The 144,179-nt window shown below is 43.3% G+C and overlaps 2 protein-coding genes across 3 annotated transcripts; both read left to right on the forward strand.

Annotated features, from left to right (window-relative positions):
* The first annotated feature begins 27,796 nt into the window (after positions 1-27,796).
* Positions 27,797-50,346, forward strand: sema3ab (sema domain, immunoglobulin domain (Ig), short basic domain, secreted, (semaphorin) 3Ab). Its single transcript, XM_071519975.1, has 19 exons — positions 27,797-27,895; positions 36,411-36,571; positions 37,117-37,179; positions 40,648-40,767; positions 41,742-41,832; positions 42,657-42,776; positions 42,934-43,076; positions 44,219-44,333; positions 44,453-44,522; positions 44,634-44,778; positions 44,901-45,120; positions 45,368-45,459; positions 45,587-45,628; positions 46,404-46,561; positions 47,869-47,936; positions 48,908-48,915; positions 49,335-49,463; positions 49,780-50,140; positions 50,264-50,346. The coding sequence occupies exons 2-19, from the start codon at positions 36,413-36,415 to the stop codon at positions 50,344-50,346; spliced, it is 2,187 nt and encodes a 728-aa protein (XP_071376076.1). The 5' UTR covers positions 27,797-27,895; positions 36,411-36,412.
* A 14,582-nt stretch (positions 50,347-64,928) lies between these two features.
* On the forward strand, positions 64,929-87,946 carry sema3e (sema domain, immunoglobulin domain (Ig), short basic domain, secreted, (semaphorin) 3E). 2 transcript variants are annotated; one of them, XM_071519972.1, is made up of 17 exons: positions 64,929-65,695; positions 76,381-76,541; positions 76,965-77,024; positions 77,260-77,379; positions 79,682-79,775; positions 80,085-80,201; positions 81,219-81,361; positions 81,469-81,583; positions 81,974-82,043; positions 82,129-82,273; positions 82,615-82,840; positions 83,247-83,338; positions 83,779-83,820; positions 84,073-84,239; positions 84,642-84,712; positions 85,221-85,354; positions 85,771-87,946. In XM_071519972.1, the coding sequence occupies exons 1-17, from the start codon at positions 65,572-65,574 to the stop codon at positions 86,281-86,283; spliced, it is 2,394 nt and encodes a 797-aa protein (XP_071376073.1). In that variant the 5' UTR covers positions 64,929-65,571; the 3' UTR covers positions 86,284-87,946. The 2 variants fall into 2 exon arrangements, with proteins under 2 accessions (XP_071376073.1, XP_071376074.1); XM_071519973.1 differs by having other exon boundaries at positions 84,645-84,712.
* Positions 87,947-144,179: the final 56,233 nt, after the last annotated feature.

Here is a 144,179-nt window from a genome sequence, read left to right on the forward strand (position 1 = left end):
CACCTGGCTTTTGACAGGGTGGCAGTTGTGAGTGTGTGTGAGTGTGCATGTGTCTGCATCAGTGTTACAGGCAAGACTTCCCTCTCATGTAAATCCTGAAGTAAGCGTCTTGAGCACGTCGCACAGCATAATAACGAGGGCATTGCCTTACAGACCACACGTAAGACAGGCACCCTGCTAAAGCCCTGCCGAGGGTAGAAAATCCCTCCAATGTGTCTCTGTGGCAGAGGAGGGGACAGAAGTCTGGTTTGGTCCTCAATGCAGCTGTCCTGACCCAGGCCAGGGCCACCCAATACTGCACTCACCCAGACACCTTCACACACATTACACACATGAAAACCCTGACACAAATACTGTACTTTATGAGCTACAGGTCTTGGCCGGATGGCAGGATCAAGGCATGTTTGCAAATTTTGAGTTAGAATGGTGAATCTTTGTAAAACCAAAACCATGAGGATCCCGAAGGGAGCCTATGTGTCATCACTGAGCATAGTGTGCTAGAAAGTGTGTAGGCGCTCTTTTTTTGAGCAGTATATGGTTAATACAACAATGGAAAAACTGAATTATTTTGAAAATGTTACTTCTTCTGTATCTTCACCCGTTAGTTACAATTTTAATCTCCCACAATCTCTTCAAATACTATTGTCTTACTTCTGGGAACAGTTACCAACTTATCTTTGCTAGATTTAGCGACTTTTCAGACCCCTGTGGTGACGTCTTAAAAGCGACTAGCATCAAATTTAGTGACTGTAAGCCTAATTTATGTGTATTCTCCATAGATAAAAATGAAGGTAGCTGATCAACTGGGGAGCCAGAGGGCTGAGATCACATTCAAATAAATTAATAATTAATTAGGTCTATATGTCATCACCACAAATGTACTGTGGAAGTGTACAGAATCTGTATTTGATCTGTTGCTCATCAGTTCTCACAGTGAATGAATTCAGGGCCACAAGTCCCATTTGTTGCACAGAGCTGGTCTACCAGACTGGGTTCAGCGGGTGTGTAAGAGAGTCAGCAGTCGTCTGCTCTGCAGCAGAGCTGTAATGCTGCGTTTCTGGTGGTTAATGGCCTCCCATGAGCCTGCTCCTGTTTTACTGCCCAGCCTGTGGGAGGGAGGAAGGGAAAGAGTGATAGCGCCTGGAGGAAAAAGAAGTACAGAAGCCCGGAGAGAGGAAAGGGAAAAAAAAAAGAAGCAAGGAGAGGGAGAGATTGAGAGGATGAAAGGAGGGAGGAGGAATGGAGCAGTGAAAATGAGAAGGGAAGAAAGAAGTTGACAGAGGTAAAAAGGTAGAGAGGGACAGGGCTTGTGGTGTAAGGTGACCCAGAGCCCTGGAGCCAGGCTGGCTGCTGCTGATGGATGGGCTGGTCAGCAGGAGAAGCCTGACAAACTGCTTTACTGCAGCCACAGACTGCTCACTCACTCACCGCATCTACGTGGACAGATACTTTGCATTCATGCAAAGTATCAATAAATCATCCATCCCAAAATACAGAGACTAAATTGAACATGAAAAACAACATCCAGAAAAGAGAAACAAACAAAAGTGACATTGTAACATTTGTTTGCAGATTTGTATTGAAGCCAAGTAAGATTACTCCCAGATAAATGGATAGATTTTCCAGCTAAATGGTCTAAAGTACTTACTCAGTGCTATCACAATGCAGTCGTCTCCCTCTAGTAGAAAAGTAGAAATGCAACTCAGGCTGTACACACACACTCACCACCCTCACATGAGCTATTCATATCACAGGCCCCCGTGTGTGTGTGTGTGTGTGTGTGTGTGTGTGTGTGTGTGTGTATTTTTACTGGTCTTCGTATGCAGCGTCCTTGTGCCCCAGAGCATGGAGGTCCACCATCAAGTTCAGGGTCAGGTTCACATCCATTCATCTCAGAAGATATTCCAGGTTCAGGTATTATTTCAGCTTCTCTGCCATTCAGGTTGTGGTTTTGCCCTTCAAGGTTCATACATTTTTCATTGCCATGTGTATGGGATATTTGGTGTAATATCTATTCGTTTCAAGTCAAGGTATGTTTGTGTTATACAGTAAATCACATTCTTGCCTACTCAAATACTCTATGCACTGGGCAGCAAATTAAGAGAATGAATCAAATGGTTTTTTTTTTCTCCTTTAATAAATGAGTGTGAAAAAAGAGCAAAGCTTTCTATCTCTTTTTAGTTTGGATTTCATGAATGCACACAGGAAGACATGGTTGCATATTAGCACCTCTGTAGTCCGTAAAGAGGGAGTCAGTTATAGGGCAGAGAGATGAGCAGCCACACCAAAGCACCCTCTCTGCAGTTATATATAGAGCCTCCTCACCCCCGCCCTGCACTAGAGGTGAATGGGCTGTAAGCAAATACACACTACAGCATACATGACCTGTTTTCACACCCAACTCCCTGCCTCTGCTTTCCTCTTCTCCTGCTCATTTACCCCCCTCTCTTTCTCTCTTACCTCCCACCCTCTTTAGCTAGAAAAACAAAATATATGTGGTTTGGCAGAACATGTGGTTCAAGGGAAAATCAAAAGCACAAAGCAATTTAGGGGGGACAGCTATTATGAACTCAGACCCTGCCACTATTGTTTGCTTCTATTTGTATTTATTTGTACAGGAAAAAGACCATTCGTGCTGGTCTTTCTATTGTATGTACTTTAAACCTAAGCAGAAACTGTTAGCGGTCAAACACACACACACACACACATGCACAAACACACACGCACAGGTGCATGCAAGCGATTGGTTCCATGTAAGATGAGGTTTCAGGACTTTTTTTTTCGTGAAGCAGAATGTGCTATAGTGGACAAAGGTGGGTCCTTGGGAATGTATGTTTCTCCTCAGAAGGTCTTTCATTGTGCTGACTTGACTGACTAGTGAGGGTTAAACACATGCACCCATGCTTGCAAGTACACAGAGAAAGAGAGAGAGCGGGAGGAAAATAAAGAGAGAGGGTGAGAGAAAAGGGAGGGGCGAGAGAGAGAGACAGAAAGAGAGAGAGAGAGTGCTGACAGCAACAGGATGCATGGACAATGTCACAGAGGCCGGTGCATTGTGGGATTGGTCCAGGCCTCCCATGGCGCTCTGAGTGTTTTCTCCCTGCTGGTTGTGAGTGTGTGTGAGAGGTCAGAGCTGGACACTGTGGCCATTGTCCTGAGATGGCTGACCACTCATTTCCTCTCACTGACCAGGTGCTGAGGCCAGACAGATGACCTGAAATCAGCCTGTCTGTGTCCGTGTGTGTGTGTGTGTGTGTGTATGTGTATGTTGACAGCTAAGATTCCCACTGAGTGCCAATCACCCCCCAATTCCTAAGAAAATGTTTACTCTATTTAACTTTCTCCCTATATTTTCGTTATTCCATCTTGCTCTCTCTCTCTCTCTCTCTCTCTCTCTCTCTCTCTCGCTCTCTCTCCTCTACAGAGTTAATTCAATTGCCACTCCTGAGGTGTTGTTTTTATTGCTCATTCCTGGTTGGTCTTGATTACCATGTGGAGCTCCTGCTGTGCGTGTAAATCAGCACCTTGTCACACACACAAGTGCAGCATGGCCACCTGTGACAAAAGTCTCAAGGAGAGAGACTGGTGGGGTGAAAAGTAAAGGTACAAAAGAAAGAGAGAGACTATATGACATTGGTGACATTGGAGAGAGAGAGAGAGGGAGATTGATATTGTTGGGGTTTCTGGAGAGCAAAAATATTCCATGCTCTTCATTTTTGTTTTGCTGCTCACTCATCATGTGACTCATCAGTGACTGAATAACAATAACAGTGCCAGGGGACTGAGCCTTCAGACACTTTCCATATCACGTGTGTGTGTGTGTGTGTGTGCGTGTGTGTGTGTGTGTGTGTCTGTGTGTGTGTGTGTGTCTGTGTGTGTGTGTGAGAGAGAGAGAGAGGTACACACACACTCACACATGCACATTTCCACTGTTTGAGCTGTGCCTGGCCTGCAGTGTCACAAACAGCTGCTGCCCCACCAGCCACCACACTTGAAACAAGAAAGGAAAGAAGTGTATAGGAACAGAGTAAGAGCAACAATGAGGGGGGAAAGAGAAACAAGTGTGAGTGCAGAGAAAACAACAGAGAAAAGTGTTGTTATTTTAACAGAAGGCAAATTCGCCTTTTTGTTGAATTTTGCCCATGTGAGACTGTGTTTGAATGTGTGTGTGTGGTGTGTGTGACCCGCTGACCAGCCTCCTCGACACCTTCTCACACTTTCTCAGTAGCGCTGTGACAAATCGAAGACACTCTCCCTTTCTCACTCACTCCCTCTGTGGTCCAGCTGCTTTTCCCATTGTCTGCCAGCCACACACATTCACCTGATCAATCACATTCCCGCATTCAGGGTCACACACATCACACATGGGCACACATAGCCACAGGCATGCATGACATCCTAATCATATGCAATCACACACAAACACAGAGAAGATTCAGAACCAAAAAGAAGGCAGAGAGGGTGAAGAGGAGGATGATATAGTGATGATGAATAAGTAAAGACCCTATAGACACATGCCTAGCTAAAGCTCTTCACAACACAGTCTCCGTCAGTCCATGCAGCATAACTGTGACAGCAGTCGTCAGTCCGGTCCAGGTCCGGTTTCCAAACATTTCCCTCTCAGGTTGGAATAATAAACGGCGAGGCTGGGCAGGTCAGATCAGACAGACCAGTGTGTATTTTCCTACAGCAGAAGACTGGGGCCCCGCACTAAGGCTCTAATGCCTTACAGATGGTTCCACTCACTTTAGTCAAATACAGGACTAACCCTATCTTCTCCCTGGCTGTTTGATCTGCTGAAGCCCAACTCTACTCCCGATATGTCTGTGTAGACATTTTGGGAGGATATACTATACAGGATATACTATACAGCAATTCGTCAGGGATTTACCATGTTGGATAATAATCCGCCTGCCATAGTCTGCAGTGTGTATTCAGGATATCTCATTGACTCAAGCTGTTGGAAATATACTGAAATCATCAACGAGAAGTAGATGTTGATCACTTTTTCATTACATAAGATTGTCTGTGCTGTAAGTGTCGCCTTGCTTGGACACCTTAAGGGAAAAATCCACCCTAAAACACTAAAAACAGCCATTGGTGATGTTCCTCACATTCCTGGGTCCATTTTGTTGTTTGGTGTTGCATTTGGATAGCTGACCAATATGAGAATTTTTTTTCAATAATCTAAAACATTGGTGAATATCAGGTTCTTGTGTCCCTCAGAAGTGAAGACAAAGGACTCCTTTCCAGAGGGACCATTTTTTTTTTTTTTACCAAAGTTCAACAATCAACCGGGAAGAAATCCATCATAGAAGAGGAGGAGATACGAATTTCTTCACTGACACTAGCCTCAATAGTTCATAAAGCAAGACATGTTGTGTTTTGAATAAGGGATGCAACAGTTGTTTTTTCACGACTGGAAAAACTCACTCTCTTGTGTGATTATCGCTATCACTATCGCTCTCTCCTCCTACATGTAAAACCAATGACTGGATGCAACAAGTCCAGGCAAGTCTTGGGGTTGTTGAAATGTAATTTTGGGAAATGTAGGAAACCACTAATTGAAGTAGAAGTAGACAAGGCAGGTTGAGCTTGATGTTATATTACAGTGTGTGGAATTTTCCTTTTGGAGCTGCTGTTCTTCTATATAAACAGGATGACCCCAGACTGCATACCCCATCCCACTTGGGTTTAATCTAATGCAAGGTCGGAATTTGTCATCAGAATTTTATTCCCGTTATTTTAATCACTGTCTGGTCACATTCATTTCTCTCTTCACTTCTCCATTACCACGGTGCAGGTAGTTAAAGGTCATTTACAGTGTCTCTAATTGTGCAGTGCTCTCTACAGTGGAGGTCAGAGAAATGTGACTTATTTGAAATGGCTGAACGCTATGCCTGATGACTGGTGAAAGGTTTGTTTGTGGTTCACAAACCGGGCTGCAGAATAGCTCACATTTATGCCTTCGCTTCTTGTGAAAACAGAACATTGCACTCATTCAAGAAACACCAATCATATCAATTGAGTTTTGGAAGCTCTTCGTTTTTCAGTAAGGCTCTATTCATTGACTTTTAATGAAAATCCGTGCTTCCAAGTTAAACTGCTTTACAGTTTCCAATTTGGGCTATTAAGTTTTATATCAAGCTTGTAAACAGTCTAACTTGCTTTTCTGTTGTTAAGCCACTAATCACATTGGAGTCTTGAATAACTGTTGTTTACCAAGTTCACCAACAGTATGCTAATCTGTACCGACACATAATTATTTCTAAAGATTTCTTACTGTTTCTTGGCTGTTCTTTCCCCTAAATTTCATTTGACTCACAACTTTTGGTCGGGGTAAATTGTCTTGTCATTTAGACTAATTTGATTTAGATGAGATTTTGCTGATGGAACGGGTCATGCCTCAGTTCAACCATTCATCATCCAGTTTATGTTATTATAATAAAAAGAATCACTTTGATAACAAAACAAATGATTCGACCATGTTGTTCTACATAACTCTATTAGAGTGGACGGCTCTGTCTGGCTCTGGGAGGACAGTCAGGAGACACAGCAGAACACTTAGTACAGAGAGGCTTTGTAAAGGTAAGCAGGAACACACACATACATAAACATGCGCGCGCCCATGTACACACACACACACCCCTCCCAGCACCACGGCGGCAGGCAGTCCCACTCCATTTGGGGTAAAAACACAGAAATTAAACGCTGCGTGCTTGTGGTTTTTAATTTAGCGTGCTGACAGCCGTCCAATAGTCCTGTGGCGACATAACTTTACGGCCCTAGCGAGCACAGCCTGGGACAGGGACCAGGACAGACACCCATTCCAACGCCAACCCCTACACACACTCACACACACACTTCATTGAACATTTCATCCATCTGAAAGTATTGAATTGCTAATGCAGATGTACAGCATTTGATTCATCATTTCATCCAAGTTCTGGGAAGACATAGAGCTGTTGATCATATATTGAAAAAAAAATGGAAAAAAATAAACACTGATATTGCCAAAGTACAAAACAAAATTTCAACAGATACTCACACACAATACTCCAAGTCTCTATGGGTTGCTGTGGTCTATGTAATTGCCTGTTCAGGAATAAAATACCATCTCACATGGATAATATTGATACCAGCTGTGCACATGTGTGCGTGTGTGTGTCTGCGTGCTTGTATATATGTTTTGGTAAACCACCATTATGCTGACTGCTGGTTAGGTACTGCTGACTACATCATAATCTTTAAATTATGTAGACTGCATTGTTCTTATTGTTAGTTTGTTCCTACAACTTGCTCCTCACAATGAAAGGGAGACAAATTTGGAATGAGTTTATGGTTAAGAAGCGCCTCGAAGATCAGATTACCTAAGTGCCATTACTGGCTGTTGAGTGATGAAAACAGATCTGACTCTGTGTCTTCGCTCAGTAGAAGCTTGTGCCTTGGTGTCTTGACTATTGATTGGCTAATCCCTGTCATGAGTTAACAATATTGACATTCTGTCCTGTCCTTCACCGCCATTTGGCTGTGCCCAGTGTGACCTTGGTGGCATGAGCTGAACACGCTAACGCCGTACTGTGATGGATTAACCTGCAGGAACGGTTACTGCCATACATTGTACATGCCGATAAAGTCAAGTTGTGAATATCTTGAGCCTGTATTGCTACACATGATATGATTTACCTAAATTGTCTATATTTTTACATAAAACCTTTTCTAACCTAGAATGAGTGGGACTTCAGAGGTGGGTTGTTCCTGTTTGGAGATCATCAGGACACCAGTGAAACATGGCTTCATTCACTAACACTAGTGGCTGCATATACCATTTTTCAGACTCACATCAAAATACTGTAGATCCATGCACACTTGGCACACTGTAGCCTGCAAATATACCTGCCAAATATGAGAAGATGCACAAGTACAGATGCATGCATACATACACAGACACACACACACATGCACACATACAAGCGTGCATATGGGCAGAGGGAAATTCCACGCACAGTGTGGTCCACATGTTTTGCTTTATGATGTGAATTTAGATGTACGCATAAATGAATATGGAGGAAATGCTGCTTCAGAGGTGGCCCTGTGGGTCGTGTGTGTAATTTTGACTGTGTAGGTGCTGGATATGTGGCTGTTCCATTGCCGCATGGTGGTGACAGTGCCTGTTAATGAAAACCACATGGCCATGCCATTATTGTATGCGGTTGTTTTGTCTGTGTGTATGTGCATGAATGTGTGTGTCTGTGTGTCTGTTTGTGTGTGAATGTTTTTGCGGGAGCCCAAGCTAAGTGGATTGTGGTGTCGCCCCAGTGGACATCACAGTAATGGGCTCTGACAGATACTAGCTTGTGAGAAATTAATTCAACCTGATGACATGTGTCTCTAAATTAATGCTCATTGATACATCTGTTTGCGTGTGTTTTCTGAATGAGGATATACAAAAAGCGGGTCATATGAAGTCATGCGTTGGACTGTTGCAAAGGAAAGATTTGCTGCTCCGCTGGAATATTCTGAATGGTTACTAAGGCAGGCCGCTCTACTGTATACAGCACGTTGGAGAGCTATAAATCTTTGTCATTTGGGACCTATAGGCTACACATAGTGAAGTCTTTTTAAGCCTCTGTGGCATCTGGAGCACACAGTCACACAGTCTCCACGAGTGAGTCACAGTGCCTCCTCACCGGCTGGATCTCTGTGGTGCGGTGTTTGTGTCCGGGCTCATCCCTTCTCCACAGGGAGACATTCACATCTGTGACTCCCCACCTACACTCATTCACTCGCTCTCTACGCCTCCCTCCCTCCCTTGTCTTTCTCTCACTCCTTGCCAGCTACACTCCCAGGTTCCTCACAGAGGCAGGCAGGCAGGCAGGCAGGCCTATTGCCAGCACCTCTCCTCCTCTGAGAACGGCTGACGTCTCTGCTCTTCTCCCAGGTGAAGGAGAAACACCCTCAGCCCTGGAGCGCCGCACACATAAACACTTTCACACACACACACACACACACACACACACGCTTTTTTCACATCAGTGCTGTAACTAGGAAAGAAACTGTGTTTGTAGGCACACACACAAACACAACAGTGTTTATGTTTGAGAGAGAGTGAGAGAGAGAGAGAGAGAGAGAGAGAGAGAGAGAGAAAGAGAGAGATGCTAATGATCAGTAGTTGGCAGATGGTAGAGTGATGTAGCAAGGACTGATACTACTGCCCACTTAAACTCATCTGCTGTTACTCCAACCCCCAACACTACTACTAGGCTGGACTGAGAGCTGAACGCACACTTTTCCACACGCTCTCTCCTTCTCACGCACCCAACGACGCTCTTTCTCTCTCTCACACACACACACACACACACACACACACACCCTTCCAGATACAAGGGAATCTATACAAACATCGATCTGGATTAAAAATTGTAAGTGTACACCCTTTTGTTCATTTGAACCGTCATTTTCCAGTGTAATTAGAAGCAATTCGATATGGCTATGCAGAATAAAAGACAATGTAGTTGTTGTTGGTGATTCATAGAAAGGTCTATTGTCTTGTCGTCTCTGATATCATGATGTCAGGTTAAGGAGTTCAGTGATTGCATCCTTTGTCACGGTAATAGAATGGGTCTCGTTTACAGTTTGTTGGTGGTTGTGGGTAACAGATACAGTGAAGGAGCCAGTAAATTCACCCTGGGGGAAACGCACTCATCAGTGGTGTGGAGCCACATTCCATCTGATCTCATAACACAACCCGGTGTTATTCTGTGTGTGTATTGCACATCAGAGAAGTAACTAGGAGAGAAACTCTGTGTGTGTGTGTACGTGTAAGAGTGCGCGCGTGCGTGTGTGTGTGATTTATGATGGCAGCCCAGTTTATAGAATTATGAAGTGTTCAATGTTCGGTAATCAACTCTAAAGCTTTTTATAGAGTCTGGAGAGTCTCATAATTAACAAAATGGTCTGGCGTTAGAGGAGGATTTTCAGCGGTGGAAAACACTCACAGTTCTTGTGTTGCTTATGGGTGGGAAGGTTGAGGAAATTGTTCCAACTCAAAGACACGGCTCTGTTTTGCATTTGGCACACCGTTTGTGTTGCTGCTTTCCGGGGAACCATATTTCAATTCCTAATTGTTTATTTCAAAATGTACAAATTAATTAATTATCTGCTCATGAGAGATTACCTGATTGGCTAGCCGAATACATCTTGTTGTAAACCATTTAGATAAATACTTGTTGTCCATCGAACGCACCAGAGGGATCATAGTATAAGCAATTAGCTCTATCTGTCTGATTATCAAATTACTACATACTTTAGGTGCTATCTTCCAAGTCAGCCCACACACACACAAATTCCAATTAGTACCCTCCACATACTGTATGCCTTTGGTGGCTGGAGGTCTTTGATCAGATATCCTGCTTCTGTAACCTGATGATGCATCAAAAGTACCCCTCACATGACTCAACTCAGTTAATCTTTACTCGGCAATCTGCCCTCAAGGGATAGCTCTCCCAAATTCCTAAATATTTGGATTATCGATGAAAATTACTAAAAATAGTAGTTGGGATGTAATGATGTAATGATATAAACTGTCAAAAGTCAGTCAGTGGAATTAAGAGTTCTGTAGATAGAAGCAAATAACCTGTGCAGTGCTGTGAGGGCTATAATTCCCCATGTCTGTATGTGTTTACACTCATCTTGTAAGTGTCTAATTAAAAGCTATGTACAGGGTTGTGATCTCTTAAGTGAGAGGCTGAAAGGAGTGAAGACTTATTTACTGCCATGCTGCACTGTGGGGACTAGTTAAAGGTGCTGACAGTGGCTCATGCTTGTCTGAATATACTGTAACGCACACAGGCGCACACACACACACACACACACACACACACACACACACACACACACGCACACACACCATTAGGCAGAAATAGATAGAGCACAGCTGCCCTATCTCAGGAGAGAGAGAAGGGAATACAGAATGACTCCAGTCTCCTCTACAGGACCACTCCCTATGTGCCTTTACACTTAATTACAAACTAGAGAGCAAGAGAGAGAGAGAGCGAGAGAGAGCGAGGGAGAGAGAGAGAGAGAGAGAGAGAGAGAGACAGACAGACAGACAGAGATTTACCTGCACAACATTATTTAATACACATTAGATGCATGAATTTGGAGCAAGTGTGGCATCAGTGTTCCTGCTCCTGCCAGGCTGCGGGCTGCATTCTGGGATATACAAAGTGCTGAATCTCTGTTGAGGCGTAGGATTTAGGCCAACTTGAACTGAAAATGCATTGTCTCCTGGCATGTAGTCTAAATTCTCCCTCACATGGTCGGCTGTTGCAGAGCCAGAACCTTCCACATGTTTTAGTTTCCCCATTCACAATGCAACAGAATACCTCTCATTAAATGTAGCTGACCGTTACCACATGGAGGTGAGGTTAAGAAAGGTTAGCATAACTCTTCTGCTACTGCTCAAGCAGACCCTGTAAAACCTGATCACTTTCTGAGAAAAAAGCCCTGGGATGCTTTAACTTGAAATATGCAGAAACATAACAAAGCAGCTAAAGGTTTTTGTGGGGGTTCAGTCGCGGTGGGGAAGATGTCTTGTTGTGCTTTGAAGTTTTTCTGATCACATTGTTAAATGGCGATTCGAAGTTTGACAGCGCAGTCTGAGTTACTGCATTTTTTTAGGATGCTATCAATACACTGGTGCGGCTCACCATAAAGTCCAATCACTAACAATACCACAGTTGAAAATGAGGGGAAATACGGCCACCCCCAGGCTCTATTGTCATCATGTGGAGAGGCAGAAAGCATGGAGTCACTTATGCTATTTCCTCTCATTACACCCTCTTCAAACACAGTGTTAGGGTCAGTGAGCAGAGGGCTAATTGAGCCTTTAGATAGTTCTATAGAAATGTGCTACTAGTTTACTCCCACCACAGCCTGTCACTGGCATGACGGAGCCAACAGCAAGTCCTAAGTGGTTGTTATGGTTTCACCATGAAATGGGCATTCCTGTTGAATGTTTGCTGACAGTTAAATATTTCTCTCACCAGCAACTCTTTGTTAACGTCAAGAAAGAATCAGTCCTTTGTCAGTAGTCTGCTGGATGGTTTCTGAAAGTGGCAAAACAGAGGAATGTTAAAGGAATGCTTTGGGGTTCTTAAATAGCTGAAGACAGATTTTTATAGAGGTTTTATAAGCCATGAGCAACACTGCCTCTAATAGTTTACAGAGATAGGATAATCTAATTATCTAAATGTAATTGAATAATAGCAGTGGGAGTTACAAAAGTAGAGGTAAAATTAAAGAGATTTAAAAAAGAGGTTGATGCAGTTCATCATACTAACATACAATAGTTCTGGGTTGAGTTTATTTTGCCTGTTTAAAATTGTTGATGGCTTTGGTTGTTTGGTTGGTTTTATAAAAGCCTGTGTTTATGGTTACATAACTGTTGTTGTTTGTTAAACATACTGTAGCTTTAAAAAGCAAGTTATCAATTATTCTATTTCGTTATTATTAATAAGTCATTGTAAAATGATGAGTTTAATGTGTTAATACCTCAAAAACAGCAAAGTAGGAATGGAAATGGTTACAAGAAAAAAAAAAATAGAATTTTGGAGGTCTTAAACGTTTCAGTCAAAACCACACCCACTTCCGATTTAAGCCCCACTCACTTCCAGTTTTATCTAAAAACAGATACAAAAACAGATCATTTGTTTGAACAAGTACAGATAATTGGCTGTAACTTAGATGACTGGCACAAACACCGACACTATCCTAATTAACAACTGATTTGTTGATAGATTGTTGAAACATGATCCTCCTGTTTGCTCTCATCACTGTGATAATGACGTATCTTAACTGTGGTTAAACGTCTGACCCACTGTCAACTGCTATCTCCAAGGTTATCCTGGATAAGCTCCCCTCTTCACCTCTGTCTCAGATTTCCTTCCACTCACTATCTCCCCAACTAATGGATCTGCTTTGAATTGTGAGGGGTTTTTTTATATTTTCACTCAAAGCAAGAGCAACACATTACTTCTTTTATCTTAATAAGCTACAGACTGCACTGCTTAGAACAGCCTTTCAACTTTAAGATGACTTGATTTTGAATTTGATTCAGTGCAAATGTGTGCCTGCGCGATCAGATATTTGTTGACATATCAAATAAAGATTAGAGGGATAACCTTAATTCAATTGGAAGATCAATCGACATTAGATACCAATGTTCCTCTCGGAGATTAAGTCCGCAGTATAAACTTTTCAGTACTTCCTTCTCCCTCCATCCCTTCCTCCCTCTCCTCCCCCGTCTCCCCCACCCCCCTCATTCCTTTTTTAGCCTGCTATCTCTGTTTCTATCTGACCGCCCTCTTCTTTGCATTCCCTCCTTTGTATTCCCTCGTCCACTCTCCGTCTCTGGACCACTGCTCACCTCATTTTGTCTCAACTGCACTCCGCCATTCCCCACCCAAAGCCCGGCCCTGATACTGACACAGATGGGTGCTCCGCTTGTTCATGCTAGCCGACCCATCAGGTGTACCCCTCTGCCCCACCGGACGCTTCTGTTTGCAAACTGTGACAAAGTATCGGATTTACCCCTTTCTGTAGGTGCAGGGAGCGTGGAGGAACAGGGGATCCGGGCATGTTCCTCTGTATTACCTATCAGACCCTACTTTAACCCCCCCTTTCTTCCTGTGCACACATTCACACAGACATGCACACACGTATGGCTGTGCAGACTGACACACACACACACACACACACACACACACACACACACACACACACACACACACACACACACACACACACACATTCCAGGAAAAACGCATGAGTGAAAGCCTGATGATTTGAGGGTAGAACAAAAGTCAGCCTTCATCAGTGAAGGACAAAGACCGACTAAATTAAGTGATTATTTGGCGTTTGCTAAAGTTGCTCCAAGGTGGTGAATCATAAAACACAGTCTGTTTCAGCCACATTCAGATATCCTAATCAGCCAAATGAGTCATTCATTTTAGCGGAGAGTAATTAAGATAAAGTTAATGAAGGTAAGACTAATTAAGACATGATGAATCGGCATGTCTGATACACCCATTAACACATTATCTACTGTTCCTTTGTCATCGCACTTATCTGCTTTTACAGCAGAATGCCGCCTGGAAATTAGACATTAAAATGTCATCCCATTGGTTTATCATAGAGATTGACATTGGGAGAGACTACAGGGGGGATTTTCTTAAGTTTTACTACAGTTTTCTCTAGTTTACCTGAAGACTTTGGCAGAACATTTTTCTTTCTAGTGTAGAAAAGGTTTAAAGATGCTTAGATTAGACTACAGAAGTGAATTAAAATATCACAGTATACAAACAGCTTGGGGGATTATCTGGAATCTTCTCTATCTTTTCCCTCTGTGTTGTTAAGGAAGGGGAGGTGACAGACTAGAACAACCAAGCTCAGTGAGTGTTATAATGACCCAGAGGTCCTGAGGTGAGTTTCACTGTGTTATCACAGGGATTGAGATGACTCTCTAAGTGTGCCATTAACTCCCACTCCTCCCTGTTTTAGTGCTGACCTTCATCCCCACCGAGCGCAAAGGGGGGCAGTAAAACCAACACCAGTGGAAATTGAGTGCTCGCTAGTAAGCTACTTCCGATGAGATCAGTAGGATGTAAAACATTATTGTGGAAAAATGGTTTGGTATTCCTGAAAGACATTAACAGTTAATGCTTGTGTGACATCTTAATGCAAGTTTGTTGGAATCTGGCATCTTCAGTTTGACCTGGGTAAAATGACATGGTCCCATTGCATGTAGCAGCAAACACAATAAGCATACACACTTACTCGCTCGCTCACACACGCACCCACCCACACACACACGCACACACACAGACACACAGACACACAGTAAGTCACCTATGTTTTGGAAAACTCCCTAAGACCTCAGTCTCCAGTCAGATGAGGGATAGATAGAGGAGACGGTAGGTGTTAGCAAAGGTAAATGGAACTGAGCTAGAGCAGAGACTTATTTAGAGAGAATGGCATGAAATATGGTTGCACATCATAAATATCAAGGATAATACAGTGATGAAAACAAAATAATGCGTTGATGACTGCAGCCGAAAAAGCGGTCTTCCTCATCTTTCTGGTGTTTTTTGCGTGTTTGAATTTGTCCGCAATATCATTATTGCTCTGTGGTGTGATATGGTCTGGTGGTCTTATGTATCCCGTGAGCTGTGCTTTCCAGACAAAATGAGGTTGAGTTGGAGTTGAGCAGCTTCTTCTCATTTGGGGCTAACTCCAACACAACAAAATACATTATGCAACAGCATGGCAGACCTCACACCACAGAGAGAGGGAGCCAAGCAAGAACATAATACACTCCTGCAGGTTTGGTTAATTACTCAATGCAATGCAGCTAACATTGTGCTCTCAATTATGTTTTGTTGAATACTCTGGGTGGTGTTTCCTTTTCCACTCAATTTGATTGTTTTAAACAAACTAGGCAAAATATTTGGTAGCGGTTCATTGTTTGGCAGTCGGCTAGTTTGTAATACATCTGCATAGAAAGGCATATTATTTACACTGGAGTGACTGCCATACTTGATGCAGACTGTACTTCCCAAGATGGCTATAGCTATGTAGTGGAAACTTGTAACAGTGAACACTGAACTGAACTAGAACAGAAAACCCTCATTACCCATCCTTTAAACTCATGTTTACAAATCTCTTTCACAGCAATCATATTCAATGGAACTGCCGTAATGATGAAAACATTATGTATTTATATGGTGTTCCCCAATGGGGCGGACACATGAAAGACGCAGACCACAGTCCTGCCACTGTGGTCTGATTGGAGATGGCAGGTTGGGCACCCTGACCCTCTGTGATCAGGGGCAGGGGGCAGGGAGCACAGAGGCCAGGGGGCACAGTCAAAACAGAAGGACTGTGGATGTCGGGATGCTTAGCTGGGCTCCTTTGTTTGTGTTTGTATGCAATCAGCAGCATTACCAGATTGTGTCCGCTCACTGAAACAGTGGTTGCCTTCATCTTCATTCACCCGTGGGTCACTTGTGACTATACATCTATGGGTGCCATGACGAGGCACTCAAGCAGAAGAATATGAGGCTTGGATGAGGATGAGATGAAGGGATTAGGATAGGGAAGGGTGGATAAATGGGATTTTAGACTTGGAGAGCTGTAACTGTGCTGTGTTTGATGCCTTGGCAGAGACTGGTGCCTGACTAATGTGGCGTGATATACTGGGCACTGAAAGCAAGGCCAAGGGTTCCTTCCTGGGCATGAGTTTCTGGGCTGGAACTTCTGCTTAATTAGACAGCTGGGCCTTTTTCCTGCATATTTTCACAAAAGAGGATGCTGTAAGCTTCTCTTCTCTTCTCTTCTCTTCTCTTCTCTTCTCTTCTCTTCTCTTCTCTTCTCTTCTCTTCTCTTCTCTTCTCTTCCCTTCTCCTCTCCTCTCCTCTTCTCTTCTCTTCTCTTCTCTTCTCTTCTCTTCCCGTCTCTTCTCTCATCACTTCCTCACCCCTCGTTCCTCTTCTCCCAATTTGTTTGCCTAATATCTGCATTACTCCAGTCTAGTGAGAGTGCTTGTTATCAGCGCTGTAATCAGAGATGGAGAGATGGTTATGTTTTGTTTCTCTCTTGCCTCCAGGTAACAGCTTTTCTCACTCGACCGTGACAAGCCCAGCAGTTATTGATACTTTAGCTAAGGGGGTCATACAATAATACCCCCTTCCCTTTCTACAGGTTGTAGGGGCTCCCTCTACCTAATTTGGAGCTGAAACTCTCAGTAGTCGGTGAGTGCTCTGTATTAACTTACAGGAATGTTGGCTGTCTACTGAGAAGTGAAACTAAACACACTATCCTTTCAAGCTGTTTTTGTCCCAAGGCCACTCATTTTGATAAATGCTTATTGTGCCACACATAAAATTTGATATGTTCAAAAACACGTTTGTATGCAGTGTGTACGCATTAATGACATATTAGATTTACCACGAGGCTTTGATTGTGGGAAGGCATTCTAACTAAAACAATTATTTTCAATGTTACCTATCCTAGCATAAAGATAATTTACGAGCCGGATGTTAAGAGTCCTGTAAAAGTTATACAGCTGCACCTGGCAGACAGCAGCAGAAGTCAAAGTATGTGTGTCTAACAGCTGATGTTTTTTATACCTGTGGATGTAAGGTGAGCACCTGCATGGAGTAAGAAGACAGAATGTACTAGGTGATGGCCTACATCTAGTTTTGTGGAGGGTAGATATAGGAGGGGAAAAAGGAGGGATGCAGTATCTGGCATGGAGAAAAAAAAATACACACACTGGTTCTGGAGACAGAGATTTTTTTCCATTCTTAAACACTGGAAATTAAAGAAAATGCTGAAAAACCAGGTACCATGGTAAATTTAGAGTCAACACCTGGGCTGACTGGGCAGGATGAAAGGCATGTTGTGTCACATATCTGCAGTGTGTCGAGCAATAAATTAAAATGAGGTGCAATTTCCTGTTAACTAATTAGTGTGGAATTGGTGCTGTTATATCAACCTCCCCGGGGCTCTGTGAAGTGAGCTTCATGGCTGGCACTACAGAGCACTGAGTTGTCTGGATTAGTGCTAGGCAGACATAGACAAGATAGGAGCAGAGAGGTGTGAACAAGAAATGGAGGAGTGACAGAAGACAGCGACTAGAGGTTGTATCAGCTGGTTTTATCCGGGGCAATGAGGACTCAAACAAGACTTGTTTCTTTAGTTTCTTTGGCAAAGTGGCCCCTCAAAATGACCTGTGGAAGATGCTTTTCACCTCAGGTAATGTTTAAAGTTAGGAGCCCTAATGGAGCCTCCTAGCCATGCAGCGGGCCCAAATGACCTCTCTGTCTCTCTGAGAGGCTGTTTGACGATGACAGGGTGGACTGGGAGAGAGGACAGCGTTGAGTGATGTTCAGCTGTAGACATGGATAATTCAACACTCTCCGCACAAACATCAACTAATGATCCTGTCCTCTGGTCCTTTCAGACCGACTGAACTGGATGGGCCTGTATCACTGTCTTTTCTCCTCTTTCACTCTTTTTTTTTGTTTCTTCTTTCTATTTTACCCTGTTTTGTTATAGCGTGTTTTGCCTTCCCTTCACCCCCCTTCCTCCCTCCCTTCATGTTTTGTGGCCCTGATTTAGAGTAGGTAGTCGTATTCACTATGGACCGAACAGGCCAAGGCTGAATGGAGATTATTGGGTTTATGTCAGAGTCAAGGTTCTGATTGAAGGTATAAATCTGGGTGGAAGGCTGGAGGCTCATGGATCCCTTATGTTTGACCTCAGCTTAACACCAGAAGCCCCATTAAAAGAGATGCCCCGGATCAATCGATCAAGCCCCCCCTTCCCCAGTCTCCCCTGTTATTGACAAGGTCAGTTAATCCATGGTTAAAAGTCAGAACACACAGTGTTTATGGGCTCGACTGACACTGCTGATGTGCACACTGAGGGGTCAGTATCAGCATTAGCAAGCAAAGGGCTTTGATTAAAATGCAAAAAAAAGCATGACAAGGACTTTTATGTTTGGAAAGAGCAGTGAGCAATGTGTAAGTCAAGTCATAAAAAGTCAAGACAAAGCAGCGGCCACCATCATTCCACTCTACTTCCACAACAACAGAAAGTGGAATGACAGTTGGTGTTTACGCTGGTGTTTTCAACAATTTTAGAGATATTGTTTTCAAACTACTGGAGCTTTGCTTAGAGTTTAGGCTTAACCCAGAGTGACACTGGCTCTTAGCTGGAGCCCTCCTCACTTCTGACCAAAGACTCAGCAGGGTATAATCCCAGGTCTGCAGCTATTGGTTTTTAATGAAGTCTAACCTTTAACCCCCAAGAAGCCCCAGCATACCAATGACAATGCTCATTCAGTCGCGATTGAGTTTAGCTGTCATACTGTGTCAAATTAAAGTCAAACTGAGAGTGAAAGTAGCTCATTTTTCACAGTCACGTTTTTGTTCGTCACTGAAACGTAAACCCAGCCCTTTGAAAAAATTGAATGATTATTATTTCTAGAGTTTCTGAGTATGAGTTGGCGGAATATTGTAGTGACCAGGGAAAGATGTCTCTGTCCTAAGAATAGTGTATCAGTAGGTTGGATTCTTGTTGAAGGGTGAGAAACAGAAGCTCCTGTGTCTCTCTAACCTCTTTGCCATAGGCACTGCCCGCAACGAGGGGGAAAAAGAGGTTTGAGTCAGTCACATGTTTGCCTAGAAGAAGTTATTGTTATGTCTACTTCCAGGAGGTATACCATTACATGCTGGGCTACAGTTTAGTGCTTTATACCTTTCTCTCTCTGTGTTTTATTCGCTGTTTCTCTCTTCCCTGCGCCTCTAGCTACATGGAGCTTGCTGTGTTAGACGACTAGAGTGTGATAGAGAGAGTGAAGTGTGTCATGTCAAGTCAGTTTGTTATAGTGTGGGGGAAGTGAGGTGTGTGATGTCTAGACCCCTGCCGCTCTTGGCTGATGTAGGCCTGCCCTCTGAGTCAATAAACAGCACCGGTGATGAGTTTCAGCTTGCCTGTCTTCTCCAGCGCACGCACACACATCTGTTGAGGCATTCACACACTCAGGTGCAAGTACACGTGTGCGTGCACACACACATTACATGTTCACGGACACTAATACCTATTGTAACAGTTTTTCTCATTCTCCCGTCATCCTTCCCTCGTTATTCCCACCCTCCCTCTCTCTCTCCGAAGGAAAATGGAGGGCAAGACTCTGCTCTGTCACCCCAGCTTTGCAAACGTAGGTGTTTTAGTCTCAAGTGATTTATTACGTTTTGTACAGTAAATCTGTGAAACTGCTCCACTTTTACTAACCTTGTAAAAATATACAATTTATATTACAGATGTCGGATTTAATGATGGAGTAAAATAGCCTAAACAACATGGGGCATGGAAATAGAGTTTCCAGAAAGTGCGCTCTGCATACTGTATTTCAGGCTTGGTTGTCTTAATCTCAATGTTGTTGCAATGTAGTAAGTTCTTTGGCCATCTGTATTTGCATTGTCAAAAACACATTTTCTTTGCAGATGTTAGCCCCCAAAAGCTATGTGTAGTAAGCTACCATTTCTAGTATCATGGGGCTTTCCTGTGGTGTAACAGCGTTGAGTCCCCATCTGGAGTTTCGGAATATTTTAATACAGAACAAAAAAGTCATGTCCCTGTTTGACTATGGTCTATAATGTGGCTGGTGTGTCTGCTTTTCTTTGTAGGGAAATGATAGTAAGATTTCTTTATATTGCCTCAAAATAAGTGAATCAGTGTAGATATTCATCAGCAGGTCAGGAATAGGAATTGTTTATACTGAAACTCAGCTTATGAAAGGATATTTGGAAAAGTCCATCAGGATCATAGGGATGGTCCATCAGGATCATAGTGTGATGGTTTTTCTCTAAGGAAACCAATAGCACTAATATTATTCTCCAGTTAATGCATTAAAAGATAACTGAGACAAAGATGGTGCACGAGTTAAGCTCCACTGTGTGTCTGGACCATCTCTCCCACCCATAAAAGCCCAGTTGGGACATATATAGTTTAGAACAGAAGCTGATTCACAGTGATAGCAGGTCCCTATAAAGGGAGCACCGCTGCGGTACAAGACCATGCATGGAAGAGACAGTCGAGGAAGTCAGATGCCTCTGCCAAGTGGTGTTGTACGACTTCACAGAGGAAGCTGGAGCTACCACTGGAAATGTTTTGGTGTTGAACACGCCTGCCAATCTATAAATACCGTGAATATATCTGAATTCTGAATTTCATGCATCAGGGTGGCCTTGTGTTTAGAGAGACCATCTTGGAGAGAGAGAGCGTCCCTCAGGTATCCACCATGCTTAAGTGTTGAGCAAGACCCTGAATCCACACCAGTTCCAGGAGCGCTGTTCTGTAGGTGACCCTGCCCTCCGACCCCCGCTGAAGGAAGGCAAACAGAAAGTATCACATTACATCAATGCTGTATGGCTTTTGTGTTCTCAGGAAGTCATCAGCAAAACTTCTGTTCACGAAAGTCTATGCTATGCCTATTCCCCCATCACTCTCTATTATATGTGCTTTTTTTTTTTTAAACTTTTTGTCTTGTCTAACACTGTACAATCACATGATGAGAAGAAGACGTCAGAATAGGAAGGTTGTCTTATACACCCATATGGCAGAGCGATGGCTTGAAGAATTCATTGTTGCAGTGATTATTTTCCAAGTTGTTTGCCTTATTACCTGGAAATTCATGATCATATCTATGGCATCACCACAGTCTTTACACATTTGTACTGGTCTTACTTTGAAAACAATGGATCTGAAAGGTGATTTTGCATAATTTCACTCACTTGCAAGGCGACAAATCAAAACACTTCCCAAGGCTATGAACTAAGCCACTCTATGGATATGGGTGCTGTCACAGCCCCTGTCCCTGTTCGTGTTATCTCTGGGTAGATGGGTCACTAGATGCGAGTCTGAGATGCTGTGTGTTTGTCATTCCCTGCGGAGGTGAGAAGCAGGTAGCCTGGAGGTTGAAATATTGATGGAGGATGATAAATTTATGTGGCTGGTGGAAGAGCAGAGCATATCCAATAGACATCGTCTGATCTTAGTATTAATGTCTCTCTTAAGGTTAACTTTTTAACTCTACATATCGTCCTCAGAAGAAGGTTGAGGCATCTGTACTGAACATATATTGGGGTGTACAGTAAAGTGATGCTGTTGAAATGGAGTTTATATTATCTTTTACACATGGTGGAATTTGAAAGCGAGCAGTCTTATGACTATGCTTCAAATTTCTGTGTGTGTGTGTGTGTGTCTGCATCGTCATATGCAATGTGCACACTGCACACTCTCAGTTTTGCCATAGTGGACCCTCCGGTTGCCACAATAAGGGTGTGGCTGCCTTGATGTTGAAGACGATACACTGTTCCCAGTAATTTATTCATAGCTCTGAGGTTTTCGCTGTATTTTTCATCTATTTTTCATTAAGAAAGAGTAAATCACCAACAGCATGCGGTTTATTCAGTCATGAATACTGCATGGCATACTCTGTCTATTTATGCCATACTCTTATGACTCTGCTCCCATAGAAGAGTCAGAGTGGAAAAGATTGATTGTTCCACGCTTCATTTGATGACAGTGACACACAAGTGTGATACCACTCTGTCCTAGCTAGTTTCCTAAACAGTAGACATGCTAGATTTCACATCAGACGTGGTCATGTTTGATATGTTTTTCTCATACACTTCCTCCCGCCAGTGATTGAACAAGCGACCTCCCTACGCCCCGGGGGAGGTCGGTCAGGACTTGAGCTGTCCCAGTAGCTCCCAAGGTGAAGAAAGGCCTTCCCCTCTCCCTCCACACTGAGGCCTGCCTGCTCACACAGCTGGCTTCCATCACAGCATGTTTGTGTGTGTGTGTGTGTGTGTGTGTGTGTGTGTGTGCGCGCGCGAGTGTGAGTGTGTATTCTGTGCCCATAATAACCACAATGCCAATGCATCAGTCCTGTCATAGGCAGCAACCCAATATCCGTGGCAGTGGGGGAAACTGCGTCACTGTGTCATATATCTCATCTGGTCTCGGGTATGAGAATAAAATGTCATACAGTGGTATTTTAATTCTCTAATGGTAATTCATCCTGCTCAGTGGAACCGAAGGCAGATGGAACATGAACGCCTCCTTGACGAATCACCCAGGCATTTTCTAGTCATTCTCAACAGGCTATTCCTTTCTTAAACAAGTGATATTTCCCTTGATAGATTTTATTCAGCCACTTTAGACAGAGGTGTTCTCTTTTTTTTTTTCCCTTGCATGTTGCCTGTTCCAATCACTCATTGCTGCCTGTTGTGGAGCTAATCTTGACAAGAGCCGGGTGGGTGGATGAAGGGGTGAACTATGCAAGCTAGTATTGTAAAGGGTAGGTGGGCGGCAAATGTGGTTAATTTGCTTGTCTTCGGCTTGTGGTTCATTTTGCTGAGCCAAATCCTCTCATTTAGGGGATTATGTTCCCAAGCCTGTGGAGATCCACAGGAGAGTAGGTGGAGGTCAGAGAGAGAGAGAGAGAAAGAAAGAAAGAGAGAGAGAGAAGGAGGAATAGAGCGAGAGGAGAGTGATGGAAAGCGGTTTGGTGAGGGGGGGTACAGAAGCAGAAGGGGAATGGTGTCGGTGCCGGTGCGGAGCAGGGGGAGGTGATGCTCAAAGAGAGAAAGAAGTGGGGAAACAGCTTGTCTGTGGAGAGGAGGGTGGAGAGATCTGAGGATTGGGGGAGCACTCGTGTGGGCAGGAGGTGCGGTGAGGTGGGGAGGGTATTGTTTGAGGAGGGCTGAGTGAACTCTGATGGGGGGCTGCCGCTCTCAACGGGTATCGACAGATCTCCTCCACTGCCTCCCCTACTCCACAGACCTCGTCAACCCCACTTCCAAACATACCATCGCTCTCCACAGCTTGGATAAGTTCTCCCCCTCCCCGCACTCACACGTATGAGTTGATGGACTCTGAGACGGCCGGAGCACTCCGGGCCCTCTGTTTTGGTGAATAGGAGAGTTTAGACCATGAGGTTGAATTGGTGCTTCAGAATCGGGCATTCTCCTTGAAATGCACAACTCCCTTTGGGCTCTGTACAAACCCACACATACTCAAGGACGTGTCCCCCTTTTTATTGGACTAATGTTATTCAGTATATTTTTGAACCATAGCTGGGCTGAAAGGCGAGAGGCGAGGGAGCATGAGATTCAGCAGTTTTACAACACTGTAAAGCTAAAGCAAAAATCAGAATCCACAAAGTAATAAAAAAAGAGATGGTTCGTATCCAGGAAGTCTAGTGATCCCAGAAAGTTTGGAGAATGAATTTAGAGCAAGTAGAGAAACAGCAAAGGATCCAGAGATAGAGGATATAAGTGAGGGAACGAGCAAAGAATGAGAGAGGATAAGATGTGCATTGAGAGGGATCAATGGAGGAGGAGTGGAGAACTCTTGAGTTGGGAGCCGTGAATACCTCCCCTATGTCAGGGACTGGGACGTTCTCACCACTCTGATGGGGGGCTCTTTGAGCAGGGGCCAGGAGGAATATATTAAAGACTGACAATTTTCAAGATTTTTTTTACTCAATCTGATATATATGGTTTGAAATACTACTGCAAACTACAACTAACAGAATATTAATTGACATTATTGATGTGAGTTTGCATTTCAAATGCGTGGAAACAGTGCAGTCATCAATGTGCAAGGAGTATGGACAACAGAAGTGTGGACTAACATTCTCAAGTGGGCCATTCACTCCTAATTCACCTCAAACAATCGCTCCGTCTGGCCCCAGTTATGGCAGATTGTGTTACATGATCCTTGGAATAATGAACCGGTGCGTCAACACTGCCAATCCCACGTAGCGAAGAAAAGAGTCTGTCTGTTCCAGCCCCTAATCCAGTCTGTTTGGGAAGCAGAGTCTGTAGTGTGACACTTGTTCCCTACAGTCTCCAGTGTTCTCTCTGGAACCTCCAAGTGCCAGCCTGCATTAGCATAACCGTGAGGCCCATCCACTCACTACAGGATTAGTTCAGCTCTCCTCCCACTGTCTGATGGCTCTTTATCCAGATGGATGCAGCCTGTTAGAGGTCTTAACCACACCATCGCCACTAAAGTCATTATCATTCACCACGGGAAGGAAAAAGCTCACTGAGGGTCTGCTGTTTAGAGTGAGATTGACGTCTCATTTGGGATGGTTTAAGAGAAAAGAGAGGGAACTCCCCTTCGGACTATGATGGAGTAGCCAATAAATAGCCAATCAACCTGTCTTTTATGCTTGTTAAGTGATTATTTAAGATTGCTAATCTGATCTCATAGTGGTGGAGTCATGGTTTTTTTGAATGATGTGTAAAATGTGGACGATTCTCTGTTGAACACACGTCACCCACAGATTTTTCACCAAGAACAGCTTGAAAGGTTAGTATAGTGGTTTAGCATGGAGTAAGCATTCTTAAACCTTTTCATCTCAGGGTTTGAGTAACTGTATAAACTTCACCTCCTCCTCAACTTCTCATCCTGCAAATGATGGCGATTCCTCAACGTATCAGCGCTTTTCTTTTTTTCGTTTCAGCCACCAAAATGAGATTTATCCACCCACTTAACCCATAAGATATACTGAAGTGATGCATAAAAACAACCTCATGCTAGGAACTCCTGTGTCCACTCATGTGATTGTCGAACGTTGAGTGGCGCCATCACCAGCAGACAGACAAGCTCTATCTGTCTATTGTCCAGACAGTTCCATAATAAACCATGAGCTGCAGCACTGTGGCACTACTGTAAGGTTAACTCCACCACTAATCCATCGGACTCAGGTAGGTTAGATCAGTGACGTCTTGCATTGCGAAGGAGCCAGTCACACTGCATGCCATGGGCGCAGTCTCACTGCAGTCGTCTGGCTTCTCTACCCTGCAGAGTAAACTGCATCTAATCTATTTTGTAGTGGGATCATAGCTTGTACTGATGACTAGATAAATCAACACACAAAAGTGAAATGACATTTGACATCTGTGATGTTTTAATCTTGTAACATGTTGGTTCTTCTGAACAGACTTCGAGGAAAGAGAATACTGATGCATTTGGGTACAAATTAAGTGCAGGATTGCTTCATGGTTTAAATATAATGATAGGCCATCAGATAGACCAGTACTGAATGGGCCCATTCAGCATTATGCAGAACAATGTATGAGAAAAAAACAAAACATTTAAAGGATAAGGCTGGTGTTTTTTAATGCATTTCTTACTGTCAAAAAATACGATCAACCATAGAAATCCATTGTACTAAAAAAACTATTAAAAACACATCAGAGAGCCATGCCGTTGCTCTGGGCAACATATTTCATCATTGCGATGCACTGGGCCAGCCAACTTTTTCCTCAAACAACTTAAGCTGACTGTAAACACGTTTTCCATCTCTGGAAAGTAGTTCCGTAGCACCGAAAATAGTCCCCGGCGTAATGAAGAATTTGTTCCCATTTCAGTTTGATTTGGTAATAACTACAATAGCCTGACTTTTCATGGTAATAGTTAGCGATTTTTAAAATTGAAACTAAATCTTTGTGAGCTGTATTTCAAGGTTTTTTTTTTAATGACTTCCGGTTTGAAGGCTAAATAGGTTAGGTGGGGAGTCTGAAAGTAACGGGAGTAGAGCAAACACATTGTTGATTTTGTTATTTTCATAGGATTTGTTGACGATTAGAAATGTATTTAAAGGCACCAGCTTATCCTTTCAGAAGAAATATCACGATGCCTAGTAGTCTGTAGAGCTACAGAGGTAAACATTTATAGGAATGCAAGACAGACAGTGTGTGCTCTAGTCCTGGTACATAAGCTGTGCCTTTTAAGGACAGAAGGAATTCAATTCAATAAAAAAAAAAAAATGTTAATTACCCCCACAGGGCCAATTGTAAGCATAGTATTTAAAAACAGTAAAAATGCAAAAAATACTTTACAAACAGACAGACAGCATCTTGTGCATAACTAATTCAAGGAAGGAAAGAAGGAAGGAAGGAAAAAATAAGGATTGAGAAGCAGAGAGACAGAAGGAAGTAAAGAGGGATGTCTTAAAGATAAGTATGAAAAAGTGAATTAGTGTGTGTGTGGTGACACCAACACTGTACCCAGCAGAGAAGTGCTAACACATTAAAATGATCATGGTATATGAATTTATCTAAAGATCTCGCACAAATCGCATGAATCTAAAATTTCTACATAAGAATGAGCTTCCACAAAATCTTCTCCTTTATATCCCTGTGTTTTTTTTCTATCTTTTCCCACTCTTTCTAACCTCCTGCCTTGCCCTAACCTCTCCTCTCCTACTGCTCTCGCTTTCACAGTTTCCTTTTCTCTCATGCTTTCCATGCTCTCTCTCACCCCTTCTCCCGCCTACACTCTCTCTCTTTCTCTCAATTCTCTCTCTCTCTCTCTCTCTCTCTCTCTCTCTCTCTCTCACTCTCTCTCTGACTACGCTGTCTGCCTCAGCTGTTCTCAGTTGCACTGTGTGCCTTGTGCTGTGGGGACGGGGCAGAGCTGCGCTGAGTGGGGCTGGACTAGTCCAGAGCAGTGTTAACTAGAGAGAGAGAGAGAGAGAGAGGCAGAGAGACAGAAAGGCAGAGGGAGGGAGAGAGAGAGAGAGAGAGAGAGAGAGAGAGAGGGAGAGAGTGTGTCTCAGTGTAGATTATGCTTACCAAGCAGACTGGATTAACAGCTGAAACAAACTGGACCTGTTTTTCTTTTTCCAGCAGAAGGTAGAGACTGGGAGATAACGTGGAGGCTGTTCAGAGAGGGAACTGCTTGCTGGATAGGTAGTGAGGCAGAGAAGTATGACAGCCATAACTAGACCTGCTCGCTGTTCCTATGTATGTTCAGTATGGTGGAACTCCTCTTGTATTAGTCTTTAGTTTGGTGTAGTTTTCCTGGGGCGGACTGCTGTGGGAGGCTTGCTTGCAGTGACATTGACCCGTACACCCCCCACTCCACTCGCAGGTTCTGTCTCCCTTGGAGTTGGACTCTAACCTTGGCTTTTGACCCCTGGAACGGGAAAGGGTTTTGATTCGGCAGGGGACTAGACCTGCTGAGAACCAGTCTGGACTGAACAACCGGCGTTTACCCACAGCCACTGGACAATAGGAGCGTTTATTCTACGAGGAAGCCTGATCCGAGAGTGACGCTGAGTATCTTGAGGATCGTGCTGGAGGAGTGTATTTAAGGGACCTCTCTGGCCTGTCTTGCCCCAGGACCATGGGCTCTCTCTGGGGCAGCATCGTGCTGCTGTGCGGGGCGCTTCTGCTCAGGACGGAGGGCAGCGGAGCCCAACAGACCAAGAACAATGTCCCCCGGCTAAAGCTCTCCTACAAAGGTGAGTTCCTTACACCTTGACATTGTTATTGTCCTCCATCAGTTAAATCTTTAAATTAATCAACTATTCACTATCCTGTTTGAGGTATATCCTGTGTCCTAGAGCCTGTGTCCTAGAGCCTGCACTTTTTAATGCGCAGATGAATACCCCGAAAACCACAGATAGTGTGCTGATAAACTGATTGCTGTAAATATAAAAAAAAAGCCATGTCCATAGCACTTGTGGTATCTGCTACATCCTATACGTCCCTGTGAGAGAAGCAGAGAGATGCAATGGCTTTGATATCGACCTTTAGAAACTCCTGCAAAGTAAACTGAGTTGAATCGATTCTATTCATTCCATCCATATCAGTTCTAGGTTCCCTGCTTTTGTGGAAAATCTCTACACTTCATCAGGTGTACGCTCTGGTTGTATGACAGAATAATGCATATCTGTTTATATAGTTTCAGCTTCAGTATAATGGTAATAGAAGGACAGTGTTACAGTATTGACAATTGATTTTTGAAAATGAAAAATGTTTTATATGGTGTTAGATTAATACAAACTTGGTTTTATGCACAGATGTCAGCAAAGAGAGTTCTCATTCAGCTTATTTATTGTTTATTCAGTCATGCAGAAATAGCTCTCCCATATATAGCTGAGTGTTTACAGTATGTTCAGCTGAAATGCGGCATTGTTAGATTTAATGTAGCTGGCATGGTGACATGGTGTTTTTAAAGAAACATTATGATGACAGCCTTCCAAAAACAATTAGCATATTGGTTCAGTAATTTAATTCGACTGTGTCTGAAAAATAAGTGGATGGGATAGGAACAATTCATTGCAGATGTACTACGTTGCAAAGAAGAGAGAAGTTTAGAGGGATTGGGATGGTAGCTTTTCTTGTCAGATCAAAAGAACTGCTACTGTCTAATGTATCTCTACGCAACAATTGAAGTGTAAATGACAAGTATCTCTCTCCCCCCTTCCCTTTATTGACTCCCTCTCTCTCTCTCTCTATCGCTCTCTCTCTCTCTCTCTCTCTCTCTCTCTCTCTCTCTCTGTCTTGATCAACTGCTGTTGTCAGTTTTGTAATGAAAAGTGGTGCCAGACATGGACTCGCTGGCAGTTAGGCGTCATTCATCCCTCTCTCCCTTTCTTTTTTCCTGGATGTCATTTTTCCGCTCTGTCCTTTCCTGCATGGTAATTATACTGAGGATGAATGGTGCAGGTCTGTTTCAGCAGATGGCTTTCCCAAAGAGAGACGTTTCTCTCTCAGCACTGGGAGATCCATAATTACACACGCGCATGCACATACACACACACACACACACACACACACACACACACGCACACACAGATGCATACAAGCATGCGCACACACACACACACACACACACACACACATGAATACATGGCCATCTGTAGATAGCTAATGATACCTGTGAGCATATCAGTCATTTAAAACCACATGCTGTCAGTTCAGCGAAACACGCCCATGCAGTGATATCTCTATTAGATCACTGGAACCCAGGACTTCACAGTAGATGCAGGGTTATTTGGCTGCCATCTCCATATTCAAGATTTCCATCAGACCCCATTCAAATTTTGGATGCTGATGACAATAAGAGTTCTTGCCAAGGGCTGGTGAAATTTACGTCCCTGCATTATGGTGGAAATATTACTCGTATATCTTATTGTAGACTTTTTTATCAAACAGTATCCAGTTCAAGTCCCATTAGGCAAGCGATATGGGGTTATTTCATTATGAATCATTTATCATTCAAATCATCATATAAATAATTTATTACCCTTGTGAGAGGTGGGAGGGTGAGATTTAGATTTACTCATGGAAAGGAGGGACTTCTGTTGGGTGAATTACAGTACCTGCCCAGGCAGTCTGTGAAGTCCTCTGCTCCTGAAGATGGAACTTCTGATCTGTGACACAGGGGGCTGTGAGGTGAAGGAACCCTGACCCCTGCAGGTTACTGGGAATACACACTTTTTCTACCAAGTAGGCCAACAGTAGGATGTCTGTGTGTCTGTGTGTGTCCGTGTGTGTGTATATATATGCATGTTTTTGAGTCTACCACAAAGACTGCACTCACATTATTTATCTCTAAAGCCTGAACCTGAGCAGCAACCGCCCCCAATATGAGCCCCTCATTCCACTCAGTAATGCTCTCTGACACATGCATACCAACTTCTCTGATAGCCCCCCCACCTCCTCTCCACACACACACATACACACACACACCATCCCCAAACCTCCTCACGGAACCCCAGGGGACCCCAACTGATCTTCAGAGGGGCAGAAGGGCAGTGGAGTAGGGGGAAGGATAACAATGGTACCCCATGGCTACCTAAACATGAGCTAAGGTCCAACTGTATCAACAACTAAGTGACTGGGTGATGATGAGGTATTAGGAGGCCATGGATTTACGATACACCGTGGAGCCGTAGAAAGTGCAGTTTTACATAGATTATACCTTGGGATAAATTGATTGTCCTATGAGATAGATTTGCACCCTCGGAGTAAATGGGGCCTACGGGGAGTGAATAGAGGACCTGGATCCATATGTCTTACATGTGTACTGGCCACAAGAAGTGGAGCACATGTTGTTTACTGTCCAGGGACGAGAAGAGAGAGTACTTTAGTTTTATAGGCTGTGGGTGTACTGCCAAAAGTACTCCTTCTCTCCGACCTGTCCACCCTTTTCAGGAGCGCAGCCAAGGGCTTGCACACACACACACACATACACACACACACACATGCACATGCACACACGTACACACACACACAAACAAACACACAAACTAACACACGCACAACCACCAGCGGCACCAGCCAAAGTCTTAACAAATTCTTACTCTTGAATACCAAGGAGGAAAAAAGCCAAGAATTGAAACACCAGTAGAAAACAGTCTGCCTTACAATTCACAAAATTCTTCTTCTGCTCATAATCATGCCATTCAACTGGGTTTGTTTTGGGTGTGAATTGACTTCTAATCGGAGCTGGGGAATGGGGAAATTCTGTTAAAGACCTTTAATCCGTAAGCACGTTAAGAATCTCCGCAGTGGAGTTGGGTTTCTCAGGGTGTGTATAAGCTCAGGATGGCCATGGGAAGGTATTCTACACACACTGGAGAGCTGGCTTTCTCAGGTTCTGGATGGTCCACACCCTTATATTGTTGATGGGTTGAACTTGAGTTATGGTTTGTTCGGTGTTGTTCATTTGGTTTGACTTGGATGCTGTTCATGGTAAAAAAGCTCACCTAATCCTGCACATCTAATGTGGAAAGAGATTGAAGAGGTGTTTCACCGGATTTCTGGGTGACACCGAACAAATTACTTAACTGAACTGAACAAATTACTTACTTAACTACCCTCAGGCATGGATGAATCAGTCAGTGTGCACTGTTTACATGATGCAGTGATACGTTGTGTTTTGTCACTGAGCAATCACACAGTCAGTCATGTGGACAGTAAATGTCAGTTAAGCTACTGACCCAAGGCCATAGATTGGAGGTCCCATACAATGTTGCCACACATGGGTTATTGTTTAGACGTGTTTCTGCTTTTTCTGTGGAAGCACTTAGATAACACTCCATATGCCCTCCAGTCCAGAAAGAGAGAGAGAGAGAAAGACAGAGAGAAAGACAGAGGGAATGTAGGGTAAAAGAGTTTATTTTTATCAGTCTCACATGGGACTGTTGATTCTTTGCATCCATTCCATCTGCCCCCTTCTCTCTCTCTCTCTGTCTCTCTGTTTCTCCCTCTTGCTCTTCTGCTCTCTCTGTCGCTCACTCACAAATTCATTGTAATAGAATATAGCAGTGTGAGAGAGAGAGAAAGAGAGGAGAGAGAGAGATGGGAGAGAGAAGGGGGAGGCTGAAGAGAAAGATTAAGAGAAGTGCCCGACCAAAGTAAAGAGGGATAGTTGGTAAAATCTTTTTGAAAGAACAAATGGGAGAATTTAAAGGACAGTGAGGGAGAGAGAGGGAGAGAGTGTCAAATAGAAAGTGGGCAAAAGTGGTGAGTAACAGCTGGTAAAAAGTATTATTTGGAGAGAGAGAGACAGGTCTACCTCAAAGATTATGGGAAAAGAGAGAAAAGGAGTGAAATATGGCAGGGTAGCAGCTGACACCTGGTGCGGGCTACACACTTGCCCATCCACCTGTCTGTGTGTCTGTGTCTTTCTGTCTGTCTGCCAGAGTGACTGTCTGCTTGTTCGTCTGTGTGTGAAAGTGTCAGACATCTAAATCAGCCAAACCTGTTCTATGTAGCATAATGTAACAGACAGGCTTTAAACATCATTTTCACTGTGAAAACGTGGTCTTGGAGCTCAAAATATCTGCGACAAAACGTGGGCTTTCGAGTTTGAGAGGACTTAATGGAGTATCATGTGAAGACACAGTGAGAGAAAAAGCAAAAAATAGACATTAGCTTTTGTGATGTGCATGCATACCTCCCAGTGATAGTTAACCAGAGGGGAGACCAGTTCTAACATGTAGGCTACTGTCACCAGAGTGGCAAGGAAGCATCCTGCTGGTTTCTATTTCTTTCCAATAACACACATCTCTGTGTACTGTTACTGTACAACATGCTCCATAAACACACACGCATACACACATTACCCATAGAGTATACGTCTCTAGATGATTAGCTTTTAATAACTTAGCAATAGTCTCTGTTGAATGGTCTGTTGCCATGGACACTAGTCCCATGGACTATTCTCACAAACCGGAGCGATGTGTATGCGTGTGGTGGGTGGACTTGGTGATGCTGCGCTCCATTCTCTCACACATGTATCAGATGCGGTTTGAAAGAGAAGTGCAGTCATCGTGTCTGTGCAGCTGACTGCCTCGCTAAAGACGCCTGACACCTCGCTGTTTATAAAACAAGCTTACTTTTCTCCGGGCAATTACTTGTTTCCTTTAGACATGCAGAATATATAGAGATTACGTAAACCAGATAGACCCTCTCCCTCTCTCTCTCTCTCTCTCTCTCTCACTCTTTCACACTTGCACACACCTGTCTGCGTGCGCGTGTGTTTGAGCATGTGTGTGTTGCTGTTCAATTTCATTGTGTGAAGCAGGAAGGAATGTGTTGCTGGATATATACAGAGCCATCTCTTTATGACCAAAAGCAGATGGAGTAACCCTATCCTTTCTAATGAAATACTGGGTTTGTTGTTTCTCAGACCGGCCTGTCTGGTATGATCACTTAAAAGTAAAAACAATGTGTTTGGAGGATGGCTTCTTTCTCTCTCTCTCTCTCTCGCTGTCTCTCTCTCTCTCTCTCTCTCTCTCTCTCTCTCACTCTCTCTCTCTCTCTCTCTCTCTCTCTCTCTCCCTCTCTCTCTCCCTCTCTCTCTCTCCCACACACATACCCAGCATCGGTGCAGGTGAAAGGGGTCAGAGGTAGCGGGTGTTATTGTGCTGTCAGTGAAGGGCTTACAGTGGATCCACTGATGACTGATCACCATGGCTACAGAAGAGCATAAATCTGGGACACAGAGTTTTGGGCTGGGTTGAACAGTACTTTTGCAGCAACTTTTTGTTGACCTTGAGCTTCTTTCCATTCTTTCTGAAGATACTGACTGTCTTTATGTGCAGCCTAATGGTCCCTTAATAGGATTTAATTTCTCATATTCCAAATTAATCTTCCCGATAACTACACCTGCAACTAGAGTAACCTAACTTATCCCAATAAAGGCTGAACTTTGACTGTAATGTCCCGACACATTGCAGCCAACAGTCTGAATAGTTTTAACAGGTTGGTAAATAGCTGGTAGATAGTGTAGGTGTGGCTGGCAGTGTTTATTGTTTCATATTCTAATTTAAAAATTTCATCCATCATGATTTTAATGCTGCAATTTTAATGGAAAACACAGCTTTAGATTAGCTGGCTAACTGATTCCATTATTCACAGTACCTGAGTGGCTACAGACTAGATCTGTTCCTTAAGACTTCAGGAAAATGTTCAAATCTTTGAGGACTTATTAAGTGAGCTTTTCATGGTGACTTCTTCGAAGGCTTTGGAGTGGGGAGTCAGGCTGCCTGAGGGCTGTTAACACAGTGCACTGAGTTTATATTTAGGAGACTGTCTAGATCCCTGCTCATCACAACGATATCAGCGCTGAGCCGCAGGAAACCAACAAAATCACCAAGACAGTAACAACAAGACACGGTGCCAACCCACTGTATGCTACCGTGTGTGCGCGTGTGTGTGTTTGTGAACATGTGACTGTGGCATGCACATGTGCACGCATGCATTTGTGTCACATAAAATAAGTCTGTTTTTTGATTGAGTGCCAACGCCAAAGTGTTGGATGAAGAGCACTAGAGAATCTGTTTCTAACTAGAGCCAGCATGTTCTCTCTCTTCCACTCTTTTCTACTCTCTCCTCACCTCTTAACCTCCTTCTTTCTCTCCTCCTTCATCTGTCTCATCTCATCTGTCTCTTTCTCTATTTTTCACTTGCTGTTAATGGCTATGGTTACATGCACAGACAGTACATGGAAAAAATACTGTGAATATTGCCCCAATTAGAATAAGAACACATTTGAACTATGTTATTATTCAAAACAATGACTGGATTTACATGTACACAATAATCTAATGATTTTCCTTACTCTGAGAATGAGAAGACCTCATTATGCTATTCATAATCTGTGAAAAGCAAAAAAAGATTTTGGTATTATTGTTGTTTTTTCGCAAGCACTGATAATGCACTAAACCTATAAGAAATCTACAAGAAACATTTCTCTGCATCTATTTCCCATGTACCTTTCCTACTAGTTATTCAAGGCTGAGACTCAAGAGGCCTGGGGCTGGATATATAATAAAGTTAGCTTATAAAAAAAAAAAAAAAAAGAAGAAATGACTAGCTTAGTTTTTGTCAAACCAACTCTCCAATTTTCCAACTAATACTGAGGTATTCCAAGTGTTTTAATCTGGGTATGAACACTGATAACTACTTGATTCAATACAATTCAAGTAACATGCCTTTATGACCCATGTTTTAAAAGATTCCTATTCCTATTAGAGAATTTGTGAATGGTTAAAAGCAGTCAGTGTGCTCCCCTTTCTTCTCCTATTTTCTTGTCTTTCTTACCAGTTTCTCTTTACTCTGTGTCTTCTCACTCTCTCGGGCTCTGACACACTTCAGAGGGGGGGGGCATTCTCCCTGCTAAAACATTCATGAGCGTTGTTGTTATTTACTCCCTGAGAGAGAGAGAGAGAGAGAGAGAGAGAGACAGAGAGAGAGAGAGAGAGAGAGAGAGAGAGAGACGGCTAAAACATCCAGTCTGTCTCAACTCTCTTTCCTTCCATAACTCTCCACCCTTGTGTGGGTGGTCGAGGGGAGGGGGGTCATTGTGTGGGTAGACATTCTGGGTGAGAAAAATATGTGAGAGGGACGGGGCATGAACGCGTGTGTGTGTGCAAGTGTTACACAAAAGGTCAGAGAAGGGAGAAATCCTCTGGCATAATGTATAATTTCACCTTTGGAGGGGGCTATGGTGACAAAACCCTAAATATCCTGTTTGTAACGAGTTCAGTTTTCCATTGTGAATGCAAATCTCACGACTTGGACAAACTTGGCACACCCGCACATTACACTGCAAAACGTGAGCTGGCTCTTTCTAAAAGTAGCCTGTATTAATGTGACCTAATGGTTGCTGTGGTTCAGAGTAATCCTGCAGTTTGAATGGTGGAACATTAGCAGAACATTATGATATTATGTATTCCTCCCAGTTTTCCACCGTGAGTTTCCCAAGTTCTGCTTGGCTGCTCTAGTCAAGGTCACTTCCCCCTTCCAGACAGTTTGATCGTTGGCTCCCAGTGTTGGCATTACCTGCCCAGTCCAAGATGGCTTGGCATTGGCTCTGTAATGCCCTCTGTCAATTGCCCTGCCTGGCCCAGCTGTGTGATTTCTGGTCCTGAAAACAGTTTGTGAAGGGAAGAGAAGCAACAACTTCTGAACACATGCAAAATGATAGAATATGCTGGTGGAGAGATTTTGTAAAAATACGAAGAGAAAGAAAGGGAGTTCCATAGAGGATAAAGTGTGACGCCAGTCTATCAGGGGTATAGGCAAAACAAAGCAACGTACCATTCTTTGGTTTATTTCGTGCACCCCCTAGGCATGGAGTAGTGATCCTCAAACTGTCAGTATATGGCAGAGCACTACCGAGCAGCAAGACTAATGAAGGGAGAGGTGAATCTCTGGTCATGGAAATTCTAGGCGGCTGGAAATACTAAAAGCTTTCTCAAACCAAAGGTTTGTTTTGCAAAAAACAATTGAAAATGTTAAATGAAATAAAGACTCTAGACTATTAGTCAATGGGGCATTGTCTAAATACGTGCACTGTATCTCTGGATTTCAATCTTACCTTTTTCGCATGACATTATTTCAGCAAGGCTTGATGTCTCCAATTTTGTTGTCATGCTGTCCACAGTTACTGTAATGTTCTTCAAGTGATTATCATGTTTTACTTAGCACCACTTGTCTCTCTGATTGTCTCTCCAGATATGTTGGAGTCTAATAACCTCGTGACGTTTGAAGGCCTGGCCAACAGCTCGGCCTACCACACCTTCCTGCTGGACGAGGAGAAAGGCAGGCTTGTGGTGGGAGCCAAGGACCACATCTTCTCCTTCAACCTCCTCAACATCAGCAAAGACTATGCACAGGTAAAACTGATGTCTATAATGCTTCTTAGTCTGTCTATCCGTCTGTCTGTTGGTCTGTTGGTCAGTCTGTCCCCCTGTCCATCCATCCATCCATCCATCCATCTATGACTGTTGGTTTGTCTTGCTGACTGACTTAATACCTGCCTTGAGTGTGTGCATCTCCATCCAGAGTGCCAGTCAAGGCTCAAGTATCTGGGGACTCTGTTTATACAGAAAAGTGCCTCATGAATATTTCAGACCAGAGCTGTCGCACAGGATCACACGCTGCGCCAGGCATGTTAGCTGCTCTCTGCACACCTGGATGAATAATGGAGTAAACTGAAACAAAGTGGAGAACAAATCGCATTGTGACCCCCTCAACCCTCACCATTTTATACACATGCATGAACACATGCTGCTGTCACACAGGCCTATCACATTCTATGGACTCACTTTTCCCCCTGCTTGTCTCTTTCATGGATTGCATTTGATAGTGCTCCGTAAATCTGAATCAAGGAGGGGTCTTTTTTTTTCTTTTTTAACATTTTACTGTGTCTGCATTGCAGATCCCTTGGCCAGCCTCTCCCTCCAGAAGAGATGAATGCAAGTGGGCAGGGAAGGATCTATCGGTAAGAACTACAGTAAAACCATCTATCTCACATGTCAGCATTTCACCCCTTCTCACACACAGTTTCTTTTATTTTTTACTAGGAAATATGAGCAAGGCTGCAGGTTTCAAAGTAGACCTTATTAGTATTAAATTGGTCCATATAAGGCATCACAAAAACAACTAAAAGATAAACTTTTTTCATACTGTATCTTTCAGCTTTTGTTTCCCAGCCTCTCTTATGTGTTGACATATCTAATCTGTCATATGGACAAAGCAGTAGCTAACTCACCATAAATCTGATCATAATCTCCCATACAAGATAGAGACCATCATTTGACCTTAATCACATATCTACAATATCAAGCCTCTGGAAACTCTATGTAATGGGCTGAAGCCTGGGGAATCACTGCACTTACAGCCAGAGCTTCTGGTATAACAGTTCCATGTAAATATCCACTGTACAGTCACATTTTAGGGACTACAGATATTAAATGTCACATATTATAGGACTACAATTTTCTATTTCTATACACATATGATCAAAGACATTTAATGAAGACATTCTTAAAATTTTATTTTGTTTAAGTTTAAAGTTACTGGATTTCCATAAATGCCCCCTTTCAGACTAACTCCAAGACTTGGTCCTGATTAGCAATTCTTACTAAAGAATTTCTAAAATCCTTCGATTCAGGACAGTTTGCAGCATTTGAACTGGAAATCCTCCATTCAGCAGGTGTACCACATTTGAATTAGAGGAGCTGGTGTTGTCAGCCAATCAGGGTCCAGTATTGTGTCTGTTCTGCCATGGAGGACTGTCTTATTCAATTTTAAGTCAATTCAACTTTTCCATGTAATGTTCACGAAGAACATTATTCTTTTCCTGAGCCATAGTATATTTGAAAATGAAAATTATGGAACATTAATAATATAAGACCTTTAAAGATATTGTAGTTATTACACTGGATTAGATGTGTCCTTTAGTTCGGTTCAAGTTTGGTCATCCCTAGACAGCTGTAAGATGTATTTATTTGTTCAGGATAAGAATGATTTTGTTAATTTGCTAAGCTGAAGCTAAAGCTGGATCTGAAAACCTCTCTGATTTGTTGTCATGGCATTAAGATCCAGAAGTCGTTCAGACAGCCTTACCTTACTCTGTCATCCCCTCGCATGACAAGCTAAGCATCGCATCTCCTTGTATCTGGCAGAGTGCAGTTTCAGAGCAGCTTGTATAGTGTGGTGAAACTCTGTGTAAACACACTGAGAGACGGTTCCAGCTCCCCACAAGCTGCCTTATGAATTCCATCTTCAATAAAGCCTCAGGCAATGGGCTGGAATATGAAATCATAGCTGCGCTGTGTATGCCTCACTTCACAGCCTGGGCCGCGGCCGGGACGGGGCGAGCTCTCCTGCCATTCTACCCTTCTATATGGCTGATTTTTGAAGGGCCATAAAGTCCTTTGTCTGTGTGTGTTTTCTGTAAATATTCTGGCATGGATGAATGGGGAGCCCCGAGGGGTGGTCTTTGTGTTACCGGGGTTGGAGGAGAGTGAGAATTAGAGGGAGATGGAGAGAGAGGCAGAGCGGGCGCACACTGATGTCCCCCGATGAACTGGAAGCAAACACTTCTGGAGATGAAGCAGAGGGGAAAGAAAGAGATAGATGGGTGTGAAAGGTGTGACAGTTCACCCACAAGAGAAGGAAGAAAGCTGCAGCTCCCACATAGTCTGTCACACACAGAAATCTCCAAGCTAAAGCTCATCCCAACTAACGAATGTATAGTAAGCAAGACAAGGAAGAGAAGTAATGGTTAAGGCCTATTATTCTTTGCCGTTATTCCCATGCGTCTAGCACTTTTCTTCATTAGACTAAAGCTAAAATCAGATAAAATACTAGACATTTTTCTAATAAGCCAAATCAATGTTAGTGTACCGATTGTATTGCCAGTGTGATTGTTATATTAAATACATACTACTGATGATATTCCAAGGAATTTATTATTTATTACAAAGCCATTATTGCATGGTATTATATGGTACTCGCATTCGGACATACTGGTGTGATGTGAGTCATCTCGTCTGCATCATCACACAAAATGTTTGCTGCAGGTATCTGCTCAAAGAGAATATGCCGAAACTACAAGTTTATTGTATTAGCGCTTGCAATCATGATAGTTCACTACTTAGATAAAAACCACCCACACAGGCCCTAGATCCAAAGAAAGACAGCTGTTGAAATGAAAACAAAAGCTTATACAAACAGAGGCTGCTTTCTGCTGCTGACCTAGTAAAGCCAGATAAACTTAGTCATGCATAATTTGTCGCTGTATTTTTCTTTTTTCTGTTTTTTTTTTTTTTTTTGTCCATGTGTGATGACATATTCATTTTCATTTGAGGTCAGGTCTGCTCAGGCACGTGCTGGCAGAGCACGAGGAAACTGCCCACATGGACCTGGAGCAACGCACACAACACACAAACAAACACACACACAAACACACAATAAGAGGAAAAACATTACATTACATTTTTTATTTTAGATAGGCAACATTGCCAGCAACCAATACGGAGCATACTAGCCACTGAATCCAGATAACAAATATTCCTAGAATGATCAGCATCAAGAATAGCTGTGAGTAAAATGAGAGAGGGATGTCTGAAGTGTTTCTTTAATTCATGCTGGAAGATAGGACACTATAGAACTCACTTAATACTGATATTAAGACAACATGTATGGAGCCAGATTTGTCTTCAACAGAATTCAAAAACAAATCTGACTCCATAACACAGGCCTGGATTATCCTGATTGCTCTGAGGTTGTGGTCGACTTTGCTGACTGCTTCACATACATGTATTATTCCACAGTCTAATTCCCTCCTATATGAATTTCACAATAATCCCAGTGGATATCATACAGCTCATGCCCCTGGTCAACAAAGAAAGAGGTCACTGAGTTCAGAGAGAGAGGGAGAGAGAGATGGGGAGATAGAGAGAGATAGAGATAGAGAGAGGGAGAGAGAGAGAGAGAGAGAGAGAGAGAAAACACAGAGTCATGGATTATCATAATCTGATCATAAAGTTATTCCCAGAATTATTACACAGCACAATTCTGAGGTCTAATCTGGAGTTACAGTAGGCCATTCTCTGTGGAGAATGATTACAGTAGAACAGAACAGTAGATTACAGTGGGTTGAGCTCTCTGTTATCATCACAAATTCCCTCTCTCTTTCAGTTTTGGATGGATCTCCCTCTTCGTCTGTGCTCTTAGTGAGGTCTGACCTGTTTGTCTGTCCAGCTGATCAACAGTGGAATAGAATAGCTTGGATTTCCACCACTCTCCATTGACCCAAATGTGCTGGACGCTGTCACGCCAAGCTTGGGGACAACCATAATGATCTTTGAAATGTTTTTGTGTCAACAGGCAATAGCTCGCCCCGGTCCTGCTAGAGCAAACAACACTGTGATTAATCTCTCCTCTGTCTCTGCTCCATCAGAGGGAGTGCTCAAACTTCGTCAAGGTGTTGCAGACATTCAACCAGACCCATCTGTATGTGTGTGGCACAGGCGCCTTTCACCCTGTGTGTGGCTACCTGGAGGTGGGCAAGAGACCAGAGGTACAGACGGACACTCCATTTCCCCTTGGCCTCCACTTGTTTGAGCTTTTATTTTGCCGTTAAGCACAATAATGCATGTTTGCCTGAGATGTAAGAGCTATATAAAGTTTGATATTAAAGTTAAACTATTGATTTAGAGTTGCGAAGGACCATCTCTGGTCGAGTGTGAGAGCATTCGCTTCCCCTAAATGATTTGCTAAGTACATAAAAATGGTTTCATTCACTCAGCAAAATGAGGTGGAAAATTAAACACAGGGTTTCATAGTCCACAGGATTTCCAATTCATCACTCTAATATGAGACTGCTGTGTGTGTGTGTGTGTGTGTGTGTGTGTGTGTGTGTGTGTGTGTGTGTGTTCATTTGAGTATGAGAGAAGGAAATTGCTCTCTTCTCCTCCAAATGTCACTGAGTCAGACTTATAAATGTGCGTTTCCTATCCATTAGACAGTTATTTTCAGACAATTAGAGAGGGGAAATATCGCTGAGAATAGCCATCTACTGTATGTAGACCGTAACCTAGAGCTGTAATCCATCTGACAGGTTTTCTATTAGTGTCGAGCTCACAGAGTCATAGAGTATGATGAGATTCATTGTTTTCATCCTGAATCCTGCCCCCTTGCCCTGTTACATTATATTACAGTGGAAACTTGCTTTCGATAAATAATCCTAAATAATGCATTCATACTATACTGAACTTAACTCTTTGAGACTTAATTTTCACATTGATCTTTTTCATGAAATCCTATACCAGTGTTTTCCCAACCTGGATGTCATGACCCCCTGACATGAAAATAGGGTCCCGAGAAAAGATCCTAATCATACTGAAATGACTGATAATATTAGATACGATCATAGAGTAAAAGTGCATTTTCCAATCTTATTATGGGGTCACATGCCAGAAAAAGTTGTGAACCCCTGTACTAGCCTGTTCACTACAGTCCTGTGAAGTTGTGTTTCTGTCTCTGTGTATCCAGGACAGCGTGTTCAGACTGGAGTCTCACATAGAAAACGGCCGGGGGAAGAGTCCCTACGATCCCAAGCTGCTCACTGCATCCATGCTCATTGGTGAGTCGCACGCTGTTTAAGACCGGATACGCTGTGCTGTTCCTTTGCGAGTCTGAGTAAGCTCATATAAAAACGTGTGAGTCGTGAAAACACCCTCGGTCATGCTCATTCATTTTAGCAGATATACGGGGTGTAAAGCAAGTGAGAATAACAGAACAGGGCTTCTCTGTCATTCATTATGAGCGGATCTGCTCTGTAGTTTGTATTTACACACTGGTGAACCCCTCATTGGCAGGACTATAAACTCTATTTCAGTCTGAATATACCTTCTTAAAGTGCTGGGTGTGTATGGCAGATGACACTTTGTAGTGAATTCTCCTTTGTGTTGAACCCCCTATTTTTGGCAAGTGAAACAGGACGGTATGAGCATGTCATTACCCTCTCCCCCCAATTATAGCCAGTCACATTGTGTTATATCACACCGTTTAACCTAACAGATGGACATTTTCCAGCCCATCACCCCTCATCTCCTCTCCCCTCTCTCTTTCTCTCTTTTCTCTCACCAACATTATTATGTACTCCCCCCTGTCTCACACCTCTCTCCTGTCCCTCCTCATCTGTCCCTCCATCCCTTCACTTCACCCCTCCCTCACTCCTCCTCTCTGCCCCTCCTACTTCCACCGTGTCAATGCCAATTTCACACTCCTGATGTTCATCACGTCACTCACTGTCTGTAACGGCCGGTGACTCCAAATCTACCTGTGCTGCTAAGCCCCTGAACAATTCCTCCCGCTTCACGCCTGCATGACTGGGGCATCATCGCCTCAGACTGTTTTCTCATCCAGTGTAGCTATGCTAACACTCTCCCCTCTTCCCATTCTCAGACGGTGAGCTGTACTCAGGGACATCGGCTGACTTTATGGGGCGGGACTTTGCCATCTTCCGCACTCTTGGCAAGCATCACCCAATCAGGACGGAGCAGCATGACTCCCGTTGGCTAAATGGTAAGGAAGGAACAGGAATATCACTGTCTGACTCTCTTTTGATCATATGATTAGAAAAAATGCTTTGGTAAATTGTTTTAGGGTTCCAGATTTTGCTTGATCTCAAATGTGTGTGTGGCCCATGTGTGTGGTCCGTGTGTGTGTGTGTGTGTTTCAGATCCCAGGTTTGTGAGTGTCCATCTGATTCCTGAGAGTGACAACCCAGAAGATGACAAGGTCTACCTGTTCTTCAGAGAGAACGCCATGGATGGAGAGCATGCTGGGAAAGCTACACACGCTCGGATCGGACAGCTCTGCAAAGTGAGCACACACATGTAAACACACACACACGCCCAACGAACGCACACACACGCTTGCACTTGCAGACAAATACATACACACACAAACACAAACACAGACAGAGATACCCACACACCCGCCCACCCACGCGCAGACATTATGTGAAATAGCTTCTGTATCTGGAAAAACACTTGACGGGTGTCTGAGTGGCTCTCATAATGGCAGCTTTCATAAGCTGTTATCTCTGGTTATTTTTAGCCCTGAGAAGAGTGGGCTTTGTTGTGTTTGGTGCGGCCGCAGCTGAAGACAGAAACCTGAGAGAGATGTTAAATGTCACCAGAACCTGAGAGGCAAAGGGACTGTCAATGGCAGCACTGTTATCCTAATGCCAGGCTTTGGCACTGATTTGTGTGTGCTGCGCCACCCAGCTCCAGGGGAAGGTTGTGTTAAAGCGCTGGCCTCGTATCAGCTTTCACATTCCAAATCCCATCCTTATTCATTAAGTAGGAATACGCCAAGCTGACTGCAGATCAGTGAATGAGGGTCCAGCCTCCCCCTCCCATTCAGCTGCATATCGTGCCTCCTGCATTACAGCCTGATTCCCCAGAATGTCAGGAATCTGCTCTGCTCAACACAAGACAATCCATCCATTATGCAGGATGCTGTATTAATTTAGGCCTGTGCATATTTGGGACACATCTAACATGCTGTCATAAATCAACACTGAGTGGGATATGTTTATTCTACCATCTGAGCCAGCATTCTGTCTTTGCCTCTGTATGTGTGTGTGTGTGTGTGTGTGTGTGTGTGTGCTGAAAAACAAACACACAGACGCACATATAAGGGCGTGTGCTGGAACATACTGTTCAGAAAGACAGTCTTCTTTCTTCACTGCATCTAAAATCCACTCATCAAGGGCAATGTTTTTTTAATAAGGCAAAGGTGGAAATTTGGTTGATTGACAGGCTTGTTTAATAATCAAGAAATAAAAAAAATACTTCCTGCATCCCGACTCCATCATCACCCTTAATCATATGTTTATGTTTCGGATGGTTTGGCTAATGTGTTTTTAATACCTGTTCTGGAACAGATTTTAATGCAGTAGGGTACACAGTGAGACTTCAGGTGTCAGGTTGAACTTGTGTGTGTGATCTGTCCCACAGAATGACCTGGGAGGACACAGGAGTCTGGTGAATAAGTGGACCACCTTCTTGAAGGCTCGACTTGTTTGCTCCGTGCCTGGCCTCAATGGAATAGACACACACTTTGACGAACTGCGTGAGTGATCTCATCCTCACCTTAACATGTGGTTCACACATTATTGCCTGGAGATGAATTTCTATCTCGTCAATGTAGGATATGCTTTTAATATACATTGACGTCTTTTTGGCTTTCAGAGGATGTTTTTCTCATGAGCACCAAGGATCCTAAGAACCCGATCATCTATGCAGTATTTACCACCTCCAGGTACAGTGGCTGACATTGGAATGGTCTTAACCATAGCCGCCGACTGTATGACCCATGTCTTAAACAACCTCCTCCTCTTTCCTTTTCTGCCTCACTCTCTCTGCCCATCAGCAACATCTTCAAAGGCTCAGCCGTGTGCCTGTACAACATGGCGGACATCAGGAGGGTGTTCCTGGGTCCCTACGCTCATAGAGATGGACCCAACTACCAGTGGGTGCCCTTCCAGGGACGTGTTCCCTACCCACGGCCCGGCACGGTGAGTACTGCATATGCTTAACTGAGCTTTTTATTTGATTTATTGTAGAATGTAGAATCTTTAAAGGTACTTCTCCATTATACTGTGTCGAAAGCAATTACAATAATTAATTTTCTCCCCAGTGCCCCAGCAAGACGTTTGGAGGATTTGATACGACCAAGGACCTTCCTGATGAGGTCATCACCTTTGCCAGAGGTCACCCAGCCATGTTCAACCCCGTCTACCCCATCAACCACCGACCGATCATAGTCAAAACAGACGTGGACTATCAGTTCACACAGATCGTGGTGGACAGAGTGGAAGCAGAGGACGGCCAGTATGACGTCATGTTTATAGGCACAGGTATACACTTATACATTTAAACACACTCAAACATACAGTGCTATTATATATTCAGAGCTCGACTCTATCAGCGACCTTGTATCTATTCACATGTGTATAGCACTAACCATACAGAGACACACACACACAGACATGCAGTATCATTATCATCAACACTGACACAGAACTGATTGAGACAGACATTGAGTTGAGCGTATGGAGCAGGTACTGACTGAGAATATGTGCGCCTGCTGTCATTGTGTGCTAGACATGGGGACGGTTCTGAAGGTGGTGTCCATCCCCAGAGGCTCCTGGCACGACCTGGAGGAGGTCCTACTGGAGGAGATGACCGTCTTCAGGGTAAGTTTAAGGTTATTCTCTCATCACTTTCCTTCTTTCTCCAGGTTAGGCTGGACTCTAGTATCAGTAACTCTAGTATAAGTGTGGTTTAATCATTTTGTTGTCTTGTCATTGCCATTTCTTATAGGAGCCAACAGCCATAACAGCAATGGAACTTTCTACAAAACAGGTATTGATTGTAGTTCTCATTTACATGATCGAGAAACATTCCGTGCAGCAATGTAAATCTAAATTACAGCAATGCATAAAAGAATGCATTGCAACCAAAGTGTATAGCCTCAGGCTTACATGAAAGAGGGTAATTCTGATATTTATGTCAGTAAATGAGTTGCAGTGGAGGAGAGAGCAACCTGCTGGATTGCAGGGAGAGACAGGTGAAGGGACAGGTGAAGGTGTGTGTGCTTTAAAGTGAGTGAAATGTGACTACTGTTCCTGTAAGTTTATGTGTGGAAAAACCGTCTCAGTGGTTGAGAGAGTGGGAGCTCTTCGTGGGTGACACACCTTGCCGCAGGCTTGGAAGGCAGAACAAAGACACGTTTGTCACACACACACGCCTTGAGATGAACCGACATGTCATCACACAAAGGTCTCAATTGTTGGCATGTCAGCCTAACAGTTAGTTCATCAACATAAGTGGAGGGAAGAGGTGAGACAAAAGCAGCGCACTAATGGAGCGGTAGAAGTTGGCTGAACACCTGTAATCAGATGGTCTGTCCACATTCCTGACTTGTAGTTTTGCCTCAAGCTGAGTCGAAAAGTTGAGCAGAAAATATGCCTATCACTCAAATTGCTCAATTAGCTTACAGTAACTGCAACACAATCTCAAACTTAAAGGTCATTGTAGTGCCTGAGAGATAAAATAGCTGCCATTGAAACCTATATATCCTGGATCTGCCGATCTGTGATACTGAGATGTTTTTCTCCTCTCTCCTCTGCCTACACAGCAACAACTGTACCTGGGCTCAGCCATCGGTGTCTCCCAGATGCCTTTGCATCGCTGTGAGGTGTACGGGAAGGCCTGCGCTGAATGCTGCCTGGCCAGAGACCCTTACTGTGCATGGGATGGCACCGAGTGCTCTAGATACTTCCCCATGGCTAAAAGGTACACATGCCTGAATACATGCGCCACATTCACACACGTACACTTGTATGTCTTGTGTTCACTTACACGGTTTTACGGTTAAGTGCGTATGGGCAACCTGAGTTCAACACACCATGCAGATTTGATTTTGACATGCCAAATGTACAGCACATGTGTGAATAATGTTTTTTTTTTTGCGTTTTCTTTTTTTTTTTTTTCACATGGTGACTAAATTATTGAGGCAAAATCAGATCAGAGAGGAGGGGTTTTCATACCCAGATTAAGGACATATGCAGTCTGGCTGCGTTTCAGGGCTGGAGGTAGGGCCCACGAATAGTGCAGTCTTTGTATGTTCGCCAGAAACCCCTAAAGGTAAGAGGGTCGTATTTCTACCAGAAAGCTAGAAATATAACCTGCCGCATGTGTTTACTGTAAATGAGAACCGATGTCAGTGATGTCTGGAGGCTAAGTCTGTCTGGGTGAACCCCGGGTGAAGTAGGTGTTAGGGGTTCAGTGGTAGTGTGCTAAGAGTAGTGGACTTATCATATATGCGTGTGTGTATATGTGTGTGTGTGTGTGTGCGTGTGTGTCTGTGTGTGTGTGTGTGTGTGTGTGTGTGTGTCTATGTATGTGTGTATACAGCCTCCCACTCACAAAGCTCCATGGGGCTTATTGATTTGAGTGCTCGCTGTGCGGTATCCTGTTTCCTCTGTTAGTTGGACTCCAGAGTCCTACATTCAGAGACTTAGACATCTAAACAAGGCAGCTACAGCAAACTCGTACCTCCAATTACCAACACCCCAACACCGGGTCAGAACAATGGGAAGCGGAGGGGGAGAGGTTACATCTGCCTCTCTCGCTGTCCATAAACCTCTGTGTTCTCCACTTTAGTGTCTCCATTGTCTCATCATTTATTGTTTACAAAAAGCATCCTTAGTGTTTGCATGTGCTTAATTGTTGTGTGTATTTGGAATTCAATCCCCTTCGCATCTGCAGCCCAGAGTGACTCCCGAGGAATACAGGCTATCATGATTGATTAGATCTGAATTCCTCTGTCTCACACACCCTATAATTAAAGCATTTACTCTTAAAGGTTTATGATGCTCTGGCTTATTGCTGTTAGTTTATCTATTTTCTTTGGCCTCCGCTATCGCTGCACATCCAAACCACAAAACACACACACACACACACCCAAAACAAACTCCCCAAACGCACATACTCACAAACACACACACACACACACACACACACACACACACACACACACACAAGAAAGAAGCCCATGCCCCTGCTGAGTCATGACAGTGTTTATATTTGTTTTTCTGCAGGAGAACGAGGAGACAAGATATCAGGAATGGAGATCCACTCACACAATGCTCAGACCTGCAACATCACGGTACATAAAGACAGATAAAGATTTGTTTGTGTGTAAAAAAAACATTTTACAAATTCTGATAATAACCAAGATAATTTGCTACATGGATGTGTAATAAAGCTGATATTCAATTTATGTCAATTTGAATTCAAAAAACATAATGCCTCTACCAAAAGCACAATGCATTATTGTTTTTCCAAATGGCATATTGAAGCTAGTTCAGAGCATGTCGGTTTTCCGATTGCACAACAAAAGGAGCTTTTTTGAGTATTCAGCTCTGCTTTGAACATATAATGGGTCCCAAAGCAGCTGCTGGCCTTTCCTAAAGCGATCAAAAGAGTAGAGAAACAATTTGAATGTGTGTGCGGTGTTGCGTCTGTGTGTTTTATGTGTTTCTGGTGGTGTGAAGATTAGAGTCAGTCCATGTGAAGCTTATAATTAACATGGTCAGGATTCCTCCAAGCCTCCTCTCTGTCGCCAAGCCCTCCACTCCACTGCCCTGTTAGTGGTCTCAGTCCAAAAACAGGGCTCAGACTGCGGTCAAATGAACGGTCTCACTCTCTTAATTATACATTTCTTTCATTTGAATGAAAAAAAAAGCCTGTTATCTAAAGCGGCCCTATTTGAGGAGGGAGAGTTCACACAGAGACAAATATACACATACACATCCTGGTAAATAGCGTTGGTGCCCTGTAGCCACCCACACAGTATAGAAGCCATACATTGATTTTGCGTTTTGGAGAGACGGTGGGGTAGAGCGGTGTAGGGTGCCTTGTTTTCTTTTCACAGCCACAGCCCACAGAGCACCAGATTCAGAGCTCTGCAGCTTAAAGAGAAAAGGAAAAAAGTGATTAGGGAGAGGGATGAAGGAATGACGAAATAACAGACTTCGCTACAGCCTGAATTGTTCAATTTAAACCCGGCTTTTAGAGATCAGTCAGAAACAACACTGACCTTACAGTGCAGGAACGCGCATGGATCTGATTGAACAGCATCTCACGTACTTGACCAGACCCAGGTTTTAGTTACAGCCCATTTCCTCTGGAAATAGACTGACTGCCTCTGTGGTGGGAACTGCCTATGCTGCACATGATTGAGTGTGATAAGAAAAGAGACAGACAAAATAATGTGAAATGCAGTGACTGAGTAGAAAAAAATAATTCAGCCTCCAAACGCAGGCAATACTGAGAGAACAAAGTTTTGTACAAGTCAGTCACTCAGCGAATGTTACACAGAAAAACATGAAAGCCATTAGAGCTTTAGAGAACTGTTTCCTATCTATCTGCCTGTAAAAGAAATCACATAACATTCAGCTATCGACACAACCAATGATATCTGAAACAAAAAAAACATAATTTATACTAACTAACTTGTGATTTATATATTCTGCGTGTTGGTCTAGATGAGCTGAGCGGGCAGACCACTCTGCTGGATAAGACAGTGTATGGTGTGGAGAACAGCAGCACTTTCCTTGAGTGCAGTCCCAAGTCCCAGAGAGCCCTAACCTACTGGCAGTATCAACACTCCACTGATGACCGCAAACAAGAGGTTGGCGTTACCCCAGCACCCTCTTAGAAACTGTTCTGTTGAGACACACTCATCTGACTGTAGAGCTGATAAAGTAATGATAAATGGTATTATATAATGAGGTTTATTCTAAAAAATATTATATTATGTCAATAGTTTATGGCATAGTTGATCAAAGCAAAATGAATTGAGCGTGTAATCACAGCAGTCACAAGGCATTGCTGATTAGATTTCTGGGCCACATGATATCATATTAGCTGTAATTTGAAATTTTGACTCTTTCCTCTCTGTCTCTGTCTCTCTTTCTCTATCACTTTCTATTTTTCTCACTCTGTAGATCAAAGGGGAGGACCGATTCATCCGCACAGACCAGGGCCTGCTGATTCGCACCCTTAACAAGAAGGATTCTGGGATCTATCTGTGCCAGGCGGTGGAGCACGGCTTCATGCAGACGCTCCTGAAAGTCACCTTGGAGGTCATCGACACAGAGCGCCTGGAGGATCTGCTGCACCGCGACGAAGAGGCCGCCGCCAGCTCGCCCGTCCAGGACCTCTCCACACCTCGAGAAAGCCCCAATCAAAAGCTGTGGTACAGAGACTTCCTGTCTTTGGTCAATCACCCGACCCTGAGCAGCGTGGACGAGTTCTGCGAGCAGGTCTGGAAGAGGGAGAGGAAGCACAGGAGGCAGAAAGCTCACCTGGTGCAGCAAGTCCAAATACACCAGCAGCAGCAGCAGCAGCAGCAGCAGCAGCAGCCGCCGCAGCAGAAGGCATTTGTTAACCCTCACAGCCACGGGCACGCTCACGCTCACGGGCTGGCAGCCAAGTGGAAACACCTGCAGGAGAGGCAGAAGGGACGCAACCGCAGGACCCATGAACTGGAGAGGGCTCCCCGCAGTGTCTGACCCATGAACCTTTACCTCTCTAACACCCAACCCTAAAACCCACACCCCAGTCCTCATTCTGTAACCCTGCTTAACTCACCTAACCCCTTTCCTCCTCCATACCGAGATACAGACTTCTTCCACAATGACTGGATAGAGAGAGTTTAACTGGAAAGAAGGCGATACTTCCCCGATCTGCCGGCTGGTGTGCTATGTGCGTGGGCAGCCATGTTTACAGAAAGCCGGTACAGAGGACTGCAGGAGACAGGATGTCATATCACACCAGACCATTGGAGCATATTATCTCAGCTGGCCTCTGTGGCCCCGGTGCTGCAGAGGGACAGTGTCAACCAGCGAGAGGACTGGATATATATACCCACCCTATACACATGACTGACTCCATGTTGAAATGGCTGCGTCGATGGCATTGTCTCATGGCATGCTAGTTAGGTGTCTTTGTCGTTGTACAACTAGGTAGATGCCTGAAAATACCTGAGAATCTCTATTCTGATACATAAATCAGAAAGGGGAAGGGGATGGGATTGTATTAATAAAGTCTGAGGAATAAATGGACTGGCAGTGGTATTACAAGCACAAAAATAAGTTTATACAGTTAATGGAAAGCACAAAGATGGGATATTTGGTGGATTATAGAAGGTTAAGTCAGTCAACATGAGAAGAAAATGCCCAAGCACTGCAAGAAACTCCGCTGGGAGAGACAGTCACCATAACATGTCGACAAATAATCCTAAATTATGTAGCTAAGCTGTGTAAATACTGTATGCTATGACATCTCCTCATACTAAAGGGAATGGCTTGCGGTTTTCTTGTTACCTTATGTTGTTTCCCCAGAAAGAAACTTATTTAAGAAAAAGTCTTTTGAAAGCAGTTGTAAGAGGGAGATTTTGTAAGTCTTTGTGTCTATGCCCTAGATAAGCTCCTCAAAGGAAGAAAGGTTTTAATATTCTGTTTTGTTTATCTTTTTACGTCATCAAATTCCTTTCAGTGTCACCAGTCATAAAGTTGACTGTCACTTGTTAAGGATGTCTCCAACTGCATCACCTCAGTGCAACTTGACATGTCCCGATGAACTCTTCCATGTTGATTTAATTATGCAATTTATACACTTTGTTTCCACTATATGTATATTTATTGATATACAGTAATGTACATTGTGAACATATTATTTGATATACAGTCTATTTTTCTCACTATGACCTGATTACTATTTTTCATTTGATTCATTTAATTTACAGGACCAACCTCTTAAAATAATTGTATTATCACAAATACTGTAGTAAGACTGGAAATGTCAATGACATATTTATCAGTACCGGTCAATACTGCAACAGGTGTCGCATACCAAACACACTGAGCAATAACCCAGTGTCCATACTGTATTTTTCTTCCATATTTGTTGCCTCATATTCATACTCTCCACCGGCAGTGCAGTGCAACAAGTTAACTTCACTGCATGTAAAGAATATTCTCATTTTCTGAACATGACAATAAACGATTATTATATAGCACACACACACATACACACACACACAACCTGGAATGTAGCTGTGAACATTATGTAAATAGAAATACTATGGTCTATGTATGACAAGTATGACACTGTGTACTAGTGCATGTGAATGCTATTGTAGTGTACCTGTTTCGCTATAACAGTGATATACTAGTCTGATATTGTCCACAATTATTCTGTTGTTAGCTTATGCAGCACACTATATTAACTGTTTCGGAGATGTAAATACTATTTCTGTTAGGACTGTAAACTTCAGTTCAATTTATAATTCCTGAGGTAGGTATTCAGAAAATACAGCATTTGCTTTCAGATACTCACGGGTCGTCTGAACAGGATCTCACTCTGGATTTGAATGTCCACTAGCTAGCTAACAACAATGAACAATGGCAATGGAGCAGTGTAATTAAACAATGCAAAACATCAGTATACTATCAGATGGCCTTGTCTGGGAGTGTTTGCAAGGTCCGTCTTCTCTCTGGCTGAGGAGAGGAAGCAGTGACGGAGGACGAGGAGAAAAAGCCGGAGCGGGTTTAGGATTACGAGACAAGTTGGACACCAGAGATGTGGAACTTTCAGCAGAGATGGGCATATGATCAGATCATTACTATAAAGAGAATATATAGGGTGCCTCAATGCATCTGTCTTGTCTGTATGGTGTAAGTGAGGGATTAAAGTGCTGCTGCTGCTGCTGCTGTAAGGACTTTTTGGCATGATGATGATGGTGATGTATTCTACTGGTCTAATAAATGTCTCTTCTTAAAGCCCTGGCTTAACTGAATCTGTCTTTTTTTTATACTATATTGTGTATTGCATGGTAATGCATACAAGTTATGTTGTTATCAAGAAACAATGAGACAATAAACATGTGGTCCTCTAACATTGTCAATTGAAACCCTGTTGTTTGTATTTTTATACAGTTACATAATCACAAGAGTTGGATAGAATTGAAACACACAGAGGAGGTTGAAGAAATGTTGTCACAACCTGGCTGACAACCATAAAAATGTGCTTCCAGAGTATGCCGTAAAAAACAATTCTTTGAAAAGGGGAAATAGAAAGAACAGGAATCCGATAATCTTGAACAATCTCCCAGTGCAATAAAAAAAATCATCTGTAGTTTATGTGGGCTTGACAATACTGAATTTCCGTGCATCTCACAATAGAAATATAAGCCATAGGGATCCATACAGTAAAGTGGGGCACCACTGCTCTCTGGTGGTGACAATACAAAAACACATAATCAACCTGAAGTGTAGGAGGGAAAAAAACATGTGATTCATATATCCCATCTATGTGTAAACAACAAGAGCAGTGATCTTTCCTTCCAATCTTTCAAAAGTAGACAACTTTTCCTTAAAAAAGTTAGTATTTTCCAGTTTGATATTGTTGTTGCGGCTCATAGCAGCAAAGAAATTTGCAGTTCACAACGGATCTGTCGGATCACAACATTGTTTCTCTTAACACCCATGCATCCAAGGTCAAAGGTCAGTCAGTATATATCTCAGCTGGGTTCTGACCTTGACTTCTGCAGTTAACTCAACTGCTGCTGGGGGAGCTTAGCTTCACTCCACACTGTCTCAGATGTTTCAAATGGATTATTATTGGGGAGCTCTAGTGCCACTATTGTCTGCTGGGAGAACACACACACACACACACACACACACACAAACAAACACATTCACATGGAAAGAGATGGATGCATTCAGAGAGAGCAGGGAGAAGGACGCCCATGAGAGTGTGTGTCAATAGCAATGTGACAGATATACGACCATGGAGAGATGAAAACGGATAGTGTGTGTTTTTAGGTGCTCTCCTGACAACACTTGAAAAGGGCCGCTGTTGCTATAGGAAACTCATTCCGTGAACTGACTGAGCTGTGTGTGTGAGTGTGTGTGTGTGTGTGTGTGTCTGTATGTGAGAGAGTGTGAATGTGTGGTTCAGAGAGAAAGAAACAGAAAGAGAGCAAGAGAGAGTGTGTGTGTGTGTGAGAGAGAGAGAGTGAGAGAGAGAGAGAGAGAGATTGTTACACATTATTATATGATTCATTCATTACATTATTATATGATTATCTTATTCAGAAATGTATCCACTGTTTACTTTGTTGTTAGATCAATTGTATTCTTTTTAGTTGACTGTTCTGAGACGCTTTGGCAATTTTGTTGTTATGACATTCATGCCAATAAAGTATATTAAATTGAATTGAATTGAATTGAGAGAGAGAGAGAGAGAGAGAGAGAGAGAGAGAGACAGAGAGAGAGAGAGAGAGAGATTGAGAGCATGTGCATGGATGCACATTTCAACCACTTTAACACTTTTCAAACTCGGCAAAGTAGATGGAGCATACCTTTCTCACACGATTTCTATCTTCCCCCATTGTCTCTGTATACAGTAGATAATGTCTGTCTCCATCTGCAAAGGTCTTACGATATGATAAGCAGTTGCTGTTCGGCGTTGCTGTCATACCTGTACCGCAGAGCGTGACTGCCCTCCAGTGGCCGAGGGGACCTTTATCATTACGGTTCAGCTCCAGCATCCCAGTCGGTCTGATGGAAAAAAGCAGCTCCCCCCCTCATTCCTCCCACCCAAGGCCATGGATGAGTGAGAAAGACCGCCCTGACACTCACACAAAGGACCAACACACTCAATGGAAAAACCGACACATGAACAACAGGGCGGGAAAGCGAGACTAGAGAGACTGGAAACAGGTTAATAATATTGCTTTTGTTCATGTTTTCATTGCTCCGAAACAGCTCCGGGACTTGGAAGCTGTGTGTTTTGGTCAGTAAAGCAGTAAGTGTTTAGGTTTTCAGAAGATTCAGCAGGAGTTACATTTATCCCAAACACATTATCCCACTTCTCACTAATGTATTAGAAAGCCAGCCTTGCCTGTAGAAATAGTAGGATTGGAGAGAGATCTAAAGAAACTCGAGTGGGATTATACAGCTTGTCTGTTTTATCTCTGTTTGAAACTTGTCTTGCACAGGTACAGATTCTTGGCAAGAGCGGCGGCTATGAGAGGCGTAGGGTGGGAGTCATCTGGGAGGCAGCTGAGTGGATATGTAAAAGCACACGTTGACACACACAGACACACACATTTCTTTCCTGGGACGATCGTCATGTTCTACTGCAGCTGCATCCTTTACTGCAGCTGTGGGGCAGAGGGATCAGTCCATTCCATCTTATCACAAGGCTTGGGAAAAGTGAAATGGACCAGAGATAGTCATTTATTACACGCTAGTGACAATATGCTGGGATGATGCTTCACTTGGCCCAGTAGGATTCTACTGGAGAGGATGACTAAGCCCCTAACGTGCACAAGCATAAGGACACACACACACTCACATAATCATGCACATGCACGGATCACCAGTGGGTTCCAGCTGGTTCGTTCTGGGTCACCTCTAGAGACATCACTTTGGTCTATCTGGAAGTTTCGGTGGAAAATACCAAAAGCAGAAGAGGATTCAGCACGCATACATCCATATATCTTCCTTGACCTTTGGGTCTGGGTCACAATGCAAACCACTGGCCTTACAATGAAGATTCCCACCCATTGCCTTTTGGGGTTTTTTTTCCAAAAGGGTCATCACACAGCACCCAGCCCGGGCCAGGAGAACTGGAGAGCCCCGCTGCAGCCAAACAAGACGCACTCAGCCACAACCTGTCTGACGTTTACCCAACTGGAGAATGACCCCTGACAGCATCCAGCCCATTAGCCAGACGATAAATAACATTCAGAATGTCATACCTCGGTTCTGCCACATTATAGCATAGTATGGTATATCACAGTGCACTCTGGAGTGAGGTAATGATCTTTCTTTTCCCTCCAGCTGTCACTTATCAAAGGCTTGTAAGATTCTGGCAGTGTCCCTGTCTGCCGTCATTGAGTCAATAGCAGTGGTGCATGTGTGTGTGTGTGCATGTGTGTGTGTGAAGTGATTTTCTGGAAAATCTAATTCTGCAGGCTGGGGGGGTTTACTTGATCATTGTTGGGTTATGCCTTGAAGCACAATCAGGTTGGCTCTGTGTGTGCGTGAGTGAGTGAGTGTGTGTGTGTGTGTGTGTGTGTGTGTGTGTGTGCGCGTGTGTGTGTCCCTCTCTCCCTCTTTGGTAGCGTGTTAGCATTGTGTTAGCATGCAGGGGCACATCCCTTGCTTGGGGTAAAAGAGAGGACAGTGCGTTTAGTGTTGGCAGCTTGGCAGCAGTTGTGATGGTGGTGCTGTAGAGTTGGCAGTAACCTCAGTGGCTTTCGTGCTATGAGTGACAGAATGGCACAGGAGGTTTAGACTGGAGGTATGACAGGACCTTTAGCTCATTTCCTACATGGAAAAGGCCAACTTCAATGTTATTTTTATGATTTTGTCACATAAAAGCACATACATACATATACACACATACACATACACACAGGCTCACGGATGCACACACACACACATAGTCACCTCTGGCACCTTTCTGTTTTTTATATGTCAGTTAAACAACAGATGAAGTAATCTGTTCAACCGGAGACAATTAGATAAAAATCTTTCACTACTCAAAGTGAACACTGCAATTTTGTCAATTCAAGGTATCATTTTTCAATCAGAGAACCTGTCATGTTTACTCTTCCAGACACTTGATGAAGGAGTCTGTTTTGAAACAGCTTATAGGAACTGTTTTTCTTCCTTCACCTATATAGCTCACTCCTGACTCACCAGGTGGATGCAAAAACATATAATTAACTTGGAGTAAACATCGCCATGAATGGTCAGGAAATCATATCATCCTAACTTTCTGTTTGTAAGCTCACTGAAAGGTTTATCCGGTGGCAGTGATATGCAAGCATAGCAGAGCAGGGTGTGTGTACACCACTGTGTAATATCACTGTCTTGGCAGTCCGCTGTTAGCGTTGGCCGGAATGTGTTACTGAATGTTTACCTACCACATCACGACAATCCTCACATTGGTGGAGGACAATGTGCGGACGGGGTGTTAGCAGGTAACGTATGCCTGGCATCATGTCTCACAGAGAGTTTACATTGAAGACACTGGGGTGCCAATTCTCTCTCACGCACTTTCTCTGACACGTACGCAGTCTGCGCTGTGGCGAGCGGATTGAGAACAGGGCAGACGAAAGGTGGAGACAGAAAAAAAAATGATGGCAAAATATCTTCCGGGCCTTCAAGGGAAAGGCTGCTGATTGAAGCAGTTATCGGGCTAAACGTAGGAGAGGGGGGCCATGAAAACAAAGGCTGGATGCTGTTGAAAGGAGCTGTGATGAGATAGGATCAGACAGGGAGGGGACGAGGCCTCAGGGCTGACCTTAGCCGACCCTGAGATGGGTCAAAGTTCTGCACACCAAAGAGCAGAGGTCAGTTTACCCAGAGAAATGCGTCTAGCTGACAGGCAGCCTGCCATGTGTCTGAGTTTTGCTTGGCTGCTGCCCTCCACACTTCTAATCTGCAACTAATTGAGGTCTGCTCAAGTTAGGTTTGGCTGGAGCTCCTGGAACACATCACACAGTGGAGGGGTTAGAACAGAGGAGAGAACTTCAGCTTGGTGTCACTCTGAGTGAAAATCCAAATCCCGCTTACAGAGTATTAGTAGGATAAAGAATCAGTGGCTCCTTATAACTTGTTGCAAAATGGAGACAGGAATTAGCGGTTTTAGTGGAGCCTGATCTCCTGAAATTATGTGAAATTATCACAATGTCTTAGATGCAAATACATGCTTTGTGCAAGAAAAGTTATAGAAAAACCCTTCCCCACTACAAAGAGATTACATGAGAGGGGAACTAGAAACAGACTAGAAACAGGTGGTTGTTTGGCATAGCGCCGTGAAAAGTAGATCATTGTGGTCGGGCTGGTGGATGGGTGTTTACATTTGCCTTCAACTCTGATGAGCCAGATTTGATTACCAACTCATACCAAAAATATTTCTGCCGCGAGTGAAGTTTTAATTTTAAGTTAAAGTTTTTTCTAATGTAATCATGACCAAAGCATTTCCCTAAGCTTAACCAAAGTTGTTTTGCCTAAACTTAACTGTTACCTAACCAGGTGAAAATGGTGTTTTCAATTCACGCTATTATCAAATAATCCGATTTGTGGTATTGTCACATAATCCAATTTGTGATGTAGGAATGTACAGTAATTATTTCACAACATTTTATGAGTCTGTGTTTAATAAATATGCACTGGAGGCTCAAAATATATGACCCAAAACTAGTGTGTTTTGTTGGAGGAGAGGAGTTTCTCAGTTGACATAAGGAGTTGTTTTTATTGACTTACAAAACCAAAATGTTAGTCAGAGTCAGAGCAGATCTTGCCATGGTTTTGTGGGATTGTAATGGACACATGAAGTGAAAAACAATGGCTGGTGGTTTAGAGGCATAAAACAGAGGGACATAGAATGCAGTCGTACAGCTAGTCATCCGATTAGTCAGTCTGAAACAAACTGAAATAATTTATTTAGAACCTCTTTGCAGTTTAGTGGGTGCAAAGAACTTTATGGCTTACAAGTTTCTTGTATTTATAAGGATTCATTAGAGTGAGGCTGAAGTAGGTCTAAGGTATAATGTGTTTGGCCCAGTTGAGGATGGAATGCAAGGATCTGTTTTTCTATGATTGTTATTGTCTCCTTCATTCTTGGTCTGTAAGAGAGAGTGTGTGTGTGTGTGTGATGTGTATGTGTGTGCATCTACATGTGTGTGTACATATGGCGTGCTTGGGTTTAGAAATCTCTGGAATATGTCACATTCTGATCCAAAAGACTGCCAAAGGTTATTAATCAAAGTTAGGGCAAATGTAAACTTGGTGACATCTCTAAATGAATTAACAGGAGATTCTGACACAGGTCACTGATAGCGCCATTTAAACCAGTCAGGGTGATAAAGTGTAGGTTAACAGGTTAACTGTTACTTCTGCCAGAAGGAACAGCACATCTGGAACAAACATTATCTCTGATACCTTCCACCCACTTCTCATCTCCCCACTCACGTTCATCCTCACTTTCAACAACGCAAAGCACATGTACGTCAGTGTGTGTGCAATGTTTGCAACTGATGCATAGTGTAAGTCATTATCACTCACACCTATGTTCTCCTGAGATAAGCAAGGCCTGAGTTCAGACAAGGACAAGGTGTTGATGTGAAGTGTGTCTGGGATTTGTAGGAGGCAAAAATGCAGGAGCCCCACACACTTTACCATAATTTACTAAGGGAGAAATCTAGCCTACAAATACTGGCTTACAGATACACCCAGAGTATGACTCACATTCTCGATTTCACCAATGTGTATGTGTACCGCTTTTTCCAGCATTTGGTCTCGATTAAACTCATTTTGTTTTCAGTTTCTGCTTTTCTACATCAAACAGGGGTTGTTTCTTTTTTTCGTATGGTGGGATGTTTATTTGTCAAATTGGTTTGGCAATTAATGTCAGGGTTTGAACGTGAGAGCTGGCTTTTATTGGTTACAGACAATCATCCTATATAGGCTATGTAGGAACTCTTATTGCTTCTGATCCACTTCAAAGCCCACAGTCAGAACATGGAGGCAGCGAGAAAGTGCCACAGCATTTCCCTTGCAGCAGCAGTGCATGGTGGTCCTGCCCTGGAGCGGGATGGGAGCACGCTGATTCAATTTACATGTCACTATTCATATATCATAAACACAGACACACATGCGTACAAACACACACACACACACACAGACACAGACACATAGACTCATGCACAGACATTTATGAATGCTCATACACACATATGCACACACACATACACGCATGTCACATATATTTGCTCCTACGGTCACTCTGAGACCACAGTTTCCCTCTGTAATAGTTTGGATTCATTTTTACATAGACAGTTAGGTGGGCTAACTACTTTCAGCAACACCCAGAATATGTACAAAACTTTCCCCCACACACTAAACTCAACCTCGGTTGCTCATTTTCCAAATTCAGTTCAGGTACTTTAAGTTTAGTGTACAAACGTGTGTGTCTTTAAGAATGTGACATTACTATGTAGGCATAAAGTTCAAAACAGTGAGCTGGAAAAAGCAGCCTTAAGTAGATGCTGAAGGCAGATGTTTAGTCTATCCTTGTCACCCTTATTATTATATCCATCTCTATTATGTCTGGTAACTGTGATCATAACTCACCCTGTGCGAGGCAGATGGTCGACACAGCTAGTGTGAGCCAAGACGGAGAGTCAAAAAGCTTTTCACCTGCCTGGTTTTTCAATCCTCCACCCTAAACTCGGCTACATAAATACACGCATGTCACTGTGCCAAACATGACGGATGACAAGGCACAGGAGGCTGACTCGGTACTTCCACATGTCAGTCTGCTTTGTCATCCCTTGCACATATGCGAAAACATGCCTAAGCTTACCTGAAAGCACATAAACAAAGGCGCACAATACACGCACACATTCAGATTTACACAACCACACACACCTAGTAGTGTGTATGTGACTGCGGTTACCGTAATGATGGATGAGAATACACAGGAGGCCAGACGGTCACTTCCACATATCACTCCAGAGGCGTAACCCATTCCTCCTCTTCACCATCTGTGACTGTGGAGAGTGGGAGCCGGCCTGGCCTGGGTTTCCCATTACTAACCCCCCTATAACTAAGAAATATGTCCTGAGAGCCGGATCGCAGGAAGACAAGATGGTGGTCACGCAGCTTCCCTGATAGCCGCTCTGTGATAAAGGAAGCTCGGATGACGCGCTTCGGTTTCTGGTCTCATATTTAGCAAAGAGAGAGTGGATTTACCACGCTTTGGTGCCACTGACACTCATGTGAATCATACATCTACTTAGGGCCTCACCTCACCTCAGGGCTTAGCCATATCTCCATAGAAGAGATGGGGAGACTTAGGAAATAATGGTGTGTAACGGGATATATACAGACTCTTTCCACTTAGACACTCACTTAGACAGATGTGAAAAGTGGTTGTTTAAGTGTATGTGTGCTCATGTGTGTGAAGGTGTCTGTGTATGGGTTTTAGCCTATAGTGTTTGCACTCAGCAGACACAGCTAAGCCAACCATAACACACCTGGCTTCTCAGTCAAAGTGGGTCTATACCTCTCCTCCGCTGTCTTCCTCTCTCCCGGTCAGTTCATCTGCGGCTAACTGGCCACAGTGACTCCCTCTCTCTGCATGGTATCACACACAATGCAACATGATCCCTCTGATAGAGTCCACAAACCGCAGAGATAGAATAAACATTCGCATATCCTGGTGCGATTTTGTTACCCCGCCACTCAAATAATATTATACACTGTAATCCAATGACACAGACACACTGATTTACAGCAAGTGAATAAGAACTGCTACCTGCATTCAAATTCAGTCTGATGTCTCTATAGTATTTGTGTGCATTAGGGACGTGGCTCACTGGCCATATGATAGCCACCTGTGTAAACGGCCTGGGTGTCTAGTGGCTCTGAAACACTGGATCCTCAGAGCGCTGCTTCTGTTGCCAAGGGAGACCAGAGGCCTTCGCCACCTGACCTCTCTTTAACTGAGGGGAGAGCCCTGCAGGCGGTCGGTGGGAGACACACACACACACACACACACACACACACACACACACACACACCTCACATACACACAAGTATGCGACACACACCCACTTGAGTCTATCTCTTTCAATCTCTTTCTCTATTTCTTTCTCTGTCTTACTCTCTTACACAGCAACAATCGAATGCACATGGCCATATAGGCACTTGTGCGGACATACGCAGTGTGTGTGTGTGTGTGTGTGTGTGTGTGTGTGTGTGTGTGTGTGTGTGTGTGTGTTGAGAGGCAGGAGGAAGTGCATGTGTGTGTGTCTACATGTCTGCCTCTGTGGGTGTAACAGGAGGTGGGGGAGGCTGCTGTTGAACAGGGGCGGATATTGACACAGCATTAACATGAATGAAAATATTTTCTGTGTTCAGAGAGCATGAAAGGAGCGCCGCCAGACATTTGGACACGGCCTATTAAAACAAACGGCAGACATCAACACTCAATCAAATAGTCTTTTTACAAACCCAGGCTTCCTCTAGCTGCAGCTCAGTAATGTGAAAAAGGGAAGGTATTTAGTGATGTGAGGAGTTGTGTAGGTCAAATATGGAGCCTTGAACATTACCATCTCAGATATTTGACACACAAGGACAGAGGAGATATTTTGACCCAGTATCTCTTCTATACTGGTTGAATATAACGGCTGGCTCAATGCAATTATTTGGCTCTGTGGTCTATCTGGAATGCCAGCTATTGGAGAAATCCCAGGGACACACGTAAGAGGACAGATTTCAATGGGTATATGGCTGCTGTGATGGTTAATGTGTGTAGGAGTGCTGCGTGGGAGGGACCTTGGTACAAGCTACTGCAGCAGGGATCGCACTAATGGAAACATCAAGGCCTGAAAGTACAACACAAATCAAGAGGATGGGAGGGACGAGGGGATAGAGAGGGATAGTAAAGAGGGAGGGGAGAGGAGGGGGATTGGGCTGTTGCTGTTTCTGCGCTGAGGCAGATTTCTGACTGATTACTGTTATTAGACTGGTTGAAGGAAGGAGAGACTCATTCAGTCGCAGAGGGGCTGGTGTGAGCAACTGCTGTGTCCAATGGCCTGTGTGCATTAGGCCTTATACAATGGTTATTCATCTGAAGTAGCTGCTTGAGAAATAGGAAATGAAAATCTTCCAATCTTCCCCTTGTAAGGATGTAACATGTCAACACTAAAATATGTCCTTATATAAACGCCTGGGTTGGTTAGTGCGCCTTACTCTGCATCACAAGGTTCAAATTGATAAAATTCTGTCACAGTCAGTCAGATAGTGTCAACTCAGGGGAAGCTGTGAACATTTGTCTCACCCGCAACAACAGATGAGAGTCTATAATTGCACCAGGCAAAGGAATAACAGAGATAGTGTATGTTATGAGACCTCCACACACAAAGTCCTTCTGTTCTGGCAGTGAACAGGTGGACCGTGGGAGTTGGAGTCATCAGATCCCAGGGGCGTGAAGGGGGGTGGGGGCAGCTGCTGCAGCTTAATGCAATAATTTCCATTCCATATTAAGTATCTTAATCTATAGGCTAGTTGTTTGTTGATGGGTACACTTTGTCACCCTGAATCTGTCTCTCTTTATTTCACTCCTTCTACCTCTCCCCCTTTCAGTGATTCATCTACCATCTCACTTACTCATTATTATTAATACGGTATGGAAGTATGTGTGGGGTAGGTGTTATAGTGTTATTTATGTATGAATGTAAGAAACGGGAGCTGGGGCTTTTAACCAAAGTCAAATTCCTTGCATGTGCATGTGCGATACTTGGCCAATAAAGCCTGATTCTGATTATATGTCTACACTGTCTTTGTGTATGAGTTATTTGTATTTGTTGTTATTTGTTAGTTGTAATATTGTTATAATCAGTATGATGTTATATGTTTGCAGTTTATCAATGTAGAGGTCTAAAATATCAATGAATAATTATTCTCATCATTTCCCAGACACAGTTTTGCAAACTTCGAAACTATTTTTTTTCCTTTCTAGACTGATGGAATGTTTCCCTGGTAAGATACAGCATGAGTTAATGTGTGTGTCACCACAAAGCCACGAGAAAGAGACAGAGACAGAGAGAAACAGATGTATTTCAGAGAGGTTTAAAGGAAACCGACGGCACTCTGCTCCAGTAACTGAATGCCTTTGGGACATTCTTCTGGGATATGTGCAAATTCAATAATGAATCCAGTCGCGTCTTGGCTATTATTTTCATTTTAGTGAGTGAGTGAGTGACTGTGTGTGTGTGCATGTGTGTGTGTAATTTGCTAATCAAATTCAGAACGGACTCTTTATGAACCTTGTGAGAAGAGCACAAACAAAAGACTACAAAGACACAATAGAAGTCGGAGTGACAATGAGTTTAACATAAATATTTTACACAATGCTGACAATACCTAATAGAAACAGCGAGAGAAGTAAATAGATAGATAGATAGATAGATAGATAGATAGATAGATAGAGAGAGAGAGAGAGAGAGAGAGAGAGATAGAGAGAGAGAGAGAGCGTGGCATGAAAATACATAAAAGGAGGAAGCGCTGGAGACAAGGACACACTAATAACAGGGTTTCACAGAATTGAGTAGTGAGAGAGGTGGGAAGACAGATAAACAGAAGGAGAGATTAGGTGGATAGGGAAAAGAAAATTGCCATGAAAGAAACCTTCTACATGAAAATTCACGGCAACCACGATGGCAATGACAATGATTATCCACACACAATAGCATAAACAGGGCAATGATTGAAGATGAAGAAAGAGCCCGAGTTAAGAGGCTGAAAACCTTGGCTCAGATCCATGTTAATGCAGTGGAAGTAGGAGTGAAGAGGAGGTGGTGAAGGAGGAGAAGAGGAGCGAGGGGAGGTCTGGAGAGTGACATGAGAGGCAGTATTTCTTAGAAAAAAGCTGGGGAGAGTCTTGCAGAACCTGCCTAGGAAACACAGCAGAGAGAGAGAGAGAGAGAGAGAGACAGAGAGAGAGAGAGAGAGAGAGAGAGAGGGAGAGAGTGTGTAAGAGAGAGAGGAGGGAAGAGAGTGAGAGAGTCTCAAGACAAGTCTTAAGAAGAAGCAGGCAATTTTCAACCCTTCAAACTGACACACACTCACCACACCACCACACTACCACACACACAAACAAACTCACACATTCACTAACACACTCACACACACACACTCACACACACACACACACACACACACACACACACACACACACACACACACACACACACCCTTCCCTGGCAGGTATCCCCTGCCCAGATCAGTAGCAGTGGTAGAAACCAGCTTAAGCTGACTCACTGAGGTTTGAGCTGAGGTTTGGACCCTCCCTGCCTGTTCAAGCGTGTGCAGTTAGGGGCGAGCTTCACTTTCCTCCCCAGTGCAGGGAGACCGCACGCCAGGCACGAGGCTCCCCGCTCCTCCCCTCTCCCACTCTGCCTTTCCTGGGCTCCCGTCCAGAGAATGACTGGCTCCACTGGACCCTAGAGGAGGAACGCAGCCTGAAGATACAGTACAGCAGCCCTGGCTTTGCCTGCCTGCCTGCCTGCTGGGACAGAGAGACGCATAGAGCTTTTACACATCAGCAGCTGTCAGCTTCCCACACCTTGGTGGGACTCTGCTCATAGATTTGCTTTTTTCCCCTTCTTCTTCTTCTTCTTCTTCTTCTTCTTCTTCTTTTATCAGACCAGAGAGAGTGGATCTGAGCTTTAGAGAGGCACAGCCGGACGTACAGACAAACAGACAGACGGACTGACATATGGACGGAGATCAGCAGTGGGCACTGCGGCGTGAATGTAGCAACTGGACTTCTCTTCTCCCTGGTTACTAAGACCAAAGAAGGATAATAGCCAGAGCCCTATCCTGTCCACCGAAGCAGTGGGTGGATGCAGCTTTCAGCAGACTTCTATAGGGGAAAGCAGAGGCTGTATAGAAGCTACAGAGACATCTCTAGTTTTCCACAGTGTGGTGATCATCAGAAAGTGGATTGCTATCTCTAAGTAGACTCCTGTTGGATGGTTATACCTGAAGCTCTCTGTTTTTTTAAAAAGATTGATCACAGGGACTTGCTAATAATAGAACGGTAGACTCTTCCTCTTTTCATAGACTTTTTTTTTGCTGGCACATATTGAATGGACTTGCCACTTACAGGCTGACTGCGTGCATGAACGTGGAGTGTGTGTCTCGATGAGGATGGCAAAGTGCATAAGGACTGGAGTGTATCTGACACTGATGCTGCTGTATTTTGTTCTGCGGAGCACAGCACACACACCCCACAGCATCTACCCTAGGATACGGCTCTCCCACAAAGGTAAGCAATACCTAGTGTGTGCGCATATTTATTTTATTTGTAATCTAGTTTGGCAAAATATTGTTCTTAAACAATGCACTGATTCAAATGCTCTGTTGCACCAATAAAATGGCAAAAAAGCCTTTAGTTGATACAGCACAATGTTCAGAACTGTCCAGACTAGTCAATGCAACCTGGATGGAAACTAATAGCATTCTTTACCCAGAGCCTTCATGGTAGATTGAGAACAAGACAGGTGTAACAGTGCAAACACATTTTTTCACATTTACTGTTACATGCTTTAATAGACCTCTACTCTTAAAACATGGCTGTTATTCACTGTGGCATTCTCCACATTCCTGGTGAAATTAGCTAACTGAAAATTAAGTAAACAATGCATATTTGGTTTTATGTCCGAATCCCAAAAGTGCAGGGCAAACCCAACCACAGAAAACCATAGCATGAGACTGGATACATATTTTTTTTTCTTATCTACATTGTGTTTTTCAGAATACATGTAGAATTTGTAAATGTAAGCAAGACACCAATAAATGCTCCAAAAAAGAAAACATAACGGAAGTCATTAATTAGGGGAAAAGGGGTCAGTCTCTGGTATTTCATCCTCTGTGAGTAAAGCAAGCCGCAGGTTGTCGTTACCCTCTAATGGGACTGTTATTGATTGTTATCTAAGATTTATGTTTTAGCCAGTGGAGAAAAAGTCGCCAGGAGTGCTGCTCTAAGAGGGGTGAACCTCTAATATGACTCTGTCAAGTGCATACTTTTCTCACTGACTGTTGTGGATTGAAGTTCAAGGAGCCTGTGGTCTTCTCCTTGCTGTTGATTCTAGTTTGTTTTGGTCCCTTGGCCATGGTGGCTGAGAATCCACAATGTGGCTTTCTGTACTGGTGGAGCGATAGAGAGGGGTGTCTGGACATGGGAATGGATGTACTTATGTGTCTGAGAGAGAAAGAGTGTATGTGTGTGTGTGGGAGTGTGTGATATGGATATGTATGCACTGGTATGCGGACTGATTGTTTACTATGTATCGCTTAGAGAACAATGAGGGTTTTCTCTTTGTAGATAAAAAAACTTGAGTAAATAGTAAACATTCCTTTTTCTCACTGTTTCTTTGATCTCTATAGCAACAGAAAGTGATGATTCCACATAAGCCTGTTAGTCACGGTTGAATATAGGTGTGGAATTTGGATGGTCAATAAATCATAAATACGGCGCTGCAGTTGGTTGTGAGAGTTGACTACTCTGCTGTAATAAGTTACATCTGTGAAGAGGACTTGCTGCACTGTTTAAACACAATTTATCTGTTATGTGCCTTATGTTTTATTTCCACTCCAATTTGTATTGTTGATTATGACAGCCTAAAGAAAAACAAAAAAATAAAAAATGAAACCACCCAGTTACAGACAGTTTTCCGTTGGAAACCACTGAGGGAAAGCAGATATTAAGTGAAGTACGCAATGAACTACAGTATGAACACAGGCGAGAGAAAGAGGGTGAGAGAACAAGGAGAAAAAAGAAAGAGGGAGTTTTGGCGAAATGTTAAGTTTGTATGTCAACAGATTGAGCAGAACAGTGCTGATGTGCTTAGTCATAAATGCCACATCAATATCTGTAATACCTGTGACTTTTATATCACCCAATTCATTAGCCGCCTGAGGGGAGAGCTGCTATTATGATTGACACTCCACCTCTCCCCTCCCTCTCTCTCTCTCTCTCTCTCTCTCTCTCTCTCTTCTCTGATACATGTTCTGGCTAGTAGAGCGCTATGAAGAGCTGCAGTTGGATCCTATCATTATGGAATGAAAAACATCTAAGCCTTAATATATGCCTCATGGCCTTTGCCAGTGGATTTTACACACACAAGCTCACACAAACCCATTTTGACATGCACACACACACACACACACATTTAATAGTGTGAATTCTTTGCACGCCGATGCCTTGGACGCAGTTCAGGGAGATGGAGAGGGATGTGGTTTTAACTATTCACCCTTAGGACCAAGAAAATATTACCATAACATCTGGTATAAAAACAGGGCGGAGGAGCTCGTATAATTTCAGTTTGATTCTCTTCTTGAGGAAAGAGAGTGATAATGATAACTAATAACGCCACTACACTACTGTAAGATATTTTTAACCCAGATGGCCAGATGCTGTAGTGTGTGATCAATAGAAATCTGCCTCCTTTTCAATAAAATCTGTTCTCAGATTAACTTTCTTCTGGCTTCTGGGAATGAATTCCTTTGGGCACATTATCATATGTTTCAAGGACAACGTTCCTAGCATGAAGTATGGATCTCTCCGCGCTTTGATGTTAGAAACACTTCATACATGGCTTGAAATTATTATTATCTCTCTCTTTCATCTATTCCCCATCTTCTCCTTTGCACTTCTGGACCAGCGAAGATTTTTCCAAACACATTTGATTCACTTTCATCCCAGGCATTCTTTTCAATTGCCGATACTCTCAATTAACTCATGTTCCAAAAGGTTGTTACCTAAATCTCACTGAGTATTAAGTTACAATCACAGATTGTCTGCTGTCTTTAGAGCATAACTGACCTTAAGCCTTGGCTGCAGAGCCTCCAAAGACCTTAAACACAAGTTATAAGACAGTAATACACCTCAATTGCTTGGACTTTTGGCCAATCAAAATCCTTAATCCCTGTGGAATTAACTGTAGAAATGCCCAGCAGTGAAATGCGCTCAACATAGAACTGAAATTAGAATATATGTTTCATACTATTGGCCATAAAATTTGGATCTGGGCCGTCTTGATCTAGCTCTAAGGCTTTTGGCACCGGCTTCATTCCGGGTTCCAAATCCACAGAGTGAAATGAGCTCCTCCTAAGGACAAACATCCATTCTGTTGCTAATGAACCTCTTGCACAGCGAGCATGTGTCAAAGTCACGGTGGGCTGCAGGTAGGTGGCCCGGCATAGACGTATGTCCCTTCCTCCACAGCACTGTCCTAACGCTTGGCTGAGCAATGGAACTGCAGAGAGCGTGATAAAGTAGTTTGAAAATAGTGATGACCTATTCAGACTAAAGTCACTTCCAAAAACTCTTGACTTTTGAATAATTTTAAGACGCTAGATACTGTAAATCAGTCCTCTTTGCATTTTCTTTAGGATTAAACATGATTTAGAGTTTGCATTGGACACACAGTCGCTCATCATACCGCTGTGTCAAATGTGGCAGTGGTTTCTATAGCTCCCCAGTCTTGAAACAACATGCAATGAATCAGATTCAAGCATTCCTGGTTTAGTGAGCTTAGAACTGTCACCACACCCACATAATAGATACCTGTTGAGGACTGCTCTAGAAGAAACAATCATCTGCTTAAGAAGATATAGAAAACAGAAGTATTTAAGAATCTAAGGGAGAACAGTGGTTACTGCTGCTTCTGTTTGCAATGAAAAGCATGCCTTTGGCTGAGAAAAGTGAACAATGTGATGGAAAAATCGAAAAAAAAAATGTCAACAAAAATTCGGAGAAATAACACGAGTTGCCAGGTTTTACGGCAGACAAGCTAATCTCTTCTTAAAACATGTCTGAGTTTGGTAAAAATGTGCGTGAGAGTAGCTGTGGTAAATAGATGGAGTGGCTACCATAAAACCTGAGCATTTCATAATAATTAAGTTGACCAGGCATTCCCACTGCATTTCTGCCAAAGATGTGTTTATTTAAAAGTCATAATCATTTAGTAACATATATAAATATTTTTCTTCAGCAGGTCTGTGTGATATTCCAAGGTGAATAAAGCTATCCAGTGATGTCGGAGTGTTTTGACAGGGTTAACATCATACACGTTGACTTATATAAATAAACGCATGTCATTTCCCTGTTTTAGCCCAACATTTACCGCTCAGAAAATTCAAACAAATGACGCTAAAAGCACTCAGGAGCTGTGTTTCTGCCGTGTTAATGTTAGTATACGCCTCACACACACTGTATCTTGAGGAAGTAGGAGAGCACACACAGCTGGTGATAATACATTGGCTTATTGTAACAGATGTTGGAAATTCGATTGACATTTTTATCTTTCTACAGCAGCTTAATTCTGAAATTTGGGGCAGTGGGAGCTGGGGTTGGGGGCGATGTTTCAGCAACTTTTCAATCAAACATTCTGCTGTACAGCTTTCAAGTGTTTCAGAGTGATGGGAGGGGTTGACTTACAACAGTTGAATGGCGGCATTCACAGGTAAGTTAGACTTAATGCGATTTAAATGCATCCCATTAAAATATATTATCTCCAATATTGCCGTTTGTGCATGTGTGTGTGTGTGTGCGTGTGCGTGTGCGTGTGTATGTGTGTACGTGTGTGCGTGTGCGCGCGCGCATGTGTCAACACAGTGAACTCAGGTAGCAATTACTGATGTATGGAACCCCCCTCTGAGCTGTAATTTTAAACCTTCCTCTCCAGACAAGAAAAGGCCTCTCTCTATATACTTTGCTACCTTTAAATGATGTAGCTGTAGGTGATGAGATGGGGAATACCAGTGTGGCATAAAGTCCTGCCTGCCTGAAATGAGAGGGGATTTTCTTTTTCCTATTTAAAGCTAATGTGCGAAGTGAAGAGTCATATTAACTCTGTTCCGCCTACATGTGCGGAGACCTGTAATTAACATTTAGCACTTAGGATCTCAGTCATGGGGCGATGACACGCACCTTATATATATGGACTTATATAGACTAAATCATCCCTCTTGGGTCAGCAAAGGGTAAAGGATATTTCCCTCACCTCCCCCCCTCCTCTCTCTCTCTCTCTCTCTCCCTCTCTCTCTCTTTCTTTCATTTCGTATGTGTGAGTCGCTGCCTACTTTTCTCTCCCATTGTGAAATGTGTGTGCTCTCCGGTTCATTAATGAGATGTCCAGAGGGGAAGGCAGCTGGTGAAACTCTAATATCCTCTCTGACCTTTTCTCTGTGAAGGGACCAGGGAGAGGAGATGAGTTGAGTTTGTGACACGGGAAAGCGAGAGAAAGCACAGAAATTACTCGGTTTTCCGGCGTCTTCGGAGAGAATGTTATAATGATATTAGAGAGAGAAATGAGAAGAAGAAGGATGGAGAGTGGGGTGAGCACTTCAAGACACAGAGATGCCAAGCAGCTATTGTTTATTGTAGCTTGGCAGTAAAAAGCAGTGCATCTACCAGACAGATCTGTGTCAGATTGCCAGCCTTTATCTCTCCATGCCAACCTGTGGGAGAGAGAGGACTGCTCTCTGGAATATGGTTACTCCATACACACTGCATCATCAAACCCAGCATTGAAAGTCATTGTTTCAACTTACAGTCACAAGTAATATAGTGGTCTTGGTTACAAGCACAATGCACGTTAAACATGAGAATAAACTTTGGTTAGTAAACGTATGCCAGATATGCATGTTTTTCGACTGGTTCTGGCATTTAAGGATTCGACCAAGCTGTTGTTGTTTTTTTTGCTGTGTCAATAACGCTCCAGATATGTCACTTGAGTTTCTCAGTTGTTATAGTAATCTTTTCCAACTCAAGTAAATTATAAACTGTGTAAAAGTGTAAAAGTCATGTCAAATGAAGCTGTAGGCTTTACAATAGAATTAACTCCCACACACTGCTACTTGCAATGCAACACCTTCATCAGACTAGTCCAACCTTCGACTAGTCTGACAAAGGTCCAGTTGGACCAAAACGCTATACAATAAAGGTGTTGCATTGCAAGTAGCAGTGTGCAGGAGTTAATTCTATTGTAAAGTCTACTGTCTTTCTCCGACGTACCTGCACTAACCTTTTTTGGATGTGCGAGATTTCCCACTTGCAAATGAAGCTGTATGAAAATTAGTTTCTTAGTCATTCAAGCCACTTAATACCATCTTGAGTCATTTCCACTTGTTCTTTGCCTTGTTTACTTCCAAGAATATACCATGTTATTCTTCAATTTATGACGCAGTTAGGAAGCATTTAATGTTTAAGCAACATTAAAGCAATTAAATCACTTGATATTATTTGTAGTGTATGGGGCTCTTGACGAGTATGGAAGATGCAAGCTTACTGTGCATCAGAAACTAATTCATCTGAGCTCCAAGGCCTTGCAGTTGAGGCGGTGCGCTCTGGAACAGATGGGGATGGAGTTTGATTAAATGTCAGTCAAATACAACACAATCCGTTTAGAAAGTGCATTAATAAATGACATGTCAGGTAATGACAGGTACCTAAGCACATGTCTGTGCTTAGGTACCTGTAGTGTTTGATGAAGAAGCATATGTCTGTTCGGGCCAATCATAACATCTACTGTCAGTTGTTAATGCTACTCTCCTGATTTATACCACCAACTAGATTACAGAATTACACTTCATCTTTATTACTGAGAAACACACTTCAGGCTCTCTCTTTCTCTCTCCTCGGACACTCCATGTGGCTTTCATTTTGCTCAGTGACATCATTCCCTCACACGGGGATACGGGAACACAAGGCTGTACCGATAATGGCATAACACCCAAGCCCTCCAACTCCTGGCCCCACCCCCGGGGGCTCCTCAGTCTCACTCAGGCCTCGGCAGCACAAGGAGAACAGACTCGCTCCTTATTCTTATCCCCTTTACCCCAACCCACTTCAGTATTTCGTGTTGTTTCTATTCCAGCACACAAGTCCCATTACTCAGTAGGTTAAACTATGTCTCTGGACAAAGGAGACTGCCTGCCACGGGCACAATGTCTGACATGAAACGTGTAGTTAGTATTGGCAACAGATCAAATTATGATAGCAAAATTTAATTTGTGTTTTTAAGTTTCCTGAGTAACTTTTTTATGACCTCCTGTGTGCCTCCTCCTTGGGTTTCTATGACTAAACATGAATATTTTCCTCCCCATTGCTCAGAGACCTACAATCAAAAGTACATTTACATGCACACACACACGTGCATGCACACACACACACACACACATACACAGTACTCTCCCTGGTGCACGACAACCGTGTTTCCCTTCTTGGATAAAGAGGAGATCAGGAAGTTTATTTTGATTTCAGTTCACCAAATCTTCCCAGGCATCACTCAGCAGTCTGCAGACAGCCGATGAAAGTGTCTGTCTTGAGGGAGTCCTTTTTCTCGCTCTTTTCCATTTGAAGTGGGAGCACAGTAGGGCCGTGTGTCTCCCTGGCTCGTTTGCTGTTGGAGAAACACCCTCCTCCTCCTCTTGGCTCTTTAGCTGACGGCGAAGCACTCACTGGCTGCAGATGGGAACGACTTGAGAACGACTTGGACAGAAGAGAGAGAAGGGAAAGAAGAAGTGTGGAAATCCCCTCTTTCCGTCAGTCTGAGAAGGCCGAACAGTCACTGCAACTGTCTGTAACTGGTTCACATAATGACAGAGCAAAAACCTTTTTTTACCGGCACTGTGTGATCTGAAACACCTCAGTGTGTCAGTGTAATCACAGGATCAGCTAATTGCTGTTTATGACAACATTGTAATCATTTATAATTAGCTGATCAATCATCATCTTTGATTATGAACATGACTATTATCATCCTCATCACCCATTATTCCCATTTATGTGGATTTTTATTTGTTTACTGGTTAGGAGGCGCTCTCTTTCTTTCTTTCTTTCTTTCTTTCTTTCTTTGTTCTTTCTTTCTTTCTTTCTCTGTAGTATCCCTGCAACTGCTTCCATGTTAACAAGCGGTGTCTCTGTGTGTGTGTATGTGTGTATGTGTGCCTGTCTATGTATCTCTGTGTGTATGTATGTATGTATGTTTCCATATGAATCAGTTGCCACTCTTCATTATTACCAAAGACAAGTGAAAAGTGGATGGAAACTGGGTTTGGCTGATGCACTGTTTACTCCATCGCTCTCAATAGCCATCTCAGTCTGTCATCTGAATAAGAGCTAGCAGATTTGGCTCTGTATAAAGAAGGAGCTGATTGTTTCAAAGCCACCCTAACACCTCTAGAAAGGTGGAAAGGAATGTTAGGAGGGTGCTGTCCTTGATCCAAACGCAGGTTGAGAGAGCGAGAGAGAGAGAGAGAGAGAGAGAGCTCTAAGTACGTGGATTAGATAATTACAGGAAACATCGTCTAAGCCCTGGCAGAACACCACTGCCATATCCCCTCAGTCGCTGCCACCTAACCACCAGAGATCTAATGCTACTCAAACAAACAGTCAGCCTGTCTCTACCATATATATCTTAATAGCTGCAAAATAAACACAGTCACTCTCTCCTCTATGGAGATTTAATAGAATTTTAAACAAACAGAACCTTCCACAGGGTATATGGTGTTGCTATGAGCGATCTGCAAAAATGGGATAAACACTCCCTGTCCCTCTCTCTTGGAGATCAAGTATCTCTAAAAACATACAGATGCTAGAAAAACAAATCACAGGATTGCCCCCTGGAAGACTTGGCATTATTTGGGGCAGCTAAAAGCTTGGCATTACAAAGGAGTTTTGCCCGAGGAGACAGTAGGCAGGTATGTGATGGTAGCCAGTGTTTTCCCCTCTTCCTCTAAGGGGAATCTGCTGGTGAGGAGTATAGACAGTCTAATTTGGGTATGGGAGTAGAATGAATGAAGAGAATCCTGCAGGCCTGTACTGTACTGATATGACATCTTAGACCCAGGCTCCTCTGGCTGAATCTGTCCGAGGTTTCAGGAGGTCTGCTAACACACACCAGATCCCCCTTTCTTCTTTCAAGGACACCCAGTCATGAGCTCCTGGGCCCAAAGGTTTTTTAGGCTAGTCCGACCCCCTGGAAGTGCAACACTCTGGGGCTTCAGCACTTAGTTTGAGTCCTTCACCCTGTGGCCTGCGCTCCAGCAGCTCACCGACAGGCAGGTATAGGGGACCAGCCTGTCAGGTCCAATCAGACTGTGTGTGTGTGTGTGTGTGTGTGTGTGTGTGTGTGTGTGTGTGTCTATACGTGCAGCCAAGCATGTTTATATAGAATCTGAGCAAAAAATGCAATACATGTCTTTATCAATCTATGTTTGTTTCCGTTTGTGTTTATATATATCCATATGTATCTGTCACAGTCCATTGCTTTCTCTTTAAAGCAGGCAGTGAAATCACTTTAAGTTAGGTTGACAGGGAGTGACAGTTGATCTCAAATCAGTTTGTGTTGTGTTTAATTAATACAGACAAGATTTTCAATGGGAAAGCTGAGCCATGATCTCTGCCTGAGGGCAACGTCAACCAACGCCTGATAAAGAGAATGGTTCCGTTTCCCGTCTGATGAAAGCGCTTCCTCCTGGTTACAGAGGCCACAGACTGGACTGTGTAGATTAAATGCCTCCCCCATTATCACAGCATCTTTCCCAGGACTCATATCCCACTTCTTCCGATCCTCCTTGTAGGAAAGGCTTTGGGAAATTTCTAGTGCCGGGAGTGTCTTCATGCTTGAGCGATGTCAAGGGTTGGAGGTAGTCCTTCCTTGTTAGTGCCTGGGAGGCCTGCTTTGTACTACACTGTTACTTCAGAATTTATTATTGTCTTCCAGCAAATCTTTGAGGAAACAAAATCATCATTATTGCCTGTTTGTTATTTTTTAGTTCCACTTGTCATACATACTCTTGTCATTTCCATTCTGTATTTTTTTCCTGTATGAGCTCCCCGGGTTTCCCTGTGTACATGTTTGTGAACTTTCAGTAATGATGAAAAAAAGATGTGATGTATGCGAAGCTTGGCTGCCGCTGAACTGAGTGAGAAGAGGAATAGATGGCACAGCGATGGAGAGGCGAGATGGAGAGATAACCCTGTTGTTGCTCTCTGTCGTCCCCTGGGGAAGCTATGAATCAGAAACATATGTTGCAATGTGCCCTTGGCCATGGGAGCAGTTAGGACTCAGGAGCAGGTTACTGGAGCAGTTGGAAATCCCTTGAGCCGGGGGGGAACTGATCGAATTTGATATTGTTAGGCTGTATAGTCTGCAGGGCAACCTACTCTCAGACCCTACCCTAAGAAAGCAAATACATATCTATCTATCTATCTATCTATCTATCTATCTATCTATCTATCTATCTATCTAGTGTTTTGGGTGTGAGGGCAATCATTGTCCCCATTCTGTAAAATACCTATGTAGGGGAGAGTGGGGTAAGATGAGCCGGTGGGTAAGTTGACCCAGCCCCTGTATCTAAGGCAACTGTACACATTTTTTGTCATGTGATGATACATTTAGGAAGTACCCTACATTTTGCTCTGGCTCTGATAGATATAGATATAGCTATATATTTAGATATAGATGACTTCCCATTCAAAAAGGTAGGAGTCTTGTCTTGTTAGTCACAAACTTGCTGCCCAAAGGGTGTTACCAAGATGGCGCCCAAGTGAACCGACTTCTCTTAAAGGGACTTTACTGAAATATGGGTAGATGTATTTGTTTTACTGTCTAATTTTTCCGGACTGCTTTATTGTCTTAAAAGTGGGATATGTTGTTGAATCTGTTCACCAACGTGTTGAATGTAAGTTTTCAGGCTATTTTCGTGACCTCATTCAAACGCTACAAACTCGTCCCAGCTGCATCCACTCTTGTTGATAAGTTTATATTATCGTTTTCATGGTGGTCAAATGCCAAATAGTTAAAAGTAAGTGGAATATTGCTTTAAGTAAAAATTGGCTCATCTTACCACACTCTCCCTATAAACCCATGGTCATGCCGACTTGTCTCTTTATAGTCTTTTGTCTTAATCTATCTATCTGTGTGTGTGATATGTGCGCAGAGCTATGGCAGCTGAACAGGACCTGGGTGTTCCAGGGGCACGGGGCCTCGCTCCAGCCCCAGACCATGCTGCTGGACGAGGGCCACGAGAGGCTTTATGTGGGGGCCAAGAACACCCTGTACTCCCTCAGCCTGGACCGGGTTAACACACACCACAGAGAGGTAGGCCTGTCAAGGTGTGAGGCATATTGAACTCCTATACCCATGGGGCAATAGGTTAGCCAAACTGTGTGTGTGTGTGCATGTGGGTGTGTGTGTGCATGCGTGTGTGCGTGTCTGTGTGTGTGTGTACATACAGAGCATATGACAGTGTGTGCATACTGACCGTTTTTTTTCATTTTGACTGAATTATTGAATAAGACATTGAAACAGTGGCAGAATAACCATGTGAAAGTATCTGTAATATTGTAATGCGACCAAATGTAGACAGTATTATCATATTATAAACATATTATTATCACAATGAGACAGTATAGATAATGATTGGCTGATCAAAGATTCACCTCTTTTACTATTGTTTCAATTACTACTACTATTTCATTTAAAACCAAATTGTAAATTTGAGTGCAACTGTTCTCTCTGCAGATCCACTGGGCAAGTACTGAGTCTCAGATAGAGGAGTGTCTAATGAAGGGCAGGGAGAAGGTAAGAGACACTTGTTAAAATATTACTGCATACGTTATATTCTATATTCTGTCACCACTAAAACATATCTATTGATTAGAATATCTCATAGTGCTCATTAACCTTTGTTCAACCTATTGAAGTATTGATGTTATGGATGATGCAGTAAAAACCTGGCCTTTTCCCTACACATAATTTTCTCACCCTGCCTGCCTCCACCCCCCCCTCTGCTTCATTCCTCTATCTCTCCCTATAGCCGGAGTGTGCGAACTACATCAAGGTCTTGCAGCAGTACAACCAAACCCACTTGTTGGCCTGTGGGACAGGAGCCTTTAACCCTGTCTGTACACTGGTCAGGGTGGGACACACGGGGCAGGTGAGTCCCAAGGACAGACTGACTTATTAAAGATGTATAGAGTGCAAGAACCAAGATTTTAAATGGTAATCTGCACATTCCTTTTTTGTTTTGTTTTGTTTTGTTTTGTTGGCGACATCTTTGGTGATAAGTGATCACTGCTGTGGTATTTTTCACAATCAATCGTATTTCACAATCAAACAGTGTGGCGAGTACCGTCACATGTTTTCTCTTGGATTTTCTGTTGATGGAGTTTGAGTTTCTAGAGGTGCCGCTGTTTTCTTGGTTTGTTCAGCCATGGTGGTTATTGCTTATCATACTATCTACCAAGTTCTTCTTCTGTTTATACCGACTACTTATTCCAAACAAACCGCTGTTGCTGCTGCCCGAAACGTAAAACACATCACCCCCTTGTGTGCCAGGGGATTTCTCCTTGCAAAGACCTAGAAGCAAAACAAACATTTATTTATATGAAAATGTTTCAGATTATAACTTCATACTGTCAGCCAAGTTTCAGATGTTGCTATTCCACTGTACACTGTTCTCTCTGCCGATGGTCCCATGTAGCCAGATGCTTCTCAACACTTTGAGGCTTTGTAATGTTTTAGCTGGGACTTAAACGTTTCTATAACTGCTTACCCAGCTAGAACACTTAAACTGTTAAACACTTAGCACATCCACATGTAGATTAATTTATCCTCTGAGAGACATGGAGCGATGTGTATCTTAGAGAGGAGGAGATGAGAAAGACAGTGAGTGAGAGAGAGAGAGAGTTGGGTTTGTGTTTCCTTCGGAGGGAGAGGGAGAATGTTTGTTTGGGACAGGGTTTGTTTTTATATGATTCACTGTCTGAGCATTACAACAACACTCTGGACTGGAAAAGCTAACACCACTACTGCCCCAGTAGACCTCTGAATGAATAGATAACAGGACCAGAGGCTCTACTTTCTGTAGGAGGGACTTTGAGGACAGAGAAGAATAATGTTCTGGCTCCATACTGTGGGTCAATATCAGGTGTGTGTGTGGGGGTGGGTGGATAGGAGTGTGCATGCAAGCTAGCGTGCATACATGTGTGTGTGTATGTGCAAATGTGCATGAGTGTGAAAGGCCTCCCCCAGATGTTTACACTGAACAGCTCTCTAGGTGTGTGTATCTGTGGTGTATCTAGAGTGAGGGGAGAGGGGAGAAAGGTTTCCGCTCTGCATTCCAACACCCTGGTCCAGTGGGTCAGGTCAGTCACACCTTCCAAACAGGAACCACGCTCAACCATCGCTCATATCAGTGGAATTTTTATAGCTGCAAACTTAAACTCAACAAAACTGGACTCATATGTGTATGGAGCCTCTCTATGACTGATGGGTTGCTTCCCGTAATAATTTCATATGCGGTATATGAGATTACATGAAGTCTAGAATTACTATTAAGCCCGATTGAGCAATATGTTCTTACCATAAAGTGTTATAGAATGCAATTGTTGCCATGTATCAAGGTGAACAATGCATAACAAATCAAATATTTATGCACCACAGGCTCGCTCACAGGTTTTAATATAAAAAGTCCCATTTTTGTACTTACTGAATCAATCTACGAAATGACCCTCACATTTCAGAGTATGTAGAATAACATTGATTCGACCTATTTTACAAATCCCGTTTGGTTTTGATAGGTCGCAGGCATGTGATGGATGAGTTTTAAGCAGCAACTGACTTCTGTTACAGTCGTCCACTGGGCTGCAGGCACGGCACAGTGGGGTTCCATGGCTACTCATAAATCAATATAAGACATCCCCTCTGATCTGCCAGTGACAGTCATAAACACTGCGGTGGCCCAGAACGGATGATCTGCGATTCTATAGGGAGTTCAGGTGTGTGTGTGTGTGTGTGTGTGTGTGTGTGTGTGCCACCTGCTGTGCGGGGCAGTCAGATCAGAAGAGTGGAAGCAGTGAACTCTGTATGATATAAGAGCAGAGCAACGCTCACTATACACATTCAGACAACAATCCTTCATTTGGTCATCCATCACTCTGTGTCTCATCTATCTTCCATCTTCGTTCTCATTCATCACTCTCGGATCCCTTTTCTCTCTCAGTCACCTCTGTCTCTCAGACATCCCCACCCCTCCTCTCTCTCTCTCTCTCTGTCTCTCTCTCTCTCACACACCAGCCTCACATCACCTCCTGGAGTTTGTCTGGATGTTGTTAAAGCCCTTCCAACAGTTTTAATGTGTGCGTGTATACGTGCATTTATGTGCGTGTATGAGTTTGAGAGTGTGTGCGTGTGTGTGTGCTTGTGTTATCTGTATTCTAACAGTGTGGTGTCCTCAGGACAGGCTGTTCGCTCTGGAAGAGGAGAGTATTGAGAGTGGGAGAGGACGCTGCCCCTATGACCCCAACAGCTCCTGCACCTCCACGCTCTCCAGTAAGACACTGCTCAATGTAGCGCTCATCAACTCACCATCAGCTGAGTTGTTCATTTTTAAGCCACCAGTTGTGACTTTGCATTTCATGTTTTCATTTTAGTTGAATGAAAACATTTGGATCTCATGAAACATTTGAATCTGACATTGAAGAGATTTTGGGACAATACTGCCATCTTGTGGGCTTTTTTACATGTCAGTATTTGTAATCAGAATGGACTGCAGTATAATAGCATATTACTATTAATTATGGCTATTGTTCGTTTGATTGTGTGTGTGTGTGTGTGTGTGTGTGTGTGTATGTGCATTAGGAGGAGAGCTGTATATTGGCCTGTACACAGACTACTGGGAGAATGATGGAGCTTTGTGTCGACTTAACAACCAGACCTACACACGCACTGAGAGAGACGACAGACAGCAGCTCAATGGTTGGTGTACAGGAAAATTATTACTATCTCTTCCCTGACAACCAGCGATGGGTGCAAATAAATATATCTCGTTACAAATTACAAATATTCAAAAATAGATTTCAATAAATTAGAAGAAAAGATTACAAGACTTAATATTAAATTAAAAGCATGTTTAATTTGTATTTTCAAAATACAGAAAATACTTTGTAAAATGTTATTTGACTGTTTATGAACAGGAACATATTCTCTCAGTCTGTCTCAAAACTTGGAAAACAAAGCAACCAAGAGTGTTACTAATTCAGATGAAATATTATTATTTATAGTATAAGACCTTGTTTTCTAGGTTGGATTGATTCTCCACAAGCTTGGTAACTCTGATTTTAAATCACATGGGTAAAGGGAAACAGATGGTATTGGTGAGGATGTAGATATGCCTTCCACAGGGTGGCATTATAACTATTTCTGTCTTCCTGTACTGATTCTGTTTGTGCCTGTGCTATTAGTTTATTTTTAAACCATCAAAAATTGTCCTCACACTACTGTTCTATTTAAGTAGCCCTAAAAAGGGAAATAGAATTTATATGTTGTTGTTGTTAAAAATAAAAATATGATCTTTTCCAATAGCTATTTACTGTAAGTTGTTAAGGGGTTTGGAAGTTTGGTGAACACATAAACATTGTTCTAAGAAATAGCTTGGTAGACATTAATTTTTTTTACTCAGACCTGCCTAATATGAAATACACAGAATTAGTATGCATTTAAAATAATTAGTATATAATGGACATAGTGTTTGCACCAGTACCTCATCAGATTTGTTGCACTCATCCTGAAGCACAGTTCAATATCAGTGACTAACATCTCCTGGTGATTTGTATAATGCTTGTAATACCAATGCGATCCTAAATACTCATAGTTGATTAGCAGAGATGGTACAGTATACCTGGTATGTCACAGCTATCTGTGTTGTAATTCATTTAGCTTTCTGTTATGAAACATTCACTCCAGACATTTTGACACACATTCTTCTTTCTGCAGAACCTAAATTTGTTGGGTCAGCAGTTATTCCTGATAACGATGACAGGGACGATGATAAGGTTTACTTCTTCTTCACTGAGCGAGAGATGGATCCTGAGGGGGCGAACAAGGCTGTCTACACCCGTGTTGGGCGAGTCTGTGCGGTGAGAATGCAAATATAACCCCTTTTCACACCAGCCAAAACTATATTATGCCAAAGCCAAGCTACTGAGAGTACCATCAAACGCCATATGTCCCTCTTGTCTCTCAGAATGACCAAGGAGGACAGAGAATGTTGGTGAACAGATGGAGCTCCTTCCTGAAAACTCGTCTTATCTGCTCTGTGGCCGGGCCCAATGGCATTGATACACACTTTGATGAGCTCGGTAGGGATATATCTGTTTTTGCATGTCTTGAGATTGACTGAATATTGATATTTGTCTCTTATGCTTGCCAGCAGGGTAAGCATCTATGTCTAGATCCCTCTAGATCTGCTGATATCACAAGTGGCTATAGGATTTTTATTAGGTCCTTGTTGAACTGTGCTTGTCTGGCTTGCCTGCAGTAGTAACTTTTATAGGAAGGGAAAGAGGAAATTCCAGTAACACTTACAGTACTGAGAGCAAATATTTGTTGGTAAAACATGTTTTAGCAAGTTTCAGCTCGTGGCCTAGTTTTTACTCGCTCCCAATGCATAAATATACTATGAGACTGGTTATACTGGGAAATTTGTATGTGCTAAAAAGAAAAAAAGGATTTTACTTTTTGTGTTTTAGAGGATGTGTTTGTGCTCAAGAGTAAGGATGAGAAGAACCCAGAAATCTTTGGCCTCTTCAGCACAACAAGGTCAGTGGAGAATGAAATCTGCATCTCATCCTACAGACACAATTTTGCTATACTATCAAATCACCATTGAAACTTTCCCTTGCAGCGCTGTGTTTAAAGGCTACGCTGTGTGTGTTTATCACATGGATGACATCAGAGCAGCCTTCAATGGTCCCTTTGCCTACCGGGAAAGACCTGAGCATCACTGGACTCCTTACGAGGACAGGGTCCCCTATCCTCGGCCTGGATCTGTGAGTCTCACAAGTCTGAATAAAGTAATATTTATAGAATTTAATTCCCCGATGCACCCGCATTATGCATTCACAGCACTCTCCATTTGTCTGTGTCCATGGCAGATGCCCTTTGAGAGGCAGAGCGTTGAGGCTATGTAGGACAGCGCTAGTGAATGTCAGCACTGTTGTAGCTACCTCAGCGGGTCACACGAGGACAGTCTGAGCCAGACTAAAACATGTCAGCTTTTTTTTCTACACTGCATATAGTGCCAGTACAACATACAGCATCTCCGTCCTCCTCCCCTCCCTTCCCCCCTTTGTTCACTCTCACTCCTTCCACCCCTCCATCTCTTCGACAGTGCGCCAGTAAAGTGAACGGCGGTGGCTTCTCCAGCTCCAAGGAGTTTCCTGATGAGGTTTTGCGGTTTGTGCGCTCCCATCCTGTGATGTATCGACCGGTCCTACCCCTGCACCGCAGACCTGTCCTGCTGCAGACAGAGCCGGGCCGGAGAAAGCTGACCCAGATTGCTGTGGACAGGGTCCAGGCCCAGGATGGACACTACCATGTCCTCTACATTGGCACTGGTATATACACAAGGAAGGATGAATATACATTGTGCTTAAACCAGTGCATAATGCCATGGTTGAGAACCTCAGCCTTATTGAAGTAACATGTTTGCTCTCTCTCTTAATCTTGAAGTTATACACATCAAAAGTGCAAGCATCTGGATGCAACAGTTGGATACATCCATCGCATTGTTTGTTTCACGTGTTGAAAAATAATGCATTAGTTTGCATATAGATTTAAACCTGAAATAAAAAAGCAAAAAAAATGAGTTTGTTGTGATATTGAATAGAATTTTGTGAATTTTTGTGCTTCATATGCCTATGCCATTTTGATGTCAAGGCAACTACATACAGTACTATTCAACGTTCTGAGTAGGCACGGGGTGTAACATTCATGCCTAGTGTCTCTTCATTTCATTCCTAGATGACTCAGTGGTGTTGAAAGTGATCACCATCTACAACAAAGACACAGACACTGTGGAGGAGGTGCTGCTGGAAGAGCTGCAAGTATTCAAGGTAAATATTCTATTTTGACATCCAAAATGTTTGGAGCAATACAGATTTTGTAATTAAATTTCACATTTAAGAATTAAGTTTCACATTTTACTGCATACAATGCATCTAATAGCCCATTATTGCTGCATTATTGCTCCATCACTAAGAGGAATTGTTTGGAAAATTGACGCCCTTTTCGCTGTCAGGGAGCACAAAGTAGCCTTTTGAGTGGTTTCAATATTTCAATTCTATTTAGCTCAGCTACATTTGAAAAGTCTGTGGTGGCAGCTGCCATATTAATTACAGACAGATCCAGCATTGAAGCATGATGGGAGGTCTCTACGATGACAACCACTTTAATTCTATCTCAGCTCCCCTCTGTCACTTCATTCTTGCATCATTTGTTCAGCCATTGATTCAACTTTATTGTTGAAAGACAGTAAAATGTTTCCTCTTCATAGGTGCCAGCGCCAATAACAGAGATCATAATATCAGCTAAAAGGGTAAGGAGGTTTTAGCATCTTAATCTCTACACTGTTGTTGATTAACTGCAATTCTGTTGTTTAGCCACAAGATGATAACATTGCAACACTGTGCTTTACTTTGTATTGACATAATTCAGATAGACTGTAGCCTACTTTTCAACTCGTGTCTTGTAGTCTAATTGGATGGAGTAAAGACAGAAGGGATAGACAAAAATAGATGAAATTTACATTTTGTCTTGACATCAACGGTCCATGCTGTTGGGTCTACAGCAACAGCTGTATGTGGGGTCAGAGGTGGGTGTGGCCCAGGTCAGACTGCATCAGTGTGACCTGTACGGCTCAGAATGTGCTGATTGCTGTCTGGCGAGAGACCCTTACTGTGCCTGGGATGGCCTAACCTGCTCCAGATACTACCCTGCTGGAGTTTACACCAAGAGGTAACACCACACACATACACACACACACACACACACCAACACCACCACCACCACCTCTACCACAGTATGAAAGCTGTGAGATGTGGTCAATCTTTTCTCCCTGCAGACGTGTGACATATCAGTTGTTAGCACCTTTACCACAGCAACTCTCTTCCATCATAGCATCATGCTCTGAATCTCACAATGCCTGTTTACCAATTCATTATCACAGACACTGACAGACATGACAGCCAGGTGTTATGTAATGTCTATCAGTATTCACATGATGATTCTCTCTCTGTCTCTGTCTCTCTTTCTGCCACTCCTACTTGCTTTCTTTCTCTTTCTCCTTTCACCCACCTCTCACCTTTCATCACATCTTCAAAATGATTCTTTCTTTACTTCCTTTGCTTCCTTTCTCAGCAGACGATTCAGGCGGCAGGATGTTCGCCATGGCAACGCCGTCCAGCTGTGCAATGGGCTGCAAATTAATGGTTAGTGTGTGTGATTTCTGTGTGAAATGTGTGTGTGTGTGTGTGTGTGTGTGTGTGTGTGTGTGTGTGCGCATGTGTTTGGTGCGTGTGGACATGCATGCACGTGTGCGTGTGTGCGTGCATGTGTGTGTGTTTAATGGTGCGTTATTTGTCAATCAAATACTGTATGCAATCAGTGGTGAAAATGAGGTTGTGATTCAGAACCATCTGCACCTCCAATAAGGTGCTGGTGAACTTAATGAGTTGATGATTTTCTGCTCCAGCATAGCTTCTCATTATGATTATGAAGTCTACAGATAAAAAAAAATGTAACCTCCTGATGTGCCATAGCAGTTGGCTGAGGTGAGAGGGGCCAATGTGCTTCTATTGTGGCAAGTGACGAGGCTAGAAGAGCAATCTACTGTATGTGTGTCATTTAATAAAGGGTCACAGGAGTTCACTGCTATCTCAAGCTTGGCACCACTATCTTTTGTGATGTGTGTGTGTGTGTCTGTATGTATGTGTGTAGAGGAGCAGTGGCACAAGGCTGAGGAGAGGCTGGTGTATGGAGTGGAGAGTAACAGCACTTTGCTGGAGTGCACCCCTCGATCTCTGCAGGCCAAGGTCCTCTGGTTCTTACAGAGAGCAGGAGAGAAACAAGAGGTGAGTTATAAGCACTGATACATGCAAAAAATACAAATGCACACATATTCTGTCACAATTTAACACATATTCCAAGCAGAAGATATACAATGCATTGAAAAATACAGAAGTAGCTGTATTGAGTGCGTTAATGATATACCACCATCCCTTCATCTATTCTTTATTAGTAAACCATTCTATCACACTTAAACAGAAAGGTTATACCACTGAAAGCACAAACCTAAAATAGTGATATACTTTACAGTACCTTAAGTACATAAGTGGCGGTATTGAATGCATTACTGAAGCACCCACCTTCCTTCATTTATCCTTTATTAGTCCTGTATTTTTCATAACACTTCCTCTTTGTAGTGGAGTAAATGCAATGCGATGCAGCAGTCATCTAAATTGCTGCACTCCCTTTCTCCTCCATTTAGGTCCGAGGTGATGAGCGAGTTATCATGACCTCCCATGGGCTGCTGTTCTTGCGCGTGAGAACCTCTGATGCCGGTGTGTATGTGTGCCAGACAGTGGAACACGGATACGTGCACACGCTGCTACGCATCACTCTACACGTGCTCAGAGGGGAGAAGGTGGAGTTGATGACACACAAGGGGGAGAGGGCCGAGGACGGGGAGGGAGAGAAAGCTGCAGCAGCTCCCTGCCGCTCCTCCACGGGGCCCCCGCCAGGCCCCAGCGTGGGCCCCAGGGCTCCAGGGCCCGCCTCAGTCCCAGGCCCGCACTCCAGGCTGTGGTACAAGGAGTTTCTCCAGTTGATTGGCTACGGGGACGCCCAGAGAGTAGAGGAGTACTGCGAGAGAGTGTGGTGCTCTGATAAAAAACGCAAAAAGACCAAGAGGAGGTATGCTCCTCCGGGGGGCGAGAAGAGAGGGAAAGGGCGGGGAGACGAGAACTCCCACCGAGCTCCCAGGCACACCCTGGACACCTGAGGAGAACTGAGACTGACGACACACACACACACACACGCCCACACATATACACAGTCTAAAGGTCAGACTCGCTCAGTGTTTGCACCATGTAAAAGGTTTTCACTATAACACAGAAACAACAATAGACAGCTGTCTACCCAGCTACTGCAGCTACTGTAGCTACATTTATCCCTCTTGATAGTTTGATTTGGCTGCTGGGCTCCCATGGCAAAAAATTGGGTTTCCATTATTCTTAAATATGCTACAGTATGCCCTTCTGTGTGGACCAGGTGTAAACCTATCATCTGGTGCAGACCGTGGGTAGATACTGTAAAATCAAGTATATATTAGTGTCTCCTAGCATCTGTCAGAGCAGAGCAGAGGCCCTTGGAGGAGTTGAACGACTGATTGAGCGACGTTGCCTCTGATCCGAAGAGACAGATTATATATCGGCTCCTCTGGACTGACCCAGCCCAACCCAACCGCCAACACACACGCACACAGAGACTGCTTAGCCAAACCTCTGCAAGCTTAAAATCTTACTGTATGTGTTATGAGAAAAAAAACAATTATGTTAAAGGTAATGGCCTTTTTTTTTTCTTTTTGGTACTATATTAACTTATTTTCTTGGTTTCTACTTTGAGTTCTATAGTTGTTTAGATGTCATAAAGTAAACTGGAAATATAGTGTTGTATTGTTTTTGTATGGTGAAAAATGCTTTAAGCTTCATGATACTGCTACTTTAATAATAATGTGGTCGATTATGGCTGCAATACATACAGTATGACATTGCAATACCACTATTATCGATATTTGGAGGCATGTATTAATAATAATTAAGCCCTCACTGAAAATAATGAATATTTAAGCACTTGGTAAACAGTTACAGTAGATGAAAAGTGTTAATATCAGTGGATATTATATGCCTAGTGTCTGCATTCACATCTACAAGTGTGATCAAATGTACCAACAGTATTGTGTGTATTGTATATTGTATTTATCTGAAATTCAGGTTGGCCTGTGTGTAGACATCTGGTAACTGTAATTGTGTTTTCAAAAAGTCGTTTGTCTCTTTTGACTGCTTGATATTTTGCCTCTCTCTCTCTCTCTCTCTCTCTCTCTCGCTCTCTCTCTTTCTCTCTCTCTCTCCACCCTCTTCATCTCCCCTTCCTCTTGTTTGTCTGTAATGATGCTGCAGATGGGGTTCATAATTACCACCACAGACACCAATCTAGAACACCACATTTCTCTTTAAAAAAAAAAAAAAGGATGATAATGTTAGGGTGACCATCCAAGCATGTCATTGGCTAGACTGAGGAGTCAGACTCATGAATATTCAATTAATCCTGAGATGACAGACAACATGGAACCATCTGATGCAAAAGTGAAATCCGTTGTAGTGATTGTGCTAATAATAGAATCTGGAGGATTTGGACTTTTTCCATGTCTTTTCCATGTTGTGCCTTATTTATCTAATCGTTTTGTCACTTTATTGTTTTGACTTTGTTGTGTTTACCACATTCAAAATGTGATTGGCAGAGGATACTGAGCAGCTTGGTCTGTATTAAGACTTGATATCTCCACTCATAACTCTCCCTGAATACTCTCCAACTAAGAATTCTGAATTAGATTGAAAATGTTGTGTCTCCTATAGCCATTATAAATACCTGCCATTAAAAAAGATGGACCATCTTTCTCTGGTGTCACCTTTGTGATTCAGCCATCAATAACGTCGAGGCAGAGTCTGCGTGCATGGGCATGCACACACACACACATCCACGCACAATTCACATACACAGACACACACACCTACACACACACATGCACGCACTCTTGCACAAACCGAGACAAAGAGGTACAAAGAGCTGTAGAGAGAGCCTTGTGCAGTAGTCATTCAGACAAAAACACACATAAAACTCGATGAATGCTTGAAAGATGTTTGTTTTATAATTTCGTTATGCACCACTATGATTCATCAGTGTGACATCAAAGTGACAATAACATTGAAAAAGTTGTTTTCTCTTGCAATATAATACATGGAATGTGCCATGTGCTTGTGAAATGCAAAATCATGTTCACCCGAGAAGGTGTTGTTAAATTAATTTTCATCTGCTGACTATGGGCTGCACACTGGCGAAGTATAGCCACTCATTCAAATTCTGTGTAGAGCTACCTGAGTCGGTGGGGTGCTGAAGGCATTTGAGAATGGAATTCATGCTGCTGATTTATTCCACATGGCTACCATAGCAACAGGCTCTGAACCGGTTCAGCTCCCCGCCTCATCACAGCTCCCTCTTCTCTTTCTGTCAGTTTTAACACTGTCACTCTGGCCCCTGGGCCCCTCTAGCCAATGGTCCCTGTAGCCACTCATATATTAAACTCTAATGTATGAGACTGGTCCTCTTACTTAAGCACAAAAGCGCCTTTTTCTTCTGGGGCTGAAGCTTTAGAACATTGGCATCACTTGCTGAATGGAGTTTCTGACCCCACAGGTACATGCTGTCTGAGCAGACCCGGGAACAGCTGCTCTACAAGGTGCATAAATAGAGCTGGAGCGGTACATATTTTGCGTGAGATCATTTCACGGTTCGAGAGGCCAATTTAATTCAACAAAATGCAATAAATCCATTCATTGATCTACTAAAGGATCAAAAGGTCAAAGGACACTTCAGTAAATAGGCTGCCGTGCATGTTTCCATTACAGGTTGTAAATGAAGGTGCTTCTCCTCCTTCTCCTTCTCCTTCTTTTGAAATGGCGACGGAAACACCTGAGTCCTTCATCTTATTCTATCTGCATCCTCTCCCTCTGCTTGTGCCTGCTCTCTGTTCCCTGCATAGCGCTGTTTCCATCAGGAGCCAATGCACCAGAACGCTTTATTACAAGTGAAAATGTCAGAGCGGGAAGGAGAGGTTATGAGGCACTGGGAGATGAACATCGGAGGAGGACCGGTAAATGAACCTCTACAGCACGTATAACAGTCCACAAGCTGTGTATGTTTGTGTGTGTGTATGTGTGTGTGTGTGTGTGAGTGTGTGTGTGTGTGTGGTTATTTTGGGAGATGAGGTGAAATAACTTGATCTTGATCTGACAATGAGATCTGCTTTTCTGTACTCTACAACCGAGGTTGCATTTTGACTTTGTCAAGGATTGTCTGAGCTTTTGGAAGTGTGTGTGTGTGTGTGTGACTAGGAATGAAAGCCCAGTAGATATGGACAGATAGTCTCTCTCTCTCTCTCTCTCTCTCTCTCTCTCTCCCCCTCCCTCTTTGATTATGCCTTATCAGTGATGTGCAAGACTCACCTCATACACACAACATAAGCACAACCCCACGGCAAAACATCTCCTGCTTTCATTCCCGTCACTTTATTAAGTCATCTATTTATTTTTTTTTTTTTTCATCTTCACCGCCAGCCACATATTAAAGCCTTTGAGAAATAAAAGCTTGTTCATATTCTGGATTTAGTTTCTCACTGTTGATTTCGGTCCTAACACAGTGCTGTAATACTACACTGCTTCTGATATTTCCATAACAATTCACCATTGGATTCTCTCTTATCTATGGCCATTTTCTTGTGTATTTGTTTATATGTTCATTTGCTTGATGCTGGAACACAGAACAGAGCGAGCAGTGGTTTTTATCTCCTGACGTTGTCGACACACGGGTGTGACAAGTGAAGGTTAAACATCAAATGCTATGCTCCCCACATCGATGAGTGTTCCGATAAGCAAAGGGAAAGTACTATCAGGAGAGGCACAGGCAGGCGCTTGTCTTTCATATCAGGTTAGAACAAATGGGACTCTCAGTTTTTGAAGAGAAATTTGGCACCGACAAACATCATGAAGACACACACACAAACACACACACACACACACAAATACACACCATACATAAACAAAACCTGAAATAATATAGACATCAACACGATGTACAAACAACGCAGCAGTGTGTCAACATGTACTATCTCGCTGACACAGCTGTTACTGAGGTACAGTATTCCCCCTGAGCAGTCCCTGAATCAAATAAACAGCACCAGGAGAGGTAGGACTGACCCCTGCAAATATGTGTGTGTGTGTGTGTGTCTATTTATCTGTTTGTCTCCCTGATCTTTGTTTTTAAATCATTTATATGTCTTCACAAATCTTAATGTGTGACACCCATCTCTCCTAATCAAACAAAAACTCTTCACTCGCTGTGAGTCACTAGCCTACATGTGTGTGGCTTGGGAGGCGGTTGTATGTATGATAGAGGCCTACTCGTCATCAGCCTCTCTGATGTTTCCCACAGCTTACACACACACACCTCACGACACACTGCGAAAGGACAGCCGAGGGAGTGAGAAAAAGACGGGAGGCGTAGATCATCTTGCTTTTTCCAACTACTGGTAGCCAAGGGAAAGCAGGGAAGAGCAGAGCGAGTTAGTGGGAGAAAAAGTGTGAAATGACTGAAGCAGTGGAGAGGAACAGGAGGGGGAAGGGAAGGGAGGCGGAGAACAGAGGAAGGTGTATGCAGTGACGTGTGTGATGTGATGCACTGCCCTCTACCTCGGGGCTGAGTCTCCCGTGGGACCAACAAGTCTTTGAATTATCTTGCTGCCTAATCCAGAAGCCTAAACTCTAAGTCTGCCAGGAGAACTGGGACAGGTACCTGATGTAAGTGAGAAACACACATGCCCCAAAATACAGGCAAAGGGAATGTGTCAGCCAGACATAAATGTGTAAAGCTGCTAAAGAAAATGCCGATCTGATATGTGTGATGTTTCAGTGTCTTGTGGTTATTTCCTGCACGCGTTTCCAGGGGCATGTCTGAATATAGATCCTTTTGTGCAAATGTGAGTGGGTGTGTGTGTGCGCCTGTGTTTGCATGCATGTGTAGTTTGCGCATGAGTGTGTGGCCATGAGAGCTGTGTGGTTAATCTGGGTGTAATCACAGTGTTTCTGTCCCTGTGAGTGCTGTTCTTTCCTCTAATCCATCTCTTCATCCCTCCATCTTCCTCATTACATCACCCTGACCTTTGCACTGTGGCGGCCCTAACAGCTGGCCGAGGCTGTAAAACACAACAAAAAACACGGCGAGTCAAGTGACACAACATATTGCTCTGCATGCTGGGGGAAAACAGGAAAGGCAGAATTATACAAACGACAGGCATGCGCTTACAGTGCTGTGGTTTCACTCTAGGATCACTTACAAAACCTTGAATACAAATAGAGCAATATGAAATATGTATGCTTTGAGCCCTAACTCCTCTGCTGTTAGGCACGCCTGCCTAGTATGCAATGTTTCCTCTATACTTTCCTCTATAAGCGCAGTAACTCTTTAATTTGGAGGAAAATCCCAGAAGCTCCTTATAGCTGATGAGGAATTACGTATATTAGATATTCAAGGCCATATATGTGATTGATGTAAACATGTAAGCAGTAGGCAACTGGTATGTTTCAGGGAGAAGATTGGTTGTTAAGGGACTTAACTGAGTTGTGCTAGTTGTCTATCTGTCTAATTAATATGCTTATAGTGCCTTGATGTTCTGTAGCAGGAGTGTGTGTGAGATCTGCGGATGGATTTATATGATATCTCACTGGTAGGAGCGATGTTGATTTCCTGCAATTGCTGCACTTTGCATTTTGATGCCAAGCAGGCCCGATCTGACAATAAAGAGTATGGAGGCACTAAAGCTTTCGACCTTTCACATAGGCAAATCTTTTGCACAATTTAGAGTTTTTCCATTTTACTTATGTTGTTTAGTACATGTTGACATAAGAGCATTAATTGTCTTCTGGTGAATTCCGTTTATCTATGATATCTGCTGTTAATGGTTAAACAGAACATTCAGATTCTAATGAGACATGTACTAGAACACCAAGCTGCCATCAAACTCCACATTTAAGACTCTAGTGGTTTTCCTTTGACCTTGCTTTTCATTTCCCTGTCCAGGGCAAATGTTCACATGGCCGCTGAAGATGAAATTAGCGATAATGAAATCATTCAACAACAGCTTTCCCACTTAGAAGAGGAGAATGATACTGCAGAGATACAAGATGTGGGAAAGCAAAGCACAAGCTGAGATTTCACTCCAGCCAAGATATCCAGCATCCAAGCTGCACTGAGAGAAATGTGCTTAGAGCTGCAAGGTACCAAACAGATGGTGGAAGAGCGTGGAAGAAAGTAAGGATTTATATGATTGATCTAATTAAACGAATTAGGCAGACTTATCACCCTTTATGATAAAGTCAGAAACATTCGTCAAAGCATCTTGTAGTACAAACATACTGCTGTTATTGTCTCAAGATTAACTTAGATTACATTTGTCTCAAATGTTATTCGGATCATAGGGTAGCTTACTCAGCCTCACATTTGCCTCCTGGTTTTGGCTACATGGACCCCTTCACTGGAAATGACAGTCAGATGGTTGTAATCTTCCAGTCGTTGCAAATGTTGACATTGCTTATAATCCAAAACACCAGCGCAGTATCGACTTAACAGTGCATAAAAAAATGAATTACACCAGAAACATTTTGGGTCCTGGACAGAGATTCAACTTCACTAAATCTGTATTTGCTAATAAAATGTCCCTGAAAACGTATTTATATGTATGTAAAGTGAATTTGCCTGAATTCATTTCTCACACTGTCCTTCTTCTATTAGAGCAATGGATTCACAGCACCAGTCTGAGGTGACAGCATTTAGTGATAACACATGAAACAACAAGCCAGCTATGAAATGAATTGGGAGGAGGTAGCAGACATCCAGTGTATCTTTGACTGTGGCCTGGTACAAGAGTCTCTGACAATGAAAACAAACAGACCTTCAGTGCTATCTGTTGTTCTCCAAGTGAAGTGAAATATGAGTCACGATGAGCTGCAAAGTACAATATCTGTACTGTAGGTTATAATTTGACGTGCCCTTGTGAGATGTTGTAATACTACACATTGAATAATGTTAAATAATGCTTAATTTATATTGAAAGCATGTTTTTGACTAATCTCAAATGGTGTATTTATGCAGTTAGAATGAACCTAAACTTAAAATGCTGCCTATTTGTTGTGCATTTTAGCAGGAATGTTGTCTATGTCTTGTTCATGTATGCAAGAGCAATATATGGTCGGCAACAACACTGCTTACCTTAGTGTTTTAAATTTGTTTATTTCTGCTTTTCAGTGTTGGATCCCAAACACTTTATTGCAGGCTAACTGTGTGTCTGTCACACCACTGAACTTCAGCATGATTATTTCTAGTAATGGAGTTCTTGTCATTCAAAGTTTACAGGTTCACTTTTGATTCATGTCAGCATTTTCAAGTAAGAAGGAACACATTTCATTCCTGTCAGTGGTGCCATTTTTGATCACATGCATCACATGGTTGGAAGTGGTTGTCAGTACTGTATATACGTATACCAGCATTGCAAATAATAAAGATACATATGTGTAGTATGTATTGTACAGTAAATGCATACATGTGCATAACTTCTGCAAGGCCTGGTAATAAGTTTGTGGAGTTACAAAAGCTCAGTATGGGGTTCAGTGTTTACATAGAGTATGATGCATTAGCTCTAACATTAGCTCTAAACCTTAGCTGAAAATACAGTTAATCAATACTTCCAGTTTGATAGGGGTAATTCATCTTATCCAATCACACTTTTGATCATTAGGTATGAATTACTGTTGCTGCTAGTGAGCAAAGGGAGAAGAAAAACATCAGAATTTATGCAGGAAATATTTTGACTGCATGAGCGAGCACGAGCACACCAAGGATTTCATATAACACAACTTCAGTCTGAGGGTATGCTGGAAGTGTATGAGCATGCCACATATTCTTCAACTGATCTGCACCTGGGAATTTAATTTCCCACAGATTCTAGCAACCCAGCTAGCTTTCATTCAAATGAGAGATTTGTTGTATGCAGGGTAGGTGTATTTGTGTGACAGTTATGCTAGAAGCCAGTTAAGCAGCAAAAACGTAAAAAGCGATCCTCAAAATGGACGGTTCATGCATTTTATGAGGTACTTTTCCTAACGAATAGATGAGGCACCAATAACACGGCAATGTGTGTGCATTATAACAGCAGGCAGCTGGGAGCCTGTGGTTGCTGGTGAATATTTGATGAGAGAATGGATCCTCTCCCTGGGCAGGTTGAGTACAGTGTGCATACTCAAACACACACACACACACACACACACACACACACACACACACACACACATATGCATGTACGCACGCACACATACAACGGTGGTATAGTTTCTCTTATGTTCCACACCCAAACGCCAAGCAGGTGCCAGTGAAGGTGATATTAGAGTATATTATCTCCCAGATGAAAAGCACACCAGAAAGTGATGCCTCTATTCTCCATGGTCTCCATCTCACGAAATAATTGGGACAGACACTCATGTACACATGCAAGGTCATGTTCTCTTCTTGACTGGTATCGTTCGCGTGGCAAGAGGTGAATACTAAAAGAGAGTCAAGGACAAGGAAGCCTGCAAATCGAGCAATGAAGACTGATTTCCACACAAAGATACACAAAAGATATTATTAGTGCACATAAACATTCATTCATATTCAAGTTCATCATCTTAGTTGCACTCTAAACTTAACCACTCCAAGACCGTTGATGGAATAGTCCACAAATCTGAATTCCATAATTGTATTGCATATCAAGTAGCAAAAAAAGGCTTTCATTTGTGATTGGAACGCTCTCAGTTATGATTGGAAAGCCTGACTACATTAATTACTGAGTCAAATCTGCAACAGAAACACAATGTGAAATTTTTATATTTCAGCAGTGCGCTCATCTATACCTTCTGCCACAATGCTATGGGGTCAACTTTGATTTCTTTGTAATGTAACTGCATACTAATTGTATAGTGCCTGCATGTTGACTCAATAAAGCTCACCTCTGACACTGTACACTGGTGAGGCAGGAGCCCTCAGGTAGTCTAAAACCCCATCTTCTTTTACACCTCTTCAATTATATACAGCCTGCTGTCTAGACCTTACCACTGCACCTCTCCTCTCTGCAAAACATCTCATGTCCATCTCCCTGCAGAACAGCAATCAGCACAACACTCCAAACAACAACAATCTACCAGGGATTGCATGCTGACAACCACTTTAGCTGTAGCTATTCAGTAGTAGGAGGGCGAATACATTTCATTGGCTGCATTGTTTTCCTGTCACATGGTCTAAATGCTGATTTCACAGGCTTTCCCACCCTGCCATGAAAAAGGAGGAGCATTGCTGAGAGCACACCATAGGATGTGTACACTTTCCACTTTAAATGCTGTAGGTTACACACTAGTAATGGCTACACGTTAGACAGGTCTGTCCCAAGAAAGACAGCTAGGATTTCTGACTCTACCACTACCACTATTACCACAGGCTTTGATTAGCATTGAAGCAGCAGCAGCTGCGCTGCTTCTTCCTGCCTTTCTTATTTAGAGCATCATTAAGACTCCTTTTCCCCTCAGCCTCTCATCCCCTCCTGCCCTCACATCTGCCTATGACTTATTTCTGTTATCTTTATTTCACCCTCCTCATTACCATGATCAAAATGGCTGTATTCTTATCCTATCCACTGTTTTCCATCCTCATTTTCACTCTCTCCCATCCTCCTCTCCTTTGCCTTTCTGACTGCCTCTGATCGCCCTAACCGGAGATCAGCACTGATTTCCTGCTCTCTCCTGATTTGCAGGAGGATTAGGGGGCGTGAACCGCGTTATCCTTAGAATTCTCCCATGAAAAGAGGGGAGGGGGGAGGGGCTGGTGGGGAGGAGAGATAGGAAATGGGGAAGTGAAGATAAGGACGATGGTGTTGAAATTGAAAGCTAGGGTTGTTCTGAGGTCTTGGTGGACACTGTTCCTTTAAGAGTATTTTTAGTATGGCAGAAAGCAGTGGTCACTCGTCACGAAAACAGACAATCTAGGGTGGCATGAGAGACTTGTGCAGTGTCCTAGCATGATGCTGAGTGATAGCTGGGGGAGAGAAGGCGCTGCACAGCCCATGTTTCCTAGCGACAGACAACATACTGGCAAGGCTTGGTAACTCTACCTGCGTATCGTGCACGTTCTGACACAATCAAGTTATCAGTCAATCAATTACATTGTTGGAGCGTTTATGTGTGACCAAGCGCAGGCCTGAATCCCTCCAGGAATAATCAGGTGCCCAAGAAGAAAGAGTACCCATGATAAACACAGCCTCATTTCTTTCTTTATTCTCCTGTTTTAAGTGTAAGAGCCAAACAATAAAACAATGAGACAATATATTCTGACAAAATGTAATATAGGATAGTTCACAGGATGCCTCAAAATTATTCATATTTCAAGTATCACACTATGAAACAAATTTGTCAACTGATTAATTTTGTCTTTGATCCTCTATTGTTCTTTTGGGCCGTTCCAACTAGAGAGTAGTGTTGTGGGTCCATATTTTCCCCTCCTCGGGGCAGATATGTAAATTTAATGACGCTGGCAAAGTGTGTGTGATCAGGTTACTGTATAGATTACATGGTGACCCTGCCGAACACACAGACACAGAGACCTAGAGACCCAGAGAGGACAGCCACACACCTCCATGCAGGTCACCGCTCCAAACCGCTCCGGCTCTTCTCCAGGGAAAACTATGCCGGGAAAAAACTGCTTTGCCTTCCTCAAGACTCAGCGTCAGAGGTGGGTCACTTTGCAAACACTATTCAATTCCTATACCAAATTAATTTTTAAAAGAAACATTTTTTTAAGTGATTGGGTGTTGTTTTGCTGAAGTCACAGTCTCGTCCATGAGAATTGCAGCCGAGGGAGTTGGAACTCCTAGGCAGCATTATGCTCCAGTGTTTCAGCTTAATTAAAACGAGAGCGAGATAAGTACTGCTTCTGAGCTCTGTTAGTTTGTGTGAGCCAGATACAAAAAGAGAGCGAGAGATGAGAGGGTGGGGTGGTGGTGGGAGGGTGGTGGTGGCGGGGGGATCTGGCAAAACAACAGCGCTGAGAAGAATACAAATGTTGTGTACAAATGTACCGTCTCTCTGCTTGTGAATGCTTGAGTGAGCAGAGAGGCAATGCTGCAGGAAAGTGAAGCACGGAGCAGTGTGGTCACCTTGTCATACAGGACATGCCCTCATGTCTAAATTAACAAGATGCTTGGAAAATGGCAATCAGGGCTAAGTACATGAATAGTTTGGAGTAATGGAGTCTGGTTTTGTCCCCGTGGAGATCATCTGTCGATTTAAGATGTATGTATGGAGGATTTCATTTGTATGCTTCACTTAAGTGTAAAGTGCAAGCAGAAATGATTACAGTCAAGCTGTAAGGCCTTGGCATTGAATGGGTAACGATAATACTCATGATCATGAATGTTCATTCAGCTGCGATGGAGAGATCATATCTAATTTCCTTTATTGATGCTAAAAGGTATGCCTTTTCTGGATGCTGAAAGAAATCAATAGATGTACTATCCCTTTAAATTAAGAAATCATGTGACTTGAAGGTGAAAAAAAGTCTCTAAAATTAAAAAAAACAGTTGTTAGAAATACTGACACATATTTTTACAAGCTAGTTGTCAAACATGTACACTCAAAACCTCCATTAGGACTGCTAAAGCACGCCACAGGGAGGGGAGTGAAGCTGATTCTGTTTATCTCTTGACTTTCCTGTTGGGAATCATGTCTGTGTTCTTACAGAAACTACTTGGATGGTAGTGAGGACTGATATTAAAAGACTTTTGAAGGAGACTTTATCTCAGTCCCTGGTGTGAATTTACTCACTACACATTAGGGCTGCAACTAATGATTATTTTCATTGTCGATTAATCTGTTGATTATTTTCTCGATTAATCGATTAGTTGTTTGATCTATAAAATGTCAGAAAATGGTGAAAAATCTTTTTGTCCACAACCCAAATATATTCAGTTTACTGTCATAGAGGAGTAAAGAAACCAGAAAATATTCATATTTAAGAAGCTGGAATCAGAACATTTTGACGTATTTTTCTTGAAAAATTACTCAAACTGATTAATCGATTATCAAAATAGTTGCCGATTAATATAATAGCTAACAACTAATCGATTAATCGATTAATCGTTGCAGCTCTACTACACATGATGTGAGCATACAGTTCAGTTCATTGTGGGGTTCCTCCCCACGACTGAGTGATGCTGTTAAGGATGCTGATCTGGTTTAGCACGATGAGAAAGTGCGTGGGAGAAAATGGGATGGTGAAAAGTCTGATGGTGGAGAAAGTGGAGATTGTTATATTGACAAGCAGAGAGAAAGAGAGAGAGATGAAAAGAAAATAACTTGATGGTAGTGTGTCTGTTGATTGCTTGCTGACAAGAGCTGTCTTACACTCTTACATAATGTTGCGGATTGATAAACACGACTCATTTCTTCAGCAGTCAGGACCAGATTTATAACATTCAACATTCATCATACACATCGATTTTTAGACCGTTTCCCAAAACTTCTACTGTCCTTTAAAATCACAAGCCAAAGAACCACTATTATGCACTGTTAATGTCTTCTCAGAATATATTGTGGTCCATAAGCTAAACAAAATATACTGCTACCTCTCCCTGTGTGAACCTTCGTATAGCCTACTTCTGCCTGGACTGAACTTCTGTTCTAATACCGCACAAATGATAGTAAGAGGATAGCAGGATCATCACTCAATGTGCGTACCAAAAAGATGTGATATTTTGAACTACCAGATTGTGAGGACGGGGTAAATATAAGCAGTTTTAGATTACTTAAGGATTTCCGGCCTCTGCGCGAGTCCACAGCAAAGCTTCAGCCTATATCCCCAGATGGAGATTGTGCTGATGAAAGTCTCCAGTGTGTGTGTGTGTGTGTGTGTGTGTGTGTGTGTGTGCGTGCATGTCTGCAGTGAAGCCAAATCTGGCGCTTTCCAAAGAGAGACCCTAGCATCCTGCTGCTCACACATCACGCATGACGCAACTCGTCCACACGCCCACACACCACTTGCTCGCCTTCCCTCCCACACACTTCCCTCACACATACACCACATGCGGAGTAGGGCTGTATCTAAAGTCACGTGAGTGTGTGTGAGCGTGTGCGTGCATATGTGCGTGTGTGTCTGTTTAAAAATTCTAGATAAATCCTTTCCCCTGATGATTCAGGAGTCAGCGCTGGTGAATTATCTCTCCCATGCCAGATGAGTGGTCAGATGAGTGGCCTGTACTGGTGGGAGATGATTGACCTCTCAGTCCTTTTCTTCACAGCCCCTTGTGTTGCAGTGACTTTCTGCTAACTGGAGCAGGACTGCCACTTCACTGACAACCACTTCACAGCGAGAGCTGAAAGCAAATGCTTAAACATATTTTTTTCAAATGCCTTCCCTTAGAGACCAGGTATCCAGTATGGGATTTACATTACATTACTTTTTTTCATAGAATTGTCAATTGTAAAGAGAGCTGTATAATAGACACTAATGCTTTTTCAAAAGGGAAACTGTGCTTAAAGAATCATAGCCTGTGGATGGTAAGACAGCAGTATCGTATGTTCTTGTATGGAGTCTATTCATCTGGCCTGGTCAAGAGGGAGGAAAGGAGAAAGAAAGCAGAAACAGTTTTTCGTCACAGTGACAGTGGCACAGGATAAGATTGCCCAGATTGTCTCTTCACATCACATCTGCTCTGTAGTAGAAAAACTCTTCTGGGAGAAGTGCCAGAGTAACAGGGCCAACGCAGGAGGAAGAGAAGTTAGACTAGTCAGACTGGAGCATTTCCGGTGCTCTGGGCCTGTGGGTGTTCTCGTCCTACTACATACATCTTCGCTCTTCATTCTATAAATTGAGAAGGCAGCCCACAACACGGCCTCTTAACAATCTTTCAGTTCAGGCCCAAGAGGTAATGTCTAGACAACTTATGCACAGCAGTACTCCAGTGGGCAGTTTGCCCTGCAAATGAAAGCATCTGTATGATTCACAGATCAATGCTTAAATCAAGGAATGTGGATTATTTCCAGAGATGTATGCATAGAAACTGTTGACTGTTGCAATCACAACCCAAATATATGGGTATATGAAGCTACAACTATGCGAGCACAGACTTTGAGTCTTGCCTAGTATGATCAGAGAGTGTGTAGCAGAAAGGGCTAAAAATGGGCTAAAAATTGGTGGTTGTTAAATTGACAAGCAGAAAGAAAGATCAAAAGGAGAAAACCTTAATGGTGGTGGTGAAATTTATTGATTGGTTACATAGTGTTATGGATAAACACAGTTCATGTTTTTTACTGACCACACACACACACACACACACACACACACACAGACACACACACAAACATTCACATTTTTGTGGCGTGCCAGTATTTAGACAGGGTTGCTGAATGACAGCTAATGTTTAAGATTTGTAAGATAGATAATCTATCAGGGAGTTTGTACTGATGATAATATTTCTTGGTGAGCCATTGGATATGGACCATGTAAACATCCTCACAAAGCCAGAGGGGATAAATGAATGGCCAGCTCACTTTGAGTGATGACCGGCATTCACATGCAACTGCACACGTGTGTGGATGAATACATGGATCTCTGTGTGTGTGTGTGTGTGAGAGAGAGACAGAGAGAGAAAGAGAGAGAGAGAGAGAGAGAGAGAGAGAGAGAGAGAGAGAGAGAGAATGAAAAGATATGGTAGAGGAAGTGTTTACAATTATTTTGCAGATGAAATAAGCTGGTGAATGCCATTTGCTTGACTTACCAATGTTCTGATGCCAATGAGATCTTGCCAGGAACATTCAGCCTGCATTATCATGAAACATTATGAACGCACATGTGAGCATCATAGCATAAATTGTGGAGTTTTTACAAGATTGTTATGCAATTTTGGAATAAATCTGAAATAAATTCAGCTGGTTTTGCTCCTTGGCTTAGCGAGCTAAAAGCACATTATCCTTCCTTATTACTCACAACAATGGCATTTCAAATCCGTCAAAGGTCGCTGAGAAAATGGGCAACATATTACGCACGAGGGTAAATCTTAAGGTCTTTGCCTCTGACAACACGTGACTCTGGGGAAATAAATCGTCTTGTCCCCTTTAATTTCAATTTCCGTGCGTGATATATATTGTGATCACCTGTCAGATGCGGCGCTTGCGCACTGGTGCGGGAGGCGGAGTGGATGCTGATCGCTCTCTCTGTGCTGCCCCGTGCCCTCCATCCCTCGGCGATCAGACAGACGCGGACGGGGTATCCGAGGAGGTTTGAGCGAGGATGGGGCGAGAGATCTGCTATTGCTGAAGGTATAATTCGCATCGAGTTTATTGGAATACCCGGCTGTAGACTACTGTTTGACATTGTGACCGTGGAGGGTGAAGGATGTTCGGCTGCGGATGGGAGGAGATGAGCGGGGGCACACGGAACGGATAACAGATGGTACTGGGGGGAATGCCACCGATGACAGGGCTTTGCTTGGTTTCCGCAGTGATTTAGGATTATTTCAAATCATGCAAGATAGTTCAACGTAGATTATTCCGAAATCAAAGTAGGCTACTTCTCAAGGGCACACAAATAGGTGATAATGTGGTTTTGACATCTCAGTTCACCCGTGCGCTTGGAGCTGTCATCACCTCGTCCCCTCTGCGGACTGACAAGATGTTCGGTTTAAAGTGGTCTAATATAATGCATGCTGCTTCTCTGGAGAAATAATAATAATAAAAAAAGAAAGAAAACGCTGGAAAATCGTATCCACCTACCCTGCTATGGACCAATCCCGATTGTAGCGAGCTGATAGTAGTAAACGTTGAATACAGCTGTTGTATATCCAGAGGTAATTGCTGACTGCAGTCACGGGCCTGTATTGCCCTTTATGTTGTAAAGGAAAATATTAGTATTCACTTCTCATGCTTTATTTGATGGGCCCCTGCCCGGATGTGCCTGCAGTTTCTCCAGAGAGAGCGTTAGATTGACTGTGTTTACTCGTCGTGCTGCTGTAAAACACGCTCTGCATGAGATTTCTCCCTCCTCGACATTAAAACGTGTCATCTGGGTGACAAGGAAAATGCAAGGCGATGTGATTAGCAGAGAAACGTAGCTTACACGGGTCATGATTAGAGAATCATTCAAGGCAATGCTACGGATGCAGTGTGGACCAGATCGTCTACCTTGAATGGTACCTTGAATTGGTTATGTAGTAACCCAGTTTATTGAGAGCAGTGTCCGCCTCCCGTGTTGGACATTGGTCTGTATTGTATTGCTGGCTGAAAGGGATCTGTGTGGTTTCAGGAAGTATAACGCTGTGATCAATAGAGCGGCTCTGACCCTGTCCGTGGTGCTGAAAGCAACAGTCGGAGCGGAGTAAATCAAGACCGAGACTGAATCATTAATGGCTTTCTCTGAATAGGGGCGACAAATACAGTGATAATCGTTTCAGCCAAGACAAAAGTAAATTAATATTTTTAAGCACTGCCACAGACATACTTCATTCATATTTACATTCACATCTAAATACCTCAGTTGTAAAATGTGCAGCTAATGAATTCAGATAAAGACACAACTATAAACAGAAGGGATGTTAAGGTAACACACTGATGCTCTATAATAGAGTCATAATATCTGATGTGTATGCATATTAATATGTCCTTATTTATAAGGACCTTAGAGCAAACCTGATTACATTGCTGTCTCAAAATGTATGAGGAGGATTGGGAAATCCACCTTAGAAAGTGGATCAGTGGTATTATGTTTCCTCTACTCTCATTATTTTCCAGTATGCTGTTGCAGCATAATGTTATTTTGTTTACCATTATCTGCCAGGGGCCGCATATTGAGCCAGACAATATTATAAATGTGGTTGCGAAATTCTCACGCTCTCTTTCCTTCTCCCTCCCCCTTTTCTTGTACTTTGTCATCTCACACTACCTCCCTCTCATCTCCCCCCTCTCTCTCTCTCTCTGTCTCTCATGTCTGTAGGAAGTCTGATGTAGATGCTGAGCCAGAGGAGAGTCCAGGGAGCAGCAGCAGCAGTAGCAGCAGCAGCAGTGGGGCCGTAGATGCCCTCTCCTCAGCCCCAGTCCCAGCCCCCCCTCAGGCTTCTGTGGGAGAGCCAGGACAGAGAGGAGACAGCTCCTGCTCTGACTCTGACAGTCCTGTAGATTCCAGCTCCAGTGAGGAGGAGGAGGAGGAGGAGGACGAGGAGGAGGAGGAGGAAGAGGAGGAGGAAGACCTCACTATGTTCTCCTCTAATTTCCTAAGTGGGGCCAACCCCCTCAGTGCTGTGTCCTCTGCTGTGAATAAGTTTAGCTTATTTGGGGAGGATGGGGAGGGGGATCAAAAAAAGAAAGTGCCTCCCCAGCAGGGGGCGAAGCCATCTGGAGAACAGCAGCCAGGAGCAGGCCCTGGCAAAGTCCCACATCAGCCTCAGGGGCCCCAGAAATCAGGCCAGGGCCCCCCTAAGCAGCAGAGCCAGGCACCCCCTAAACAAGGAGGACCTCAGCTGCAGGGCAATGGGCAGGCAGGACCCCCAAACAAACCTGGTGGGCAACAAGCTGCTCCCAAGGCTGGACCACATCCTGAAGACCAACTTAAAGGTGGACCACAGAAAATTCCACCCAAGGGCCCACCACAGCAAGGCTCACCTAAGATTGGAGCTCAACAACAGATTCCAACTAAGACTGGGCCACAACAACAAGGTCCTGCTAAGTCTGGGACACAAGAACAAGGGTCCACAAAGACTGGGCCACAAACATCTGGCCCACAGCAAGGGTCACCTAAAGTTGGGCAGCAACAACAGGGTTCACCTAAGGTTGGAGTGCAACAGCAGCGTTCACCTAAGGTTGGAGTGCAGGGTTCAGCTAAATCTGGACAACAAACACAGGGCTCACCTAAGGTGGGACAACAACAGCAGGCCTCCAATAGGACTACACCCCAGCAGCAGTCTTCTGGTAAACCTGGTCCTCAGCAGCAAGGCCCCAAGGGGCCGGGGCCAGCTGGCCAGGCCCAGGCAGGGCTAACATCACAGGGAGCTAACAAAGCCGGGTCGCAGTCAAAAGCAGGACCTAAGTCCCTTTGCCCAGTGTGTAACATGACAGAACTCAATAGGCACACCAAGGAGCCACCTAACTATAACACCTGTACACAGTGCAAAACTGAAGTGTGCAGCTTGTGTGGCTTCAGCCCTCCAGACTCTGGTGTAAGTAGATGCTTAATCTTTTACTTGTGTATTATGCCTAACAATTTTACATTTCTAAAAAGTATCTATATATTTTTGCTCTTCATTACATGTCTATATTCCATTATTTGATTATATGTAACTTTTACTATGGCTTTTATTTGTTTCCATCTCACTGACAATTGTAAATTCTTTAGCCATTTCAAAGACTAATTTGATTGCTCAGTATATTGACTTGTGGTCACCACTTGCCAGTCTATTTAAAGAGTGTAATCTTATTTAGTGACAGTTGATTCAGCATGACGCATTACTGCAGTTTAGAGGAAAGTTGTTTATTCTTACTCTGTACTATAGCATACCTATTATTCAACTACTTGCTGAATCTTACTTGCAAGAAAATAAAAAAAAAATAAAATAAAATATCCATTTAACATCTTGGGCAACAGGTCTAAGTTAGTAAAATGTTGATAAGATTTGTATCTTTTCTGGCTCAGTTATATTGCTGTGGCCCCCCTCATCAAATTTCTTAATTCTAATGACCTCAAGCTTTTTTTTTTTTTTTGTTATAATCACATTATATCAAAGCAGTTAATGATTTCTACTACTACTTTGTACTCTACTGGTGTTGTGTGAACTGAACTTAATTCAGAGGTATGAAAATAAGCCCTTTTCTTGTAATGTCATTTTTACATTTATTATTTCATCATTGTAAAATATATATATATTTTTGTACAGGGGAAGGAGTGGCTTTGTCTTACCTGCCAGATACAGAGAGCTCATGGAGCCTCTGAATCCCCAGGACCTCCCATGACAAAACTCCAGCCCTCACCCAACAAAGTTTCTGCAGCTCAAAAGCAGACACCAACTCCTGCTGCACCCCTCAAAAAGGAGATCTCAGCACCAGGTTCCCCTCAGAAGAAACAGTCTACATCGGCAACACTGCCAGCCAAGGCCGAAGCTGCTAAAGGACTAGAAAGTCAGAAACAGGCCAGCCCAGCTCCCGGTCAGAAAACACCACAGGAGATCCGGAGGACATCAGGTTCTCAGAAACCACCAGACCAGACAAGTCAAACTGGACGTAAGCAGAGCAATGCCACCCCCGCTGCACAGCAGGAGTCAGGAGGCTTCTTCGGCTTTGGTGGTCCTAAAACTCAGCCTGATGCTGCAAAGCCTGCAGAGTCAGTGACTGGGAAGATGTTTGGTTTTGGTTCCTCCATCTTCAGCTCTGCATCCACTTTGATAACCTCATCTGCTCAGGATGAATCCAAAACCACGCCACCAGTTTCTCCCAAAATGCATTCTGCAAAAGGGACCAAACCAACTGCTACCCAGAAACCAGAACAGGAGAAGAAACCAGAGCAACCCCAGCAGGCAAAGGCTTCTCCATCAGGACAGCCCAAAGTGGACAAAGTTCCATCAGAGCCTCCAAAGGCACCAGCAGTCTCCCAAGCTGCTCCCAAAGCAGGCCAGTCCACCTGTCCGCTCTGTAAGGTGGAACTCAACGTGGGCTCTAAGGATCCTCCCAACTACAACACCTGCACTGAATGCAAGAACATTGTCTGCAACCTTTGTGGATTTAACCCTATGCCAAATGTTACTGGGGTAAGGCACCTTTTTGATATTACTTGAATGAACAAATGAAGGAACAAATTAATGCATTTCATAATTTAATTTTTATCCATTTTCATGACCGTTTTTGGAATATAGTAGACACACTTTTGCCTAGGAGACATAGGAAATGCCTAATTTTCTAGACAGGTTACATGAGAAGTGCCCTACACAGACATGCTCTCAAATGCTATCAAAATTCATGGCTTAATTAAATTCTGTATGTATATTATTAGTCAATTAGAGCAATTTGATCTTGCAACCTGATACAAATGACTCTTTAATTTGGGCAAGTAGAGTATGCTTCCTGAGTTAAACGATTGGTTATTGGGAACCAATCAGCTGGTTCAATCTTAGGGTTAGTTATTGTCTCAGTGTCTCATTGCTACTTATTCCTTAGATATAGCATGTTCATGATAGCTATAAATTAAACTTTTTGAAGCTGAGTGGTTTTTCAGAGTGAGTTCAGAGTGGTTGATTAATTAATGTTAATTTTATTGTTTTGAGAGCTATCTCCAAATGCTAGCACTCATTTACATGAATAGCTGACCAAGGCAGTAGTCATTTTCCACTGACAGAGTTAAGGTCCAACTTGTAGCAGAGGCAAATTTTGAAAATACAATTCTGGTGAACTGGACAAAAAAAAAAGCTCTCTGGCCCCAAGTCCCTAGATATGAAAAATAACCACATGTATTATTTTGCAGCAGATGAATGAAACAAAGACACTATATTAGGCATTTCCTGGTATGCTGCATTATCTGAGAGTATTAGAGTTGCAGTTGATATATTTATCTTCAGGTCATGCACACGCCTCTTTAAGGGGAATTGTTACGCCTCTCTCATGGGGATTGTCTTGTAGGGAATACCACATTGGGTAGTGCTCTAAATGGACACGGCATCTTCTAGGTTATCTGCAGCACAAAGGACTTGACACTTGACGCTGTAATTCAATGCACAGTGTTAGTAGGCTAGTTTGCCAAGGACAGTCCAAGGCTACTTGATCTTGTGATGCTGGCGTGTTCTGCTGAAACTAATGGCTAAAACAGTAATCCACTAAGATAGGGATGGGGAGATCCTCTTGTGCATTCTGCAAGCATGTCTGTGAAAGTTGTTTTTTTAACATGTAGCCTATATTTTGGACCTACCACTGCTGATTTTGATTTTCAGAAGTAACTTGAAATGAGTCTACCACACAGAGAATACTTTTGGCAAATTTGAGAACAGCAAATGCTTCTCACCATAGAGCAACATTTGTGGCAACGATGAGCACTGAATAATGGATAGCAATGATTTTCTTGCCATTTCTAGAATGTACTAGTATAATAATGATAGACGCTACACAACATAATAAGCCGTCCCCACCATTAAATAATGAGCTCAGTTCTGAAAGCCATCTAGCACTCTCTACAGAGACCAACTATTCATAAACAAATAAACCTCAACCTCACACAGTAGAACAATGGCACTACTTATACTTCAGAGACCTGAAACATTTTGTTTGTCTACATGAACTATAAACTTTCTGAGCATAAAAATGTGGTTTTCATCACCAACTCCTCATTTAATTTAATGTCAGATATTCAACCCTGTTATTTGATTTGTGTCACTTGGCTAAATATTTGTGGCAGGTGGAACATTTTTATTTTTTGCAGCTCTGTAACAATACAGTTTTAGATAAGTAGGTATATATAAATAAATATTTTGATTAAATAAAAACAGCTAACTTGTGATTCTCATAAATACTGTTGTCAACAGTGGCAGTTGCCAGAAGCACAAACATGGACTAAGCCGGGTGATTTGTTTCTCACACTTTATTTATACAGAATATCAACATTACAGGTGCCACATTAGTCCCAATATTTGGATGCCTTGATCAAAGACCATTCTTTGTTCCAGTCCTGCCACCAGCTAAGCCAAGCCATTCACTGAAACAGAGTCTCCGCATTGTATATGCACCTGACACCATTACAGCTGAATTTTCATTTTTTCCAGGATAGGACTTTTTTATTTTAGGGGTTCTGTTATGTATTGCTAACATTGGAATTTTTTATATTCATATTTTGTTATTTTTTTAAAGGGAAAGGAGTGGCTGTGTCTAAACTGCCAGGTGAAACGTGCTGCTGGAGGAATTGAACCTCCTGGACCTTCATTGATGAAACCACTGACTTCATCTAACAAAGTCTCCACACCGCAAAAAGATCCAGTTTTGGCCAACGCATCAATAAAAAAGACCACTCCAGTACAGCCTGCACCACAAAAGACCTCAGCACCAGGCTCCCCTCAGAGGAAATCATCTACTCCAGCAGCACAGCCAGGCAAGGCTGAGGCTGCTAAAGGACCAGAGAGTCAGAAACAGGCCACCCCAGCCCCTGGTCAGAAAACACCACAGGAGAGCCGGAAGACAGGTCCTCAGAAACCACCAGACCAGACAAGTCAAACTGAACGTAAGCAGAACAATGCCACCCCAGCTACACAGCAGGAGTCAGGAGGCTTCTTTGGCTTTGGTAGCCCTAAAAGTCAACGCGATGCTGCAAAGCCTGCAGAGTCAGTGACTGGGAAGATGTTTGGTTTTGGTTCCTCCATCTTCAGTTCTGCATCCACTTTGATAACCTCAACTGTTCAGGATGAATCCAAAACCACACCACCAGTTTCTCCCAAGATGGCAACTCCAAAGGCGACCAAATCACCTGCTACCCAGAAACCCGAGCAAGATAAGAAACCAGAGCAACCCCAGCCGCCCAAAGCTCATCCATCAGGACAGCCCAAAGTTGACAAAGCTCCATCAGAGCCTCCAAAGGAAGCAGCAGCCTCTCAAGCTGCTCCAAAAGCAGGCCAGTCCACCTGTCCGCTCTGTAAGGTGGAACTCAACGTGGGCTCCAAGGATCCTCCTAACTACAACACCTGTACTGAATGCAGAAACACTGTCTGTAACCAATGTGGATTTAACCCTATGCCAAATGTTAAAGGGGTAAGATAAGAGCACTGCTGATATACCTTTGTTTACTTTTTCATTTCATATGGTTTTATATAACTTGGTTCTTAAAATGGCATCAATGCAGCATGTCTACAATATATGAACACAGCTTCTCTTTATCTTGACAATATAATTTAAAATTGTATATTTTGTGAGTAAATTGCATACAGTTAAAGGATAAGTTTGCAGATTTTGGACTTATATATATTTGACTCACTTACTTACCTGTAGTAGGCCAACTTGGACCCACAGACAATATTGGCCCCCAAGTCAGCCTGTCAGTAGAAATGGTGAGCTTGTGTTGCTAGCCTCTTGCTGCTAACAATGAGTCCAAACAGGGTATGTCAAAATATCTCCAAAAAAGCCAGTCTGTGAAAACTATATGATGGCCAACTGACGCATTTATATTCACAGCCCAGAAAGCAGCAGCCCCACACCATTTCCACTCAGTGGATAGTGTTCTACCAAACTCTAACCGGCTACATGTGCAATTGTTTACAATCTGACAAAACTAGATCATACCACCAGTAACACACTTTCACCCCACAGCAGTCTGTGCTGTGGCAAAGAAAAATAGTTCTGTGATTTCCTTATTAATAAAGTGTGCGTAATGGAATTGTGTCATTAAATCTGAATTAATTTTAATTAATGTGCTTCACAACTTGTCCATTTACTCTCAACTCCCCTGTGGAGCCTACAAATGGCTTTTTTGGAGATATTTTGACATATCCCGTTTGGACTTATTGTTAGCAGCAAGAGGCTAGCAACGGGATCTCACCATTTCAACCAACAGCTGACTTGGGTGACAATATTGTCTGTGGGTTCAAGTACTACAGGAGACAAATCATATATAGGTCCAAAATCACCAAACTTATCCTTTAAAGACTACAGGAAACGTGCCTGAATAATGATTTCCATACTGATTTGTTTATTTATTTACGTAATAGTCTAACTAATATCTTTTTAGAAAATTAAATGGTATCCCATGGTGAGACAACACTGATTGAAATGTCACTGATAAATTGATTGTGTTGTTTTAGGAGAAGGAGTGGTTATGTCTCAACTGCCAGATGCAGAGAGCACTAGGAGCATCAGAGCCCCCAGGAACTCTCATGATGAAACAACAGACCTCACCGAATAGAGTCCCTACACCTGTTGCTGCTCTACAGAAGGACACTCCCAAACTAGATGAACCTCAAAAGAAAGACATTCCAACACCTGCTGGATCTCAAAAAAAGGTGATCTCAGCGCCAGGCTCCCCTCAGAGGAAACTGTCTACACCAGCAGCACAACCAGCCAAGGTTGAGGTTGCTAGAGGGCCAGAGAGTCAGAAACAGGCAAGCCCAGCTCCTGGTCAGAAAATGCCACAGGAGAGCCAGAGCACATCAGGTCTTCAGAAACCACCAGACCAGACAAGTCAAACTGGACGTAAGCAAAGCAATGCCACCCCAGCTACACAGCAGGAGTCAGGAGGCTTCTTTGGCTTTGGTAGCCCTAAAAGTCAACGCGATGCTGCAAAGCCTGCAGAGTCAGCGACTGGGAAGATGTTTGGCTTTGGTTCATCCATCTTCAGCTCTGCATCCACTTTGATAACCTCAGCTGTTCAGGACCAGCCCAAAACCACACCACCAGTTTCTCCCAAGATGGCTACTCCAAAGACGACCAAATCACCTGCTACCCAGAAATCAGAGCAAGATAAGAAACCAGAGCAACCCCAGCAGGCCAAGGCTCCTCCATCGGTACAAGACAAAGTGGACAAAGCTCCATCAGAGCCTCCAAAGGCAGCAGCAGTCTCCCAAGCTGCTCCCAAGGCAGGCCAGTCCACCTGTCCGCTCTGTAAGGTGGAACTCAATTTGGGCTCCAAGGATCCTCCCAACTATAACACCTGCACTGGGTGCAAGAACACTGTCTGCAACCAATGTGGATTTATTCCAATGCCAAATGTGTCAGAGGTAATAAAATCAAATAGTTAATGTTGCTTGGTAACAGGATGGGTAAATGGGTACATTTCCACTTGAAAGCATATGCACATTTACTTTTAAATTAGATTAAAATACATAATTTGAAAAGTTGAAACAAATATGTGACAGCACATCATTGTACAGGCATACACATACTTATTTCATATTTTAACATTGTCAAGTGATTGCATGCAGGTGTTATTGTGTTTTAATTCATCTTTTTTTTTCAGGTGAAGGAATGGTTATGTCTGAACTGTCAGATGCAGAGGGCACTAAGTGCATCTGAACCCCCAGGACCTCCCATGACAAAACTCCAGCCCTCACCCAACAAAGTTTCCGTGGCTCAAAAGCAGACACCAACTCCTGCTGCACCCCTCAAAAAGGAGATCTCAGCACCCGGTTCCCCTCAGAAGACACAGTCTACATCGGCAACACAACCAGCCAAGGCTGAACCTGCTAAAGGACCAGAGAGTGAGAAACAGGCCAGCCCAGCTCCTGGTCAGAAAACGCCACAGGAGATCCAGAGCACATCAGGTCCTCAGAAACCACCAGACCAGACAAGTCAAACTGGACGTAAGCAAAGCAATGCCACCCCAGTTACACAGCAGGAGTCAGGAGGCTTCTTCAGCTTTGGTGGTCCTAAAAGTCAACGTGATGCCGCAAAGCCTGCAGAGTCAGCGACTGGGAAGATGTTTGGGTTTGGTTCCTCCATCTTCAGCTCTGCATCCACTTTGATAACGTCTACTGTTCAGGATGAATCTCGCACTACACCACCAGGTTCTCGCAAGATGTCTGGACCAGCACAAGTCTCCCGCAAGATGTCTACAGCGGCCAATATCTCCCCCAAAACTACACCAACAGTTTCTCCTAAGATGTCGCCAGCAAAAGAGCCCAAACCACCTCCTGCTCAGAAACTAGAGCAGGAGAAGAAATCAGAGCAACCTCAGCAGCCCAAGGCTCCTCCAGCAGGACAGGCCAAAGTGGACAAAGCTCCATCAGAGCCTCCAAAGGAAGCAGCAGCCTCCCAAATTGCTCCCAAAGCAGGCCAGTCCACCTGTCCGCTCTGTAAGGTGGAACTCAACATGGGCTCCAAGGATCCTCCTAACTACAACACCTGCACTGAATGCAGAAACACTGTCTGTAACCAATGTGGATTTAGCATTATGCCAAATGAAGCAGAGGTAAGAAAAGTAATACTGAAACATTGGGCCTCATGTAGCAACATTCTCTTAAATTTCTCTTATATTTATCTTATATATCCAAATCTGCTCTTACCCAGGTGTGCTGAATGATGAATCCCACTTGATCATAAATTGGAGGCGCGTGGCCGATTGTTTGTTATTAGCATAGGTAACGCCCCCTAAACACCATATAAGGGCAGGTGTTGTGCCGTGTGCAAATACTCTGGCACATGGCCAAGAATTGGAGAGGTGCTCTTGACAATCTGAAACGGCTCAGCAGCCATTCATCCGTCTCATCAAATAGATCTGTGCGATCTCTAAAAATGCGTTCTCTGTGTAAGGCCTGGATGGCCAAAGCATCTAAGAGCAGTATGTAAGCCATTCAGAAGCTGAACGCACGCAATATCATCCAAGGGTTTTTATAGTCTTAATTGGGATCAATGGACCAAGTATTTCTAGTATTTCTTTAGCCCAAAAATGTAATAATCCAATCATTATAATTGCTCTAAAACATATAATAATATAAATTTGATTGTATGATATTCATGCGTTTTCTTATGTTCCTCAAATTTAAAACTTATGTTTCCTTGTGTTGGACAAACAATTTGTGGACCGTGAAAACAAGATGTTTTTTTCTTATCTTGGTAAGAGTGCTCTCGACCACTCGTTTCTCTTACCTAAGAGAAGAGCAAAAATAAGAAAACATTGGTGAATCCCAGAAATCAATGGGTACTAACAAAATAAGAACAAATCGTGGATATGAACAAAAATAAAAGAAAATTTGTTCGTATATTGCTTCCTGCATGAGGCCCATTCTTTGTGATAAAGGGAAAATTATACTTGTGTATCCACTTATATTTGCAGTAAGCACATTGGAAAATGATTTTGGATAAGATTTGAACTTTTTTTTTTAACATTGAAATATTTACTGTGAAGTACGGAGCCCCTCTGGGGTCACATGGTAGAAAAAAAAAACTTGATGTGTAAATCCGTGCGAATGGATTTGTAAACTGTGTGAACGGATTTGTAAACTGTGCATACAGATTTCTAAACCGTGCCCTTGGATTCACAATCTGTGCGAACAGATTTGTAAACTGTGCGAACGGATTTGTAAACTGTGCAAATGGATTTGTAAACCGTTTCACAATCCGTTCGCGCAGTTTGTATGAGACGTCGTCGGACTGTAAACATTATGACGGAAGAGGAAATCTTGGCCCGGATGTCCACTCTACACCGGAAGTTGACAAATAATGGACAGTAATGTTCACAATATGATTTTATGTAAGACTGAATGGCATTCATCAGTTCTCTGTCTTATCAATCTCCCTTGACTTGTTTGTGTTTGTATGGGCCATGTGGTCGTGGTGAAACGCCGCTCTCGCCGCTGAAATTTAGCGGCGGATCCGGCGTATCTGCCGGTGTTTCGGTTTAACGAATGACCCTGTTAACTGGTGACTTTCAGCCGAATGTGTCGTGGTTGTCATAGTGAAGGCAGCTGTTGAAAACATGAACAGAACACGTAGGTGTCCTCCTGAAAGCCTTAAAAGCCGGTTAACAAATCCGTTCGCACAGTTTACAAATCCGTTCGCACAGTTTACAAATCCGTTTGCACGGATTGTGAATCCGAGGGCACGGTTTTGAAAAATCCGTTCGCACAGTTTACAAATCCGTTCGCATGGATTTACATATCAAGTTTTTTTTTCTACCATGTGACCCCAGAGGGGCTCTGTAGTGAAGTGCATTTGTGGGCAGTCAGTTTCTCTACATAGTAATTGTTTTGAAATTATTCTCAAATTACAAACAGCACATAACCAGGTGTTTAATGCATTTTTATTTTAGGTGAAAGAGTGGCTATGTCTTAACTGTCAGATGCAAAGAGCATTAGGAGCATCTGAGCCCCCAGGGCCTCCCATGATGAAATCCCAGACATCACCCAGTAAAGTCCCTACACCTGCTGCTGGCCAGTTGAAGGACTCCACCAAACCAACTGAACCTCAAAAGAAGGACACTCTGACACCCGCTGAACAAAAGAAGGAAACCTCAGAACCAGTCTCCCCTCAGAGGAAACAGTCTACATTAGCAGCACAGTCAGACAAGGCTGAGGCTGCTAACGGACCAGGGAGTCATAAACAGGCCAGCACAGCTCCTGGTCAGAAAACACCACAGGAGAGCCGGAAGACAGGTCCTCAAAAACCACCAGACCAGACAAGCCAAACTGCAGGTAAGCAGAGTAATGCCACCCCAGCTACACAGCAGGAGTCAGGAGGCTTCTTTGGCTTTGGTAGCCCTAAAAATCAACGCGTTGCTGCAAAGCCTGCAGAGTCAGCGACTGGGAAGATGTTTGGCTTTGGTTCCTCCATCTTCAGTTCTGCATCCACTTTGATAACCTCAGCTGTTCAGGACCAGCCCAAAACCACACCACCAGTTTCTCCCAAGATGTCTCCAGCAAAAGAGATCAAATCCCCTGCTGCCCGGAAGCCAGAGCAAGATAAGAAACCAGAGCAACCCCAGCAGGCAAAGGCTCCTCCATCAGGACAGACAAAAGTGGACAAAGCTCTATCAGAGCCTCCAAAGGAAGCAGCAGCCTCTCAAGCTGCTCCCAAAGCAGGCCAAGCCACCTGTCCACTATGTAAGGTCGAACTCAACATGGGCTCTAAGGATCCTTCTAACTACAACACCTGCACAGAATGCAGAAACACTGTCTGTAACCAATGTGGATTTAACCCTATGCCAAATAATGCAGAGGTAAGTCTAGAGAGAGCAAATCATTTTTATTACCATTCACTTTTTACTTTTCACAGAGATAAAAAAAAAAAAAAAACTTGCTGAAAGAGTGTAAAGAGCTACACCACATTCACCTTTTTACATGTAAACTGATCTCTTGCTGTCTCTTCATTATGTTCAAATTATGCATGCCTTCATTCATATTCTGCCTGGGAATATTAAACATATTCAAATCCCCACTTTCTGTTACTCCATTTGTAACTCCAGCTATTGAATCAAAGTAGAAGAAATAATCCCAGTTCACAGTAAGATAAAGTTTTAAAAAAAAAAAGTGTAATTATAGTGGGTTACCTAACATTGTATAACAGAAAATTATTTTTTTAGGTGAAACAGTGGCTGTGTCTCACCTGCCAGATGCAGCGGGCTCTGGGAGTATCTCAGCCCCCAGGACCCACCTTGGTCAAACCTCAGACTAAACCCCAAAACAAGGATATCAACAACCCAGCTGAACCTGAAAAGAAAGAGTCTTCAGCACCACACTCACCTCAGAGGAAGCAGTCGGCAGGAGCAGCACAGACAGTCAAGGCTGAATCTGCTAGAGGGCCAGAGAGTCAGAAAAAGGCCAGCCCAGCTCCTGGTCAGAAACCACCAGACCAGACAAGTCAAACTGGGCGTAAGCAAAGCAATGCCACCCCAGCTACACAGCAGGAGTCAGGTGGCTTCTTTGGCTTTGGAGGTCCTAAAACTCAGCCTGATGCTGCAAAGCCTGCAGAGCCAGTGACTGGGAAGATGTTTGGTTTTGGTTCCTCCATCTTCAGCTCTGCATCCACTTTGATAACCTCAGCTGTTCAGGATGAATCCAAAACCACGCCACCAGTTTCTCCCAAGATGGCTACTCCAAAGGCGACCAAATCACCTGCTGCTCAGAAATCAGAACAGGATAAGAAACCAGAGCAATCCCAACAGGCCAAGGCTCCTCCATCGGTACAAGCCAAAGTTGACAAAGCTCCATCAGAGCCTCCAAAGGCAGCAGCAGTCTCCCAAGCTGCTCCCAAAGCAGGACAATCCACCTGTCCGCTCTGTAAGGTGGAACTCAATTTGGGCTCCAAGGATCCTCCCAACTATAACACCTGCACTGAATGCAAGAACACTGTCTGCAACCTTTGTGGATTTAACCCCATGCCAAATGTTGTAGAGGTAAGTGAGATTCACTGACATCATTGCAAATGCATGTTAACAATTATAATTTAAAATCCGCAGAACTTTAAATTCTTGCTTTTGAGGTGGATAAGATATGCATTTTGCCCAGAGAGGGTCTAACAAAGATGGTAAAATCCTTGGTTTTGGAGTAGTATACTGCTTCTTTGGTCTGTATTCAAAGCCTACTACAGCTATTTGCACATCTTGCCTTCCCTGTTCCCTGACCATGTCAAAGTTTTACACTTCTCCTTTATACACCGTATAAAAATGCTGTCTAGAATGTAAAAATTTAGGGCATGTTATTACTAGGAACCGAATCACACAAACACAATGTTATTGCCAATCCAAGATTATTGTTTCTGTTTTTGATAATGTGTTGTGGTTTTGAAAATAGAAAATAATGTTTATCTTACCAGCATTGTCTGAATCTATTTAGAGGCATTTAGTGATAGAATTTGTATGTGTCTGTATTATCTTCCTAAATTCATCTTTTTTTAAAGGTTTACACTAAAAATGTATTACAGCACTCAAAAGGTAGATGATGCAGTGTATTTTGATAGAATGTATTGAAATAGATTATTATAGGAAATACTTATATATATAATATTTTACAGAGATTTCTTCAAAATCTTATGTTTTCCTGTAGGTGAAGGAGTGGTTGTGTCTGACTTGTCAGATGCAAAGAGCTATTGCGGCAACTGAATCCGTAGAACCAGTCTCGAAACCCCAGGCATCACCCAACAAAGTGTCTACACCTGCTGCTGCCCAAAAAGAGACAACTGCCACACAAAAAGCAAAGGACATACCAGAGAAAATTCACATGGACAGTCCAACACCAAGTGCACCACAAAAGAAAAAAGAATCCATACCCCCGTCTCAAATGGATAATGATATTACCCCAACATCAACCCCTGCTTCATCACTCACAAAAGAGACCCCAACTACTGATTCATCACTGTCCATGGAGACCTCAACTACTGCTCCATCCCTGCCCAAGGAAGCCACAACTGATTTTCGACTTGCTAAGGAGGTTCTTACCTCTGCTGCACCTATCATCAAGGAGATGTCAGCTACAGTTTCAGTCCTAACTAAAGAAGCTCCTACTCAAGCTTCACCAATTATTACAGACCCTGTATTGTCTCCCCAAAAGAAAATGGATCTCACTCCAACAAGCTCCACAGAAACTAAAGAAATATCAGAAACGGAAACTTCTGTAGAAGAAAAGAAAGCTGAAATAATACAAAAATCAACTGACCACCTAGTCACAGCCTCCGATGATGCTCAGCCCTCAAAACAGCCTGTAATGCAAGAAAATAGCCTGCACAAAATTGCGGCAGGCCCTACACAAGTACAGACCCAACAAGCCCTAAACCAGGAACCAATCCCTCTTCCAAACCAGGATCTTGGCAAACCTCCACAACAACCTACAAAAGATGAAACATCACCTGCGAAACCGGCTCCTCCAGTAGCTCAGCCAACAAATCAGGAGTCAGGAGGCTTCTTCGGCTTTGGTAGTCCTAAATCTAAGCATGCCTCAAAAACTACAGAAGCAGTGACTGGGAAGATGTTTGGCTTTGGTTCATCCATCTTCAGCTCAGCATCCACTTTGATAACATCTGCTGTTCAGGAGGAGTCCCGCACTACACCACCAAGTTCTCGCAAGATGTCTGCCCCAGCACAAGTCTCACGCAAGATGTCTACAACAGCACAGATCTCTCCAAAATCCACACCCCCAGTTTCTCCGAGGATACCTTCTGCAAAGGAGTCCAAACCACCTGCTATCCAGAGACCAGAGCAGGAGAAGAAACCAGAGCAACCCCAGCAGGCAAAGGCTCCTCCATCACTACAGGCCAAAATGGACAAAGGTCCATCAGAGCCTTCAAAGGCAGCAGCAGCCTCCCAAGCTGCTTCCAAAGCAGGCCAGTCTACCTGTCCACTCTGTAAGATGGAACTTAACATGGGCTCCAAAGATCCTCCCAACTTCAACACCTGCACTGACTGCAAGAACACCGTCTGCAACAAATGTGGATTTAGCCCTATGCCAAATGTAGCAGAGGTAATCAAACTAATCAAAACCCTACTGTTTGCATTTTTGATCAGCACTTAGTTTAATATAATTATTTTCCTACTTTTGCTCTACTTATTGGCAACAAAACAGCAGTTTAAATTTTTTAGGCTATACTATATATAAAAGACAGCATTGTAAAGTTGATTAAGTGTAAAATAGTTTCCCCTTTATTTTCCTTCCGTTCCTCTGCTCTTTTAATTAATTTAAAACACTGTTAAACATTTTCTTTTCCCAATCACTCATTTGTCCCCTTACTTCCAATAAAACAAAATATGTTTGAGCCAAAATAAAGACTTTTTTTTTTTAGAATGCCACAGCAGGTGTTTATTGAAGTTTGGTATTAACAAAATACAAAGAATGAAAGTAATGTTTTTTTGTGTTTTTTTGTGTTTTTTGTTTTTTAGGTGAAGGAATGGCTATGTCTCAATTGCCAGATGCAGAGAGCACTTGGAGCATCTGAGCCCCAAGGTCTTCCCATGATGAAACCCCAGTCCTCACCGAGCAAAGAGGCTGCTGTGCCTGCCTCACCGAGCAAAGAGGCTGCTGTGCCTGCCACACCACATAAGCAAGAGACCCCAATGCCAGTTCCCCCTCAGGAAGACATTCTTAAACCAGCCTCACCCAAGAATGAGCTTGTTACTTCTGCCACAACCAAAGAAATAGAAATACCAAGACTTGGTTCACCAAAGAAGCAAGTTTCCCCTTCAGCTGCTTCACTGCCTGACAAAATTGTTCCACCCACTATCACACAGAGTGATGTTACACCTTCTTTACAACAGCCTCAACAGCAGAAGACCGCCCAGTCAGGCCAACACCAACAGCCTTCTGGCGGGACACCAAAAGGACAACCTGGGAAACCAGAACTGAAGGCAGGCCCTGCAAAACAGGAAACTGGAAAACCACCACAACAGCCTCCAAAAGCTGTGACTTCTCCTGCTAAGTCTGCTCTTCCAACAGGTCAGCCTACCAAACAGGAGTCAGGAGGTTTCTTTGGCTTTGGTGGTCCTAAGACACAGCCTGCTCCTGCAAAGCCTGCAGAGTCAGTGACTGGGAAGATGTTTGGCTTTGGTTCCTCCATCTTCAGCTCTGCATCGACTTTGATAACCTCAGCTGTTCAGGATGAAAAAACTACACCACCGACTCCACGTAAGATGTCCACAACAACCCATGTCTCTCCTAAACCTACACCACCGGCCTCTCCCAAAATGCTTCCTGCAAAGGACACCAAGCCACCTGCTGCTCAGAAAGCTGAAGAGAAGAAACCAGAGCAACCCCAGCCGGCCAAGGCTCCTCAATCAGTACAAGCCAAATTAGACAAAACTCCATCAGAGCCTCCCAAGGCACCAGCAGCCTCCCAAGGTGCTTCAAAAGCAGGCCAGTCCACCTGTCTACTCTGTAAGGTGGAACTCAACATGGGCTCCAAGGATCCTCCCAACTACAACACCTGCACCGAATGCAAGACTACTGTATGCAATCAATGTGGATTTAATCCAATGCCAACTGTAGCAGAGGTAAGTCAACCTATCTCCCAGAATTTTGTCATTGTTTTGGTTTGGTATATTTTTGTTTTAGGAAAGGAAGGCAAGGGAGCATTAATTATTCATGAATTGATTCACTGTGGAATTTTACTACACTTTTCATCATTGTTCATCAGCCTGGTAGACCAAATTTATAATTTGATATGTCACTTTAATATTGTTTAATATTTAATACGTTGCAAGGTTTAAATAGCTTGTATCTTATCCTACTCTTCATTTAGCTCTCTCTTTATCAGCCTAGCATTACCAGAGTATCTATCAAAATTTAATTCCGCAGTATTGGAATATCCTCTCCAATCAGCTGCTGAAAAATAACTCCTTGATACACGCAGGTTTGATGAACTCATTGTTTACAGAGCAAAGTTTCACTCTGGCCATCCAAACAGTAACTACTAAGGCCAGACACTCAGTAATAAATTAAGAATTAACAGATTTTATCATGATAATAGGCATGGCTATATTTTATGAAAATTGTGATGAATGAAGAGGCATGATGGTTGAATTGATTAAATATATTTCCAACAAATTTGCACTCACAATTGTTAGAAACAGCATCACTCTTCTATTTTGTTCTGTACAATAAACACTGCTTTATTTGTCTATAAACAATATAATAATATAATGTTTTGTTGCTTATTTTTCAGCAATGAATTCTACATCAAACTATATTTTTTTTTACTTTTGACTTGTTCCTGTTGGTTATTATAACATAACTTGCAATATTCTTTCAGGTAAAGGAATGGCTTTGTCTGAACTGCCAGATGCAGAGAGCTCTAGGAGCATCTGAGCCCCCAGGACCTCCCATGACGAAACCACAACCCTCCACAAGCAAGGTTTCCGCACCTGCTGGCCCTGAACAGAAAGACACACCAACATTAGTCCAAAAGGAGAAGTCTATAGAATCTACAGCAGTCAAAAAGGAGGTAATCCAAGCAGCTCCAGACAAACAGGAGACCCCTACAGCTGAGGCCCCAATGCCAACTGCAGCCCAAAATATGGACAAACCAGTATCAGGTTCACTGGAAAAGAAACACGTCCTCTCAAGTACTGTGGTTAAGGATATACAAGGACAAGCCCAGAATGTACCTAACCAGCAGCAGCCTATTGTAAAACCCCCACAAGTACAACCATCTCAATCTCCAAAGCCAGAGCTGAAGGCAGGTCCTGCAAAACAGGAAACTGCAAAACCACCACAACAACCTTCAAAAGCTGGGACCTCCCCAGCCAAATCGGTACCACCACCAGCTCAGCCTGTCAAACAGGAGTCAGGAGGCTTCTTTGGCTTTGGTAGCCCTAAAACTCAACGCGTTGCTGCAAAGCCTGCAGAGTCAGTGACTGGGAAGATGTTTGGTTTTGGTTCCTCCATCTTCAGTTCTGCATCCACTTTGATAACCACAGCTGTTCAGGATGAGCCCAAAACTACACCACCAGTATCTCCTAAGATGCCTGCAAAAGAGACTAAACCACCTGCTGCCCAGAAATCAAAGCAGGAGAAGAAACCAGAGCAACCCCAGCAGGCCAAGGCTCCTCCGTCAGGACAGGCCAAAGTGGAAAAAGCTCCATCAGAGCCTCCAAAGGCAGCAGCAGCCTCCCAAGCTGCTCCCAAAGCAGGCCAGTCCACATGTCCGCTCTGTAAGGTGGAACTCAACGTGGGCTCCAAGGATCCTCCCAACTACAGCACCTGCACCGAATGCAAGAACACTGTCTGCAACCTTTGTGGATTTAACCCCATGCCACATACTGCAGCAGTAAGTAAAATAATGAATTATGAATATCATATTCATGGTCATTTTAGAAAATTGTATTTGTTCTGGCCCTGGCTATGAATGCAGTATTTTTTCCCCCTCACATGATTAGATTTTAATTTGAACCAAGTCATGAATAGGTTTGACTTGACTATATTTTGTTGATGAGTTACTTCAGTTTCATTAGCATGTTTCAAGAATGTATTTTCTTAATTAAAATGTAATTGTTTCTCAGGCTGTGACAACGATAAGGATTTTAGTTTATGAAAAAGAGTATTATTTGTTATAATGAGCTTTGATGATGGAGCTCAGTGGAAGGTTGTCTCTCCTAACCATCCCGTATTTACAGAGTGAGAATCCACCCCCGTTTAACAAGGTGGTTCACTCTAATGGCACTTGTTGTGTTTTTAGTAGCGAGTGACTAATACTAAGCGGCAAATGACTAATAATAACAGGCTATGACTTCCTGCTCTGACAGGTCTGTATTCATGCAGCTGTTTGTGAGCTATGGAGTAATCCTGGATGCAATTTGTGTCTCTGTTTTGTGAAATCTCTTTCATAATTTCTTGTTCAAAGTCCTTGTATTTCATGGAGGATTTGCAGTGTCAAGGGTGGGAGGTCCTTTATTTTGTATTGAAAGGTACAGCAGCTGAAGTAAAGTTGATTTGTTGTTTTGGATTTTTGATGTTTTTTGATAAAGAACATGGATTAAGTGTGATATAGCATCATAGATGAAGGTGTACTTCTCTGCAATGAAAATATAAAGAGAACTTGCCTGAATACCTTTTTGACAGTAGCGCACGGATCAATGTAATCTTTTACAATTGTTGACCTACTTTGAAGGGACTCAAACAAATTTAATAACATACTCTAATGCAGGCTATGTGGTGGCTGACTGTTGTAGCTATCCCTCCAATGGAGTGGCCTGAGTGAATGTGACATTACATAACGGCTCATGAGAGGTGTGCTTCGGCAGACTGGCAGCACTGGAAATGTATTAAAGTGATTGAGGGTTGTGCAACAGCATTAGTGAGATGGGATCTGCTGCTGTGGCAGACCAGGGACTCTCCAGCCCCGTGAGAGATAGGAGATGGCAGAGCCCTGTGATATGCCAATAAGCAGAGGTGAACCGGATTAAGTCCGACACAACACAGTACAGTACATTATAGCAGCACACATTTCCTTTCAGGCCATCTGCTCTCTCACAGATCAGTGGCTTCATGCATATCAACAGTTTCCCCTTCATTTTATGTGGCTTGCAGCGGTAGGCATGTGTGCCTGTTTCCTGACTTACCCACAGGTGCAATTTATTATTTGATGCAAGGCTACCCTTGCCATTTGATATTTATAGATTAGCTGAATTAATACTACTTCCCTGTCCTAACACCCTATTGTTTTGGATGTACAGCACCCATTTCCCTTCGGGCTGAAGCTTTTTTGCTGGCAAACGGTAAAGCCTCAAATAATAGCCTTATTTTTAATTTATTCAGGCACAGTCCTCTCTAGATTGATTAGGTTAAAACATTCATGGCTTTTTATTCTTTTCCCACAGTCATTTCAGTACTGTAACAGAGACAATAAAACAAAACATATTACAACACTGGACTGTAAGTGTTTATAGCATCCAGTGTGGGTACCAATTTAATAATGCGTCATGTCAGTCCACAGCGTTAGTCATATTACTGGAGGCTTTTGAATAAGGTCATCTTTGATGCTTATACTTTAATAATGTGAGACAGTTTATTTTAGATCTACACAAACAGGACAAAAACTCTGTCACATTGAATCTGAAAAGTTATCAATGTTATAGTTGCATGTACTGAATAAATGTAAGTTTATTTGATTTTTAGCAATGGTAAATTCCTAGTGTATATGACAGATAAGGTATTTGTTGCTGACAACCTTTTGTAATAGAACAGCGAGTGTGTTCCTTACATGTCCCTCAATTTGAGTCTCAGCAAACAGGAATCGGCATCACTGCAGGGATTGAGCAATTGCGATGAGATCTATATATTTTTTCTTTATTTCTCCTTTCAATTCTGTTTCCTGGAGACAGATTTACCACATGGCTCAGCCCAACTGGCACGTCATTATGGAGAAATAATGCTGAAAGTGATGTGGCTCTTATGTAATTGACACTCCTCACGTCTTTCATGAAGAGCACTGAGCAGAGAGCCTATAGGGTCGGGGTTGGATGGGGGAAGGGACAAGCATGGATGATTGCTGCTGTGTACAACATAGATTCATGCCTCTTAGAAGCTGCGGGAAGCAGGAATTGCTTGGCCTTAACACAGACAATGGATGGGATGAGCTGCCATACACATTGTTGTCCTATGAACTGTTTTTTCTAAAGGGACTATGCCTGCCAATTCTCCATCACGGAAATTTGTGGTTTTTATGTTCAGTAGGAAGGCAGAAATGGCTCCTTTCAGAATTTGAAAAGGACTTATAGGGTTAGAAGGGAGAGGAGAGGAGGCCACTTTAGGGGGAGTGAGTGCCAGCAGCAAGTCTATCCATTTTCCCCCTCTCCTGTTCTGCTCCAGCTGATGTTATCAAAAGCCTGGGAGTGACTGTTGTCTGATATCTAGGACACACGTGTTTCGTGCTTTGCCAGCCAAAGCTGTGTGTATGATAGACAAAGCAGTATGAATGACAGTTCCTGGGTGGTGAAATGGTAATAAACCAAGTCTTTCAAATATTGCTGGCTATATCTCGCATTTGGAGTTTATTTTTTATTCTTTTGTTTGTCCAGCAGTACAAATGATTCAGCAGTCCTCTTGATTTGATTGAAAACTTTCACGTCACATTTTGGCTTGAAAGATTAGCTTATTATGAGATACAGTAAAGGTGCTATGCCTGCCTGTCAACTTGCCAAGAAAGCTATATTGCTTACCTTCTAAATGCACTTGAAATTTTTAAAGCAATTGACAAATGTTTCACACAGCTTCCATGAGAGATTGATTTATCACACGGTGCATAATCTCCGACCCACAGTCCCAGAAATAAGCATGTCTATAGAAGTCTTTTAATTAGTCCCAGACTCTTCCATATTCCCCTCCAAGGCTAGGCCTATGTAAAGGCAGAGATGTGCTCTGCTGTAGGCTAGCCAGCAGCAGACTGTTGGCATTGTGATAAGGAGGAGATACCGCCTGGTGCACCTACCGACAGTGTTAAAAATAGTCACTCTGTGGCGAGAACATGTACAGCAATACCTGCTGCATCCCTATTATCTCACAGCCTCTGCCAAGTAGGTACTAGTATGGGGCTAGCTGAGCTGATATTGACTAGTAATGCTCTGGTCCTGATGCTGCCTTAGAGGAATTTTGAAATAGTGACAGATGAAACCATTCTATTATGTTTATTTATTGCAGACTTTCTCAGCTCTATCTCAGTACAGATTAGCGTAATATTCTATCTGCTATTTTCAGCACAGATGATGTTTCACATTTGGAGACATGCGAAGGGTTATGACACTCATCCCTCAAGCCGCAACGATCCCTTGAAAATGGGAAAGTGATTCCAGTTGCTATTTTGATGGTTGGCTTGGCTGTCTGCCGGAGGAGAGGGAATAGGATCTCCCCTATGAGATCTGGCCTTGTTAATGCACCTCCTGGTGTGTAGCGTTTCCTAGCACCCTGGCTTTCCATTTATGCCACACCCATTCCACTCCCTCTACTCACCAAATCCTCTCCCTTTTGCATCCTGCCCACAAAGGAAAGTTTGCTGATGAGCCATTTGTCAGATCGGAGAGAGCAGGGGGTGCAGTTCCTTGTCTTTAGAATGAAGCACTCTGCTTATTACAGATTAGTGGGTCAACATTCTCTATTATCAGAGGGCTTGATTTATGAGGAGATCTGTTCTGTGGGGGCTGCTGAAAGCCAAGTATATTAGCCAGCTACAGCTGTTGCCAAAGGCGTCTGCCAGAAAATCAATAAGAAACTTACCAGCTCCAGTATCAACAGAAGGAAAGCACTGAAGACAGCCTCTGAAATACTGATGTAGTCTACAGCCCAAAAGCCATCCCCTCAATCCAGTTTTCATGTTATAAAATGTAAATTTCAAGACCACTGGGACGCCCAGTGACTGATGTCTTGCAACAAGGTGTGGGCTTCTACAAATAATGCAGCACAAAGCACTGAAATTTCTTCATTAGTGTGGAAATGTGAAAGCAACAGACCCATTCCGTTAAGAGCAATTTGATGGATGTTTGGGCACTTGAATTTCACATTTTATTACAATGCCTTCTTTGTTGAACAGCATACCTGTAGTATGTGGCACTGATGCTGATGTTATGGCTGAACAAGATTGATTCCACCTGTCATTTAGCCATTGATGCACTGCTGAAAGTTATGTATGCATATGTAAGATATGAATAAAATACATTGTTTTAATATAAATCAAATTAATAATTTTAAATAAAAGAGCATTGTTGTAAGGTGATTGATGGCCTGAATGGGGTCTTTTCCTGAGGTGTTGGTTGAATCTTTTGCTGTGTCTCTGTGCTGCAAATAAGTGAACTGGGCATTGTTGCATAAAGCTCAGCAGATCCAGCCTCATGCAGCATCCCTCTGTGTGAGCAGCACAACTTCCTGACTGCTGTCATTTTGAAGGTCTGGTAATCCAGCTCGCGGGCTAATCATGGTGAGCAGCCTCTCCCACAGCTCTCTGCTTGGGGCTCGTGCTCTTTACTCATAAAACAGATTTAATTAGACAAAGGGATGATGGCGGCTTTCCAGACTTTGTGGCTCTGATGCATGGCTCCAAGACCGAGTGGCTGTGAGGCGGAGACTGGGACTGTAGCGGAATGTGATGGGATTGGGCCTTTTTGTTGACTAAGATGTTTTTTGCAGTTGTATTATATATTAGCAAGTGAAATATGTTAGCAGATGCTAAATTAGAGCAGAGAGAAGGTGAGAGAGGGAGAGAGTGAGAGAGAGTGAGAGAGAGAGGTAGATACTATACATATTATTTCTCATCCTCATCTAGGCTTTTGCCATATTGTGAACAGATTGCACCTTCCTTCAACAGATACTCGTACAGTAGTTGTTTGATAGCCATTCCAAGGCCCTGGTGTTGCAGAATAATTTAATGTTATGGTAATAAAAAAAAGAAGTGCCACACAGTATTTCATGGGAATGGGATTTTTTTGGGAGATTGGCCCATCAATTTACCTGATGATGAGAACTTAGACATCATCCATGTGTCTCTGGTAGATTGTTCACTCCAGTGCTCCATGCTAACTCTTTAGCATACACTACTGTCTGTTAAGTGATAATAGGCAACTTACATTAAGTAAGAAAATCAAAACGTTTTGTAGCTCTTTTGTATATAGGAGATATAGGAGATTATAGGAGATTGGCAAAATTTTATACAATTTATGATACAAAAATAATGCTTTTTTGAACTTCCATGTACTACTTTCCATATTGTGAACATGGTGGGAAATGGGAGACTGCTTACAGCTGGCTACATCAGCTATATTGAGCTCATTATAATAATAATAATAATAATAATAATAATAATAATAATAATAAAAATAACTTTGATTTATATAGCGCCTTTCAAGAAACCCAAGGACGCTTTACACAGTGAAGCAGATAAAACAGATACAACAGATAAAACAAGAACAGAAAATAATAATAGCAATAACTGCCGGGGAGAGTTAACTAAAGGCCATAGGCCTTGGTTAACAGGTGGGTTTTCAGGATTTTTTCAAGTGTCCAAAGACGGGGTGTTGCGGATTTCTGCCGGGAGAGAGTTCCAGAGGGTGGGGGCTGCCACACTGAAGGCTCTGTCCCCAAAAGATTGCAGGCTGGTGTGGGGGGTGGAGAGCAGACCCATGTCTGAGGACCGCAGATTCCGGGAAGGGGTATAGGGGTGGAGGAGGTCAGATAGGTACTGGGGGGCGAGGGCATGGAGGGATTTGTAGGTGAGGAGGAGGATTTTGTAGGAGATGTGGGACTTGACCGGGAGCCAGTGAAGGTGGATGAGGGTGGGGGTGATGTGCTGCCAGGGCTTGGTGCGGGTGAGAACCCTGGCAGCTGAGTTCTGCACACACTGGAGCCTGTCCAGGGCTTTGCTGGGTACCCCGAACAGGACTCCATTGCAGTAATCCAGACCAGAGGTAATGAAGGCATGGATGAGGGTCTCTGCCACGGAGTCAGAGAGTGATGGCCAAAGTCTGGAAATGTTTTTGAGGGAAAGCGGATTTGGTGATGGATTTGATGTGTGAATGAAACGAGAGGGTGGAGTCCAGAATGACACCCAGGTTGCGGACTTCTGGAGATGGGCAGATGGAGCAGCCGTCCACGTCGAGAAGAAGATCTCCAACTTTCCGGAGCAGCGCCTTGGGAGCCACAACCATGAGCTCTGTTTTGTTGCTGTTAAGCTTGAGTAGATTAGATGACATCCATATTTTTATTTCATGCAGTCAGTTGACAAGTAACTGTGGGGGGAACTGAATGGGTGGTTAAGTGCTGAGATACAGCTGTGTGTCATCAGCATAGCAGTGGAAGCTTAGACCATGGTGGTGGATGATCTGACCAAGGGGGAGCATGTATATGGTAAAGAGGAGGGGTCCAAACACAGAGCCTTGAGGTATGCCTTGGTTGACTGGGGCCGGGGTGGAACTGGAGTCACTGATGGTAACAAACTGCTTTCTGTTGGAGAGATATGACTGGAACCAGGAGAGAGCAGCACCGGTGAGGCCTAGGTAGTCGGATAAACGGTTGAGGAGGATAGTGTGGGAGACTGTGTGTCGAAGGCTGCAGAGCAGATAGTGTGGGAGACTGTGTGTCGAAGGCTGCAGAGAGGTCCAGGAGGATGAGAATACTGATGTGGCCGGAATCAGCAGCGATGAGGAAGTCATTGGTGATTTTGATGAGGGCGGTCTCCGTGCTGTGGTGTGCTCTGAAGCCAGATTGAAGGGGTTTATAGAGCTCATGGTTGGACATGTGCTGATGGAGTTGAGCGGCAACTGCTCTTTCTAGGATTTTGCTGAGAAAAGGAAGGTTGGAGATCGGCCGGTAGTTGTTGAGGTCATCCGGGTCCAGACCTGGCTTTTTGAGGATAGGGGTGACTGAGGCCATTTTGAAGCTGGAGGGTACCATGCCAGATACCAAGGAGGAGTTGATAATGTCCACCATGATGGGGCAAAGTAGGTAGGTAGGCATGCCTTGACCAAGGCTGTGGGCATGGGGTCCAGGTAACAGGTGGAGGCCTTGGCCTTGCTGACCAATTTAGCAGCTTGAGGAGCATCCACAGGGGAGAAGGAGGAGAGGCAGCGCTGAGGCAGGCGTGCAGCGGAGGGAGCGACGCTGCGACGCTGCACGCGTATTTCGATTTTTAAATTTAGGAATATACAGGCCATATAACAAAAAACACTAATGGATAATGCTAGTCACCACACAACATAGTGCTTAAATGTTAGCATGGAGCAAAGTGTAATGTAGAACATGTTGGCGTATTTGTTTGGCAGTGACTTAGCATGTCATGCAAAGTTAAGTGTTGACTGTTCATTTGCATGCTTCTGTAATTACACTGTCCATATGTTTTTTTTAATTTTGGGTATTAATAAAAAAAGGTCAATTATCATGCTCAGACTTGGACTGATGCCAGGCCAGGACCTGGAGAGGTGTGAGGGGCAGGGCCATATTTAGACAGGGGCAGAGGGAAAAGAGACCAGGTACTGCAGAAGGACTCAGGAACATATTGCCATGGCTCAGCCATCTGTGAAGAGTGCTGTTTGATCTTTCGCTCTCATTCTTTCCTGATGATTCCTTTCAAGTCTGTCCTGTTAGAGAGAAGTAGTTGAATGTTGAAAAATGGCCAAAATGTTGTATTTTAATGTGTTATGCAAAGTAGGTTTTTGACAGTCCTGTGGTTCTTGAACAACCTGAGTAATGTTGCTATATGTTATTTTCAGTATGAAATTCAGCATGTAATTATTTTCACTGGCTACAATTGAAAAAGCATTCACGTTAATTACCATTTCATGTAGTTAGTGAGAGTTGTGAAGCAATTGATTGATGGCACGGTGATGATAGACATGCTAAGACTGTGAGAACCTACTGTAATTACAATATGGTTGTTTACACAGCAATGTCTTTCGAGGAAATAGGAAAATGATTTAATTTCACATCCAGTTACACTGGCATCTATTATGGAAGCAATGAGAGATTGTTGTTTTGTTTTCTCAATTAATATTATCATATAGTATGGTTATGAATGCATAAGATTTCAAAATTAAAGACAGCATAGATTTTTAAATAGCTTTTCATCCAATATACTGGTATCATTAAATGTATTTTCATAGCTGTAGATTTGGCATCAGTGCATGTGAGCTGCCTCTAATAAGGCCATTGTGATGGCTGTATAAGGTGATCAGAAAAGCAGGAAGTATTGGAGTTTCTGATTACCAATTAATTACGTGATTGGCCTCAATAGTGACAAGACTTTGCTGATTAGCATATGTATCACAGTTTTCTTGTTAGCTGTGATTACACCCTACAAGCATGACAGAAGAAGAGGAGGAGAGGGATGTGGGGGAGCTTCAATGCAGGATATTGGGGCTGAAAGTTTTATCTATTAACCGTTTCGCAGTCTTAGCCTACACATCCAAGAGATTAGCCTTGATTGATAATCAACTCTATCTGAGCTGTAGCACTGGTTTATGAGTTGCACTGTTATCTAGATGAACTTCATTGTGAAGTATGACAGTGTATTGGGTTTCAATCCTCCATAGCAGGGTTGACTGAGAAGAGTAATTGACCTTCAGTAAGATAGAGCTTTTATATGTGCTCATATAGCTTAGTGTTTGTCCAAGTCCAAAGACTTAATCAACCCGTGTGAAGAACAGCTTGTTTTGAATCACACAAAATCGAGGCTTGCATGGTTTAATGGTTTACATGATTGTGAGCATCATGTGCAATGCTGCTGAGGCTCTGTTCATTATTGTTAGGAAAAATAGGATTATCAGATTATTGACGGAACCAAGCACAATACAAAATTCTAGAACAAAATCATACAAGGTTATCACATCAGTAGCCTATCAGTGTAATCTGCCAGGTCAAGAAGTGTTTGCGTGAATTACCACTTATTCATGAAAGACTGTGTATAATATTTTCATTAGCTGTAATTCTGTTTGCTTTGAATAGACCTTAGTGGTGAAAACCTTTTATAGCAACGGAGCTAATTGTGCTACTGTCTTGCAGTGTTGCTGCTGCCCACAGTCTCAGGATAGAGTGAAAGTATTTATATGTTCAGCCTCCCACAAAAGCACTAAATGTATCTGTTGCTATCATAATTACCTCTTCCAAATCACTCAATTATGTTTGCAGTGGCCTTATGCTGAGATGCTTTGTTGTGCTTTCCAAAATATTTAATCTCACAGTCAGCTCCATGTCTCTGTGATGAAACTGCCTCGCTAAAGGTTAGAAAGGAGAAAATAATATTAGTAGGAGAGAAATAGAGTGATTGTAAATCACCAAGTGGTGTTTTTTTTTTGATTTGACCAAAGATAGTCAGATGTTCCCTTTGGTTTTGTCTTCTTTCCTGTTTAGGAGTATTGTCACGACAGGTCACAGCAGCATAGATATTTAGGGCTTGTTTCTGGGAACAGAGACGAGATCCCCAGCACAGCTGGATTGTAAGTGCAGGCCTAAGCCAGGGTATGACAGAGGGTAGATTACATCACTCACTAAAGCTCTAGTCAGCACATGTGCCCATGAAATATTATTCATTTACGTCACACACTAATCACTACACTAATCTCAAAGAAAAAAAGTGGTGTGTGTGTGTGCATGTGCAGTGACACATCCAGATACTTGTCCTGTGTATAAGGTGAACATTTCAGTGTGCAGTGTGTAATATCTCACACATACATCAATTAAAACTTAGTGGTGTTTAATAAACAGGATATATGTGTGCAATGTAATCTCCTCCTCTGCCTTGTGTATCAGAACTCCTCTCCCTCGCTCTGCAGAGGCAGGCGCATTGCTGTGATTTGGTCTGCTAAGATGCTACAGGCACACTGCTTTATCTATTGACAGATAGGCTAACGCTTTTTCCTCCTCCTGAACTGTCCAATCTAAATGGAGCTTAGATGTGATATGAAATGTTTCTTCAGAGGATTAAATATTAAAAGTAATAACATTGCCTGTAAAATGTGATTAGCTCTTTTGCAAGGTAAGCATTTTCTCTTTGCTAGCTCACGAGTGTCATAAGTTGTAGCTTAATATCGGTGAACATGTTAATATTAGGGACCACAGAATTCCATAGAAAATGTTTATGACGTTTAATCTTCCTGTTTTTAAAATGCTTGGATGTTTGGATTGCCAGATAGGGATAGCGCTGGTCTGGATGAAGATAAAATATATGTTACTTTGAGTGCTATGGAATTAATCTGCGTAACAGACTGCATTGCACTGTACTATGTCTTTGTTGTCTATAACCAGTGGATGATGGCTTTAGATAGCCTCTCTAGTAATACAAATGTGAAAACTATGCACTATTATTCAATACAACACACTGCAATAACTCATTGCCTCAATATAGATAAGATCAGGCTGTTAGTGCATCTTTTATTTTTCTTTGAAAACAAACATTTCACCTACATGTCATTTCATTTTTAAGATTTATATTCTTCTCGGTATAGTGTGTTTCCTAACCAGCTATATGTTTTGTGATTACAGAAGGAATGGCTTTGTCTGAACTGCCAGACTCAGAGGGCTTTGTTGGGACAGCTGGGAGACTCAGGAAAAATGTCCCAGCCTTCACCCATACCTGCCACACCAGAGACCCAGCCCACACCTGCACCCACAAAGGCAGAGCCCACACCTGCGCCCACAAAGGCAGACCCCACACCTGCTCCCACCAAGGCAGAGCCCACAACTGTGCCCACAAAGATGGAGCCTACACCTGCTCCCATCAAGGCAGAACCCACAGCTCCACCCCCAAAAACAGAACCCACACATGCACCCACAAAAACAGAACCCACAGCTGCATCTGTCAAGATGGAACCACAGCCTATAGCAACCCCAACCAAGATCGAGCTCGAAACCATACCCACACCCACAAAAGCAAAGGCAGCCCCTATCAAAGCAGAGAGCCAGCCTTCAACAACAGCCACAGCAGAGCCCAACACACCCACCATGGCCCCTGTGCAAAAGACAACGGAGACACCAAAGGTTGAAGTTGCAACGAGAGGTGTCCCTAAGACTGTGACAGTGGAAGATAAGGAAGATGCAGTGAAAATGAAGCTGCACGTGACAGAGGTTCCCAAAGCTGAAGATGGTGTAACTGCAGCTGCCTCTGTCCCAGTGACTGAGGCCATGGTTGCACCCACTCTCCCAATCACTGCAGAGGTTGCTACTGCTGGAGCTGCTCCAGACACTAAACCAATGGCTTCTCCAGCCACAGCAGAATTCTCTGCCCCAGAGAAGCTCATTAATGCAGTACAGCCTGATGACCATATCAAACTAATGGAGCCAACAAAACCATTACAGAGGCCAGTTGAGGTGAAACCAAAGCCACAGGAACCGCAGCCTGGGGTGGAACTAGAACCAATCACTAAGAAAATCACCATAAAAGTAAGAATGGCTCATCTCAATTTTGGATTATTGTTGATTATTGATAAATCTATAACTTTATAGCATTCTACTTTTATAAAAGAAAATAATAGTAATAATAATTAGCTACTATGTGATTGTCACCCTGCCATTGCTTGTCTATTAGCTATATCTTCACTATACTGAACATAAATCATTGGGGACCTTCTATCATTTACTTGAAAATTAAACTCAATAGATCACTAACTTAATTATAACAATAGGTGGATGTACAGTGGTGATTAGCTGGATGGGTCTTTATTAAATATCTATAACAAGATGACTTTTAAGTAGGTAAGCATTTAATTCCTAATCATATTCCAAATTATGTTTTTGGCAACATAGCTTACCCACTATGTGGAATCCATGTGATTGCATCCCCTAATTCAAAGTTTAGTAATAATGTAGCTAGCTAAAGTTAATGTGCTACTCTTTACACAATTAGTAGACCCTGCCTGGCTCGTCACTAAAGTGCAAATTGCACCAAACCAGCAAAAAAAATCTAATCAGCATGCATTCTTGTTAGAACAAGATACATCTAATTAAAAAAGGGTTTGGGTCCATGATTACAGGTTATTTGGTTTGGGAATTCCTACAAAATATTTGATTAGCAAAAAGTATGCAAAGTACAAAATGTTATAACCATTCTCCAGAGGCTGAAGGGGATGTCCATTAGTAATAAAATAAAGTTGAGAGAGTGAACTCTCTTTCATTTTTATTTATTTATTTATTTATTTATTTATTCCATTTTGGCAAGCAGCCCTTATATAAGTAGCCTATTGCCTAAATGTGCTCTTACAGTATAATTGAAAAACAGTGCACTCTGTCAAGGTTCTGCATCAAGCATTATTTCAACAGCAGGACATGATGTTGCGTATTTTTCATTACATATTATTACATGAAAATTGCCACCAACTCTAATCAGTCAAAGGACAAACAAAGGAACAAATCAAAAGATGGGTTAATGTTCCTTTGTTTGTCCGTCCATCCATCCATCACATGCGACCACAGATTGGATTTTGCCAAAATGTAGAACTAAAATGTAAAAATGTAAAAATTACACCGATTAACCCAAGAGGGTTCAACATTGCTTGTTTGCATGCACAATATCTGAGACACCACTGACAAACCTTGGGGGAATGATGCATCTCACCACTGTATTTCAGTACACTGAATAACCCAAAGAGGTAGTACATTGTTCTTTCATTCGGCCATGTATCAAACACAATATCTCAGACAAAACTTGGCCCAAGGGGGGCGCTACATATTTTGTTTGTTCGTCCATGTGTCAAAGTTAATTTGTCAAATGATGCATCTACCCACTGCATTCCAGCATTTTGGCCCAAGGGGCATCTTATAATTACAGGTCAAAACAAGGTGAAATATTTGTTACTGTTTAGCCCAGATGGGGTCTACATCATTAGTGGGTGACAACATTTTCACTGTTGCCTTGTTTTCTACCCTCTTTTAGGAGCAAGATGAAACCGACAAGGAGCCTATAAAAGTGAGGAAGGCCTCCCTCCCTACTGCCCAGGTCACAGCTAGTCAACCAATCAAATTGGAGAATGCAGTTGTTTCTGTGACAGAGCTAGAGGCTAAAGCCAAGGCAGAAGAGCAAAACAATCAAGACCAACCCCAGATTTTACCCATATCACAAGAATTGAAGAATGTGCAGGTGGTCAGCGATGCTACTATAATGGATACAACAGATTCATCCATGCCAATGAAGGAGGAGGTTAAAGGTGGGAGGAGGCGCCTGAGTTTCCAAGCAATGGAAGAGAGTAGTGAAAGTGAGCTCACCCCCTCACCCTCACCTCAGGTCCAGAGGAGGAGGTTGAAGGTGAGCACTGTCTCATCCAGCAGTGAAGACATCAAAACTGAAAGTGCTGACTCCTCTGTGGAAGATGAAGAGTTCATCCGCAAGCAGATCATGGGTATGGGTGGTGAAGAAGATATGTCTCTCTCAGAAGATGAGAAAGAGAAGAAATTGACATACAAGGAAGCTGAGTTGGATAATGCTTCAGTGACTGCCAAACCACTGTCAAGAAAAGGTAGCACAGATAATGAAGACACTCCAGCCAGGAGAAAATCCCTCCCTAAGACAGATACTACAACCACTCAAGATGCTCCTGAAACTGTGACCACCAATGTTTTCAAGAAAGCTATTCCAGCTGTGAGACAGAGACAAAGCACTGATGAAGAGGTAGAGAGCATCACTGAATCTCTGTCTAAGGGGTCATCTAGTGTTCAGGCATCTAGCTTCACTCCAGGGTCTTCACCCACATCAGCCTCATCTCTGGAAGAGGACAGTGACAGCAGCTCCAGGCACAAGAAAGCAAGTGGGGACAAACATCATCGCAAAGCTAAACACAGGCAACCAGGCCAGCACCTCCCCACTATTGAAGACTCATCTGAGGAGGAGAAGATGAGGGAGGAAGAGGAAGTCTTAAGAGAACAGGAAACTTTGAAAGATGGTGACCAGCCAGAGAGGAGGAGCTCCAAGAAGTCTAGGAGAGACAAGAATGAACTTATGGCCAAGAGAAGACAGGGCCAGCCACTTCCTTCACCTAGTAACCTCTCTCCAATTGAGGATGCTTCTCCCACAGAGGAGCTGAGACAGGCCAAGGTGATGGAGGAAGGCAGTAGAACATCTGGCTCTGAGTACTCTGCCAGTATGGAATCAGAACCAGAGTCTAGGCAAGCTGTACAGAGGGGAAGTAAACCATCACCAACAGTGATACCATATTCTCCTTCTGATCCATTTGAAGAGAAGTATAGTTTGACAAAACCATTAAAGAGTGCTGAAGAAGCATATGAGGAGATTATTCAGAAGACAAAAGCTATTCCAGGGGAGAGTCCTCCTGATATTGAACCACTCTATGGAGGAATGGCAATAGAAGACTATCTTTATGAGTCCTTAGTTGAAGAGCCTGAAATTAAGATAAGTGAAGCTCAACACATGGAACCCAGTAGGGACAATGGCTCTGAATCTGTGAAGAAGCTCCGGTCTCCAGAGGAGGTTTATGAGGAGATGATGCAGAAGAAGAGAGAACTGATGATGATAGAGCAAGAGTTTCAACAGGCCCAGACTGCCATGGAATCTTTGCCATCAGGGGCTTTCGATGCTGTGCCATCCTTGGTCACTGAGACCTGCGTGGTGGCCATACCTATGGAAGAGGCATCCTTCGCTGGAGAAACTGATAAGCATGTGCCAGGCACTGAAACTTCCAGTGAAGTGCCAGTGAAGAAAAAGAAACGGCCAGCTCCACCACGTCCCTCTGAACCTCCTAAGCGTTCTGAGGTGGCTATTGTTCCCTGTAATCCAAGTGGATCTATAGGTTTTGTTAGGCCAATGGTTCCGCAAGATCCTGCCCTCAGAAGGGCACTGTTTCCCATACCAGACCTCAAGATTACCCAGTGTTCATCTGGAGAGGAAGAGGATGACAGTCTTGCAGAGGAGTATGGTGTTGGTATTTCCTCTGACATTACTCCCAGTGATGAGTCTGACGCTAAGGAGGAGCCCACCATTAGCCCACCATTATCTGAAACTGCTGATATGGAGCCTATCAGTGTGGTGTGTGAAGTTCCAGAACTGAAACCTATTCCAGCTCCAATTTCAGCCCCAGAACTAACCACTACACCTTCCCCAGTGTCACCAGTATCCCCTCCAACTTCACCAGCAACTCCAGATTCCAGTTTAGCATCCAATGCTACATCTTCCTCCTCATTCCAGGCTCAAACACCTCTTTCATCAGACTCAACCCCACTGTCTACACCAACACCACCAACTTCACTTGTAACCCAGCCACCAGCTGACATCTCTCCACCATCAATTGCTGTAATTGCAACTGTTCCTCCTACTCAGGGCTCAGTCTCTGCTCCTACTCCAACCACAGTTGTAGTTACAATACCAGATGTGGTGTCTGATCCAACCAAAGCTCAAACAGCTGCACCAGTTCCAGTTAAAGCTCCTACAGCTGGAGTACCAACTCCAGCCCCAGTCCACACATCCACCCCTGTACCTGTTGTGGTTCAAATGCCTGACTTGGTTTCATCTCCATCTCAGATGCCTGCTGAGGTTCCAGCTGCTATGCAGGTCTCAGCACCAAGTCCAGCACCTGTTGTAGTCTCAGCTCAACCCATAGCCCCAGTCACCGCTACATCTATTGCAGCACCAGCAGCAGGTCGCACTCCAACTCCAGCCCAAGTTGTTCTTGCTCCTTGTCCTGGTCCAGTCATAGTCCAAATGCCTGACCTGGTTTCAACTACATCTCCTATCTCAGTACAAGCCCCACAACCAGTCTCTGCTCTGGTGACTACCCCAGCTCAAGCCCAGTCCACAGTGATACACTCAGTCCCTGTTCAATCAGCTGCCACATCACCAACTCCAGTGGCAGTCCCAGCTTTAGCTCAACCAGCCCAGGTGCCTTTACCAGCTCCAGCATCAACTACAGTAGTCAAAAAGAAAGTACCACCTCCCCCTCCACCTCGATCTACTTCAGTTTCACTGTCTGAGAGTAACATTGAGCCCTCGCTTGTCAGAACTGTCCAACATGTCTCCCCTACTGTGACCACTACCGTAGCTATAGGAACTACAGTGTCTGACCAGCCAATGCAGTCTGTAGTTGTGGATATACAGCCAAGAATGGAGGACATGCGACCGGATGTACCTCAAGTGGTGACCCCAACCAGACAAGGGCATGTAGTCATCATAGTGCCCAGTGTGGAAAACATATCTGTACTTGGCAAAACTACACAAGATATACCTAGCAAAATGTCAGTAGCTACCACTGCTGCTTTGACACAAGGCAGTCAAATAGCTGCAGGCCCTGTTGTTGTCGGTGTTTCCCCTTTTACCACTGCTGCTACTGGTATATCCAGCACAGATACAGTCTCAGTATCCACTATTGTGTCAGCAGTGCCGGTTGTAGCTTCAGCTCCACCGGTTCCTCCTAAACCCATGGTGGTGACAAGAGTTGCAGATGCAGTAGAAATACCTGTAGCAGATACACCTCCACCTCCACCTACCATTTTACCCAAGCAAGCCATTCAACCGAAGCCACCTGTTTCCATTTCATCATCAGTTCCCGCTGCTGTGCCAGTTTCTACAGCAACAGTAGCACAAGCTTCTATTACAACAACTGGTCCTTGTCAAGCAGTCAAGCCTCCTCCTCCCATACCACCTAAGCCTGTATCCATTCCAGCTGGACTGGTTTTCAGCCACAAACCAGGGGAGAGTGTCAAACCACCTCCTCCTGTGGCTCCCAAAGCTGCGACACTGCCCAGGACCAGGGAACCTCCAAATGCTCTGTCACTGAGTCTGACCCGACCTGTGGAGTCTAAGTTGAGTGCAACATCTCCCAAGTCTCCTTTGTCTCCTAGACATGCTAAATGTTTGCAAACGTATGTAGTGATAACCCTGCCATCTGAGCCTGGCTCACCAACAGAGGGCATTACAGTCCAGGCACCTGTTAGGCGAGGCTCCATCCCATCCACAAAGGTTTCAGGGATACGAACCACGCCTTCAGAGCAGAAAACACCCATTGAGGCATACTCAGCCCAGGCTACAATTAGGAGAGCATCAGTCCCTAGTGTGAGACATCCAACCCCAATGGCTGTAGCTCCAACTGTGGCAGTAGAGCAAGTGACATCCTCTGAGACAATTGTCCAAGCAAGGAGAGACTCCATGTCTTCAGTAGTGCACCCACCACTAACTGTGGCTGATGTCATGGCAGTGTCATCAGGTCAGGTCGCACCCATTCTGGCCTATAGTGTTCCTCTTCCAATCAAGAAACCATATGTACCTCCAGTAGCCCAACAACAACCGATTGTTCAGCCAACACTGCCAGCTGCCCAGCCACCTCTATCAGTGTCTGAAGTCATCACAATGCCCCCAGAGCCAGAGGTTCCTATTCAACCGCTTGCTGTCCAAGTCACAACTAGAAGACCATCCATACCATATGTTGCTCTGCATCCACAAACAGTGTCAGAGGTCATAACAATGCCGCTGGAGGTTTTAGCTGAAGCACCAGTTCCTCAGGCCCCAATACCAACTGAAATTGTACAACCACATCCTGTGACAGAAGTTGTTACCTTACCACTACAGCCTGAGATACCTCCAGAAGCACCAGTTGCCCAAGATAGGACAGCTTCAGCCACCTCAACTGTCTTGCCTCCACATGCTGGAATTGAAGTAGTAATGCTACAAACAGAACAGGATATGCATACTGAAGTCATTACCACTGAGGCAGTTAGTATAAGACCACCAATACCAATAGTGATTCAGCAAATTCCTGTACAACAGCCACTCCCAGGAGCTGAAGCAGTGACCTTCTCTGTAGAGCGGGTGATGCCTACAGGGTTCAGCAACACTCACACTCTTTCTGACATACCATCAGTACTACAAGCTGTTCAGCCACTACAAGCTTTTCCTGAAGTGATACATCAGCCACCTATGCAGCAACCACACCCTGTAGCTGAAATGGCCACTCTCCCTACAAAGTATGAAACACCTGATGCTGTTGTTGAAATACCAGCCGTACCAACAGTACTACATCCTCCACCTGTAGTTGCTGAAGTTACCCCAATACATGAAGTGGCTAAGGTGACACCAGTAACTACAGTTGCTAAGATAACACCAATTCCTACAGTTGCTGAAGTAACACCATCATCTGTTGTGATGGAAGTCACACAAATGCCAGTGCAGCCAGAAATACCTACTATTACTTACATCCCACAAGTCTATGGAGCACCTACACCCTCAGTTGTGCCACAGTCAACATCTCTAGAGGAGGTCATTGCAATGCAGCCTGAACAAGATGTCACAACGAGGGAGGCTGTTGTGAGAAGAGTTTCAATACCATCAGCAGTGATGCAGCCTCAGGCAGTGGCTGGGGTGATGGCTTTCCCGCCACAGTATGAGATGCCAATCGGAGTTATTACAACTGAGGCCACCACTACTAGGAGGAGAACATCTATATCTTCCATAGTACAGCCACCATACGCCACTGGTGAGATATCTACCTATCCCTCAGATTATGAAACACCCACACAGGTGGTTACAACTGAGGCCTTTGCTACCACCAGAAGGGAATCCATAACCATGCAACAGCCATTCCCAGTGGCACAGATAGTAAATGTGCCAGCTGAAAAGGAAGTTCCTATAGATGTTTATGCTGCTCAAGTCCCCTACAGGAGCGGGCCTGTTCCTTCACCAGTACAACAACCACAGGTATTAACTTATTCAGCAGAATATGATAGCCCTCTGGAGATAATAACCACTGAGGCTTACACCAGGAGAACCTCCATACCCACTATCCAGGACATTCCACAGTCTGTATCTGTAGCTCCAGTCACCATCACTAAAATTCAGCAGGAGTCCATTGAGAGCCAAGAGATTCGTGGACCAGAGAAGGTGGTCTCCAGTATGAGTCACATGTACTCCTCTTCCATATCCACCACAGGACAGCCTCCTGAAAGCCTGCCCAGTCTGGTCACTCAGGTGGTCACCACTGAAGTCCAGAGGACTACTGTGTCTGTTGTCCATGAAAGGCTACCACAGGTCCCTCCGCCCAGTGTAGCAATCACTATACAACCAGACACTGCTAAAGTCCAACCCCTGCCAAAACAGAATGGGAAGATAATCTATCCTGGTGATGTTATTGATTTACGCACCATGAAGGTTGGTGTAAAGATGACTGACCAAGGCATGGACCTGACACCCCCTGAGTCATGTCGACAGTCTTTTTCCAGTGACTCTAGTGGGCGGCAAATCACAGCAGTGCAGCCTGAGATAGTAAACCTTAGTGCAGAGATCACCCCTGCTACCACACTGTCTGTTGTCACTGATAGCATCACAATAGTCACCTGCACAGCCACCATTGCTTCATATAATAAAACTCAAGCAGAGAAACCTCTAGATCTGCAGGGCAATGTTACTTCATTGCCTCTGCCTCTCACCACATACAAACCATTCGAACCTCTAGCACAGATTGTATACAGGCCTGTGAACTCCAAGCCCGTAATCAGTGCTGTCGCATCCACGGCTCAAGAAATACCCATGAATCTTTCTTTTGGAGCTCTCGCCTCCCCAGGAGGGAAGCAGCCAGTGACTTTGGCCCCAGCAGCAATCACGAACGGAGGTCCTGTCCTTTCACTAGAGGCCATGGGGGCCATGGATCTGTCCAACTACAGACCAGTGAGGGCCATGGTAGCTTTGTCTGGCACAAGCCCAGGAGTCGTGACCACTGTGGTGGAGGATGATGGCACTCCAGTGGATCTGACAGCTGGGAGGAGGAGTGTCTGCTGTGATGTCATCTACAAGCTACCATTCACAGGAACCTGCAGAACACAGCCCCCAGTCACCACCCAGCCTGACAACCGCTTTGGCTATAGAGATGACCACTACCAATATGATAATGCTGGAGTATATGGTATCAAAGGCATGAATGGTATCAAAGCCTCAATGTCTGAGACCAACCTGGCAGAGGCAGGACTGTTCCCCTGTGAGCTCAAGAATGACTATGACTATCTCAATGGATCATCAGATGGAGCCATAGACCTCACTGCTGCAAATATTTCTACTGGTGAGTATGGGATAGTTGCTGCATGTTTCTAGGGCCTTTGGTTTACCATGCTCTGTGCTTGCTTTATGGTCTTTTGTAGAGAAACTTGAAACCTTGAATTACAAAGTGCCTGCTCCATTCCCACTTCAGCAATAATTACATATTTACAGTTGAATGCTTTGCTTTTTTTCTGTGTTGTTCCCTTTAAGTTCAATCATCCATGGGAAGTTTAAATCCGTGTTAGTATAACAATTTGTTTCAAAATATGATTTTTAAATTAATAATAATTTAATAATTAATTGAATAATTAATTTGCATGTTTCCATAGTTAAATATTAATATGTGCTTATTTTTTCTTTCTCTCTTTTGTTTTCATACAGATGCATGTGTGTGCCTGCGTGTTCTCCCTCAATATTTTGGTTTTGCATCATGCTAGCCAAAATGACGCAATGCATGTGGAATGGGTTTCTTTTCAAATCCAAAGTGCATGACCTTCACTTTTATATATCCAAATCCTAATATATTTTATCAACTAAAACTTTATTTTTGGACTCATTATGGCAGGTAAAGCTCTAGACTACACCAGCAAAGCTGCTGGAGACTACTCTGGGATGACAACTGCTCCATATTCTCAGCTCCCTGCAGCTGGGTTTGGTGTAAATAGTGTTCTACGAACCTCAGATGGAATAGTGTACTCCTCTGTAGCAGCCCCAGTCCCATCTACTTATGCTATTACCACTCAGCCAGGCTCTATCTTTAGCACCACCTTACCACCTACAACAATGGTCCAGAACCAGCCATTGCCGTACCCCTATGGCTTCATTCCCACTACAGACCCAGGTCAGATCATTCCTTTCGACACAGGACTGCCTAAGGAGCTTCTACCCACTGCTTTGGCTGACATCATAACAGGCTACCCTGACATGTACTCAGACACCACATTGGAAGCCATAGCTGCCTCTCTGGATGCTTTAGCATCCTCCCCTATATTCCCTGGTTTGGACAACACCAAGATGGCCCAGTACCAGATGGAGAGGGAGTTCCTGGAGCTGGAGAAGCTTAAGCAGCTGTGTCTTGCTGAAGAGCTAGAATGGGAGAGGCAGGAAATCCAACGTTACCGTGAACAGGAACAGTTGATGGTCCAAAGGGAGCTTGAGGAGCTCCAGGCCCTGAAACAGCAGCTGCTCCTACAGCAAGAGGAGGAGCACCATGCCCACATGGTGGCCCAGCAGGAGACCTATGCCCAGCAGAAAGAGCAGCTGCAGCAGATCCAAAAGCTCCAACTACAACTCCAGCGCCAGCTAGATGAGCACTATAGTACCACTGGCACCACAGGAAACCTCCTAGATGCTAAGTATGCAGGGGTAGGGGACAGTGGCCAGTATTGGCCTGTCAAAGATGAGTCTACAACTCCATCCATCGGCATCCATTTAGAGGAAGGTCAGGACCAGCTTCAGCTGGCTAAGAAGCTTCCAGTTGTGTCTAACCAGGCTGATCAGGACACAGGGAAGAAGATAATTGATAGTGGAGTGCAGACAGATGATGAAGATTCAGCAGAAAAGCAGTATGTGGGAAGGAGAAAGAGGAACAAGAGAAATACTGATAGCTGTGGTCAGACTGACGATGAGGACCAGGATGAGTGGGATGCACCCACAAGGGCTCGACGCCGCTCTCGAAAACATAGCAGTGATGGGAAACATGGCTCCAAGGTCTCTAGCATTGCTATCCAGACTGTGGCAGAGATCTCTGTCCAGACTGACCACTCTGGAACTATCAAACAACCCAATGTCCAGATGGACACAAAGGTGGAAATCGTCAAGCACATCTCAGCCCCAGAGAACTCCCAGAGAGGAGGCAGCCTGAGCTGTCAGACAGACTCAGACAGGAGACACACACCCATTGAGGTGTGCTACAGCACATACCTGACGGCAGACGCCCCCTCTAAATCAAAAGTTATCTACTCCCCAGTCTCCCCCCTGTCCCCTGAGAAGTCAGTGGGAGGCCAGAGGATGCTGAGTGCTGACCCAACCAGGTTTTCCTCTGGCCCTCGGATGCTGAAGACTGGTCAGAAGTCTCTATCTGACCCCAAATCCCTCAGTCCTACCACCGAAGACAGGATGGGTGGATACTATGCAGACAGCTACTCTGTAAGTCTCTGAAGAATATTAGCTGCAAATATAAGAACTATCATGCTGTGTGTTCATGATTGTTTCAGAATGATGAAAACAGTTCCATACATCTCAAAAATATACAGAAAAGTTAATTGATTCCAAAACCTGATTATGAAATTTTAAGCATGTATAATCTTCATCTAATGATTAATAGAGTTATAATTTTGTTCTGTGTTCTAGGGCCGTGGCTCTCCCTCCAGTACGGGTAAGAAAGTAAAGCGGACTCTACCAGACCCCCCTCCTGAGGATGACTCTCTGTCAGGCCGGTCGGGCTACAGCACCAACTCTGCTCGCCGTCGTCTTGCCCGCAATACAACTATGGCCCGGGCCAAGATCCTGCAGGACATTGATAAGGAGTTAGATCTGGTGGAGAGAGAATCCTCTAAGCTACGCAAGAAACAGGCCGAACTGGATGAAGAGGAGAAGGAGATTGACGCCAAGCTGCGGTAAAATCCTACAGATTTAA

The sequence above is a fragment of the Centroberyx affinis genome, unplaced genomic scaffold (assembly GCF_046629955.1).
Source record: "Centroberyx affinis isolate AG114_WGS23_722 - 3 ecotype Tasmania unplaced genomic scaffold, CSIRO-AGI_Caff_v1 ptg000755l_1, whole genome shotgun sequence".
NCBI classification, from domain to species: Eukaryota; Metazoa; Chordata; class Actinopteri; order Beryciformes; family Berycidae; genus Centroberyx; species Centroberyx affinis.

What these genes read in the sequence shown, in the direction of transcription:
- sema3ab (XM_071519975.1), top strand. Translation starts at nt 36,413, where the DNA reads ATGTTGGAGTCTAATAACCTCGTGACGTTTGAAGGCCTGGCCAACAGC. An exon ending in TCAGCAAAGACTATGCACAG is followed by an intron (nt 36,572 to 37,116) that starts GTAAAACTGATG and finishes TCTGCATTGCAG; the next exon opens with ATCCCTTGGCCAGCCTCTCC. An exon ending in CACACACTTTGACGAACTGC is followed by an intron (nt 44,334 to 44,452) that starts GTGAGTGATCTC and finishes TTTGGCTTTCAG; the next exon opens with AGGATGTTTTTCTCATGAGC.
- sema3e (XM_071519972.1), top strand. Translation starts at nt 65,572, where the DNA reads ATGAGGATGGCAAAGTGCATAAGGACTGGAGTGTATCTGACACTGATG. An exon ending in AAGAGCTGCAAGTATTCAAG is followed by an intron (nt 83,339 to 83,778) that starts GTAAATATTCTA and finishes TCCTCTTCATAG; the next exon opens with GTGCCAGCGCCAATAACAGA. An exon ending in TCATAATATCAGCTAAAAGG is followed by an intron (nt 83,821 to 84,072) that starts GTAAGGAGGTTT and finishes TTGGGTCTACAG; the next exon opens with CAACAGCTGTATGTGGGGTC.